The sequence below is a fragment of the Thermobia domestica genome, chromosome 6 (assembly GCF_964235325.1).
Source record: "Thermobia domestica chromosome 6, izTheDome1.hap1.1, whole genome shotgun sequence".
Taxonomy (NCBI): Eukaryota; Metazoa; Arthropoda; class Insecta; order Zygentoma; family Lepismatidae; genus Thermobia; species Thermobia domestica.
The window spans coordinates 168,623,921-168,768,099 of NC_137459.1; the positions used below are offsets into that span (position 1 = coordinate 168,623,921).

The following is a 144,179-nucleotide window of genomic DNA, read 5'->3' on the forward strand; positions in this document are numbered from 1 at the left end:
AATTGAACACATCCATCGATCTGATTCGGCCTAGTTGCTTCGATTTAGTGGCAAATTCAACGAGTCGATTTAGCCGTGCGACTAAATCGACTCGCTGCATTTGCCACTAAATCGACTAGGCCGAATCAGATTGATGGATGTGTTCAATTATTTCAACCACAGAAAATAGAACGTCTTTTAATTCAGTTGCCAGTCGATTAGTCGCCTTCGACCAACAAGCGATTAAGTTGAAGTCCCGTTTACACGGTCGATTAAGTTGATAGTGACGTCAATTCAACTGAATCGAACGCAAATCGACTAAGTGTAAACGCCCCATGACTGGGAGCGATAAAACTATAGAAAAGCACGAAAAACAGCGCACTATCATTCCCCTTTGCAACATATTAAAAATGTCGAAAACTCAGTGGGCCTTATGCAGGGTCGTTCTGACGCTTGATTAGTGAAATACTAATGAAATCGACTAACATATGTTTCCTGCATTAGTCAGGCTTTTATTATGACGCTAATCATATGCCAAAACAACTCTTCATAGGGCGGAGTGAGTCTTCCGTAAGCATACATATGATTGACCGAATGCAAGTGCATTATATTTTGACAGTACATTTAGGATTAGTTCAGAATAAGCTGCAATTCTATTATAACTGAAAATCATGCATTTTTTAATCGGAAAATAAGCCTAATACATGTTTTAAAGTGAAAAGTGGTGAACAACTAGCGGGTAGTCGAAGACTGGCACAACCACCCTATTGTAAAACAATGTTTCGTTGATTGTTCTTCTTTCCTAATCTCTTGAGGAATGTTATAAAACGCAGCGGTTCATCATTCCTGTAAAGAATGCCTGTGATTCAAAATGTTACCAATAAAGGATGAAGCATTAAAATATTGCAAATAAGTTTACTTAGGACATTTTAAAAAAAGAAAGACATTTCTCGATTTTCTAGGCTTCTTCGCAACACGCAGGACAGCTCCTTTAAAAAACAGTACTATCATGCGAAAATCAGTATGTCTGGTCACCCAACTTTATAGACACACAAGGCCATATTCAGAGTCATTTTCGCGTGTTATTAGGGTCATACTAAGGGCCTGACTACTGCATGAAACATGCTAGTCGAACTCTTTAGTATGGCGCTAGTCCCGCGTCAGAACGACTCTGAATACAACCGACAGTCTTTACATCCTAAAATTCGTAACATAAGCATAATCTTATCAAGATATAACAAAGACTAAGTCTAGTTGAGTATTTACATGTGCTTCAGGGAGTCATTCAATACTTACCTTTGTAAAATTATGCTTGTAGCAAAGCAACGCAAAACACTCAAAAACTCATTGGACCTTATGCAGAGTCGTTCTGACGCGTAATTAGAACAATACTAAAAAGTTCGACTAACATATATTGCCTGCAGCAGTCAAGCGTTTAGTATGACTTTAATCATACGTCAAAACGACTCTGCATAAAGCCCATTATAACTACTATGCCATTTATCGCATACCGTTACGGAATGTGTCTGACAGTAAATTAAGATTGATTTTTCTCTTTCTTTGAAGGAATCTCTCCGGACCCGGATAATTCGGTGCAACCGAAAGAAAAAGTTATTTATGAATCCAAAATCTTTTATTTTATATATTATAAATTTTTCCTTCCTCACTATAATCTAATATTTAAATTTTCTTTTACTATAGCTTGCTCTAGTTGTTTCTCCTAAACCAAATTTTCCTTTCATTAAAATACCTGTTTTCTGTGACTTTACACCTAACGCACTATACTGCCATCTGGTATACTATGACTGAAATATACAATGAGTGTTGGAGTGAGATTTGGACTGGAGGTGGAGTGAAGAAACGTTAGAGTTGCGAAAGAGTTCAGAAGTGGCATGTGTTAATATTATGGTTATTGTATGTGAACTTGAATGGAGTTAATTTTTGAATTTTCAAAAATTGTTAATTGTGGATGTGGATTTTATAAAGTATTTATTTTGTGTCGTTGTACGTGAAGGACACCTTATATCAGCAATGAATGAATTAAGTTCGAAAACAGTGAGGACACCCAAAACTACCCCTATTACTGATGATTATGAAATTTCGAACACTGTTTTGGGGTTGGGAATAAATGGGAAAGTTGTACAGTGTCATAATAAGAAAACAAAAGAAAAGTATGCATTAAAGGTAAGCGTTTACAATAAAAAATGAAGTACCGACGTGCTTTCTGATTCGGGTGTATTATTTTACATTTTAATACTGTTCGGGTTACGAAATCTGAAGCATTGTAAGTGCAAGAGAACGCAAATAATGCCCAGTATTTCAATGTCTGTTGGAGTTTAGTGGTACATAGGAAATCTCTGGTAAAAACTAAGAATCGTTATGGCTGGTTCTTCAGGATCTTTAATTCTTTTGGTATGAATCATTTGTCACTTATAGAACAAGTGATGTTACTTAAATAGATGTGGGAGCGTGATATTTATTTTAGTGCTGACGATCTCTATACCTGTTATATTTATCTCTTGAAGATTAGAAAGTTAATATTATTTTAGATTGAACAGGGATAGTTGCTTATATCAAAACGGTTATTACATATTCAAGCAAACTTTCAGGAATGGGAAGGATGAACCCTGTTACATAAATGGAAATCATTCGTTAGCATGAGTTTCATTTACTTGTGCGGTGAAAATTGATTAAAGCTTTAATACTTTCGAAGCAAGAGTAAAGTGTAGCCAACTTGTCCAAAACAAGTTTATTAGGAAACAATTGTTTATATTACATTAATGGATATAGTAAAGTGAGGTTACATTTAATTTTGTATTTATTAAAATACCAAATTATTGGTGTAATTTTTCACCTAAACTATTCAGAAAATGAATATATTTGTTTGAACGAATGATGTTTATTCCTTCAAAGCTACAAACTGTCACCACTGCTCAGATAATGTTGCTGTGACTTGTTTAAGAAAATTTACAGAAGCATGTGCCGTGACTTCAAATTATTTTCGAGTCATAAAAATCATGCTGAAAATCGATAAATATAGCAGATCGTACGCTACGTAAATTAAGTTGTCTCACTAACGCTACCTTGGATATTAACCGGGGATCATCTGTTATTTATTTTTGAAAGATGGGAAAAGTTACTTTTGTTTATTTAAGAGTATTTTAACGGCTATTTTCTGTTAATAATGTAGTGTTGCGTTGCAGGATCATCAAATTTGAAATATTTCTAACTGAATGCTGTATTTTTCTGTATTTAATACTTCATTCAAGGGAGAAAATACTTCGGAAAATGAGTAGTTTTGTTACTAAATGCTCTTCAATCTTAAATGATTTACGAGGTGACATGTATTGGGAGATTTCAAATCTTGGTTGTGGTGATTGTGTACAAATATCTACCGCAGCCCGTATGTATTTTGATGGTAACAAGACTATAACTTACCTAACTTAATGAGACATGTACTCTTACAGAGACGGGTATAGACCAAAGAATGAAATTAAGTATAAATTGCGTTAATTTGAGTCCGGAAGCAGTGATCGTAATGTATTAAGTTGGCCGTATAAATTAAAAGGGATTGTTCAGATTCGGTAAACTTAATCAGGTAGGGGAAAAAAGTCACGCTTAGATGTTGCTTTATTCTGGGTACATCCCATATCGCCAGAATTCAACTCATGGCCCGTGCGTAATCTAAGTAAGTGAAATGTAGTTTGACTCTGTTACATAATTACGTCAAATCATTGCAACCACTTTTTATGAAGTTCATACAAAAATAGAACTAATTTTGAAGAGAGTGGTATAATTAGCTGAGGTATTCGATAATCGTAGTATCCATACAGTCCTTACAGAAGGGAAGTAGCCACATGCGTATTACCAATATTGTTGCAACAATGCAATAGTAGGTCTCCTCATTGTTAATGCCTGTTTTGTTTTAATTATACAGAGTGGTTACAAAGTTACTTTCCCCAAAACACAGCTTAATACTTCACTTCCTCTGTATTTTTCATTCAGTTATACGTATATATTTTTGCCAAGGTTCTAGAACACAGGTCCCACTTCCCATTTAGCTGTAATAAAGACAGAAAACAACATGCCCTGCGGGGCTCTAACCCGCTTTGACTCGCTGACGCTCGTTCGGCAATACAGTATGAATTTAATATTAAATTTTGGTACAGAAAGGAACCAACATAGCTACTAACCTATATGGGGGACCTGTGTTCTAGAACCTTCCCTATATTTTTATTTGCTCTTCAGGTATTTTTTATTACTACAGATTTTTTATCGATGCTAAAATGATAATTCATCGGCTGATTGCGGGAAAACGCAGGAGTCTGCCGAGTGCGGGTAAAACCGCTAATGCCGATTGAAAACAAATAGGGCTATAAAATATTCGTCCGTCTCAAAATATAGTTCCAAAATATTCAATGCGAATGCACACTACTGGGTGTGTGAGTTCCTATAATTTCGTCAAGTCAAATTTTAGTGAACTATATTTTTGGTGATTTGTGTATGTTTAGAAAGAAAAAAAAAATACTTCCTGTATATTACTTTTACGACTCAAAATTATGAATGACATGTCATTATAAATTAATCTGTGTGAATATAGTTTCTCCTATAAATATCTTGCGCTCACGCCACGACGTATCAAGCGAAAACTAGGAAACACTAGGGCTGAAAGAGGTTCAATTTGTCGTATGATCTATTTGTATTGTCCAGTATTTAGCCTTAATTTGTACCAACTAATATCTTTTGTTCATTATTATTCTCTATTTTCTTTCTTCAAACATTTGTGCTACATGTGTCCTTCAAGCATTTTCTTATAGCAAATAGAACGCATTATTTGATTTTCTGTTTTACAGTACACATTCTGATTAATTAATTGTAGAATTGACTGATTTTATATCAAACCAAATACGTGCAAATTTAATGGTATACAAAGAGTGAAAATGCAAGAATGGAGCAAAATTTGAACCCGGATCTTCTTCATCGAGCCGATGCATTAATCTCTACGCTACCCAGACTGCTTCCTGTGCAGCCATTCTAGTTTTGATGTCGGTGCTGTAGGGAAATTTGTGCGACACAAAATCGGCTATTTCCTCAATTTATGAAATATAAATTGAATCCCCAGATATGTTCTGTAATGTAGACGCTTGATTGTAGAAGCACAGCAGTTGTGGTACGGTCCATGCGGTCTGAGTGGCTGTTCAGGGATTGGAGCAGGTAGCATAGTGGTTAATACATCGGCACGGTAAACCGGAGACCTGGGTTCGAATTCCGCTCCACTCTACTATTTTTCACTCTGTATATCATTCACTCTACACACATTTACCTCTTACATAGCTATTCTAGGTTAGGTTAGAGATACAGACACTGAAGTACAAAATCATAATGTAGGAAATAGGAAACAAATTTTTCATGTGGCATTATAAGCAGTAACAAGACTTAAAATAATTTCCGAAATTTTTATTATAAATTGTTTTGTAGACAGTCATCCATGTGACAGTAGATTATATTTGAATGTAAGGTACAAGTACTTTCAAAGCTTAGGTTTATTTCAATATTGTACTTTTTTTTTCCTCTTCTCTATATATTACGAGTTTTGTCCTTATGCTAACTGACCTCCTCCTCCTCTCCAATTCATAAAGAGACCGTGCCAAAGTTCCAGCAAAAATTATATTGAATATAAGTTAAAAGTGTGAATAATTTTATCAGAGTGTAACGTAGGTTCATCACCGATCTTCTGTAAGCGCCGTTCATTTTCTCGTGTTTATTTTGTACCAAACGCACTACAAATAATCATCATTTACTCGGATGTGGGGTTTTAATTTTTGTATAGCTTCTTAATATTAGAGTGTTTACTTATTTTATCATTGTTGGATATACCTCTACATATTTAAGTTAAAACATAGATAGCTGACAGTAATAAAGTATTATGTAAAATGAAAACATTTATGTTTTTAGTTTGGTGTATGTTGTTGCTAGAAATTACTTTTATATGTCATACTTGTAATTGGCACGTTGAACTTTATGCAATATTGTGTCACAGAGCTTGAATGTATATCTATTCGTAGAGATGTGAGATTTCATAATTTTAGTTTCTTTGTTTGCTTTTTTAACGTCCCACGATTATGCCCGTTAGGCCAAGGGAGACGGGTGATTAAGGTTATTTTTTAACGTCCAAATAGTTTGTGTTTAAAACGGTAGATGGCGCCAGTGTCACCAATGTTAGCATATACAAACAATATAAAAATTTAAACAATCAAAAATAAAATGAATAATTCAAAAATTAAGCAAAAACGGGTGTAATCTGGTTAATGGACGTTACAAAATCTAGGGAATGGTACGTGTCGATTTCACATGTTGTTAGGTTCATTGTTAGAGGCCACCATTGTTAAGTAAACAATCAACTTTATCTGCCGTACTTTCTCCTAGAAACTGACCAAACTTTGCACATCCGTTTAAGATTTAAATATCTAGGGAATGGTATGTGTCGATCCCACATATTGTTGTTAGTTTCATTGTTGAAGGCCGCCTTTATTAAATAAATAATCAACTTTATCTGACACTTTCTAACACAGACTGACCAAACTTAGCACACCCATCGGATTACCACAGAGATATCTAGGAAATGGTACCAGTCGATTTCACATATTGTTAGTTTCATTGTTGGAGGCCACCATTGTTAAATAAACAACCGTTGGATTTCTCCATTGTTAAATAAACGATCAACTTTATCTGTCATACTTTCTACCACAAACTAACCAAACTTGGCACACTCATTTACTATTGAGATATGTATGGAATGGTACGTGTTGATTTTACATATTGTTAGTTTCATTGTTAGAGGGAACCGTTATTAAATAAACAATCGTTGGATTTCTCCATTGTTAAATAAACAATCAACTTTATCTGACATAGTTTCTACCACAAACTAACTAAACTTTCCACGCCCATTTAAGATTGAAATATCTAGGGACTGGCATGTGTCGATTTCACATATTGTTGTTAGTTTCATTGTTGAAGGCCACCATTTTTAAATAAACAATTAACTTTATCTGCCATACTTTCTATCACAAACTGACCAAGCTTGGCCCTCCCATGGGATTACCACAGAGATATCTAGGGAATGGTACCTATCGATTTCACATATTGTTGTTAGTTTCATTGTTGCAGGCCACCATTGTTAAATAAACAATCAACTTTATTTGCTATAATTTGTACCAGAAACTGACCAAACTTGGCACACCCATCGGATTACCACTGAGATATCTAGTTAATGTTACCTGTCGATTTCACATACTATTGTTAATTTCATCGTTTAAGGCCACGATTGTTAAATAAACAATTATTGGATTTCTCCATTGTTAAATAAACAATCAACTTTATCTGACATACTTTCTACCACAAACTAACCAAACTTGGCACACTCATTTACGATTGAGATATCTATGGAATAGTGCGTCTCAATTTCACATGTTGTTGTTAGTTTCATTGTTAGAGCTCAGCATTGTTAAATAAACAATCAACTTCATCTGCCAGACGTTCAAGCAGAAACTGACCAAACTTTGCACACCCATTTAAGGTTGAAATATCTAGGGAATGCTACGTGTCGACTTCACATATTGTTGTTAGTTTCATTGTTGGAGACCAATATTTTTAAATAACAATCATTGGATTTCTCCCTTGTTAAATAGACAATCAAATTTATCGTACATACTTTCTACCACAAACTAGCCAAGCTTGTTACACTCATTTACGATTATTTTTCATTGACAATTGCTTGAGAAGTTCTGATATTCATTGTTACTCACATACAACTTTGAGTGTGTGGTAAGACCCACCAGGTTATCAGATTTCCTCGACACCTTCGATTTCTGCACAATCATGTCTAGATAATGTTTTCCAAATTTCAAACTACTGTATGAAGTTTGCACTTAAACTGAACATTGGACAGCCTCTGAAGGTCCTTTGTCTCCTCTGAATGTATTTTTGAGTAGCATCTTTGAGTACAACTAGTTAGTTGAAATGTATAATTTAATTTAATTGTAATTAATACACCTTGTACCATTGTTAAAGCGAGTTTCTTCATTACTAAAATTCTAATGAATATTCGTGCTTTTATATGGCTTGTGTACACGTGATTCTAGGTTCTTTTTCTGATGGAAGCACAGTTTCTCGGAATACCGTACTAGTTTGAATAATGGTCGGGTTCCAACTTAAAATTGTAGACAGCGTGGTGCAGGGACTAGGAGGAACTCGTGTCCCCCACTTTTCAATTTGCTGTAATGTTTGTTCTCCAAGAAAAGCTACTACGCCATTGTTTTCTTAATTTCTGACCCATATCGAATTAGTTGTTGGTCTAATCTTTCAAAATTTTGATGTTCCAAAAGAATTATATCAATAATAATGAACATACAAAAGAATGGCTTATACTTTTATGACACATACTGGGTCTTACTCATCATCATCATTATGGGTATTTTGCCCTTACTGGCAGGTCACTTCCCGCAGCTGAGAAGCTTCCATGCACCATGGTCTTCCGCTAACCTCTTTGTCATTATGTATGATCTTTCTGTTTTTATATCGTCCATTAATTGTAGCCTCTTTCTCCCTCTTCTTCCATTATACCCTCTAGCACGTCCCTCACGGTACGATTTTTTTCTTAGGCAATGTCCCAACTAGTTTCTCTTTCTCTTCTCAATCTTAACTGTATACGTATAAAACTACATGAGCTGACATAAATTATTGAGCACTTCCTGTAGGGCTACAATGATTAAATTTAGCATGATTGTAGCTTTCCGGAACTAACACACAGGAAAATTGCCAAAAGTGAATAATTTTAATTTTTAGAGGGTCTAAAGAGAGGATGAAAAATTTCCGTATGTTATTTAAATTAACTTTTTTTTTTCCTTCAATCTCATGTTATAGGTACTTAAAATTGTAATAAAAATTTGAAATGTGGTATGCTTGTACGTTTTCGTTAGCGTTACCTCAGTGAATCATTAGAAATAAAAATTTCCAACCGTAGAGTGGTTTTATGGGAAACTGAAAAATCTCTCCCATGTTATTTATATGGGAAGTCTTCTACACCCCAAAATGTTTATGCACTTCCGTCAGGTTTAGAATGATGAAATTTGGCATGATTATAGCATTCCAGGACTAACCGACAGGAAAATTGCCAAAAGTGAAAATTTTTAATTTTTTAGTTATCTAAAGGGGGATGAAGAAATCCCCATGCTATTTAAATGGTCGTTTTCTTGGGATACATAAACTTATCTTCTAGATAGTTGAGATAGGAAAAGAAACGATAGGATTGTGGGTTCAAGAGGTGTGCCGTAGGCCAAGCAAAGACAGTGTATGGGGGCGAAGCCCCCGAATGGCAAATTCAGGAAATATGAAGAGCAAGTTTACGAAATTTTCAACATAGATGAGGTTCAGGCCTGGGATTGTTTTTATGATTTACATTTGATGGAGCAACGTAGGAGGCGAGATATATAAAAATCAATTTATGTAAGGCTGAAAGTGACTATTTTGTAACTTAATAACTCTTGAACTATCCGACGGATCTCAATTAAATTTTCAAGATACATGAGGTTCGGATCTGGAAACATTTTTTGTAATTTCTCTTTAACGGTAGGTTCTAGGGGAAGGGGACGTATAAATAATAGCTAATAAAACCTTATAAACTTTTGAATCACCCAACCAATCTCGATCAAATTTTCAACAAATATGAGGGTCAGGCCTTGGGTGTTTTTTATCATTTCACTTTGACGAGCCAACCTAGGAGAGGGGGATATATATATATATATATATATATATATATATATATATATATATATATATATATATATGTGTGTGTGTGTGTGTGTGTGTGTGTAAAAGAAATAAAATAAAAATGACTACCTTTGTGACTTCATCACTTTTGAACCACCCGACCGATCTAAATTAAATTTTCAACATAGTACCTGAGTTTAGGAGCAGGGATTATTTCACGCTATTCACTTTGACAATGTAACATAGCGGAGCTAAGGGGGAGAGAAATTTAAAAATGATCAAAAATAGCCTATATTAGTGTTGAATCCACAGTTTTCGGGGTCTATGAGGAGAACAGTGACACTTCTGATGCTGTTTCAATCCAAGTTCAGCCCTGATAGTTGGGGAGGGGGATAAACATTTAAAACTGATCGAAAAAGACTAATATTAGTGTCGAATCTATTGTTTTAGGAGTAGCTGAGATTAACAGTGACAATTCTGATGTCGTGTGCCGCAGCACGGAGGAGGTTGATCTATATACAATAATGATCAAAAGTGACCAATATTAATGTCTAATCCATAGTTTTCGGGATCATTCAGGTGAACAGTGACATTTCGGATCCGGTTTAAATTTAAAATCAGCCCCGCCACTTGGGGGAGGGGAAGATATATATATATATATATATATATATATATATATATATATATATATATATATATATATATATATATATATATATATATATAAATGATCGAAAATGACCTATATTAGTGCTGAGATGAACGGTGACACTTCCGATGCCGTGGCCCGCAACATGGGAGAGGGGTAAACATATATGTATATAGGTAAATGATCAAAATGACCGATGTTAGTGTTGAATCTATAGTTCTTGCGGTCGCCGAAACCGTGACACTTCTGATGCTGTTTGAATCAATTTTCAACTGCGACAGTTCGTGGATGAGGAGGGGTCACATACATTAAAATGATCGAAAATGAGCAATATCCGTGCTGAATTTATAAGTTTCGGGGTTGGTAAGATGAACATTGATACTTACGATGCAGCATAGATCCAAATTCATGCAACATACAAAGATGTTCATTTAAATTATTTATTCCAACTCGTGAAGCGGGTAATATATGCTAGTAATATCTAAAAGTGTTCTTTTCTCCCTCACCATTTCTATCACACTTTCATTCGTTTTTCGTTCGATCCAACTAATTCTTTTTATTCTTCTCCAAACGCACATTTCGAAGGCCTCCAGTCATTTTTCATCGCTTTTACGTAATGTCCATGTTTCCGCTTCATACAGTACAACACTCCACACGAAGCATTTTGTAAGTCGTTCTCTGAACTCTTTATTCAAGGTCCCAGAAAACACTTTCCTTTCTCCTAAAGGCTTCTTTTGCCATTCCTGTCCTTGCTTTTATTTCATGTTTGCACTTCATGTCATTACTAAGAGTACTATCCAGATATCGAAAACTATTCACTTATTCTCTTTTCTCCCCTCCCGCTCTCATATTTGACACAGACTGCTTCGTTCCAATCACCATGACTTTTGTCTTCCTAAGATTTGTTTTCATCCCGTATTCTTCAAAGCCCTTCCTCAAGATTTCTAACATCCTATTGATTTTATTTTCAGATTATGCAACAAGCACCATGTCGTCTGCAAATACATCTGATTATTCTACCTCCTAACGAAATGCCGTCTTCATCATGTAGGTTCTTTTTCACTCTCTCTTCTAAATAAATCTAAAATAATGTTGGCGAGAGACAGCTTCCTTGTCGAACTTCCCTTCCAATTGCACTTTCCTTTGTCAGTTCCTCCCCTTTCCTAAGACTTACTTATTGCTTCGTATATAAGTTTATGAGTCTTTGATCTTTCCATCCAACTCGATCTTCAGAACTCCCAACAATTCCCAATTCACGCGGTCAAAAGCCGTTTCTAGATCAATAAACACAACATACACCTCCTTCCCTTTTTCCATAAACCTTTCACCGATCAAAACTTACAGGATTATGATGGTTTACGATTAAATTAATATGTTACTTCCCTTGGTTATTTCCCTTAGGCTAAAGGAGACGATGATTGTGAAAGAATTGGTGGAATGAAACTGGAAAACTACGAGAAAGCTCACGGGCACGATGTTGTCCTTCACAAACTCGTATGGTGGGGAATCGGACCAGAAATCCTTCGTATCAGAGGTGAGCGTTGTATCACTGAAACCCCCTCCCCAATGCAGTTACAGATTGATAACCAGTACAGTAGGTTTCGAACAAGATAATAATAATAATAAAAGTGCAACAATCACCTAAACTATCTGAGGAGACACCAATAGTGTTTCCGGGTACAGATGAATAATCTATTGACGTTTATATACTTAAAGCCTAGATAATGAACGTAGGAGAGAACTCAGGTTATAAAGTAATAAAATCTAAGTCACTATTACTACAGGGAGGAAGATTTGTGAAGTATGTAGTTCTTCAAGCAACGTAGGTTAGGCAAAAGAACTGAAGATGGGGTGAATTTTTCGCTGAAATGTTCGCGATTGGCTTTTACTCGAATATTGTAGGTGGGTGATGAACATTCGTTATTAATATTTTATATACATTCAGTTGTTTTATTAGGTAATTAATAAACATTCCTGTTTTATAATATTTAAACCTACTTGAAAGACCTTGTTGTTGCTAATCATCAATCATTGCAACAAATAATAAATGTATTGAAGACCTTCAAAAGCGTAACTTTTCGAGTCCAAGGCTAGTGTATTATATAAAGACCAGGAAAGGGAAAGCAAGCATGAGCACCAACTGTAAAGAAGCGGTGTTTCCAGTAGATTACTGATTTGGAATAGATATGCTTGAAAGCTAGAGATAATTATAAATGCTGTCAATGAACTACTGCTAAAACAAGGTATGTGATACGATGGTTCGGAATCTCACTGTCGTGTGCTTGTAAAATATCGCATGTTGTACATTGTTGTGAATGTTTTCGTGGCAGTGGTATTCAATCTTCTTTTTCCGCGTACCCTTTATGATTCTTTTGTATTTAAGTTCACATTATATCAAAAATAAATCTGGCGATGAGTCATGGATACATCATTACGACCCGCAAACGAAGCATCAGTCAATGAACTACTGGCACACGCCCTTTCCTTTGCCAAAAAAAAAAAATTCAAAGTTGTCCTATCTGCTTGTAAAGTGTTGTTGACATCTTGCTTATAGCCTGGATCTTGCGCCCTGCAGCTTTTGGCTCTTTCCCAAACTTAAGATCACCTTAAGGACCAACGTTACAGTTGTGATGCGGAGGTGGAAGCAGCAGTTCGGCAATGGTGTTGCCAGCAGCTACCACAATTCTACGCCGACGGCAAAAAAAAAAAAAAAAAAAAAAAAAAAAAAAAAAAAAAAAAAAAAAACTTGTTTCGCGTAGGCGCAAGTGTATTGCCTGTAATGGGGACTATGTTGAAAAATGATGCCACCATTTTTAGCTGACATTGCGAGCTGATGTTTGTATAGGTGCTATCTATCAAACTCAAATAAGGGTATCTCCTCGGAGGCTGCGTTACTTTCTGAATCACTCTCGTAGTACCCTTAAAGCTACAATTCCTGTAAAATTTTCAATTTTGGAGATCCATGTTTCTGTGAGAAATATATATAGGCCACAACACGTGAAGTTGGACACACATTTCCAAACGGAAGATATTATTTGACTCAGTAAATTACTATATTTCAGGTAAAACAAAAAGAAAATATCTTGAGCCGTTCCAGAGATAGAACATTTTAATATTTTGCCAAAAGTCGCACGTGAGAAATGGCGCCATCTTTAGTGGCGTGTATCTCGGGGCAGGATTTTTTTTAAAGAAGAAAGAAAGTAGTTTCTTACTTCGTCCTGAATTTAACATCTGTCATCTGTTAAATTCAATGCCATCTGAGATTATCAGGGTAACACCCCTGCCTGAATTGATATGAGCTATGCCTATAGAAATAATTACGAATTTCCGAAATTTCCAACTGGCAACTCTGCATACACTTTTCACGTATCTCACACTTTTGTAAGATATACTTCTACGTTGTTCTGACCTCTAAGTACCAATGTCTCAAAAAAGTCAGAAATGTAACCCAGACCATTCTTGCTTTCAACGCCTCATATATAGTAATATTTAATAACAGAAATTCATTATTATTTTCACCTTTTTGAACATCCAAATATTGCGAATGTGCTTTAAGATTCTCCCTAGTAATACGTTAAGGAATTTCAAGAGCAGTGTTTTTCTTTCAGAAATTGACATCTTTGTAGACGCCTGCTGTTCATGATACAGCGCTACTTACACAGATGCAAATATAAACAATTGCTTTGTCTCGATTGTCTAATCTTTATAGGTGCCTTCCATTTGAACTCAGGCACAAAAAATAAAATTATACCATCACCATCTCAGATATTGTTGAAACCTTTTTAAAACAACTAGACATGTCTTTAAGAGACCCATATTTTTTTGTTTTTTGTCGAAAAAAGTTTTCCCGCCTAGTAATGGGCCACCAAAGACGAAGAGTACAATTTATGAATTGTAGAAGACATGGAAAATGGTCAACTTCGGAGCCCCACCATTCAGCTATGGAGACAGGTATAGTTCTTGTTGTGGAATGTAGATAGGGATATAAATAAACTATATTTTATTATAGTTTGGTTTGCGCATGCATATCTTTTTGTACATTAACAAATGAACGTCAGTTTATCTGAAAAGTCGAAGTTTGCGAATTTTTTCGAATTTTAAAATTCTGTTTTCACGGTTGATAAGACCTAGTTACCCGCTTTCCGCAAAAAAGTTTGCAACGCTTCTGTGTTCAACCGTTTTGTCGCAAGAAATTCGAGAGATTGCAAAAGTTTCAAAAATCACCATTTTCTCGAAAACAACATCTATTTAAATCCTGAAATTTTGTCAGATTGTTCAACTTTACATGAATAATAAACACACCAAATACCATTCTCGACCAATGCTTCATGAATTAACTACAGCCTTTTGAAGTTAGCAAAGTTTCGTTAACTTGGATGTCACAGTTACCAATACTGGAAACAATAAAAGTGCAATGATTTGATGATGTTTGTGGTTCACATTCATTAAATGAAGAATAAAAGTTTTTTTTATTATTTTAATCAAAAAGGCTCTCTAAAATAGTAAAATGAGCCTCCCCCCTACTCCCCCGTTTTCTTAAACCGAAGTAATCTCAGATAGAAATTACGATTACGAAACACACAAATTTCAAGTTCACTTAAAATGGTCTTCGGAAAGAAAATTTGATTTTTTTTTTTCACATGGACCAATCATTTGCTTGCTTGGTATCTTCGTTAATGGCATGTAACCGTGCAGATGCTCCAATAGATGTCGGTGTACTCTCAACTTGTCCAGAAGAAGAAACTTCGTTATTTTATATGTAAATGAAACCCATCCCAGAGTTTGAAGCTCTTAAAAGTAGCTCTAAGTAGCAGTATTACAACCCCCTCCCTAGAAGTCCGTCCTGGATCCGCCCCTGCGTAGCACATTGTCGATAGTCACAAAACACTTATTTTCACTTCTCTTATGCTCTTCTGGAAACCTGTACCCTGCTGAAGGTCCATGTTGAAGCATAAACAGCATCTCAACTTCACGTTATTTATAATTTATTCATAATATTTCTACTACGCACCACTGGTGATCATACGTATATGTATGTAACAAAAGTTCCTTTTTGCAGACTTCTTAAATCTACACTTTGAATTGTAAAAGTTCGATTTTGGGGGAAGCATGAAGTTAGTTCATGGTGACCCGTTACTGCCATAAAAACTTCGCCATTTTCCGAAAGCCAAAGGTGACTTCGTTGAATACCAGTTACCGGTCACACACTTTCCCATTCTTGCTTTTCTTTCTTCTTCCGGAAGTTGTCGAAATAAGTTCCAGGCAACAAAACGAGAGTAATACCCGGAGTTTGTACTTGCACTATACTCACGAATCTTATGCGGTTTTGATACTGTGTATCTGTTTTTGCCTATGGTTATGCCGCGTTGCCACATTCTTTACAACCCCCCAATAACGTAGCAAAAACCCTTGCATGGCCGGTTTCACTGCAAAAATACTGCTTTATCGGACCTGTCTGCATCTCGAACATCTAAAACCGATTTTTAAAGTGGGATGCAGCACCATCAAAAATCACTGACACGGTTTGGAAAATTGTAGACACTTATTCGAACCTTTTTCTATAACCTATAATTTCGCTTTTCTTCGAGTATTTTTAGAATCATGAGTACATGAGCCGAATCGTGTGTTTTGTCGTCGCTTAAAAAATGTCAGTTGTTTCATATTCCGGTGATAACTCGAAATTTCACTTTGCAGAATAACAGTCCAGTTTTCAACGAAGTCCACATGAAGTAAAATAGAATTTGTATCTTGAAATTTTATACGGTGCTTTTCAGTAGGAATTAATTCTCTTCGGATGTTCTTGATGTAGTCATGAATTGCAGTTCTTACAGTTAAACCAGCAATGTACGGTACGAAAACAGAAAGCAGCACAGTTTTTTAACGAGATCATTGTTTTCCCATATGGCATACGTAACACTTCCATTTTCATCAGATCAATTATTAAAGACTCCACACTTATTCTTTGCACTCCACGATATTCACCACATTCTTGAAGAAGACAGCTGTCATTTTCTGCGGATCATACTATTAAAGGAAATAGGTCACTTATGACAGTTTCAATACGGGCTGCACTTTCGATTTGTTGCAACGCAGTAGCAGCTAACTTTAAATTTGCACAGTACACACACACACTTCCTTCGCAGGTTGCGGACATCCACTTTAGTCGAATACTATAAAATTCCGAGTGACCCATTCTTATGCTGGAATTCTTCTGTTTAGAAAGTCCGTATATTTCTTTGATGGAACGCATAAGAAAACATTTCGAATTTTTTTAAACTTTCTGTCCTTTTTTGATCACTGTAATGACATCGCACTTAATTGAGACTTTGTCTGGACCATTCCAAATTATCACTGAGGTAATAGTTCAGGCTTTTTATAGATCATCAGAATTTATTGGATGGTCAATTGAAGTAAACTTAAAATTTGTGAGAGGGGGCGCGGTGGCTCAGTGGTAGAGCGTTCACCTCCGGTGCTTGGGGTCCCTGGTTCGATCCCAGTTCGCGCCGTGTGGACTTTGTGATGGACAAACGCCGTGCTCGTGGGTTTTCTCGGGGCTCTCCAGTTTCCTCCCACTTTCATCATTCCACCATTTCATTCATTTCTCATAATCACCGTCTCCTTTAGCCTAACCGGCATAACCGTGGGACGTAAAACTCAAAGATTTCATTTCATTTCATTTTAAGATTTGTTTCGTAATCGTAATTTCCATCTCAGATTACTTCGGTTTAAGTAAACGGAGGAGTAGGGGAGACTCATTTTACTATTTCAGAGAGCCTTTTTAATCAAAATAATAAAGAAAAAACTTTTATTCTTCATTTAATGAATGTGAATCACAAACATCATCAAATCATTGCACTTTTATTGTTTCCAGTGTTGCTAACTGTAGCATCAAAGTAAACGAAACTTCGCTAACTTCAAAAGGCTGTAGTTAATTCATGAAGCATTGGTCGAGAATGGTATTTGGTGTGTTTATTATTCATGTAAAGTTGAACCATCTGACAAAATTTCAGAATTTCAAGAGATGGTGTTTTCGAGAAAATGGCGCACAAAATTGGCGATTTTTGAAACTTTTGCAGTTTCTCGAATTTTTTTGTGACAAAACGGTTGAACACAAAAGCGTTGCAAAATTTTTTAGGAAAGCGGGTAACTAGGTCTTACCAACCGTGAAAACAGAATTTTAAAATTCGAACCGGAAGTGCTCGAAAAAAAAATTTAGAAACTTCTACTTTTCAGATAAACTGACGTTCATTTGTTAATTTATGTACAAAAAGATACGCATGCGCAAAACAAACTATAACAAAATATAGTTTATTTATGTCCCTATGTACATACCACAACAAGAATTATAACTCTACCTTTCTCCATAGCTGAATGGGTGGGCTCCGAAGTTGACCATTTTCCATGTCTTCTACAATTCATAAATTGTACTTCCCGTCTTTGATAGCCCATTACTTGGCTTTTTTTTTTTTTTTTTTTTTTTTTTTTTTTTTTTTTTTTTTTACAGGGCAAAAAAAGTATGGATCTCTTAAAACTTTTATCTATAGCAACTAAATATGTTTTTAACAATATCTGAGATGGTGATGGTACATGCTCTGTCTGAATTGAAATGGAAGGCACCTATAGTATTTATATAGTAAAGTAGATATATTTTTTGTTGTGTGTATTAGCATTTTTTTCATTGGCAGCTTAATTGAAAGGGTCGTAAAACAAATGTAGATGAATAATTTTCATAATCATTGACAAGGCTTACGCAAGTTTGTGTTATCTTTAATATCACTTTGAAACCAACATGTTTAAAACAATAATGTACGTGACATGAACGAGTCATTAGTATGTACTTAGCGAATGCTTTTGTATAATTTTTGTTCACACAATTTATGTTCATATTTGTAGGTGTTACATGATTCCACGAAAGCACGGAGAGAAGTGGATCTTCATTGGCGGGCCAGTGGTTGCCTCCATATTGTAAATATCATTGACGTTTATGAAAATACTTACAATGGGAACAAGTGCCTGCTAGTAGTAATGGAATGGTAAGTTTATTTATTTAGGCCCTACTGGACAAAATATATAACCTGGTCCATTGAGTTTGATGCGTAAGAATTCGTGCCCTAAATACAAACTTGTTCACAAAGTGGAACAATGACCTACGGTATAAATTTTAGAAATACTAATTAAAACAATGAATTTATAATTTTGCATTAAGTTATAAATTCAGGGTTATTAATAGTTTTAGTTTTGTATATTCTTCATTTTCTCGTCTTATCAGCAATGTAATGACAGGATTTAGGAAATTTGTATTTATTTCGACGTATTTCTTAACGACCATAAACAAATACATGTGTAAGTGAAGCGCGTTCAGTTACTGACGCAAAATAGTTCATTAGAAGTATAATTGAAGGGTAAGGGGAAAAAAGAAGGAATGTCACAAAACTGCATTTTCGAGAAAACTGCGTTTTAATATTGAAAACCGCGTAATAAAGAATAGGGTTATTCAAATATTTTCCCTCTTTTTACATGGACATTTCTACATTTATGCATGCATGCATATACAGTCAAATAGTATCAAGAGTCACCAACAGATAGGACAAAGCACCCGTTAAATCACACACATGGACATTCCTTGTTTTTTCGCCTTATCCTTCAATTGTACTATAAATTATCCGTGAGAAATAAGACATTGTAATAAGAGAGAAATTACAAGATAGAAATTACATAATATTACAATCAGGTACTTAATGAAATAATAGAAGTATTGCATGTAAGCATGCACTGTGATAGACTTCCTCGTAGCACCGATTTAACTGTGTACGTGTGTGAAAGGGGTGTATTTAGTAATAGTGACAAGCACCTATTCAATATATATTGATCATTATTAGTCATTTTTGGCTCAGGAAGTTTTAAGAATGGGCTGTTCTTGAAAGCACTACCAGATTTCGACTGCATGTTCTCTCCAGGACTCAACCTCGTCGCAAAGCTACTCCCTCTATGGGGACTGAAGCACACTAACTGACCAGGTTTCCGAATAACCACATTGTTTTGTTCATTGCCGTTTGGAAGTAAGAGAGAACACAGAGCAGAGAAGCCCCTCCACTATGCTTTTTATTATTATTATTAATAATGTGTATTTGCTTCAATCCAACTAATAGTTGAGCTGGATGGTACAGAAATAGTAATAAGAGAGACTAGTTCAATTGAAGTAAGTGATCAGTACATTTCATAGTACAGACAACAAGATAACCACACATGTAAACCCTGCATCCAGAAACTTGGTAGTAGAACCACTGAAGGTATCGAATTTAGGGCGTAAATGAAGCTAGAAATAATTGAATTGGGATTCGGTATGTTGACCACACTCATCGCGTGTACCATCTGGATACCCATAGCTTGTGGTGGGCTGTAACGAAAGTGAATTTTTAGGAGTACTTGGGAAAATTAAATGTGGCGTATAACTTTGAATTTTTTTTTTTTTTCCCTCGGAAACTTTGAAAGTAAAAGAGCTGGCCAAACTAATTGCTTTTTCTGTTCATTAATGTACAATATTTTATTTATTTTTATTTTTATTTTATTTTATTTTATTGGTTTTTTAGCTTTGGGATTTCCGATTTAACAAAGAAAAATTGTAGAGAATAATCGTTCTTAAAATTTCCTTTGTTTCATGCCTGCTTCTTGTGTTCGCTTTATATATTTATGTGATTTCTTTATGTATTTCATTACGTTCTGTTTTCTTTTCAAGTATGGAGGGTGGCGAGTTATTTCAACGGATAGAGGCCAGACAAGATGGAGCTTTTACGGAAAGAGGTAAGATGACCTTTTACTATGCAAGAGAAATGCGACAATACGCCGTGTGTTCTAAAGAGCGTTTGAAATTTCTTTTGGTGAGCCAAAATAATGCGTATAATGCATTAAGAGGCGGAACAATCACAAAACTATTGTTTTCTATTATAAATTTCAAAATATACACAAATATTTGTCCATTCTTTGTTCCAAAATCACAAATTTGTTTTGTTGAATATAGTAATATAGAAGACTGTGTGTTATGGACTGATATTTTAATGTGATATAAATCTTGATTGCTAAGAAAAATTACTTTATTTATTTCCTCTTGAAAATGTGTGATACTTTAGACATTTTATTCATTAACCTTTTCGTAATTAAATTTTAATATCAAAGGTTTTATTAATAGTAAACACTTCATTTCTTCTTCGAAAAAAAAAAATGCAAAAATATACACCCTACTGTACTAATAAATAACATTGAAAGAAATACTGGAATAACGTTTTTTTGCGGATAAAATAAGAAAATTTTGCTTGTGGTTGATTACGGAGTTTAGTAGTAACAAACAATACAGATCACATACTCCACATTGCCAAAATGTTTCTCAGACTAAAAGTTAACTAGTGATCCATGCAAGTGAGTTAAACCATTTCACCAATTGAAAGTTTTCGATGATTGCGTTTGTCAAGTGTGATCTAGTGTTGTCTTTTTTGCTAAATAATTCCGCAACGGAATTAAGACTCCCAGGGAAATTACTTATACCACAGTATGGGGTTGTTTCTAGAAAATCGATTTATGAAATATAAAAATATCGTTAGAACCGTTTTCGAGAAAATCACTTCTTTTTATTTTTACTATTAAGTAAAGTACTCTTATTTTTAGGGGTAGGAAGAAAACTAAAAAAAAAAAAAAAACTGATTGAGATACGGTAACTTTCCAGTACACGGATGACATTGTTACGAGATTGGAGGTGTTGTGGCTGTGAGGTGCCACAAAAACTAATTTAGTTAAAAATACATACAAGACATTTTAAATAAAATATATTTTTATTTCAAGGGATACATGTATAACTTATTGATACATTATGTTGGAAACACGAAACTTAGTGTCTATATAGTCTATGTTCTTTTTCGATATTTATTAAACATGTTTGTTTTTACCATATGAATAATGAATACAATATGAGGCCGTAAAATTACGACTTCTGAGAAGTAGCATCTAGTTACACACATGAAATAGTAAGAGTAATGTGTATTAATATAAACAAACGTATTAAGACTTAGAAGTGTGTTGTATATTGTTTGAACCACAGGTCAAAAACTAATCATTTTCATCCATACAAATTGTCCTCAATTCATTCCGTGTATAGCATTTCACAGTGTGTGAGGCACATTCACTTTTTGTACAAGTTACAAAAGTTCCATGTTCCACTGTTTTTGCACTTGCAGCATCTCTTTTTTCTTGCACTGCATCTTTATAGTCTCGCAGCGGAGTTCTGATGTGTCGCGGCAGATAACGCAGCTATGCTCTTTCTCTCATTTATTTGGCAATTAAATCCTAAGTTGTTGAGAAACTGCCTTCTTGATATGGGGCTCTCTTCGTTAGTATTTGATATAAACACAATATAGGCTTTTATTCCAGAAATGTTCATCAATGCATAGAACAAACACAGTGGCTGTCTCCGTACATTTCTATCTATGTCATATTCTGCGCACATTGCATCTACCACATCCACCTCTCAGTTCGTCCTGTCGTAAAATGTTATAATTTCAGGTTTTCTACTATCACAGGTTTCACTGTCAATTTTCATGGTGCTGCACTGACGAAAGTAACACTATATATTTCCCTTTCTTCGGAAAATAAGAAACCCAGTGCAGCTTTGAAGCTTAGTTTCACTGTTATGAGAACTGGCAAGTTGAAAATTGGGATCGTCCGAAAAATGTAATTCCGACAGGTCACTGTTTTCGATCAAATTTCTCGTTTCTTCTACAGTCAATTTCTTTGCCATTTTCTACAAGACACATATTACGAGTGTCCCAAAGTAATTTTCAATCAATGTTTTCTATGTCACGCGAGCACATGGGTGGTGCCTAACACACAACAAAAATAATAACTTGCCGCTCACTGACTATATAAAGATGAGCAATTGACTCTCGGCAACCGCGAAGAAAGGTACACTGAATGACGATGGTATCTATTTGCTATCCACAAAATGTACATACAGGGTAGCCCAAGAGTAGATATACACCCCTGCATTGATCAAGTGTAACGTTTTAGTTTATGGGTTTATTTGCTTCTGCTGTTCGGAGCTTAAAATATAAGTAAAAGACATTAAGAACGGGTCTGTATACCTACTTTTGGTCCACCCCGTATATATATATATATATATATATATATATGTATATATTGTTACTGCTTGCTTCTGAGGTACAACCCGTGTACTGAAGGGTTAAGCGGTATCGTCTCTAGGTGAGTGACGAACAGATTTCGAAAGATAACTTTTTCGGCATCTATAGGCCATGAAACGTGTAAATCAGTTTAAATCTTAAATTTGATTTTTTTTTTCACGATCACCAAACATTCGTCTCACGTATCAGCTATCACATAGTAGAAAAAACTAGATATGCGAGGTACATTGTAAATAAATCTTTTGAGGGACAGCGATGGCTCAGTGATAGAGCGCTTAGCCCTGGTGCGTGGGGTCCGTGGTTCGATTCCCGGCCAAGTAAGTTTCTGGTGGACAACATCGTGTCCATGTTTTCTCAAGGTCCTTCCTTTTCCTCACACAATCTATTTCCACCAATTACTCCATCATTCACTTGCTTAATCATCCGCTTCCATTAGCCTAAAGGGCATAATCTTGGGACGTTACACTGATTACCAAACTTTAACGTTCTACCATTATGCGCGTTAGGCTAAGGGAGAAGGATGAGTAAGGCAAGCGAATAATGATGGAAGAATTGGTTTGATTGTGGGAGAAAACAGGAGTATCACGAGAAAACCCACGGACACGATGTTGTCCACCACAAGCTTACTTGTCTGGAAGCTAACCAGGAACCCCACGTACCAAAGGGAAGCGCTCTACCACTGAGTCACCGTGCCCCCATCATCTAACCAACAGCAAACTCTTTGAGATAAAAAGAAGCATTCGTTCTATGTTCTAGTTAGATCGGAAACAACAGTAATTACTGAAAACATTAAAAATGAAATTGTATTGTTTTAAATTCAAAGTTAGTATAAGATTTCATGTAAATTAAGAAAATCAAGTTATTGATGTTTAGTGTATGCGAATAATTTCAATGTTTTACTTGTACGCTGACATTTGTTTCGGGCAAAAATACCATGAAGAACCGAGTTACTGCATTTTTGTTTTAATTTTCTCCTTTCTTCCAAATTATAAGCTTGCTAAAGCACCAGAACTATCTGATCTTGTCCTATAATTGAGAATTCACAAAATAAAATTCATAACTAATTGTATAAACTTTTCAAGCACTGTTATTCTTCAAAGCTAGTTTCTATTATGTTTCAGAGTTGCCAATTCCTATATCTGCCTACTTAGTGTGAAACTTTGCTGAAAAAGTTCCTACGTATCCACTATGAAATTTTTGTTGTTGGAAGAGTGCTTACAAATCCAAACTGATGACTACTTAGTAATTTGGATTTGTAAGCCACTTCTTGGAGAGAAAAGAAAAAAATAAGAAAATCATCATACTCAAGAATTAGACAGTTATGGGGATTAACAACTCAGTGTGGGAACTAGGTGTGAAGAATAACAGACTTTAAAAGTTGTTGATTTTTCAGTGAGTTTTCAGTTATAGAAAAGATCAGGGAGTTGAAGTGCTTTACTAGAACTTAAATTTATAGTTTTGGAAGAAAGAAGAATATTAAAAAGTAAAATCCAGCAACTCGGTTAAACACTTCAAGATACTATTGCCCCATAGAAGACGTCAGAAATAATTTCGAAGTAAGACTTAGAAATTATTGGCATATACTAAACACCAATACTCATGAGATGGAGTACTTCAATTTTCATATTTAAATGCACAAGTGCGTACAAAATAATTATGAAAAACTTAATATAGACAATTTCGTATTACGTAATAACTTTTTGCTCAAATCAGAGTTTAAACTTCGAAAAGCTAAGTGAAGATTAGACAGTGGAGTTTAACAAGTATTTACAATTATCTAAAGAGTATGATCATGGAAGGTTGTGTGCTTTCAGTATTAAGATGTTTGATTTTATTTTAGAGGCTGCTCAAATTATGAGAGACATTTGCTTGGCAGTGAAGTACCTGCATGAGATGAACATTGCTCATCGGGACTTGAAACCTGAGAACTTGCTGTACACGCAGCCAGGTAGGACTTAGTTCTTGAATTTTTGGTAGTCCTGGTAAACTTTTCACTGTTAGTTGCGTATAGATTATTTCAATAATTATAACTGAAATGTGATAATTACCTTATATATATTTATATCTATTACTGTACACTTTTTTCCTGACATGTTTTCTTGGACAAAACTCAGTAATCTTTATTCAAATGACTTTGGAGCATATACGTAACATTAAAGATAAGAATCCTCTTTTTAGGTGCTTTAAAACATACAAATGGGCGCTATCATCAGGGGGCAGCTTATAGTTTCACTCCAGGTACACCTTGTCTCAAAAAGGTTGAGCGCATTCTTTATTGGTGTTTTGAGGCAAAAAAATTCTAAGTCCAGCTTCGGGTATCTTCGGGAAAAAGTAAGCCAGGTTCGAACCTCCAAGCCAGCCTTTGCAATCGGGAAAAAGTTTGCAGATGTGTTTTTCTTCTTTTAAATATAATAAGACTTGTTACCAAGTGTTTAAAAAAGCAACATTGATTGAAATGCTTAATGATACAATATGTCGAAACTTTTTGTTTTTAATGTCAGCACATGCTTGTTTGTCATTTAGCTCTCCATACGTAATGGAACATTTAAATACGTTAAAGAATCTTTCCATATATAAAAGAATGCTCAAAGTTAAGAAATATAACATAATTATCGCCTGAGTACTAAAATAAAAGTCAAAGTAGAACAGAAACAGCGTTTGTAATGGATATGAATGTCATAATTATCTTGAGATCCGTTATACATCGCTAGAAGCATAGTTCTGGAAGTCCTTGTGCTAGCTCATTGGTAAGCTGTCGGATTTCAAATCATAAGGTTGTGAGTTCGAATCCCGTCTAGGTTAATCCTTTTTTTTAAATATATTTTCCGCAATGCATGAAAAATTATATAAAATAATTACATTAGAATACATAAGTTGTGTATATATAACATAATCATTGCAGAACATAGTAATTATTATGTTTAAAATATAACATCTGAGATAATTTTCACAGTAGGTCGGTATTATATATGAGGATGTAAATACAAGTTAGGAAAATCATTTAATAGCAATAAATAAGTTATGTAGTGTATTTATTTGCATCTATTTCTCATACAGATGTAACTTCTCAATATTCTCATTACAGCATGTCATTTACATTCGTGAAATACAAAATATTCCTACGGATATAGAAAGTGTATAAACAGAGTATCCAAAGTCGTATCCTGCTTCAAGACACATAACTTTTCCCGATCCCCTTAACGTCACGGGAAGAAACACAAATTCTCTTTAGAACGGAATGTCGTTACTTAGAGTCTCATTCCAATACGTTGAATATGCTTTTGTATATTCATCTCTCTCTCTCTCTCTTTCGCTTTGTTTATGTGTGTGTGTGTGTGTGTTGCGGAATATCCCAAGTTGAACACAACATTTGCCAAGTATATGAGCATCATTGTCATCGAATACCAGAAATTGAAAGTCGTGTTTCTTCAAGTTGGGTTTGCGTGTTCATGTTAGCTCACTGGTAGAGTACTGACTTGCCAATAAAGAGGTCTTGAGTTCAAAGCCTACAGCTAATTATCATTCTTTTGTTTGTAGGATTGCACAGAAATCGGATACAAGGAGTGGTTTACTTCTAGAAATATTTTCAGAAGCGTTTAGGTAGCCCTGAAAAGGGCTGTTTTCGGGAGTTAAGGCGGGGACATTAATATTGTGTCCAAGACCCTTCTGAATTTATTACACGCTCCATTCTTCTGGGCATGGAATCTATTACATGGGTGACAAATCTATCTCCTTCCCCTACCTCCAGCCATGCTTCGGAAACAAGATGCCACAGGTCATCCTGAGTTCTTGGTGGATCTGCCTCAGGCCAACTTTCCCTTAGAGTACGCTTCACTTCTGCCCACATATTTTCCATGAGATTGAGGTCTGCTCCACGAGCGGCCAGTCGATTAAATCAATCTCAGGGTGACCTGCGAACCATTCCTGAATCACACGGGAAGTATGTATTGGCGACTGGTATTGCTGGAACTGAATTACACCATCAGGCTGAAATACCCGTACAGATAGCACCATGATATTACTGATAATGTCTAAGTACTGAGCATTGTCCAGATGTCCTTCAATTCTATGAAGCTGTCCTGCTCCGCGACTGGAAATCCAACCCCAACATAAAATAGACACATGGCCACTGCGATTGCAAGCAGCCACATATCCATGGTCATATCGGGTGCCTCTCGGACGATACACAAAACGGTGTCCCTCCTTTGATGTTGTGAATATGGATTCATCTGAGAAAACTACGTTTTCCCAATTGAGACCCACATTCGCCTGTGCAAACGCGAGACGGTAAATTTTGTGGTCGTCTGAGAGTTTTTCCTTCACGGCAGCAACACGGCCACGTAACCCAGCATGACGAAGTCTTCGCAGAGCTGTATGCTTACTACTAGGAAAGAGAGAAACTTCCCTTAGCTGTCTAGACGTCCTTAGTGGGTCTAACCGGGCTTCGTTTACTAATCTCGCATCTTGGGCTTCGGTTGACACATGCGGACGACCAGGAGATCGTAAATTATCAGTCTGACCTGTAGCGCCATATTTCCGAATCCATCGCCTTCCTGTAGAGGCCGGGACACCTACTCGCCTGCTAGCTGCAGTTGCAGAATAACCTTCCAACTCCCATAAAGTAATTACTGCTGTACGTCTATCCATAGTTACCAATGTTCTGAGCTGTGAGAAGGAAGCAATAGGTAAAAGCTAGTACCTGACGTGTGATTGGTTACTTGCACGACACGCCTATTGTGGGGAACAGCGTTGCCAGATCTAGCATAATGATGCTAGATCTAGCATAATTTGCATGTCTCTAGCATCTAGCATCTTGCTTTTAGCACCCTGCCCAAATCTAGCACCATTTCAGCAAGTTTATCAAAAAGCCGTAAAACCTGGAGATGAGAAAGAAGTTGGTCGTGGGAAGAAAAAGAACGGCAGAAATGTATCCTCTTCCATTGATTCATACAGTCGGTAAACCATACAGGCAGTCTTATTTTCCGAAGTAAGTTCGAAACGTCTTTGGGCTATTTTGTAGCTCCACCCAGGGTTTTCTAATCCTTCAACTCCGAGGCATGGGCGGAGCTATGGGGGCCATTCTCCCCCCAACTTTTTGACAACTTCACCATCTTTATTTCTGACTTCATGATCATATTTATTCCTGAAATGACAGCTCCGAGACCGACCAAAAATCTGCCGCCCCCCAGCAGACGATTCCCAACTCCGCTTATGCTGCGAAGTAATTTTCTTTCAAAATATGTAAACAAAAACTTTGCATTCATTTATACGATATATACGCCATTGAGTCTGGCAACGACTGCATTAATTTAGTTGAGTTAAAATTTTGGTGCGTGAAGTATTGAGTTCTATCCATGCATTCTTGCTCTCTGTGTATTTTAAGTTACGTTATCGTATCTCAACTTCGTTTTTTTTTAAACTCCTGAATTAGTAATTATGAGGATCTAGCATAATTTGACCGAATCTAGCATATGTTCGATCAGGTTTTGGAATAATTCCGAGCTGTGAGTCTGGCAACGCTAGTGGGGAACGACTTGGTCAACGACTCGCGAAAGAAATCTGAAAATGGTGCGCCCTAATAATGATATCAAAAACAGTTTTTATAAAGGAATATTAATACATACGAAAAGTTGTTTAAAGAATGAATTGTTATACCGACTTTACACGTATAAAAACATATACCATATACCAAACAGATTGAGCGATATGATGATAGCTGTTTTGAGACAAACTCTTTCGAAGTCCAACTTCGGGTATCTTCGGAAAACAGTAAACTAAAGCTGCTGGTTCGAACCTCCAAAGCCAACCTTAGTAATCGGGAAACGATGTACAGATATGTTTTTCCTTCTGTTAAATATAATAAGACATGTTGAAATGGTATTAAGTGTAGAAAAAAGTAACATTGAAATACTTAATGATACAATATTTCGAGACTATGTATTCCCACTCTCGTTTCGTCATTGTGATTTCCATACGGAAAAGAGCATTTACGTATGAGCTCAGTTATATTTCAGAAGCAGCTTCCGAAAAGCGGTCATGTTAGCTCAGTGGTACACCACCGAGCGTTTAAATCGTGAGTTCGATACCCGTTCAGGTGAAATTCTTTTATGATATTCTACTTTCCTCAATGCATGAAAATTATGTAAAATAGTTACATTACAATTCATCAGTTGTATATATCAGTTGAATATATATATTCATATCATCAGTTGTATATATCAGTTGAATATATATATATTCATATCATTTCACGACATAAGTAATTCTTATCTTTAAAATATAACATCTGAGGTATTGACAGAACGTCGGTGTGTTATGTGTGGATATTGAATACAAATTTAAAAAATCGTGTAATAGCAATAAATAAGTTATGTAATGTATTTATTTGCAGCTACTTTCATCGCAGATAACTTCTCAATATTCGCATTACAGCATTTAGGTAGAACATATCGAAAATCGGATCGTGGTCCAAGACAAAAAACTAGCTAGCCCCAAACTGTCACGTAAGAAATTCGCGAATCGCAAAAGTAAAGTGAAGAGATTGAGAGCGGTAATTCCTTAATCGCTCTCTCTCAACTCTCTCTTATCTGCATTTATACACATAAAAGTGTATGTATATATGTTCCAACATAACTCATGTGTGCCTAGAGCAGGGTTTCTCAACCTGGAAGTCGCGGCCCCTAGGGGATCGCGAAGATAGGCGGAAGAGATAAATATAGTTAGAATCTAATACCAGAAATTATTTTTAAATATTATTTTTAATTTTGTTCTGATAGGCATACTTTTATTTTTTATACACACTGTAAAGAACAATAAAAAATAAGTCTACTGAACATTATCAAAGGGTGTAGAATTCGTGTTACTATTCGGTTCAAAGTCTCTTGTCGTCGCGAATTCTGTCGAGAAATTTGAAGCTTAAAATATACAAAACGATAATCATGCCTGTTGTTCTGTATGGTTGCGAAACATGGTCGCTTAATCTGAGGGAAGAACATAGACTGAAAGTATTTGAGAACAAGATCCTTAGACGAATATTCGGACCCAAGAGGAACGGGAATGGGGAACAGAAACTTCATAACGAGGAACTACATAATTTATACAGTTTACTCAACATTGTTAGGGTCGTCAAGTCTAGAAGGCTTAGGTGGGCAGGCCATGTAGCTAGAATGGAAGCAAGTAGAAACGCTTTCAAAATCTTGACTGGAAGATCAATCGGAAAACGACCATTAGGAAGACCTAGGCGCAGATGGGAGGACAATATTAAGATGGATCTCGCTGAGATAAGAATACAAAGTAGAAACTGGATCCAATTGGCTAAGGATAGAAGTCAGTGTAGAGCTTTTGTGAACGCGGCATTGAACCTCCGGGTTCCATAGGCCATAGAGTTAGTTAGTTAGTAGAGTTGTTTAAAAATGAATTTAAATCAAAGAGGTATGATATAAAACTAATAAGAACTGTATATAGAAATACTAGAAAAATACACATGCAACAAAACCTGCACATTGAAATACAATTAAAATTAAAACCTAATGAAACACCTAAGCATGGTGTAATTTCACTAGTGCAGCAATGTCCGGTTCAATCTTCATGACGAACATTATCAAGCCATTTTCAACTGATAAGCGATTTCTTATCTTTGTTTTAATGTTTACCATAAAAAAAAAAAAACACTTTCGCACAAGTACGATATAGCAAATGGAATTATTACTTTTAAAGCAGCAATGCCCAGACCAGGATATTCTTCTCTCCTCATCAGGCAGAACTTGTCCAAGTCTTCCTTACAAAAAACCAGTTGCAAACACTTGTCGCATGATCATTCTATTATTTGGTCAAGAAGTTTTGGGCTTACATCGGATACGTTAATGGCTTCTTCAATGAAGGAGTTTAACATCCATCTTGAACCAGCACCTTCGTCGTTTGGAATATAGATATTACAGTTACTGTATCCACTGTCAGTGCCGGGCGCCGAAAAAAGGGGCCACACATTTCGGAGGAAGTGTGTTACTCATGTTAGGAAAGTGCATGTGCACATGTGTAAAATAGAAGGAAAAACGTAATAAAATGTGCTCAAAATTAAGGAAAGGTAGGGTTTATTTTGAAAATGTTATTGAGCTTCGTGCCAACCATGATGGCGCTTCGTAGCTAGTCTGTCGACGTCACTCATATATACGGTGACATCGTACTATACTCTCGCCCCGGGCGCTGATTTTCCATGGCACTGTTCACTATAAACAAAAAATGGATTCTACTATTATAGAAATAGGTATGTTAAAAATCCCACACAAGCTTATTATAAAAAAAAAATATAAAAGGGTCGCTGGCAAGAGCGTGTGATAAAAGGGGATCGTGATAGGAATTAGATTGAGAACCACTGGCCTAGAGTAATTTTAACCACATTTCTTATAGTTTCAAAAAGAGTGCTGTCGGGTTACCTATGGTGAATGGGAGGGGGATACATATAAAAGATTGCTAGAAAATGATCGATATTAGATTCATAGTTTTCGGGGTCGCTTAGATAAATAGTGAGACTTTCAATTTCGCTTAACTCCGATTAAGCTCTCATTAGTAGGGATGGGCAGGAACGATTTTTCTTTGAAACTCGACTCGACTCGAAACAGACATCTTTGAGGTCTACTCTTGGACTCGGCGCGAAAAATATCTTCCAACTCGACTCGGATTAGAGTCAAGTCGAACCAAAACGAGCCAAATCCTGTGTGTAGTCCTACCTAGACAATACATAGACAATAATTATTCTATCATCAATTATACTACTATTACTACAAATAATAATAATAATAATAATAATAATAATAATAATAATAATAATAATAATAATAATAATAATTATTATTATTATTATTATTATTATTATTATTATTATTATTATTATTATGACAACACCGTGTACAAACATGAACAATAGATGGTTAGTAAAGGAATACTAAAAGCTAGTTGACTGCCGACGTCGGTAGTCATGAACTCTACAAGGCAAAGACATCGTTCATTACTCTAAGCTGTAAGCGTCGGTGGACTACAGATGATCAACTATTGACCTCTCGCCAGAAATTGGTGGCCCCGCAGCGACGATTCGTGGTGGCCCAAGTTCCATTTTGAAAACTTTACTACCAGCAGCAGAGACGCGATGAAACGCCAACGAACCACAAAATTACTCTCCCAAAATATGTCAAAATGCCTATATGTGTGATTTGTTTATATTTAGGTGAATCAAAAAAACACAAAACAAATACCCGGGGTGGACGCAAACTATCAATATTACGATTACTAGGCACGTGTTCTTCTGACTTCCCCACGGAAACGATCATAAAAAGCTTGGTTGTTGAAGGATAAATCATTGACGTCTTAATTTAGCCAATGAGACAAACCCCTACATCTCGAGTTCTAGAAGGTGATACCGTGAACCATTTAAGATTTATTGCTTCCTGGTGGAGTACTATCCATGAGCAAAATTTGAGCATAATAGCCGACATGCATCTTCGGTGCCTCTTATCTTTAGTACAATTTTAACCAGAGATGGTGTGGGTCAATGAAAATTTGATCCACGACCCATCATGACCCACTATCACCCACCACCCAAATGCCCCATTGGCCCACTCTGATCCATCAACCATCGTGATCCACTCTGACCCACCACCAACTATGAACCACTCTGAACCATTGTGACCAACTCCGACCCACCAAAACCCATCGACATCAACTCTGACCGATGGCCCACGTCCTCCTCTCCATTGACTAAAGAGGTTACACTTGTAATAAAACAAGACTGTGAAATTATCACTTATCGGAGTTTGAATTTCTACCGTTAATGGCTCAAGCACCTCTCTGTTACAATACTGGTGGGTCTGACCTTTACGATATTGTATAATGGCAAAGTGTTTCTCATCTTCCAAATTAAAATGAATTTAAATTTATCATATATAATTATTTCTTTGTTGCCTTACAGACACATTTCAGTAGAAAATAGGATGAAATTTGAAAGTTTCAAATCAAGGAAAAGTAAACCAACGTAAAAAAAAAAAAAAAAAAAAAAAAAAAAGAGAGAGAGAGAAACTAATTTTCTATATAATTAAGCACGCCGTACTAATTGAAAATGCCCATGTAATTAAGTTTAGACTACAAATTTTATGGCCATTTTTCTCTAACTTTATGGCTTGATTGCCTTATGCTCGGAACGCTCCATATATTAAACACCAGCTTCAGCAATTATAAATAGAAAGCAGTGGGTATAAAATTCAAAAAGAACTTTAGTTTGCATTACTCAATCTGTTTCTCAACTAATATCAATCGTTTTCGATTATTTTTACAAATCAACCCACTACCAGTTTCCAATATATAGAAAATGCACCCCCGTCCCCCCGCTCATAAAAGACAATTTTAAAAAATGCCAGGGCATATTCTCTTTATTTTTAACTAGCAGCGTTCACCCCGCTTCGCTGCGGTCACCCCGGAACGCAATAAACTTTGTTACTTAGATAATTTTTACTTTTTCGCTTTCAAGTGATATGATAAAAACCATAGAAGATTGCAGTAAATCTTAACATTATATCGCCTGTCATTTATGTTAACCCGCCCCGCTTCGCTGCGGTCATCCCGGAAGTTTTCGCTTTCAAGTGATATGATAAAAACCACAGTAGATTGCAGTAAATGTTAACATTATATCGCCTGTCATTTATGTTAACCCGCCGAGTGACACGGTCATGCGGGTTGCATATAAATACGTTTATTTTTACCTATGATGAACTAACAAAGGATTTGTACGTTATGGACACTTGAATGGTCAATTATCTCAAGACACTGGTAATTAAAAATTAAAGTGATATGATAAAAACCATCTAGGGTCCAAATCCTAATAACCCCCCAAAAATAAAAGAAATTGGTTCAGCCGTATTAGCGTGATGAGGGAACAAAGGATTTGTGCGTTCTCTTTTATATAATAGATTATAGAGATGCCACATTGTCTTGATACTTAGTCTTCCTTTCCAAGCGCTGCTATCGGCTGAAGGAATTCCACTCTCTTTCGTCATCCGTAGAGCAATGTTGCCGCACTTCGGAACGCGAATCTTGCGGTCAGTACAGAACGTGCGAATTCTATACGATAGTTTCTTGTTTTTAAATATGGCAATAGCGTAGACGACTGCAAAGTTCTCTCGCTCAGCAACAGCTCAACCCTTATTGGCTCAACGCGTGGGTGTGTCGAGGGTGTGAGCTTTAGTTCGCATTTTTGCCACGGCTCAAGACATATTGGCAGCATAATAGCAGCGTTCACCCCGCTTCGCTGCGGTCACCCCGGAACGCAATAAACTTTGTTACTTAGATAATTTTTACTTTTTCGCTTTCAAGTGATATGATAAAAACCATAGAAGATTGCAGTAAATCTTAACATTATATCGCCTGTCATTTATGTTAACCCGCCCCGCTTCGCTGCGGTCATCCCGGAAGTTTTCGCTTTCAAGTGATATGATAAAAACCATAGTAGATTGCAGTAAATGTTAACATTATATCGCCTGTCATTTATGTTAACCCGCCGAGTGACACGGTCATGCGGGTTGCATATAAATACGTTTATTTTTACCTATGATGAACTAACAAAGGATTTGTACGTTATGGACACTTGAATGGTCAATTATCTCAAGACACTGGTAATTAAAAATTAAAGTGATATGATAAAAACCATCTAGGGTCCAAATCCTAATAACCCCCCAAAAATAAAAGAAATTGGTTCAGCCGTATTAGCGTGATGAGGGAACAAAGGATTTGTGCGTTCTCTTTTATATAATAGATAAAGAGTTATATGCTGAATTTCAGCTCTCAGTTGAACGGCTTGTGAGATACTAAATTTTTCGCAAAAATTCGGACTTCTACTCCCCCTAAGGATATGTATTGTAATGAAAGTGACACGCGTATGATAACTTCCCAGTTGGGATTGGAGCCTGATTATATACCAAACGTCAATTCATTTGACTTTACAATTTGACCGTGATGATTACGCAGACATAGTTACTTTCAATTTTTTATGATACATATCCTTATTTCATATGTTACAGATGATTCAAAAATATTTTTTCAAGCAGTTAGCTCCTCTAGAATCTCACAGGCTGCATCCCAAAATCCAACTCCTACTATCCTATGACAATCCAAAAGTGACTGAACTTTTTTTATTAAGAACAAATGACAAAAGAAAAATGGAGATCTTGAAAGTAAAATGTAGAAAAGCTCGGTGCCCCCAATAACAACATATTTCTCCGCCCCTTCATCCCGAACTTAAAAATACAACTTAATTCGAATATGGTTAATTAGTGAATTTATTACAGTTAAATTCCACTCACTACATGCTACAGCTACAACTATGTAACAAAAAATAACAACTGTGAAACATGTTCTGAATTACTATTAGATTTCTTACGCTATTATTAAACATATTAGAATAGTAAAAGAGGATTGTTCGTGAAATAGTATATTTGCTCTTGATTTATAACTTTTTCATACGGAAAAAAATTAAAATATTATTCAAGTTTTAAACTTTGCTCTCTGCAAATATGTTGCCCTCTAGGCAATGGGACCAATGTGAAATGTGGACTAATGTGGACTAATGGGAAATGGTGCACTGTTAGCGGCACTGAAAACTTACGATTCGATTCTAATATCGAATGATTTCGATATCTTTATGTCGCTACGTAACCACCCTGGGTACTAATGGGAGCTTAATTGGACTTGAATTGAAAGTAGAACTATTCACCTAAGCGACCACGAAACTATGGATTCGATACTAATATCGACCCGTTTCTAGCATTTTTGATATGTATCCCGACAGTACTCTTTTTCCAGACTGTAAGAAATATAGTTAAAATTGCTCTAGATATATCAGAATTATGTTGAAATACACACATAAATCCACTTTTATATTCTGTATAAATAGAGAGTGAGCGAGCGAGCGAGAGAGGGCGACTCAAGGCATCACCACTTCCACATTGCAAAAGCATATATCAGGAATTGAATTGAAAATCTATGTAAAGACTTTCTGCTGTGGCATGCTTCATAAGGACAATTCCAGTCTGCTCACGTGACCTTTGGGGTTCATGAATTTTTTTGCGAGCGTTCCGACTTTGGATTCTCTGTTTATACCTTCTGTTTATGCATCGAATACCTTTTCAAGAACATAAATGGCATTCTGTATTATGAATGTTGAGAATTACCCTCTATATAACAAATAGCTGCAAATAAATACACTACATGATTTATTTATTGCTATTGAACGAGTTTCTTAACTTGTATTTACATCCTCATATATAATACCGACCTACTGTGAAAATTATCTCAGATGTTATATTTTAAACATAATAATTACTATGTTCTGCAATGATTATGTTATATATACACAACTTATGTATTCTAATGTAATTATTTTATATAATTTTTCATGCATTGCGGAAAATATATTTTAAAAAAAAGGATTAACCTAGACGGGATTCGAACTCACAACCTTATGATTTGAAATCCGACAGCTTACCAATGAGCTAGCACAAGGACTTCCAGAACTATGCTTCTAGCGATGTATAACGGATCTCAAGATAATTATGACATTCATATCCATTACAAACGCTGTTTCTGTTCTACTTTGACTTTTATTTTAGTACTCAGGCGATAATTATGTTATATTTCTTAACTTTGAGCATTCTTTTACATATGGAAAGATTCTTTAACGTATTTAAATGTTCCATTACGTATGGAGAGCTAAATGACAAACAAGCATGTGCTGACATTAAAAAAAAAAAGTTTCGACATATTGTATCATTAAGCATTTCAATCAATGTTGCTTTTTTAAACACTTGGTAACAAGTCTTATTATATTTAAAAGAAGAAAAACACATCTGCAAACTTTTTCCCGATTGCAAAGGCTGGCTTGGAGGTTCGAACCTGGCTTACTTTTTCCCGAAGATACCCGAAGCTGGACTTAGAATTTTTTTGCCTCAAAACACCAATAAAGAATGCGCTCAACCTTTTTGAGACAAGGTGTACATATCGATTTAATATATATATCGGGTGTTCTAAAAATGGCGCCCACGAACCACAGAACGTTATTCTGCAAGTCAAAATAAAGCAAGCTCGTCAAAAGTTCCGAAACGGTAAATATCTTGGTTAGAATGCGTTTTTCTGAAAATTTGAAAGATACGAAAGTTCTGCCGTGTCGTGACAAAATGCTGTAACTTGAGTTACATTGTTTTGTCACTATAAGCATTTTTGAATTTCCCCCACCGACATTTATGTTCACCAGTCCCAGCATTGAGCTGAGCCAAATACTTTTGAAAATATACCAAAGAGAATTTCGATGTAAGTAGGAAATTAGCCGGTCTGTAGCGACTTTACGGCTCTTCTTCTCAAAACTGCTCCGCCAAAGTTACAGCGTCTTGTCGCGACAGGGCAGAGTTGCAGGATATCAATAGAACTATCGGATGTCCGTGCTCTTCAAACTGTGTGGGCCCCACGGGGCCCATCTGTGATTTTTCAAATGAGAGCCCCCGCCAAGTGAACTTTGTGGTGGACAAACACCGTGTGCGTGGGTTTTCTCGGGGTTCTCCCGTTTCCTCCCACTTTCTTCATTCCACCATTTCATTCATTTCTCATAATCACCGTCTCCTTTAGCCTAACCGGCATAACCGTGGGACGTAAAACTCAAAGATTTTCAAATGAGAGCCCCCATTTTTTATTCCAAATTCGGTATCTACATGACAAATTAAATCGGAATATGTACTGCTTAAAGCTGTAGGGTGTGAATATTAGACCCTACAGGGCCGGAAAAACTATTAGGGTGAGTAATGTGAAAAGTTCCGGAACGGCTAAATATCTTGGTTAGAATGCGTTTTTCAGAAAATGTGAAAGATACAAAAGTTGCAGGATATCAATAGAACTATCGGGTGTTCGCGCCTTTCAAAATGTATGCGGCCCTGTGTGGGCCCCACGGGGCACATCTGTGATTCTTCAAATTAGAGCCCCCATTTTTTATTCCAAATTCGGTATCTACGGAACAAACTAAATCAGAATATGTAGTGCTCAAAGCTAGTCCCAGGCCCTATAGCCTACAGTTTTCACTGGAAATTGTTCTGCACGAAAATATGTGAACATAGTGTCGTGCTCAGTTCTATTGGATTTTGGATGATGGGTCCCAAAGTGCTCAAAAGTGGGTGAATGATGAAATGTCCCAGGATTCTGAATTTGCTAAATGGAATCCCGCGAAATGTACTGACAAGTAAATTGGTAGGTTATGAAAGAAATTACGTGGTTGATATAGGACACCACTCTTAAAAATCTTCTACCACTCTAAAAAAACTTGCCTGTAAAATGTAAAGCAACCATAGCTTTCTGGGCATTTCCTGTAACTTGGCTGAAAAATACAGCCACCATTTAGTTTTCAAGAATACTGCGAGAAAGAGAAAAGAATACGGCAACCTTGAATAAGGTTTGAACTTGAATTGATAAATTGCAAGTCCAGATTCCTGTTGATTTCACTACATTTCCAAACAGAGAATTTCAGATCCAAACAGTATTGAAGCTCGGAAGTGCCTTGTCTGAACTCCGAGAACATAAACTGCATTAAGCACACGACTTAAGTCACATTTTAATCATATTTGCAAATATTATCTAGAGATCGAATTTGTCATGCACTGAAAATATTTCTAAATTCTGTAAAAATAATAAGTAATCACGATGGCGGCAGCAAATACTAGATCAGAATTGAATTGACGGCTACAATAAGAAACAGTTTTCGTACTCTGCACATGTATATAACTGACAACTGGATCCATACAACAACTCTCTGCGATGTTTATTCATTTAAATGAAAACATGTAATACCAACACTTGTGCGAAACTTTATTGACGTGAGAGTTCATAACAACGTGTACATATTTTTAACAGAGTATAGGGGCCCTATAAATCCCAAGTTTGCTTTATTAAATGCTAGTCCCTAGTAATTATAGTAGATTCCGATGCTAGGAAAGTATTATAGTGCAGTATGTACTTATATGTAGGGCTCCACAGTACAAGGTGATTATGGAACATTGGCTACTGAGATTGTCAGAAATGAATTCGACGTCGCAAAATCCTGTTATGTCTAACAACTACAGAATAAGTTGCTATGCAAGCCTAAGTGGGAAGAAATTCTAAGGGGATCAACAACATTTTTCCTGTAAAATGCACCTCATATCGTTTTCGCTGTGTCTACGTGCAGTCTTTTATGTACTGTACAAGATGTCACTACAGAGACAGGAGCCCCATGATTCGTCACTCCCTTAGTATTTTTCGACTCCAAACCCTCTCTGTTGCAAATGTTGTGTTTGCATTTGAGAACACGTACTATTTAGCTAATTGTTCGAATTGATGTCCTTCTGCGACCTGACAATGACCCAGACGTAAATAAAACTCATCCATAACTGCAGCTAACATATCTGATGTAATTTAGTTCGAAATATTTACTATTCTTTCCTTCAGTTGTTCGATATTATCAAATTTCTGTTTATACGCTTTTCTTTTCAGATATCCCCAGTAAAAAACGTCAAGCGGAGATAGATCAGGAGACCTAGTGGCCATTCTATGGCCTTACTCTATCACCATTCTATGATATGACTTTACTCAATCACCATAACGTCTCATCATCAGAATAGTAACTCTTTCTCTTTCGGCTAAATTCATTGTGCCTAATAGAATGCAATTGAAGAAACTATTCAGAGGTGAAGACACTAATAATTACGTAAATACACACTTGAAATCTTCTAAACCTTTATTCGTAATCTGTGCCTGTCTGCACTCCATTCTCTTTACCAATCATACACCACAATTACACTAATCTTGTTTTAATACATCAATTTTGCAGAACATATTTATGACCTATAACACACATTCACCTTGTAGGTCCTCTGGTGCTTGGGGTCCCGGGTTCGATCCCAGCCCCCGCCAAGTGAACTTTGTAGTGGACGAACACCGTGTGCGTGGGTTTCCTCGGGGTTCTCCCGTTTCCTCCCACTTTCTTCATTCCACCATTTCATTCATTTCTCATTATCACCGTCTCCTTTAGCCTAACCGGCATAACCGTGGGACGTAAAACACAAAGATTTCATTTCATTTTTCCACCTTGTTGGTACAGGGGCATCTACTTGCAAAATAACAGTTCGGTTCCCTGTTGCCCATAGTGTCTAAACATTTTCAGTTTCCTACCAGTACAACAGTCCTAACTTAGAAGTTTTCAGAAAAACGCATACTAACAGAGATATTTAACCCTTCCGAAACTTTTGACACTACTAACCTTAGTCTTTCCGGCAACGTAGGGCTGGTACTCACATCCTACAGCTCTGAGCGGTACATATTCTGATTTACTTTGTTCCGTAGACACCGAATTTAGAATAAAAAATTAGGGCTCTCATTTGAAAAATCACAGATTGGCAGGTGCTTTCGATAGTTCTATTGATATCCTGCAACTTTTGTATTTTTCACGTTTTCAGAAAAACGCATTCTAACGAAGATATTTAGCCGTTCCGGAACTTATCACAGTACTCACCCTAATAGTCTTTCCGGCCCTGTAGGGCCTGATATTCACATCCTACAGTTTTGAGCACTACATATTCTGATTTAGTTTATTCCATAGATACCGAATTTGGAATAAAAAGTGGGGGCTCTCATTTGAAGAATCACAGATGTGCCCCGTGGAGCCCACACAGGGCCGCACACATTTTGAAGAGCACGGACATCTGATAGTTCTATTGATATCCTGCAACTTTTGGATTTTTCAAATTTTCAGATAAACACACACTAACCAAGATGTTTAGCCGTACCAGAACTTTTCACACTACTCACCTTAATAGTTTTTCCGGCCCTGTAGGGCCTAATATTCACATCCTACAGTTTTGAGCACTACATATTCTGATTTAATTTGTCCCGTAGATATCGAATTTGGAATAAAAAATGGGGGCTCTAATTTGAAAAATTAGAGATGGGGCCTACACAGGCCCGTACACATTTTGACAGGCACGAGTTTTCGATAGGTCTGTTGATATCCTGCAACTTTTGTATGTTTCACATTTTCAGAAAAAAGCATTCTAACCAAGATATTTAGCCGTTCCGGAACTTTTGACAAGCACTGTGTATATATAAAATATGTATACCTTTCGAGTCCTTGTCTGGAGACACAAATTGCACTATGTGCCAACGTCGCAATTAAAGAACCATAGGTTAGATCTGCCTATCTATTAAATTCTTATATCGATTCTTTCCAAATGGCAGCTAAAGTCGATATTGACTGTGACGTTGCCACATTGTGAAATTTTGATTGCCTATAGCGGCTGAAGGAGACCCCAGAGGGAATTCCATCATATAACATTTTCGCTTTATTTTGGCCTGCAGAATAGTGCTCCGTGATGCATGGGCGCCATTTTTAGAACACTCGATATATATATATATATATATATATATATATATATATATATATATATATATATATATATATAGAAAGAGAGACTAAGACTGTGTAACTACTAGTAGGATCTGAACCAAATTTCACAATGGCACTTGATCTCGGACAGGCACGTGACTTGCCTCATCGTATGTGGTGTTTTATTTTTCAATAACCACTAGCCGGATCTGAGCAAAATTCGATTGGCAAGTAGCTCATTGTCTAAGGCAGTGGTTCCCAACATTTTCTAACTGAAGATACTACTGAACGCCCACAATATAGGACACAGGTGTTAGAGTGTATATTAAGTCGAATGGTAGAAGCTTGGTTATGGTTACAATTGCTTCAATTAAGAGAAAGGAGCAATCATTCTGGTATTAGTAATTAAATGAAATATATACGGAATGTATTATCATTAAGTGGGCTTTAATAGTAAGTTTTCCGTAGGTAAGTGAATACTTGTAAATGTACGTGCTCAAAAAACATGTCATTTCAATTATGAAAGATGTGTTCATACCATTCAAATCTTGATCAGAAAATATACACGTTTTATGTCAGCGAGTTTTTCACCGTCAGATCAGAAAGAATGAGAAAGAAAGAAAAGGGTAAATTATTACAACAATAATTTATCAAGTTAAGAAGATTTCTCCACATCGTGTAATATGATAGGAGCATAAATCGTCCTGTTACGCGAATTCAATACTCAAAACTTGAACTAGTATATGTATAATTACTTGAATAGAGGAATAAGATCAAAGATAGAACGCTGAATCCATATCAAAAACCCATTATTCGCGCTATCTTACTACTTTTGCTCATTGGATATTAAAATTGAAACCGAGAATACTAAATGATGTCTGATTACTTCCGTTTGCAATAGAGGAATAAAATCAGAAATCAAACATATTCTTACGGTACAGAATCCACAGCACAAAAACTGCTTTTCGCTATCTGTTTCCGTTTTATCCATTATTCGATCAGTGTTGTAAGAGGAATAATAAATTACACTGTGCGACACGAAATCTGTTCTTTACATGAAAATATGTATTTCTTATGTATTTTTGCATGAAAAAATCGAATATGTAATTCTTTTTGTGTATCATATACCAATTTTTTTAAAAGTTGAAAAGTTTGAAATTGTGTACTATAAAATAGCAAATTTTTGCGGGTGGTGATGAAATATGATTAATGATTGGTTTGGTAATGAAATTTAGCGTACCTTTTCAGCAGCGAGGCTATAGGATTCCACGTTTAGGGTGGAATCCGAGCAATTGTATCGTTCAATGTTCTCCTACCGGGAATCGTACCCGAGATCTCATGCACCGAAGGCTCGCGTGCTACCCACTAGACCAGCTGGGAGAGCAAAAATATGCTTAAGTTAATGTAGTATACCTTAAAATATACTCTCATTGAAAAATCATCCAAACCACAATTTTTCTTCTTCACAGAAGAAATACGCTGTTTAAAGAGGGGTTTTCCTCATCCCCCAATATTCTCCTACCGCTTACGAGTCTTTGGAAGCACTCGTTATAATAGGAAGCACTAGTTTCTCATATTTTTCCTCAGTCTTTATCTTTATTTCAGGTAGTAGCCCATTAATATCTAATAATAAACGAGTTCAGATTTGTGTCGCCTAAATCTGCTGCTATATGTTCTAGCATTTGAGTAATGTTTGGTTCGATTGTATTCTTACGTGCTGAGTGGTGTTTCGTTAGGAGTGGTCGGATTTGCCGCGTTGTGTATTTTTGTGGCAGTGTGTGTTAAGCATTGGGTTTCAAGAAAGTGTTAAATAAATGTACACCTTTAGTTAAAGAGGCTTATGAACTGTAATTTAGCTGTAGGATTGGAGACTAGGGTAAGCCTTGGGCCCCGCACATATGTTGCACTACTTGTTCCAGGAATTTGAGAAATTGGCTGCAAGGAAAACGTAGTTCCATAAAATTCACTGTTCCTATGATTTGGCGCGAACAAGTAGATAATGTAACTGACTGTTACTTTTGCTTGACAGACGTAAAGGACTTTTCATCTAAACATCAGATTCAGTACTCTAATTTAAAGTCAGCTATTCGACCAGTTCCCCACAGTGAAGATCTTCCAGTACCTAAAGCTCCAGAACATTACACTATTGATTCAGAAGATGATTCCGTAGACGTTCCAAGCAACGGAGAAAGTGTAGACTTTCACCCATCAGCATCCCAGTCAACGTCACCTTACTTGATCACACAAAAAGAACTTAATCATCTTATACGAGACTCAAATCTTCCTAAAAGAAAAGCGGAAGAGTTGGGCTCCAAGCTTCAAGGTTGCAATCTCTTAGCTCAATATATTAAGATCAGTTTGTTTATAAAATGACAAAGTCATTTTGAAGACTAGTTTGTTGGAAACGGAGGCATTGTTAATTGCAAAGATGTTGATAGCTTATTTCAGTCTTTGGGACATGAACATAATCCCATCGAGTGGCACTTATTGAGAGCTCGAAACTAAATCTGAAGACAGCGCTTCCCCATTTGGAAATGTTAATCCATCTGTTTCTGTAGCATACGCGGCTCATAGAAAGGACATATGAAGTTATGAGTGCAATATTGGACTTGATTGAATATAAAAAATTCAAATAGCATGTGTGGGGGGACTTGAAAGTTACTGGTATTCTCACAGTAATGCAACAAGAATATCCAAGTATTGTTTTTTAATGTGAGTGGGACATCGTGACAAAGTAAACCACTACGTTCTTAAATACTGGCATTGTGAATCCTTAAGATGTATTTTTGCCACCATTACATATCAAACTTGAGTTGATGAAGATTTTTGTTAAAGCACTAGATAGAGAAGGTATTGCTTTCACACACCTTAAGGAGAAATTCCCAAACTTAAGTGAGGCAAAAATTAAAGAACGAGTATTTGTTGGTCCACAGATTAAAACAGTCATGCAGAGTGAAGACTTTGAAACTTAACTCTCTGAAATTGAGAAATTAGCTTGGCTGTCATTTAAACCGGTATGTTGAGGATTTCTTGGAAATGTAAAAGCTGAAAATTATGAAACTATTATTAGTGACATGATGCGGAGTTTTCAACTTATGGGATGCAACATATCATTAAAATTACACTTTTTGCACTCATACCTTGACTTTTTCCCTCAAAACTTCGGCGTAGTAAGTGGTGAACACAAAGAAAGGTTTCATCAGTACATTGTCATATTTGAAAAGCGTTGCAGTGGAAAGTGGGCTGAAAGTATGCTTGCTGAGTATTGCTTGTCTATCATCAGAGAGTTTCCAGAAAATGTGTACAAATGTAAGCGACCAAAGGAAGTATTTTAAAGGGTAAGTCAAAAAAATTTAATGTTAGTATAATACGCCTTCCCAGCCTACATTAGATAGTAAATATACGTAAATACGTACATTTCGCATAATGTGTTGTGGTCTGCTCAACAAAAGCGTGACGTGATGGAACATTTTGGTTTCCACCAATGAATTCAGCACCTGTCATTTAGTTAAAATCACATAATTTCATTTGAAGGACAGAAAAAAAGTTGAAATTTGTTGCACAGTGTTATCATCAGTTTTGGTTTGAGCAGATAAATAAAAGTATAAGCAAAACTCATTCTTGGGACGCTGAATCTTTGTCAGAAAACCGTTTCTCGGTATATCATACCGCTTTTGCTCTATGAAAATAAGTAATGAACCCGCAAGTACAAGTAAATTTCAAGCCCTTTTGGTTTTGACAGACTGCTGCGGGTGGTGATGATATGTTCTCTTGAGACACTGAATCGATTGCAAAAATCCAATTCTCGCTATATGTTACCATTTTCGTTCTATGGTAGTAAACGTTGAAACGGGAAATGATTAATTCGAACTACTTCCGGTTTGAGTAGAAGGTTAACGGAGGAGGTGTAACCTATTTTTGGGACGCTGAATTGATTCCAAGAAACCGCTTCCAGTTTTTCTTTAATATCTGTCGAATAACAGGCGGATGGATATAACTGTTCTATAAGACTTCCGAAACTTATGCATAGCATAGTTTTAAGTCTAAAATGGCCATAAAAGCAAACAAGTGACTAGTACATTTACACATTCTTGTCTTACACTATATACTTCTTTAACTGCACAGAAAATTATGTATTTATTATACCCCGTTGATTCTCTTCTGTAATCCTGTTAGCATATACCTACGTTCTTTTATATTTATTTATTTACTAGCATATATTACCCGCTTCGCTGGGTTGAAATGAAAATTTAAATGCATAACTGCGTATCTCATGTGTTTAGTACCCATGAAATATGTTGTTTTAGTTTTTAATAGCATCGATTTAAACGACATCGGAAAGATCATTGATCATCTCGGCGATCCCGTAAACCATGAATTTGATACTAATATTGGTCATTTTCGATCATTTTATTATCTCCTCCTTTCCTTTCTCAAGATGCGGGGCTGAATTTGGATTTAAACAGCATCTCGGCGATCCCAAGAACTATAGATTCAACACTAATATCGGTCATTTTTGACCACATATATATATATATATCACCGCATGTTGTGGCCCTTGGCATCGCAAGTGTCACCGTTGATCCCAGCGACCCCTCAAAAAATGTGGATTCAGTACTAATATCGGTCATTTTCCATCATTTTTAAATATCTCTTCCTCCCCCTCGCCCAAGTTGCGGGTTTGAATTTGAATTTAAACGGGATGGAAAGTATCACTGTTCATCTAAGCGACCCAGAAAACTATATAAATTCGACACTGATAGTGGCGATTTTCGATCATTTTCATATATCCCGTTCTCCCCTTCCCCCAAGTGGCGGGGCTGATTTTGGATTTAAACCGGATTGGAAATGTCACTGTTCATCTGAATGATCCCGAAAACTATGGATTAGACACTAATATTGGTCATTTTCGATCATTATTATATATAGCTCCCCCTCCTCCTTGCTGCGACACACGGCATGAGAATTGTCACTGTTAATCTCAGCTACTCCTAAAACTATGGATTCGACACTAATATTCGTCATTTTCGATCATTTTTAAATGTTTATCCCCCTCCCCTACGTTGTGCTCTCCCCCTCCACAACTATCAGGGCTGCACTTGGGTTGAAACAGCGTCAGAAATGTCACTGTTTTGTCTCATCGACCCCGAAAACTATGGATTCAACACTAATATCGGTCATTTTTGATCATTTTTAAATTTCTCTCCCCCTCCCCTACGTTGCATCTTCAAAGTGAATAGCCCAAAGTAATTCCTGCTCCTAAATTCATGTATGTTGAAAACTTGATTGAGATCGGTCGGGTGGTTCAAGAGTGATGAAGTCACAAAGGCAGTCATTTTTATTTATTTATTTATTTACATATATATATCTCCCCCTCTCCTAGGTTCGCTCGTCAAAGTGGAACGACAAAAAAACACCCAAGGCTCGACCCTCATATATGTTGAAAATTTGATCGAGATTGGTTGGGTGATTCAAAAAGTTATTAGGTTTTATTAATTTTTATTTATACGTCCCCTTCCCCTAGGATCTACCGTTAAAGTGAAATCACAAAAATGTTTCCAGATCCGAAGCTCATGTATCTTGAAAATTTAATTGAGATCGGTCGGATAGTTCAAGAGTTAAGTCACTTTCAGCCTTATATGAATTGATTCCCCCTCCTTTTTCTCCCCTACGTTGCTCCGTCAAATTTAAATCATAAAAACAATCCCATGCCTGAACCTCATCTATGTTGAAAATTTGATCAAGATCGGTCGAGTGGTTTAGAAGTTAAGTTTTATTTATTATGTTATACTCCCTCCTCCTCCGCCCCCCTTCCATCAGTTCCACCATCAAAGTAAACAGGCTAAAACCAGCCCAGCGTCGAACCTCATCCATGTTACAAATTTGATCGAGAACGGTCGGGCGGTTCAGGAGATTTAGAGTCACAAACATAGTGATTTTCAATTGTGTATATATATATATATATATATATATATAGATTGATTTTCCCCAATATTGCCATTAACTATCCCATGCTCGAATTTCTCTTAATACATTCCCAGTGCATTCTGCTAAAAACTATCTTCTGCATTCTGCTATCTTAAGATACGTGTATTCGATATCTAATGTGTCTGATAAAGGAGGTTGTCTACGTATGTATTTATTGACGATGAGTAAAGGGGAAAAATGTAATAAATCTAAAGTTTCATTTCTAGAAATAAATACGTAGTTTTTGCGAAGTATCTGTACTTTGAGGAGTTAGTTGTCCATTTACCTCTGTAAATGTTATCCACATTTTACTCTTGCAATTACTGGGCAAATCTCCGCGTAACTTAATTTATTATACTTTTGTGTGTGATTGAGTTGATTTGGTATGATATAACGGAAGGGCGACGAACACACACCAATATTATCATGCCCAAATTGAAAAAGTTTTTGAGTTTAGACATGCAAATGTTGGTATGCTTTCACTCTACTGTTATGTATACGATTCAGTTCAATAGAAGAAAACTTTCCTCAGTAATTTCAAGAGTTAGTCCGGTTGTCGTTTAACCTTGTTACTTTCCAGGTAAGATTAAGTGTATGATCTAGTTCGCATATTATATACATTTTGATAAATATTAAATTCGTTTGTTTCTCTTCACATACAGTATTGTGAACTAATGTAGCACAAATATTGTTTTTTTTTTTTTTTTTTTTTCTGTAGCATCATTTAACTTTAAATATATAATGTGTATGGTGCAGTTCAGTTTGAGGAAATGCAAAGCACGCGGTTGGATGTGTCAGTTCTATCTATTTCGTTATTTAACACTCAATCCTAAGCCCAAGTAGGACTCGGAATAACTTATTAATGCAAACGGACAAAGCCTGAGTGTAGCTCGGTACTATTGTAGCAGTTACCCGAAGAGTATCAGGTCCCTGGTTCGATCCCAGCTCGCGCCGTGTGGACTTTGTGGTGGACAAACGCCGTGCTCGTGGGTTTTCTCGGGGTTCTCCCGTTTCCTCCTACTTTCTTCATTCCACCGTTTCATTCATTTCTCATAATCACCGTCTCCTTTAGCCTAACCGGCATAACCGTGGGACGTAAAACTAAAGATTTCATTTCATTTCATTTCCGAAGAGTATCAGTATATATTGTATTAATCTTAAAAGAGAATGTTTAAAGATTTTATTTGAAATTAAATTAAATCTTTCAGTTTAACGTCCCATGATTATGTCCTTTAGGTTAATGGAAGCGGATGATTAAGGCAAAGGAATGATAGAGGAATTGGTGGAATAAAAATAAGGGAGAAAACGGGAGTACTTTGAGAAAATACACGGACACGATGTTGTCCACCACGAACTTACTTGGTTGGTGATTGAACCAGGGATTCCACGCACCGGAGGTAAGTGCTCTACCACTGAGCTACCGTGCCCCCTCAAGAGCTTTATTTACCATGTACCTCCCATACCTAGTTTTTCTACTACGTGATAATGCACTATACTAACAGCAAGTTGGAATTTACTATATAAACCCAGAAGCTAAAGTGTTTATATTGTGCTTTATTATTGTTTTTAAACTTAACTTTATTTTTATTATATTTTTCGTAGGTGAAGCGGGAGTTCTGAAACTGACTGATTTTGGATTTGCCAAAGAAACCTTTTCCGTGGAGGCGTTACAGACTCCTTGTTATACCCCTTACTACGTGGGTAAGTCTTTTGTAGGACTTTGTGTTTGTAATAAATGCTGGGGAGTCAAACCTTTTTTCCCGTCCCCATCTGATGAAGTAATTCTAGCGAAAGCAGTCATTGTGTACTTCCACAGGAATATACATATGTATGGGTTTCAAAATAATGAAAACGCCTGTGGTTTGCAATACATAAAATTGTGAGTTGGTAACACAGAGGGTGTGTATGCAGGGCCTGATTGTTGGTTATGATGTGTAGGTGACAGTTTGAAGCATCTCTCCTGGTGCAGTGCTGATTTCGGCTGTTCTGGAACCGGTTCATGGGATGCTAACTAATGATGACGGCGCCGTGGAGCTTCGTACAGGATCCGCTTCTCATTACATGTCAACACGCTGTCCAGAAATGGCCCCTTCCTCAGACGAGACATCAAAAGAAACATAGGTGTCTGCTTGGGTTGCCTTCTGACAAGGAGTCAAATCATGTGTAACCCAACTTGTAGTGCTTCCGAAGTTGATGGAAGTGCTGGCGAGTAGTTTCTCCACTCACACTGAATTGTAATTCCAGTTCATCATATGTCTGGCCACTGTTTGCATCAATTGCTGCCTGAAGATTTTCATTTTGTAGATATGTTGGTCTTCACATGGTGCGTCTTCGAGTGTTTCGTCATCGACCTTAATCTTGTTAAATCACCGCTGCACTGTCCGCATAGTCACGCCACCCTCACCAAAGGCCTGGTATATCTTCCGCCCCGCTGCAGCGGCATTTGATCCGTTTGAACTCGTACAGCATACACGACATTATGACTCTGTGTGGAGGTCCCATGTTCACTCTGTCCTTACGCAAGTTCACGGACTGCCACAACCAGGTAGTATGTTGGATATACCCACACCAACAACTGACCGTCGCCTTATCTCCATTCGCACTCAACTCACGGTGTGAGGGCCAATTGAACACAGACCTCCACCTCCACACAAAGTGACAGAATTTTTTTTGGTTACCTTATAAAAGAAAAAGATTGTAGAATATCTTTAGCTCCTATAAGATACGCACACCTTGTAAGCATAAAGTGTTCGTGTAAGCATAAAGTACACACTATAGAGATTGTCACATTGACGTGTGATACAGCTTGAACACAAAAGCCACTTGAAAATTACACATTTCATCATTACTTCAAATGTATTATTGTATGCGCTAGTAGTAGGCTGCCATTATGTATTGTAATACTATATGCCGTTTATTACCTTGTTTATATCTGCATTCTTCCACGTTTGCTGACGTGGTTTTGAACGTCATATACTTTAGTCATTCCCAGAAGAAGAAATATGGGTCACCAAGGTCAGTGAAACGTGCGGACCAGTAGCTGTTTCTGACGTAGGGCTACCGGGCTACAGCACGCTTCCTATGTTTGTGTATTTGTGTTAGACTAATTTTAGTTCAAAAAAATTTCATCTATTCATTTGTTTAAACTGTTCATCAATTAACAAAATACAGAACTTTCCCATGACTATCTTCTTTTTCGAGCGTGGAGCGCGATTATCAGCGCTTTCAGCAGTGTGGAAGTTGTACTAACGAACCTAGCGGGCTGTACTGAATGGAGCCCGCTTGAACTATACAAGCCTATATCTCTAGCATGGAGCAAAGATCTCATTATGCCTTGTCCACTTTCCTTTTTTTACACCCAGAATAGCTTCCACCGTGCTGTGTTAGGTTGAGCCCGAAGACATTCTGCGCAAGCGCCAAGTATTCCTCTTTCTCGCTTTCTTTTGCTTACTGGCGGCGCTCGCCGCTCGGCTCTGTCTTTTCTCTTTTTTATTTTCTTTAATCCTAAAGGTCCGGAAGCCCAGAATTGTCGGGAGTGTATATTAAATGAATTGAACATTTTTGACACAGATTCAGATCGTAGCAGAATTATAGCGCACACATTTAATGGGGCATCTGTAATAAGGGATCAATTAATGGCGTACAATCTAAAATTAAAGAACACTTTCCTTTGGCGCACTACGTCCATTGTTAACCAATTAAATTTGATAATGGGAAGAACTTCATCTCAAAATCAATCGACAAGGGCTTTTTTCATGTAGTCTTTCAGGATTTTCCTCATTTTTCCTCCTGCTCCCCACAGCGTGTATCTGTCTTGAAAAAAGTGGCTGTACGACGTATTCCGAGTGGGTCAGCTACTCGATGGAATTTCAAGTCACGAACCGTCAATTCTATCTATGAAAATTAAAATGTTTCGAAAGATTGTTTTTCAGAACTAGAGAAATCCAACATAGGGAATTCATGTTTTGGTTAGAATTCTTTCACAAAATAATGCCGCATGTGAATATTTTCTATAATCAAATTCAGTGCAGGCCTACCATTAAAGTACAAACAGCGCTTAAATATTTCATTGAAGCCATTGAGAAAATTCGGAATGACACAGACAATATTAGGACAAGTGATATTTTTCTTCCAACAGTTGGTAAAACAAATATGGGCGGATTATATCTTGCAGAGTACCCAATGCCAAAGAAGTATGTGATCACATTTCTGCGGATGCGCGAAATAGATGTGAGAAAACAAGCCATTTGGATGCCGCCAAACTTCTGGATTCTGCAAATTTTAGTGATTTTTCCGGAACATTTCTGGACACTGCGGTTGAAAGCTACCCAATGTTAGGTAAACAGTGACTTCGCACTGAGCTTTTGGTTCTGTCAGCTTATCTTTAAAAACAATTTACAGAACAATTTTAGCGAAATAACAACCCTTTTGCAAATAACAGTGACCATACCAATGTCCACAGCAGAGCCTGAGAGATGCTTTTCGTCTATAAAGAGAATTAAGACATTCGTGAGGAATTTCCGTAGGTCAGGAAGGTTAACTGCCCTAGCCATGCTCTCGATAGAAAAAAGTTTGATCAACAACATGCTAGATTTCAACTCCAGGGTGATAGAAAAGTTTGCCAACATTAAGAATCGAAGGATGGATATCAACTTCCGCCTTCAGTAGGTAAATACACGTATATATATATATATGGTGTTTCAGATAAAACGTCCAGTGCTTATAAATCCGAAACGGCTGAGAATAAAAAGACGAAACAAAAACTGAGATAGAAAAATGTCATAGGGCGCATCACATGGTGTTGTCGTGGTGACTCACAGGGCCCTCCTTCAAGGGAGCTCAGGGGCCAACTTCAAATTTTCAAATGGGAACATGTATTGAATCATACCTCATTCAATAGTCCTTGAAATACGAAACAACTTTTGTAGGAAACAATTTTGGAATTGGGGCACCGTTTTCAAAATGGCCGCAAAAAGTCCTGTATCAGTTACAAGTTGGCACCTGGGCCCCCTTCATGGAGTTTCCTGAGGGTCACCACAACAATACCACTTGATATGCTTTATCATCGTTTCTATCTCAGTTTTTGTTTCATCTCTCTATTCTCAGCCGTTTCTGATTTAGGCCTATAAGCACTGGACGTTTTATCTGATACAGGACCCACTTTTTGCGGCTATTTTGAAAACGGTGGCCCAAATCGAAAATTGTTTCCTACAAAAGTTGTTTCGTTTTTCAAGTACTATTGAATGAGGTATGATTCAATACGTGTTCCCATTTGAAAATTTGAAGTTGGCCCCTGCGCCCCCTTGAAGGAAGGCCCTGGGGTCACCACAACAACACCATGTGATGCGCCCTATGACATTTTCCTATCTCAGTTTTTGTTTCATCTTTTTGTTCTCAGCCGTTTCAGATTTATAAGCACTGGACGTTTAATCTGAAACACCCTATATATATATATATATATATATATATATATATATATATATATATATATATATATTGTAGCACGCTTTGTTAATGACAGTACGAGCCGCCTCTGGTGCGGACTATATTGCTTCTGCGAAGCGTTAAATTAGACTACCTGTAAACAGCACAGATTATTTCCTCCTTTTATCAATATAAATTTACACAGAGCTAACATGCTGATAATTATAGTATCTGCAGTAACATCATCTTGCTGAAACCATAGATAGCGTGCTGCAGACATCTTAGTGCACTGTTCAGCCTTAACAATACACATGTCTCCTGAATCATCTTCAAAGAAAGACTGTCACAATTATGTTTTGGGCCGACACAGTACTCCATACTTAAGTCATTATGCAGAAGACGTTCATGGAGTTCATATGGACAGTTGAGGACCCAATATCAGAAGTTTTGTTTATTCACAGTTTCTGTGACATGAAAATTTGTTTCGTCACTCATCAGAAGATTGCCACTCTACAGCCCAAATTCGCTCCCTCAGTATGCAATGCTTCATTGTTCACTAAAACAGGAGTAAGACAACACTAACTCAGTATACACATTTTCCTGGTTTCCTGTACAGGCTTCCGTGAAATTAACAACCATTAATGTGCAGCGATAGAGAAATGTAATAACATGTTAGTCGTTTCTGCTGTACCGTGTGCAATGCCTCCATTGGAAAGCCTAATAGTAGTGTCGTTCTTCATTATCTCGGTATTGTGTAAGGACGTGAAGCAAACATAACGTTATAAAGCAACATATATTCCTACTCAACAAATCAGTATATATTGTTTTGCTTATTATTATCAAGAAAACGACCGCTAAGTCAGAATAAATGTAGATACATTTCATTTGTTGTGATAGTTCTGTTATTATTTAATATTGTTTATTAATAACTGTAGAAGTTGCTTTTTCGGAATGGTATAAATTAATGATTGAAAGCGTAATCAGGAACAATGGTTAAATTTATTGTGGAAATTTCGATTCACTATGCTGTACTTGAAAGTGTAGATGGATGTAGTGTTCTTACTGTAAGAATTGAAAATGCATGATATTAAATATCTACTTTCTTTTTGTAGCACCTGAGGTATTAGGTCCCGAAAAGTATGACAAGAGCTGTGATATATGGTCTTTAGGAGTAATAATGTACATTTTGTAAGTATAATCCTTTTTTAAAATTTTGTGTTAGTAATTTTCTTACCATATTTATTTTCCCGTTAACTGAGAGAAAAACTGCATCCCTTCCTCGCTTTCTGCGCCATTTGCTACTGTTGCAGCTACTTCTTGTAAACCTGTGGCAATTCACACGGCCGACGTTTCCACCTAAACAGATCTTGTCTCCGACAAAAGTCAAAATATTCAGACTTCACTTGCGTCGACTAGCGAACCCCCCCAAACTCCACGTGTTTCTGTTAGTGTTTGTTTTTGGCGAACTTCAACTCATCACCGCTCACTTTACATCGCTGGTCCAAAACTTAGTCAGTACTTACGCCGGCTGAATGATACGATTCTTTCCCCGAAAAGAACAAAATATTCACCTCTTTGTAAGCCACCTGCAGTTTCTTTGAAATTGACATGATGGAAGACCCGAGGTAAGGTTATGGATACTGAGTGAACGGTACTTGGCCGAGCTGGAAAGGTTCACCTCAAACGTTATTTTCTGATTCATTCTTTTTTATTATTAATAATAATATTTATTGGTTTCTTATATTTTGATGTATTCGTTTTTAAATGCATTTACGGCAGTAGTGTTGATCGTGACGGGGACAAAAAAAAATATAAAAAAAACTCCCAACGTTCCTACAGCTGCACAATACCTTGATGACAAAACTCGGCGATCGTGGATGTAAAAAAAAGTCTGTGAGTGCGTTCGGCAGCTCTCCCTCATTTGCGAAGGATCTCCCACAGAAGTGGTTGTCGAGAGGAATAGGTGGTAATATGTTCGCGCAAGGTCCGTACATGGCATAGCGTCTTCCAGTCAAGGTGCTCAAGGGTCTCCCGGATCCCCTCCGCCACATAAGGCTTTGCAGGAACAGCACATCCTTGTGATTCACCGATGTTGGCTCCTTGTGCCGCAATGCAAGCGCTTACCTCTGATGCCTGGGATCCGTGGTTCGATCCCCGACTAAGTAAGTTTGTGATCGACACCATCGTGTCCGTGGGTTTTCTCGGGGTACTCCCGTTTCTTCTACTTTTCATTCCAGCAATTCTTCCATCATTCATTTGCTATAATCATCGTCTCGCTTAGCCTAACGGGCATAATCGTGGGACATTAAACTGAAATATTTCATTTTTTTTTTTTTTCTGCCGCAATGCACGGTGGACCCTTTTCAACTGCTGATAGTAGAGGTCAGGATTCGTGTGATCAGGTGGAAGGAGGTCGTAATGCACCACATGCCAACAATTCCACCGTACAGAGAGCATAACCTTTCGTGGGTGCAGAGGTTGTCTTGAGGTGTGAGGAGTGGCGACAACCAATGTGTCTTACGCTTGGAAGTGTCACAGAGGACCCGCTTGTTCTCACAATGAGTAAGCGATCAATGATAGGTGTGTTCAGGTGCCGAGTGAGTAAGGACAAAGAGGCTGTCACTCATAGTTCCTTATTGACTGCCGACAATCTGTGAGGTACCCACTTGCTCAATTGGTATGATTTCCTTATCCCATGCAGGTGCAGTTTGACTGTTTCAGCGGAAACATGAAACCTGCATGCAAATTCATCACACGTTAGACCACTGTCCTCCTCGGTGGCTACTTTAAGGGCGTCATCATCCTACACATGTAGTGTCCACTGCGAGGTTCAACCTAAAGGCTCACATCTATCGAATGGAAATTCCGGAACCAATGCCTGGCGATGCGTTCGTTCACGCATTCTCCCCAAATGCCTGACATATGTGGTGACTTGATACGACAGCTGATAGGCCCACCTGAAAGTTCTACAACAAACACGCGAACAATCTGCTTCGATACCTCAATTTCTCTTCGACACTGCACGAATTATGACTGTTGTGTGTGCGCATCGTGCCTGTATTAGTGTTTGCTTTCTGTGATCGCATGACTACTGGGGCATCTAAAACGGCAGCAGCGTTTTTTGTTACCTTGTAAAACTACTGCGGCCCTAATGTAATTATTCTAATACGTCTACTCAAAATGTTAAAGTAGTCGTGAGTTGTAGGATGAAAGTTAACATCTGTTAGTAGAAACATTGTGCTAAATGACAGTTACAGATATTTATATAATGGTGTATTGATTAGAAAACTATTGATAGAAGGAAATTGTGATGTGGTGTTAATTGTATGTTTGAAGGAAAAGCTACGAATTTTCACATTGATTTCTTTAAGCTGTTGTATTAATGTAAGAAATGCTTAATAGAATAAAAATTAACGAAAAGCCAAGAGGTAATAAAAAACACCCAAGTTATCTGTAATCTACCTGCTAATAACTCGTTTTATTATTTTCAGACTCTGTGGATTTCCACCGTTTTATAGCAATCATGGATTAGCTATTTCTCCGGGAATGAAGAAAAGAATTCGCACGGGACAATACGATTTTCCAAATCCAGAGTGGCAGAACGTGTCTCAGGATGCGAAGGAGCTCATACGGGGAATGCTGTGTATTGATCCTACAAAGCGACTCACAATAGAGCAGGTGATGCGCAACAAGTGGATTGCGGTAAGTAGTAGAGTCTTGGCAATATCAATTTCATGTTTTATTATCGAAAATGGTTTCCAAATAGCATATACAATTTTGATATTAGTTAATGATTTCTTTTTGAAGTTCGATATTTTTATCCTTGGATCCAAATACGGTAAAGTACTATTGAGGAGTGCAAATTCGCGTGTTGGTCGTGCCCTGTGAGCAGTGAACATTTTATAGGAAGTTGCCCAGGGCATATCTTCGTGGGTTACAGTGTTTTCACAATACTACTTCCTCATATGTTGAAAATCTCGCACCCGGGGAAAAACTAAAGTCACTGTCATTGAGTTTTGTGATGGGAGTGGATGTCCCTAGGTTCTCTCATGTCTTTGCATAGCCTACAAATTATTTCATCATCATTCTCATTTGTCGGCTCGTTAGCGTAAAGGCATTACTAGTGCTGTTCACATGTCATGATATTTTCGGTTTGTGAAATGAAACATACATTTTAAAAATCGAAAATAAATTTTGGTTTTGAAGTACTAAAATGTTTTCAGAACTCAAAAGAAACTAGCGATTTTGATCATCTCATTACAGAATTACAGGTTTCACGGAAATACGACTCCTTGAATTAGGAGAAATGATATTCCCTTTCTCTTCATTCATCAAGATTAGCATTCCCTTAGCTTTCGAAACATTTCCGGTATAACCAGTGCTCGAAATTAGATATTTCTTGGAATATACATAATAGCTTGCTTTTATATCTTTACATTAACCTAGGTACTAGTAATATTTGCTCTCTGAGTGTTCTTGTACTCAGAGATTTAATTAGGTAATTGGAATTTGTTGGGAATTGTAATAGTTTTGGGTTAATAGTACTAAGGACCCATTTCATTTCAAATTATACAGATGATGGTCAAATGTGTATCATTACCATCGTGAATTTGTATGAAAAATATATATGTTAAAGATGTGCATGGCCACAGTACCTTTTTTTCGGATGATCTACAACAGTGTGGCAGACCCTTGAAAGATCACTAGATTGAGTTACTTTCGCAGGGAAGTAAGGAAATTGTAGTTTCAAAGTGTTATATATAAAAACAGAAAGTGATGGAAACTTTTTTTTTCTTTTCTTTTATTGTGTACTATGCTTTCAAAGTTTTCAAAGAGACGTGAGAGGAGAAATACAATTTCTACTATTCCTATTCAATTCTTTTAATTCCTCTATTAATGAACTATGAACCATCTCGTAATCCTGTTTAAAATCATTACCCATATTCTCACTAATCCCCACACTTCATTTCATCTTGCTCAAGAAATATATTATCCTCCAATTGAGTACTCCCCTTGACTGTCTCTGCTCCATCTCTTTATCAACACTACGAACTAAATTAAAAATAAAAGTGAAAATACTTCTCGTGGTAACCTATTTTGTGATACCAGCTGATACTTTTTATTCCGTACGTCCACTAATGTCCTGTCAGAAAAATACGTATGAAGTATTTCATTCATATTCGCTTGACTTACGCTCTGTAATACCACCTGGATTAAGAAGTTAACATCATCCTCTTTGCAAGGCGGGGACGCGGTGGCTCAGTGGTAGAGCGTTCACCTCCGGTGCTTGGGGTCCCTGGTTCGATCCCAGCTCGCGCCGTGTGGACTTTGTGGTGGACAAACATCGTGCTCGTGGGTTTTCTCGGGGTTCTCCCGTTTCCTCCCACTTTCTTCATTCCACCATTTCATTCATTTCTCATAATCACCGTCTCCTTTAGCCTAACCGGCATAAACGTGGGACGAAAAACTTAAAGATTTCATTTCATTTCATTTTTTCTTTCCAACGCTCTCGCTTCTCTTTACGTAACTTTCCTTTCTTCATTTTCGGTCTGTTACCATTCGCTAAGATGTTTCTTTTAGGGCGATGTGTTGACAATCCATCTAATTTGTCAAATAACAACTGGTACCAAAGGCACGTAGTCTCCTTGCTTACGTGGACCTGTACATTTAGCGACATGACAATCTGTTGCATGAGATCTCTGAAACATATTCTTGCAGTCATTGCGTTCAAATTCAAAGTTCATACGGTGAACAGTGTCAAGATTTCGTTTTTCCAAAGTTAACGATTGCGGATGATCCAGACAATTTAATGCATCCAAAGGTATAATATGTAGCTACACCATCCTGATCACTGTGATCAATTTGACTCTGCTTATTAGAGGCTGCTCTAGTTCGATATGTTATTATTATTAGAAACACCACAACACATTCATAGATCCACATGATAAAAACTATAAATAAATAAAATAAAATAGTCCAAGTTATTTCTCCACCAACTAGCAAGAACTAAGGGAATCTCCACATTCGGCACTTTGTAAATAAATAAATTAAGGGAAATTTCAATTTGTAAAGATTAGCCCCTTTATCCCCTTAGGAGCAGACGTTTCAAAAATAACTGAATAAATTAAAATAAAATGAAGCACGCATTCTTTTATTTTCATTTAAGAGTTTATAAACCGAATTTCACATCTGCAACTGAAGCAAATACCCATATTCGAAACTTTGTGAATAAATAAAGGGAAATTTCAATATTATTTAAATTGTCTTCCCTTTTAGGAGCGAAATTTTAGAAAACGCTGAAACACGTGTTCTCGTATTTTTTAAGTAAGAGTTTATACTTCGAATTTCACATATGCAGCTTAAGCAAATCATCACATTCAACACTTTGTGAATAAAGAAATAGAAATTTCAGTATGATTAAAATTGACCTCCCCGCCCCTTTGAGCGGGATTATCAGTAACGGTGAAATACGTGTTTCCTTATATTTTAATTAAAAGTCTATGTACCGAATTTCACATTTCCAACTTAAGCGAACCTCACATTCAGCACTTTCTGATTAAACAAAGAGAAATTTGAGTATTTTAAGAAATGCCCCTCTTTCTGCCTCTGGAGCGGAATTTTCGAAAGAGTTGGAACACGTGTTGCATTATTTTTAATGATGAGTTCATATGTCGTTTAATCTCTCTAATGCCATTGATTCGTGACATACACTATTATTGGGGGAGATTTTGAACCCCTCCCTCCCCTAAGGATTAGTATTTCCATATCTCCTTCCTTACCCCTTACCTTTGTGATAAAAGTAGTTTCTCCAAGTTTCACGTTAATACCTATAGTTGTATGTATTGGGCGATGATGAGTCATCCACTTCTACTCTTTTGTATAATAGTAGAGAAACGATATATAGGGAAAAGAGTGCCGAACAGAACTTGTTTGCCATAAACTATAATTGTTCCCTCAGAAACAAAAAATAAAATACACGTTTGAAAAACAAACTTTTTTGTTGTAAAAATTATTTCTTGTTTTCGAAATTTCGGTTTTCCTTTTTATATCAAAAGACACAAGTTGGAATTTCAGACAGATCTATTCAGATATCGGTATTATAATACGAATTTCAGTCCTTTAAAAAAAAAAAAAAAAAAAAAAAGTTTCGAAAACCGGAAACTGAAAATAGAGTTTTTCAAATTTCAACTTTGGATTGGCAGTTTTGCGAAAAATCAATTTAGATACCGCTATTCATTACTGTGTGTCGTTAAATCTAATGCCACGTTTCATTTCTCATTTGTAATCAGAATTATGTTTAATCTTACTAAGTTTTGAAAACTAGTTGTTTGCGCTGAAGCACGTGTATCAGTAGAAGAGCAAGTGACCATTCTGTTTCATTAGGTCGTAAAAGACACAAGCTATAGAGGAAGAAATATTATTGTCCTTCAGTTAGCCATGAAGTTGACCTTTGAAGTGGTTCTAAGTCTGTCGAATTGCAATGCGATTAGCACGAATAATTTCGGTATGCGTGGTTTTAGGTTCCTTCCCCGCTGGGAACACACACGACTCGGCTTTCACGTTCAATTGTAGACCTGTTCCTACAGTATATAGCTGTAGTGGTTGCTTCCTTGGTTTCAGTGGTTTAAGACATTCTTTGTCGATGGCATCTCTGTGCAGAATTCTGGGACAAACATGTCTTACTTTGTAGAAACTAATTTGTGTAAATAATCGTGTCTTGAAAACTCCATGACACGTGTAATTTTAATAACTTTTATGGTATTTATTAGAAGAGCTCAGTTCATTTATTTAGATAAATAAACGTAAAGTTTTAATAGAATAAACGAAGGTCTTTTTTTAATTAGATAAAGATAGATCCCAATAGCATATCGTATGTGTCCCGTAAAATAATATTAAGTGCAGTTAGTTTTGTACTATTCCAAGTACAAAGTTGCTTTATCAGTAAAACCTAAGACTTCAAGCTGAGTTGGGCTAATGACATAGAAAAATTTACAATTTCATTGTAATAGATAAAACGCTAGAAGCAACCCTGTTATGCGTTTAGAAATAGTTGTGTTCGCCGTGTTTTATGGTAAAATAAATCGAAATATCTAGTTTTACGTTCCACGATTAATCAGGTTAAGGGAGATGGTAATAATGAGAATGAATGAAAATGGGGAATAAAGAAACTAGAGAGCTCAGAAAAACTCACGCACACAGTATTTGTCCACCACAAAGCCCACTTGGCGTGAGCTGGAATCGAACCAGAGATGAGCGCTGCTGTGATTATGTATTTAGTTGTGTTCACAAGCAAACAGCGGAAAGAACAGATTGGTCCTTTTAATATCTTTTATTCGTTTTCACACTTGTAACATGAATCCGATTGTCATTTTGTGTAAAATTCCTGCAAGCTTCCCAGAAGGATATGGATTCGAACCCGACAAAAACAGAAGACATGCACAGCCGAATAAATCCATCTGGACTTAATTTTAAAATGTCTCAATATAGGATGTGAATGGGAAGGCTTAATTGGTGCCTAGCTCTCAAACATCAACAATAGACAAAAAAGCAATAAATATTACATCGCTTTTTTATTTTGGAGATTACTTTCCATGGACAAGCTTTCTGCCCTTTCTTTCGGATTTATTGACCTCCCGAAATATACAACAATAAAGGATGTTCTGAAAGAGTTTTTAAGAAATGAAGATCACGTAGTTGTCTAACATACAGAGGTAAATGTATCATTCACAGCATAGAAAATAACATTGCATCAGTCGGTCAAGTTTCAACATAGACAGTTGACTAATTTACAGATTAATACATGGTGTATGGCTTATGGGATAATGGGACTACGTTAGACGACCAAATTTAACAGCTTTTTATTGTACTAATGATTTGATCATAAAATTGGCTTAAATATAGTGCTTAACATATACACGTTTCATATGTACACTCATGTCCAAAATGATTGTCGCATATCTATAACTGTCTTCTTGTAAGAATATAATTTAATAATGATTTTGCAGTATACTTTTAATAATGATACTATGCGTATAATCAAGAAATGTATATTTGTGGTAAATTTCATAGGAAAGAATTACAAATACGAAAATTAGAATAAGTAAAACAACATTTTGCTAAATGGACAAAATGTTTTATTTTTGTTTTATTGTTCTTATTTACTGCTGTTTCGACGTGAAAATTGCCACATACATGTCTTTGCAGATTATACGCATACTAACATTATACGAAATACCGGGCGAATTCGTTATCAAATTATATTCCTACAACAACATATTTATAGACATGCGACAATAATTTTGGTCATGAGTGTACATGTCATTTAGTAATCTTTGCATAGAGTTTTACCTCTTCACTGACGAATTTTTTCCTGTTTCAGCAATACACAGAAGTTCCTCAAACGCCACTTCATACTGGTCGCATGTTGCGTGAAGGAGAAGACATATGGCCAGAAGTGCAAGAGGAAATGACACGCTCACTCGCAACAATGCGAGTGGATTATGATCAAGTCCATATTAAGAACCTTGATAATTCTAATAATCCTCTGTTAAATAAAAGGCGCAAAAGAGTGGGTTCGGGTACAGGTCCTTCAGGCGTGAAAGCAGAGAAGTGATATGTTCGTTTATCTTCGAATCGTATTGAATGAGAAGAGGTAGATGCAGCCAAGGGGACGAAAAGAGCACATTTGATCAGATGTTATTGAAGATAAGTGTCTGTAGTTACATAACATATACATTTTTTTTTTTTTTTTCACTTGAGCCGTTATTTCAGTGTGTATATTAAGAAAAAATCTGTCGGTTGGTATAATGTGTGCTAAATAATGGCTGTATGATATGGCCATGTTCACATTAAAAATTGTGGTCTTGTTTGGCTGTTTTGTTTTGTGATTTTAACTTATGAATTACTTGTCTCAGAATCGCCCGACATGTAATGGAAATTTCCAGACACTAGTTTTTCACTTTTTTTTAATACATATAAAATACATTATTGTACAGAGATGTAAAGAAAACAGTGAAGTGCAATAAGCTTTTAAATGAATGCACGAGTTTATTTCGTTCTATAAAAGGTAAATTTAATTATGTAGCTTTGTAAATAACAATATGATTGCTTTTAAACACTCCAAGTATTTTAGTAACTTCCAGGTTGTAATGAAGTTAGTCGCGGACGATTAGTATGAAGCTATGTGGAAAGATTATAAAAACAGTGTTCACTGGCTTACAAAAGAAGAGTAATTTTTTTCTAGATATAAATTATATGTGCAATTAACGTGCAATCCATTGGTTTTTTGTTATAGCTTATCTAAAGATTAATGCTTGTGATACACACGTTTTCAATTTGATAATAGTATTAACTTCAGGGCTGTTTAAATGAAGTAGCAGTAACGTTTATTGTAATCAATGGAACTATGGCCAAGTAATACGTTATTGTGGAATAGCTTTTACTTTATTTAGTTATTTGCACCTTCTTATGTTTGTATAATACAAAATTTAACCATAGTTCACAATTTTTTCTGAAGGGCAGTTCTTGAGTGGTCCTTGTTTGTAAAAGGAAAAAAAAAAATGTGTATTATAAATTTTACGTAGCCGTCACTTGCGTAGTTCTGTACGTGCTTTATGCATTGTCTATGCAATTTTCTTCGTGCATACGGAAGAATAAGACATGTTAAAATACATTTGTTGAATATCTCATTCCAGTTACTTAGTAGTACAAACTGTCACAACCGGTGCAAAGCTTAGCCTGAAAGCGTAAGTGTAAATACTAAAACAAGTCTTCCACATTAATCTGTACCGAGGGAAGACAAAGGAATTGCTTTTATATATCGAAGGAAGATATGTTGGATAGAGTGTTCATGGGTGTAGATTCCGAAAATCTGCTTGTGAAAGAAAGGATTTTGAAATACATAGTCCCACTACAAAATAATGAAGTAGATCATGCGTGGTGTGTTGATGTGTATACAAGTCTGTAACAGGTATATACACGAACACACTAGCAGCAGATTTAAGAATTACAATTTGCTTTTATGTGATATATGTATATACGTAGACTATGCAATTGTTTTTCGCGGTAATTTATAGGCTTCTTTTAATTTCAAAAACGTTGATAGTCTCGTTAATTAGCGTGATAAAATGACATACATGAAAATTTTTTTTCCACAAAGTATATTGCAATGAAACTAGAATTGCAATAATGTGAATATATTTAATCTCTTCCTTTATCATTACAATTCTTAGTTTCAAACGACAAAAGTCGTTAACAAGTTTTTCAGAAAGTGGAACTTAAATACCTATAGGAATTAATCTTTAACCTATAAATGGGAGTAGGTTGTTCTGAAAATTTAACCTACTTTAAAATTCATAGTTACACTTTCCTATAAACACAGACGCTCTTGTTTATTTCCTTATGGCGTTTCATTTGCTACGTTTTTAATGGTAATAAACTCAATCTATAAAGTGATTCTGTCGTATATTATTACTATTAAGAGGGAACTGTGTACATAAAATAGTATATATAGGCGGTGGTATATTCCACAAAATGTCACTTTTTGCAACAAATGTCGTGAGAACGTTGGTAATAATTGTCGTGAGAAAGTTGTCAAATCAGAATGAGCATGTTTTAAATATTTCATTCTCCTTATTCAATTCTGTTGTAACTCTCATCATATTAGAACACCATTTCATGTAAATAATTAAACCAATGCTTTCAAAACTATTTTCGAAGAAAGAATTAATATAATTTATGCGGTGTTAATCACTAACAACGTTTCAGTATCTGCGGTGAATAGTTTTACTATACATTCATTTTTTATTTATTTTGTGCTGGTATATGGGTCAAACAAAACCATGTTTGTTGTAGATAACACAAATACTCAGGGAAGCAGTTTGTTCATCAATAAATTACAAGCAACAACTGTTTTTAATTTTGGTTCAATTGGTTCCTGTATAACTTAAATACGAACATTAGTTTCTCTCATACATTTACTTGGTATTTTTAAGGTATCCTTATGTGTGTGTGTTTCCGTAGGCTTCATTAATCTTACGTTTCTAATGTGAAAAGAGAAACGCAGTAGATACTGGGAGCTGTGAATAATAGAGTTCACTAAAAGTAAGAGTACTGGAAAACTTGTAAGAATGCAAACTGAAAGTAAAGTGCCATAAATGCTATAGTAAATTGATAAATGACCAGACTTGTTATATATCTAGTATACAATGTACGGTCTCAAATCATTAGACCTAAAATTGTAGAAAATATTCAAGTAAAGATTTAAAATCATATCAAATTGGTCTTAAAGAATTAGAAGCTAGTTGTGTCTTGAATACACAGTACTGAGCGAATATAATGTTGTAATACCTATAATATTCATTTATATAATTGCTTCTTTAATCAATTGTTTATTTCCGAAAAATACAGTGGTCAGCTGGAAAGAAAGTGCACAATCCCACGTAACGTAAGAACAATACCATGCACAGAGGGGAACGTATTACCATCTAGTAGTCACACCCTCCAAAGCAAACATACTAAGGCTCTTGAAATTCTGTAGGCGTAGTTTGCAAAGTAGTCTCAAATGTGCCTGGTATGTCAATTCGGCTAAAACAAGTCACCTCGTTTTTTATATGGTTAGAGTACACGCCTCTGGTACGGGAGACTCGGGTTCGATTTTCGGTGGGATTCGTGAGATTTGAATCTACGTTAAGCTGTAGGTACACGTCTCATATAGCCTCAATGCTGAAAGGGACACTAAATCCCAATGCAATCAATCGGCTAAAACGAGAAGCAATTACATTTTTAAGAGAAAAATGAAACCCTGGTGAAATTCGTTTACACTTAAATTTACCCACCTGTTCATCGTCTGTTATAGAGAATTGGATAACTACATCAAGAGTCATCCTTCATAATTGCTCTGCCCTTTTTCCAAATGCACAAATTTTGCTTCTAGCCTATTCACTGTATTTTGATTCACGGTTTCCTCACTATAAACATTTTTGTAAAAGATGATGGAATTTACTAGGATTCACTTCTTTTTCAGTTAAAAATCTGATAACTGTGCGTTGTTTTAACTATGGCAATATAGAACGCGCCGAGTCCATTTCGCAAGTTACTCATACGGAACAAGTGAACAGAATTCCACAAACCTTTGTGTTTGTAGTAGAAGTAGCTACAAATGGTAACAGGTTCCAATGTACTCTTTTTCTTTATTTATTGTGATATACCTGACTTATGTATATATGATTAACGGATAGTTAAAAAAAAATTGGAAATGTAGTGCTTCATTTTGTACAAGTTACAGAAAATTATAACTTAAAAGGTAATTTTTATATCTGAAACTGTGATTGAAATATAATGTAGTTTGTGATTGATATTTATATTACTGTTGTACAGAATCAAAGAAAATAAGTGACGTGTGATAGTGTATATGTGTAAAAGGGGGTTGTCACGTTAAAAGAACTTATAGCTGTCATAAAAAAAAAAAAAAAATCTTGAAATCCTACCATATTTCACCATGTACACACAGTCTTGAAAGGGCCATAAAACCTTTTTTTCATCTTGTAATGAGTCGAACAGTGTGCAACTTTCTGGGAACTGTTGCTTCCTACCTGCTATCGCCCTCCCGCTGACATAAAGGAAAAAACAGTTTCGCCGCTTCCGAAACAACGGATTCTTTTGGACAGGGAGGGGGAGTGCGCCAAAATACACGTTTTTAAAGAGGAGGTTCACTGTTCACTAGAGTGCAGTGCTGCATAGGTGGAAATACCTTTCTTGCTTTCAAGAAGTTGTAATATGTACACAGTAAATAGAAAGATCGGGTTGCAAGTTTTTTTAATGATAGCTACAAGATTCATTTAACGTGGCCTAAAAGTTAATCCGTTTGGGGAAAGAATAAAGTTCCATCACATCGCGAATATTCAGTATCTGCTAGCTACTTCTACAGCAATATGAACTGAGTGAATTGGAGAATCACACCTTCCTGAAAACTAGTAAGAAGTCTTTTTGGTATTTTCGTAAAATTTACCTTAAAAAAAAAAAAAAAAAAAAAAAAGTATTACAGTTATTGAAAAAAAAACTGAAAAAGAAAATTCTAGAAATTTCAAATGCGTAGTAGTATTTTGAGTGTCCTGAAATGCTGTTCTTCAAAATCACGTGAGCTGCACGTAATATTTAAAGATACTATTATGAATCAGGCTACTCATTGAGAATTAGTTTGTTTATATTAATCAGCAGGCACCATGTTGACCTATTTGCGCATATTATCAAACGACAGATGTCAGTGCAGTGCTTTTACAAGGTATGGTTAAAATACGTACTATGTGCTACAAAATGCACAACTGACATTTCTTCGCATTTTTTTTGTCAAGCCAAATTTAATCATATAATCAAACGAGTAAGAAATCTGAAAAACATTTTATTAATCACTTATTGTTTAAAGCTTTCGATTTCAAAGAAGTTGCAACATAGAGGGGAAACATGTTTTTGTTTGTACTGTAATACTACACATACTACGTCATAAATAGTAATTATCCCTATAAGAATGTAATAATTGAAGCCTAGTAGAGTAATATATGCCATTGATATTTGATATGCCATTTAATATACGTAGTATTTAATAAGAAATTCGTATTAAATCTTACCCCTTTAAACAGTTCATTAATTAGAACTTGCCTTAAAACTTAATGAATTAAAGGATCTGATTAATATTTTCTGCCAGATGTTTCTCACGTTTGTAAAAATGTACAAGAAAGCTAAATTTCTGGTGGCTTCAGGAAAGTACACTCTTTAAAAAAGTATCAACTTATTATGTACTTAAGCATCTTGAAAAGTATTTGTCATGTTTCCCACATAAATAAATATTCTAACTGCGTTCCCAAATTTACTGTCTACATTGCTTCAAATGATCTTTATCTTCATCGTTATGTATGGCATCAACTTACGCGTAGATGTTACTAGATTGAGTACGAGAGGTACGAGTTTTTTATGATTATATAAAACTCTTCAAAAGTAAATTTTCTCCTATAATATTTATGTCAATAATACACATCTAAATTTAATTCATATATTCTTGAGCAATTGTAATTGCGTTGACGTTTGGAATTTTGATTTTGTATGACATAAACTCTCCATAGCTGAAAGTTAACTGCTTATATATATATATGATTTTATACAATATAATACACTTTTTTAAATCTTTTTTTGTACATCTTTGTTTTTTGTCCTTTGAGCAAATAAAGCAAAGGTAGCAATATATAGTTGGTACAATCATATAAAAATGTCGTAAATTTCGAAGAACAAACGAGCTATTATTATTCGGAATTGAGAAGAATCAATTCTTGTTTTGTCAATGTATATGCTATGTATTGCCAGATATATTTTAAAGGCAAGTCGATAAATCAATCAAATATCTGGTGGAGATGAAGATTTAAAAAAATACGAATAAAATAGTTGTTACATTAGAAAAGTTATCGTAACATACGAATAAACAATCAGTCTTGCAAATTTTTAATTTGTTCATGTACTCCCAAATCGGAAATATACAGCATAATTTCTCCAGTTCTTTAGTAATACTTACACTCGTTTCAGCTTAAGTAGTTGAGAGGATTTAAATATGTCAACTGTGTGTTATTTCTTACTTTGGAAATGGAAGCGTATGCTGTGTACACAGTATACTTAATTTTTCGTAATGTGTGTACCACTTTTACAAATTGGTGCTAAATCTAAAGATTTAGTATGGTTCTTTTTGACTGTCGCGTAGAAAGAAAATATACTAATTGAATGGTGTAAGTTTCTCTACCCCCTCCTCCTTTCCTCTTCTTTCCAAGGCTTTTATTTTAGTGATTTGCGGAAATATGTTCGAATAATGAGTTTTTGGTATTGTGATACGCAACGTCTAGAAGAAACTCATGACATTTATCATGTATTGTCAGTGTTTATCGAAGTAAAAACTAAGTAACATGCAAAAATTTAAAAACGTAGTTTTTTAATATTGTAACCCCTACGTTCATGTTTCCTAAAAACAGATATTTGGCTTTAAAATATTACAGATGATGATTCATACCTGTCTTCAGGCAACATGGATGTGAGTGTTAGAACACAATTCATTCAATTATTTTTCACTTCAGTATTTGGGGATGTGCTAGGTTATGTATTCAGTTCTTTGTATTATAGTCTAAAAAACAATGAAACAATTAACAAATTGATTTTCAAATTTTCATATGGGGCCACGATGGCTCAGTGATAAAGTGCTTACGTCTGGTGTGTTGAGTCCCAGATTTGATCTCCGGCCAATTACGTTTGTGGTGGACAACATAGTGTCCATGGGTTTTCTCGGAGTATTCCCGTTTCCTCCCATATTCTCATTCCAACATTTTTTCCATCATCATTCACTTGCCTTAATCATCCGTCTCCCTTAGCCTAAAGGGTATAATCATGGGACGTTAAACTGAAAGAAAGATATCGAATTTTCATAGAGGAGTACGCTGAGAGAGACTATGTAGATAGTTTATCTATTTGCAGTTGTACTTGTTGCTGTTAATTTAAAAGCCATTATACGTTACTTAAGAGTAAGTCTGTTTTTTATTTTATATATATTGAATAGTAAGGAGTCTCACTGTATTCTATTTTCCGGTACATTTTTTTTAATTATTATTATTTTTTTTTTAAGCTGTTGAATATATGCATAAAAGCTAATTTCGTTATTTGTTTCAACTCGATTAAAGATATTTCTGTGGATCAACATCATAAAGGAGAATAGCTCGGTCATGTGAGTGAAATTGCAGCTAGTCATATGAAACTTGAACTAGACTAAATGCGAATTCATATGATTTGCAATATAATTTAAGGATTTATTTTATGGATTATGTGTGGCTGTATGTTATTGGGTGTCGAAAGTCACCAAATGAAGATTATCAGTTTTAATTATAACTTACTGTGCTTGAATTTATCAATTTTCTCACAGCTTTTGTGGTAAAAATATATCCGTGATTCGTAAACATTCACTGGAGCACTTTGAGTTCGTCAGTCTGAATACTATTCGCAAAGTCTTCCTTTTGACGTAATGAAACATTGTACAAGCGTATTTGTGTTAGTAACGTACGGAGCTCAAGTATACATTTCGATGTGTTATTTTCATTAAAAGAGAAATAGAATCCGTAAAAAAAAAAAAAGTCCAACGAAGAAAATTGAAGGAATCGCATATGTAAGTATGCCGCACTTTTTTACATTGTGAGTGTGTTGCTTAGTAAAAGAAAACTAAAATCGTACTTCTTTTGTGTTTATTTAAATTTCATGAGTTTTTAGTCTGACGGCAAATTCAATTAAATGTTTTTGTCATAAGCTTATTTAGAATGGAAATATACAACAATTAAATGTCAGCCATGTAAATATCAATATCTAACAATTGTCCAGCATGTTGCGGGTAAAGTTGTGCGTATTGTGTATGAGAAAGAGGGAAAACTAATTAAGTCCCGATAATTCAATAACTTGAAATAGTGGTTGCTATAATTGTAGCTAGGGTTTTAGAAACCATTTTATAAATTTTAGTGAGACCGCATACGATAAGAAGTTACTTGCAACGGTGTCGCAATAAGCAACTGGTTGTTGGAATGTTAGTAGTTGGAACTGAACTCAAATCTAGCTCGAGTAAATCCAAACTGTAGGATGGTTATTGAATGAGCTAATGCGGAAGTGCTATAGAGTAATAGTGGGCATAGGTAAGCGAAACTATCGTTTGAGTTTTGTAGTAATGCTTCTAACACTGATTTTGAAGATGGTGTTTGTTGGAACCGAAGGTATTAGTCTGTTTTGTGGGTGCTAAGTATTAAAAGTGTTTTAACAAGCGAACAAACTACAACTTTGAGTTCCGTGGTAGTATTGTTAACAGAAGGTATAAGTATTGACTCCACAATATGATGTCCTTGTTGTTGTTGAGTCACGTAACGTTGTTACTGTTGTTATAATTACATATACCAATTATTTTTGTAAGAATATTTCATTATCTGTAAGTCCTTCCAGTTTCCTGTGTTGTGCGCTGTAGTAAAAAGTTCGTAGTCCTTAAATTTGAACACTTGCTAATAAAGCTCTACAACACAGATATTTTGATGAGTATTTCCATATTTGATTCTTAATTTTTGAATTTTGATTATTTTGCAATTTATGATAGTAGCTAGTAATTAACTAGATAGCTACTTAGGACTTTTTTCATGTAGTAAATGCCCCTAAAGTTTATGTAAAGAGTAGGAATATAGTAAAGTTGTTTTCATTGTTACAATATCCATGTCAGAACAACAATAAGAAAAAAACTGCAAACCAATGTAAAATTGTCTTTAAGTAAAGTAAAAAGAACGTAACATTGATTCCTATTCGTGATGTTAATGTAAAATAATTGTCATTGATATATATTTACACTCTAACGCAACTTTTGTGATATTTGCTGTGACCATTTGGCTTCTATCTTCGAGGTGAACGTATATATATATATATATATATTTCAGTGTTGGCCTGATTCTTTATTACTGTGGTAGAGAATAAATTTATAGACTTAGCAAAGAAAAAAAAAGTACGAAGTAATGCCAACCAAATCTACATATACAATAAGTACCGGTTTCAGCCATGATACGCCTTATACCTAAAGTACATTTTAAGATAGATGTATATATTTAATGTTCACCTTTGTGGATTTGACTGTCCAAAGGAAACACCTTACTTTTGCCTTAAAGAAAGAAGCCATCGTTTGTTATTGAAGTTATGGTCTTAAATTTAAGTAGTGTCAAAACTTTCCGAATATTTTACAGTAATTGAACTGATCTTCAGGAAACCAAAAATGAAGAAGAAAGAAAAAATGAAATCTGTGTTTTAAGTTTCTGGAGCTGCTCTGTCGTAGTTTATTATCTACCTGCTTCTTCCACGAGTAATTAGTGATGATTCTCACTGTATATCGTAAATTATGCATGTTAAAAACAAACCTCAAATTTTCTATTTGTGGCTGTGGATTTCATTTCGTTTAAAAGTGTTTCCTTATAAATTTAAAAGCTTACTCGAAAAGAGCCATTTTGTACTCTAATTTTTAAAATAGGAGAACTGAAAATAAAAATATCCAAGTAGTTAGGCAGAAGATTTTCGTTTAGTCGTAATCCAAAGGTTTTGTGTGGCTTGTATTTTTTCTACCGAGCCCGTCAACTAATAGAAAAAAAAAAAAAATAATAAATAAAATAAAAATCGTGGATGTGAAATTGTAATTATTCACATTAAGCAGTGATGTAGAATTTATATTAAAATTTGATAACTGAGAGTCTGTAACTGAACTACTTACATGTTATTTTATTTGTGTTCCTTTTCTAAAGTATTGATATCACAAATGTAATTTTTACGTAAAAATAGTGAAGAAGATACAAAATATTAAGTCGTGTTCATAATGATGTTCTCTGTTATAGAACTGTCGCTAGCTTTATGTATTTCCTACTTATTAAAATTAACTTTATGGCTGTAAACATTCAAGAAAATTTTATATCGTAAATATTATTAACATTGTGTATATGAAAATACGATGAAATGTGATTTGATACCCACTGTCATTTTAAGGGAAAGTGAAATTTTAATGTAAAATTTAAGAACCATATCATCGTAATCTGTGTATAGTGTTGTTATTGTACATGAAGCGTTGCTTCGCAATATCACCTTAATAGTATAACTAGCACTTCAACGTTGCTTTACTAAAAATAATTTCTTTCGATCTGGTACGCAACATAAGTTTCTTTGGGTAGAAAGAGTTCCTCAGTATTTCCTTTTTCTTACGGCTAGTTTTATAGGATTTGATCAATATTTTGTGTAACGTTCATTTAAGTTTTAAAGCTTTTGTTTTAAGTAAAACCTGCTTATTTTAATATAGTTTATTGATTTTTGAGTATATGCTTCCGTTATGTACAAATTGATTATAGAATGTTTGTGTGTTACTTCCAACCATCGTATTTAGGGTTGAAGTTGTACATAAAAAAGTGCAGTAGCTATTTTACCGTAACGTCCATTATCCATTCAGGCTGTCGTACTTTCTAAGATAATAGAAAAACAAACCCCAGAAAAAAAAGTTACGCTCACAAAATGAAGTGAAATAGAGTAGAATAATACAATTTATTGAAGGAAGTTAATTTTTTTGCTAAGCAATTTATGGTGCATAGTATTTTAGAGAAATACACAAAGGTGATGAATTAAGTAAAATACTTTCTTATCCATCTATCGTTGAAGTGATCATATGTAGTTTAAAGAAAGTAAAAGTTTGATCGTGTTTGTCATAAGAATGTTGTGTTGATCTCGTTTTTTGTTAACAGTCCAATTATCCTAGAAGGTTTCGCAAAATTGACGTTTAACTTGGGGAAAACCCAGGGATTTTGGTAGTACAGTTATTGAATTCTGATCGCACTAAAATGTTATAATATTGATAAATAGATTATTGTTTGTATGCAAACAGAAGTTTATTGTCCACTTGTAAATTACATTCATTTCATGTATGATTTATTCACGTCTGAGTACCAGATAGGTATGAGAATTTAAGCTCTCCACTACAGTGTTATCTGATGTAGAGGTTAAGTTCTGTTGTAATTTGTCGAACATTTCAATAGGATTCATATTTCTGAGCTAAGTGAAGGAAACGAATCAGGCACTTTTATAGGATTGACTTTTAATTCTGTAAAGTAATAAATAAATAAAATTGTGAGATTTAAAACCAGATTTTTTTCTTTATGTTACTAGAACAATTCAGGAAATTCGTTTGTTCTATTTTTGTCATCAATTCAAACCACTAATTTGAAATATGACTTCAGCCAACACCAGATATTTGATCTCAATACCATATCTTTCTTCCGTATTTACTTTCCAGAAACAAATAACAATATTCATTAAACACTTTAAAGTTTGTTACATCTTACAATGTGAAAGTAACTCATCCAACACTGTTTCATGAATTAAGTTAAGCAGGGATTGCGTTTTTCTATATTGCTCAATATACTTGAATTAACGGGTCATATTTCCAGCTGACAATAGTATCTTTCAGCAGGACAACGTTCCTTGTCATAAAGCCAACGTTGTGCTGCAATTGTTCGAGGAACAGTGGTGAATTTTAATTGCTGCAATAGCGCCCAAGTTCGCCCAATCTGAACTCAATTGAACACCTTTGGAATGCCATTGAACGTCAGATCCCTGCTTTATTGTTCCCCTCCGCGGAATTTACAGGAATTGAGTGAGTTGTGTGTGCAGATGTGGGGCGCTATGCTTCAACTAACCTAACAAGACCTCAGTGCTTTGATGTCAAACCGCATTGCTGCTTTCCTGTGAGCCAAAAGTGGACACTCCATCGTTTTCTATCTACATACACGGTGTAACGAAAGTCCCTTGCCATAGGCTAACTTTGTTATGAGTGCTGGTACGAAAAAATGTAAAGAGAGCAAAGTTACTGGAATTGGTAGGTTTTCAACCTAAAGTTTGGAATTTTTCAAATTAAACCAACAGTTTTGCCTCTACACTGGTAATTGAAAAAGCAACGTTATCAGTTATAGTATTACAATAGAAGCATTGGTTCACGCAATAACAGAACAGAAAGCAAGCAAAAATTATGATACAGGGAAGAAACAAGAATACTAGGAATCTTGGTTGCAATTCTTAGCATCGTGAAGTGCAAGGGCGGGTAGGAATAGGGGGATGAAATTCGTAACAAGTTGAAAATTGGTTCGGACGAACTTACCCATTATGTGAAAAACAATACAGTTATTGCTACGTATTACTCCAATTGCTACCTCCTCTTGCCAGTACTGCTACTAATATTGTTAGTTTAACCTATCGTATTTTAAATTCTGTTCAGATACTTTCTCTAGTTAAGAGCCACGCTATTCTAAAGGATACTCTTTTCCCACACGATATTGGTCTATTTTATACGGTTTCCGCAGTTTTTCTTATAAACTTCAATTTTGATTCATGGAACATTGACCTAATGTTAAAAACACCTGTAGTTACTCCTGATAAAATTTCCCAGCGTTTTATGATTCACAACCTAGGTATTTTAATGACAAACAAGATTGTCAGGTATTCGTTGCCTAAAGAGGCCTACTTGTCAGATAATCATTTTGTAGAAATTGACAATCAACAGTGTGTTTGGAAGAAATTTCTATACTTTTGCGAAACCTCAGGTTTAAGCGCCAATAATCGATCAAAATGTCTTACGGACATATATTTTAATCAGAATTTAACCTTTCGCGACCTAGAAATTGTTCCTTCTGATGCAAAATTTGTTCATTTATATACGCCAGCTGGCTTACTTTTTTCTTCGTTAGTACCAGGTCATATAACTTCTAGAACTTCCCATAATATTTTACATACTACCCCTATTAAATATGGAATTAACCTGACTCAATTTATAGTATATGACAATTTTGAAACAGTGCTTATTCAAAATATGGTTTTACCCACTCGGAAAACGATAAATATGGAACATGAATATATGAACATTGATTTAAATTTTTCTCTCCCTCATCTAAATTTTTCTGCGTCTATCAAAACCCTTACTGAGTTAGATATGGAATTACAGAAATTGAAAATTAACCATACTGAGTTTGTTGTTAAGCGATTTAATAACTTACATACTACTTATTTTATTGTGATCCCAATATTAGTCGTAATTTTGAGTTTGGCAACGCTCATTCAGTGTTTCTTGATATGTAATTTGAGACGTCAAGTCCGTTCTATACAACCCAGGGAATCTTAAGTTTTTTTTCTCTCTTTCTTTATGTATAAGCAGAATCGTTATATGCATTATTTTGTGTCTATGTTTGTTTGGACCTATGACTCACAGTTGTTTGAATCGGAATTTGCTTCTGTTGTTTGGTTCCTGTTTTATCATAGTGTTCCCGGGATGATTTTGTTTTACAGGACCATACAGTGTCGTTTGTGTCGTGACAGATTGATTTGTCAGGTTATTGACGTTTTAGTTTATCTGTCCTTGGTGTCTGAAGTCAAATTCCACCTTATGTTAAATGAGTCAAGTTATTTTTTTTTTTTTTTTTTTTTTTCAACACAAAAAGGAAGAAGGGAGTTTGTGAAGTTTATTTTCCATGATGCGTCCATTTTTCGGACAGGAGAAATATTTGAGTTTTGTTGAGTAATTCTCCTTTGTGTTGAAGTGTTGCAATACCTTTTTTTTACGATACCTTATTTGAGTGGGCACGTTTTGCCCAGCTATTTTTGCATAATAGCAGTCTTGAAAGATGCATATTTTACCCTAGAATTTCTGCTTTTGATTTAGCCCTGAAGATTTAGGAGGTACTAGATTTAGCCACTAAGCGATACAAAATATCAGTTTTCATGCTTATTTAGACATTTGTTTTTTTTTAGATACTTCTGGCTTTTTGCTCCTGTTTTTTAGCAGTGAGAGCGGAAGAAACCTTCTCACTCCGTGACACCGCCTGGGTTGTTGTCCACGTGCTCGAGATATCTTTATTATCTATTGGAATTCTCTTACTTTATAAACTATACAAGCGGCATTCTAATGACCGATTCCGTCAAAATACTAGTGATAAGCAATGTCTACCCTTATCTACAGTGACATCTGTTTCGGAATCTCGCCCTATGATCAACGACACACGAGATTCTACAAAAACTCATTTCTTACGTAATTATCTCACTTATTTGTAGTTTTGCCGCTAGTTGCCTACCAATTTTTTTGGATAGAATTTGGATAGAATCCATTTTTTTTTTGGATTTGGTTACGTTTCATCAATTTAAGTAAACTTCTACTGGGATCACAATTATTTTGATTCTGAGTATACCTACCCCCTCAACAATGAAACCTAGTGTACGTACATTTCAAACATACAATTGGTTTATTACATTAATTTTTCTTTCTTCGGTCCCCCTTTTGTGCCCCCGACCCCCCCCATGTTACTGGAATAATCATAATATTATTTTTTTTTTTAGCCGAGTGCTAGGCGGCATAACCTGGCCCCGTTCCTGTTTTTGAGAAGATTAGCTGAAACAGGAAATGGTTTCAGCCTTATGATTATTCTGGTCCCACCCTCATACACCCTCCCTCCCTCCAAGATTGCCTTGTGTTGATTCTGTGTTGTATGGTATTATTTGGTCGTTGGGCACCAATTGCAAATCATATTAATGCTTATTATTTTTTTTTTTAATTTTGTCTTGTTCTTCCTCTACTTCTCTTCCCCCGTACGTTTACTTTTCGTTTTTCTACTGTACTAAGATTAGCCTTGCACTTACGTTCCAGCTACTTAAATTTTCTATTTTCTTACCGCAACTACATTTTTGTAACCTTTTTTTCTTACTTTTCCTCCCACATTCTCATTCTACTCAGTCTCAGTTCTCTCTAGTCAATTCTATGCTATTTTAATTTCATACCTAAAACCTGTTCCTTTCTCCCTCCCATGCCTTCATTAAGCAGCGAATGAAGAAGAGGTTACCATCCATCGTAGACCTTCAAGAGGCCACCGCCCCCCAGGAATGCTACATCGAGTACATATGGATTGATTGTGGATCACTGTTTTACTTTTCCACCAAGATACAGTATTTTTTGCATTAATAGTAACTTCGGATGGACCGTTACGAGGATAGCGTCCCCCGACGCCATTTTGAACTTTTCATCAGAGACTGATTTTCGTGCCTGATATATACCACTTTTAAGCTGCAATTAACACTTCATACTTCCCCCTCCCCCTATTTTTTTATATACCTTTATTGTCCTCTTCATGCCGGTTCGCTGCCACCTTCGTCCATCAACACTAATAAACTATTTTTTCTCTGGACACATTTCTGCTTTGCTCTTCATGCCGGCTGGTGATGGCACTTGTTCAGACTACAGCACCGTCTAGTGGAAGCTTTTGGAACCTCCGCCTACAAGGCCATCTGCATTCTTAGAAGTGCTATCGTCAAAGACTACTGACCGATATATTTTCAAGGGCTCCGAGTCAGCAAATTTTTCTTAAGGTCTTACGTGGTTATAAACAATTCCACGTGCTTTTGTGTTTACATGGACATGTGCTTCATTGAACACTTCTTTATACGTCAAGTGAACGTTTATTGTGTTTACAAATATATATGGATATGTGTGCTTTTGCCTTTATATATATATATATATATATATATATATATATATATATATATATATATATATATATATATATATATATATATATATATATATATATATATATATATATATATTTTTAACGCAAAAGACAAAGAAAGAAAAGTGCAGTAATATGAAGAAGACTGGAACTTCTAATCTAAAATATTGAATTATTAACATTTTTTTTTGTTTTCTGTGTTGTTTTCATTTTATTTTGGTGTTTTTTTTTCTTCGGTGATAAGTATATATACACATGGTTATCAATTTAGTGGTGCATATTATTCAATGAACGATGATATAAAATAAACTTGTTTTTTTTATATATCTTCAGTTCCAGACGGGGGAGTGTAAAGGAATCAATGTGTCTTTGCTTCGATTCACAAAGACTGTTATTAATAATGCATTGAGTTATACAGACAATGATGTTGGCGACAGGTTTCTATTAATTTTATTTGTGTTTTGTGGAGTTTCTGTGTAGAGTACTTGCGTCCTGAACTGTCAACAGTCAACTGGTTGTTGTTTTGCTACATCAGCAATTTATGAATGTTATGTATTTATTGTAATAAAGTTACGAGAGACACCTTCCTGACTCCTCCCAACACCTACAACCACACCTCCTATGACGTCTGGGACTCGCTTTCGATATCAACCAGAATAGTCACCGAGCCTGGGGGCCCTCCTTAAATAGCCCCGGTTACTTCCGTCTCGGGGAGTAGCAATATAGATTTGAAGCCGGGAGTAACGGTGCGGAGTGGAAGCTAATCTCGGACTTCTCCTACGAACTGGCGGATGCCCGCGATATCCCGCCAATAGTCCAGGACCAGATCCATAGCAAGATACCAGGAGACCAGAGAGGGAACAACGCACGCCCGGACGTCATGAAGGTACACCTTCCCTAACCGATAAACCTAACCCTAACCCTGTCTCTCTTCTTTCATAGAATTTCTTCGTTATTAACTCTAATATCCCAATGATCTTTTACTTCAAAGGACAGCCGTCCGAATCCAGTGCCTGTGAACTGAGCTAAATTCCCCACTTTAGTTCTTCTGACGGCTTGTGTGTAGGTGGAGTTTCCTTTCATTTTTCCTCCCCCACACACCCTTAATAATACTGACATTACAAGTCTCGTACCCGTACTACGGGTATTTCTATCTCGTTTTGGAATCCCGCCAAGCAAGAAATAATGTACTGACATCCAAAGTACGTATTTCTGCAACTATCATCTTTGAATCGAAATATGTTCTTTACACAAGCGGTCGTTGGAAGGTGCTATTGTTATTGTCCTGTCTGTTCCACCTGCGATACCTTAAGAACGGTGACAGAAAAATGTTGTTTTCAACACAATACATCGAAAAGTATGCATATGAGCTAAATTTTAGATCCCAAGGGATCACTTCCGGTCAAGAAACAAAAATGTACACCTTGTCTCAAAAAGGTTGAGCGCATTCTCTATTGGTGTTTTGAAGCAAAAATTTTCTAAGTCCAACTTCGGGTATCTTCGGAAAAAAGTAAACCAGGTTCGAACCTCCAAGCCAGCCTTTGCATTCGGGAAAAAGTTTGCAGATGTGTTTTTCTTCTTTTAAATATAAGACGTGTTATCAAGTGTTGAAAAAAAGCAACATTGATTGAAATACTTAAAGATACAATATTTCGAAACCTTGTATTAATGTCAGCACATGCTTGTTTGTCATTTAGCTCTCCATACGTAATGGAACATTTAGATACGTTAAAGAATCTTTCCATATGTAAAAGAATGCTCAAAGTTAAGACATAGAACATAATTATCGCCTGATTACTAAAATAAAAGTCAAAGTAGAACAAAAACAGCGTTTGTAGTGGATATGAATGTCATAATTTTCTTGAAAACAGTTATACATCGCTAGAAGCAAGTTTCCAGAAGTCCTTGTGGTAGCTCACTGGTAAGCTGTCGGATTTCAAATCTTAAGGTTGAGAGTTCGATTCCCATCTGGATCAATGTTTTTTTTAATTATATATTCCGCAATGCATGAAAAATTATATAAAATAATTACATTAAAATACATAAGTTGTATATATGTAACATAATCATTGCAGAACATAGTAATTATTATGTTTAAAATATAACATCTGAAATAGGTAGGTGTTCACAGTAGGTCGGTATTATATATGGGAATGTTAAATACAAGTTAGGAAACTCATTCAATACCAATAAATAAATCATGTAGTGTATTTATTTGCAGCTATTTGTCATATAGAGGGTAGTTCTGAACATTCATAATACAGCATGTCATTTACGTTCTCGAAAAATTATTTGTTGCATAAACAGAGAATCCAAAGTCGCAACGCTCGCAAAATATTCATAAACCCCAAAGGTCACGTGAGCAGACTGGAATTGTCCTTATGAAGCATGCCACAGCAGAAAGTCTTTACATAGATTTTCAATTCAATTCCTGATATATGCTTTTGCAATGTGGATGTGGTGATGCCTTGAATCTCTCTCTCGCTCGCTCGCTCTCTATTTATACAGAATATAAAAGTGGATATATGTGTTTGTTTCAACATAATTTTGATATATCTAGAGCAATTTTAACTATATTTCTTACAATCTGGAAAAGAGTACTGTCGGGATACATATCAAAAATGCTAGAAACGGGTCGATATTAGTATCGAATCTATAGTTTCGTAGTCGCTTAGGTGAATAGTTCTTTCAATTCAGGTCCAATTAAGCTCCCATTAGCACCCAGGGTTACGTAGCGACATAAAAATATCGAAATCAACCGATATTAGAATCGAATCGTAAGTTTTTAGCGCCTCTAACAGTGCCGCATTTCCCATTAGTCCACATTTCACATTAGTCCCATTGCCTAGAGGGCAACATATTTGCAGAGTGCAAAGTTTAAAACTTGAACAATATTTTATTTTTTTCCCTATGAAAAAGTTAAAAATCAAGAGCAAATATACTATTTCATGAACAATCCACTTTTACTACTCTAATATGTTTAATAAAGCGTAAGAAATGTAAAAGTAATTCAGAACATGTTTCACATTTGTTATTTTTTGTTACGTAGTTGTAGCTGTAGCATATAGTGAGTGGTATTTAACTGTAATAAATTCACTAATTAAGCATATTCAAATTAAGTTTTGTGTTTAAGTTAGGGATGATGGGGCGGAGAAATATGTAGTTATTGGGGGCGCCGAGCTTTTCTACATTTTACTTTCAAGATCTTTTTTTTTTTGTTTTTTGTCATTTGTTTCTAATGAAAAAAGTTCAGTCACTTTTTGATTTTCATAGGATAGGAGTTGGATTTTGGGATGCAGTCTGTGAGCTTCTAGAGGAGCTAACTGCTTGAAAAAATATTTTTGAATCACCTGTAACATATGAAATAAGGATATTATTATAAAAAATTGAAAGTAACTATGTCTGCGTAACCATCACGGTCAAATTGCAAAGTCAAATGAAATTACGTTTGGTATATAATCAGGCCCCAATCCCAACTGGGAAGTTATCATACCCGTATCACTTTCACTATAACACATATCCTTAGGGGGAGTAGAAGTCCGGATTTTTGCGAAAAATTGTGTATCTCACAAGCCGTTCAACTAAGCTGAAATTCATCATATAACTCTTTATTAAAAATAAACAGAATCTGCCTTATGCAGAGTCGTTTTGACGTATGATTACTGTCATACTAAAGGCTTGACTACTGCAGAAACGTATGTTAGATGAACGCTTTGGTATGGCACTAATCACGCATCAGAACGACTCTGCATAAAGTCCAATATGTCCTGGCATTTTTTAAAATTGTCTTTTATGAGCGGAGGTGGGGGTGCATTTTCTATATATTGGAAATTGGTAGTGGGTTGATTTGTAAAAATAATCGAAAACGATTGATATTAGTTGAGAAACAAATTGAGTAATGCAAACTACAGTTCTTCAAATTTTATACCCACTGCTTTCTATTTATAATTGCTGAAGCTGGTGTTTAATATATGAAGCGTTCAGAGCATAAGGCAATAAGCCATAAAGTTGAAAGAAAAAATTGCAATAAAATTTGTATTCTAAACTTAATTACATGAGCATTTTCAATTAGTACGGCATGCTTAATTATATAGAAAATTAGTTTCTCTTTCTTTTTTACGTTGGTCTACTTTTTCTTGATTTGAGACTTTCAAATTTCACCCCATTTTCTACTGAAATGTGTCTGTAAGGCAACAAAGAAATAATTATATGTGATAAATTTAAATTGTTCATAGTTAAAGGTGGGTCAGAGTGGATCACGATGGATGATGGGTCATTTGGGTGATGGTGGGTCGTGGATCAATTTTCATTGACCCCCACCATCTCTGGTTAAAATGGTACTAAAGGTAAGAGGCACCGAAGATGCATGTCGGCTATTATACTCAAATTTTGCACATAGATAGTACTCCACCAGAAAGCAATAGATCTGAAACGGTTCACGGTATCACCTCCTAGAATTCGAGATGTAGGGGTTTGTCTGATTGGCTAAATGAAGACGTCAATGATTTATCCTTCAACAAGCAAGCTTTTTATGATCGTTTCTGTGGGGAAGTCAGAAGAACACGTGTCGTAATCGTAATATTGATAGTTCGCGTCCACCCCGGGGTATTTGTTTTGTTTTTTTTTTTCGACTCACCTAAATATAAACAAATGACACATATATGAATTATAACATATTTTGGGAGAGTAACTTTGTGGTTCGTTGGCGTTTCATCTCGTCTTTGCCGCTGGTAGTAAAGTTTTCAAAATGGAACTGGGGCCACCGCGGATCGTCGCTGCGGGGCCACCAATTTTTGGCGAGAGGTCAACAGTTGACCATCTGTAGTCCACCGACGCTTACAGCTTAAGGTAATGAACGACATCGTTGCCTTGTAGACTTCATGACCAGAGATGTTCACCCTCGCGAGGGTGGCCCTCTCGAGGGCATCCTCACCCTCAAGTTCCCTCGCCCACAGTGACGCGAGGGCGAGGACAAGCTTCGATGACGAGGGTGAGGGTGCGCGAGGGCGAGGAAAAGCTTCGACGAAGAGGGTGAGGGTGCGCGAGGGCGAGGACAAGCTTCGATGGCGTGGGTGAGGGTGCGCGAGGGGGAGGAAAAGCTTTCCCCAGTCAGAATTTTTAAACTATCCTATCTCTTCAAGTCAATAATTGTTTTGCATTATTACTTTTCAACCAGAGCAAAATAATTTAATCACTCTACTCCTGTTTTAATGATGTATGGCAGCGTGTAACAAATTGTTACGAGGTCCTGAGAAGAAAAGTTTGTGATCGCCCTTTCAGTTTTTAATTGCTAATTATAATAAAATTTCTGGAAATCAATTAATCTACACATTTTATTTTTTGTGCTAAAGAAAATAAAGGTTTGTTCTCTTACTTTCCCGTTCCACCATTTCTTTCATCATCATTCACTTGCAATTTCATCCATCTCCTTTAGCAGTTACATAACTCTGGGGCGCTAAACTAAAGATTTCATCTTTTCTTTCATTACTACGAGGGCTATCCAGAAAGTAGATTACGTTTTGGAATAAAAAATCAACAAAGTATAGGAAACAAATTTTATTATATACAGATGAAAGCCACACACAAATACTATTTTTCGACATAGTCACCATTCAAATTAAGGCATTTATCGTAGCGATGTACGAGCTTGGAAATTCCTTCCTCGAAAAATTCGGCCGCCTGCGACTTCAACCACTTCGTTACCTCTTCTTGCAGCTGTTCGTCGTCATCAAAACGCTGCATAGCCAGCCACTTCTTCATTGCTGGGAATAGGTGGAAGTCGCTCGGTGCCAGGTCGGGACTGTACGGCGGATGAGGAAACAACTCCCACTGAAAAGATTCAAGAACTTCACGCGTGACATTTGCCGTGTGGGGCCGGGCGTTGTCGTGAATCAACAAGATCTTAGAGCTCAACATTCCTCTGCGCTTGTTTTGAATTGCTCTTCTGAGGTTTTGCAGAGTTTGGCAATACCTTTGAGCGTTTATTGTAGTGCCTCTTTCCAGGAAGTCCACCAAAATCACACCTTTTCTGTCCCAAAAAACAGTCGCCATCATCTTCCTTGCCGACATTGTTTGCATGCATTTCTTGGGTTTTTGGGGAGAACCTGTGTGCCCCCACTGCATTGATTGCAATTTCGTTTCACAGTTCACGTGTTTCACCCATGTTTCGTCACCAGTAACGATGCGATCGAGTAAAGAGTCACCATCCTTATTGTAGGCGTCCAAAAAGCGCAACGCTGCAGCCATTCGCTGATTTTTGTGGTCCTCTGTCAAGATTTTTGGAATCCATCTTGCACAAAACTTGTGGTAACCAAGCTTTTCGCTGATGATTTCGTGCAACAAACTTCGCGAAATTTGTGGAAAACTCAAAGAAAGTTCCGTTATTGTGAACTTTCGATTTTCACGGACTTTAACATCGACTTTTTCGACAAGTTCGGCAGTCACTTTGCTGGGTCTCCCACTTCGATCTTCGTCGTGAACATTGGTTCGGTCATTTTTAAATCTTATGACCCACTGTCGCACTCCACCTTCAGTGATAATGTTGTCCCCATACACTTCACACAGCTGCCGATAGATTTCTATCGGTTTACAGTTTTTTGCTGTCAGAAACCTTATTACTGCACGCACCTCGCAGCTCGCGGGATTTTCAATTAACGCAGACATTTCAAACCGTCACAGTATCTTAACGGAGCACAGCACGAACCTCTCACTAGCACGGCTAGATGCCGACTGAGCTGCGCAACGCTCTGACCCCAAGATGGCCGCGCTAGCCCCGCCCCTAGCGGACACAGACGAAAACGTAATCTACTTTCTGGATAGCCCTCGTACAATTTTAAAGTTTGCACGACATTATTAATTGTTGAATTGGTGGATTTATAGAAGTCAGTGCTAAATCATTTTAGGCTCGATAATCTTTCCAAGGCCCCTGGAGGCGCTAAGCTCTGAGCGTGCCATTTAGGGAGGAACGGTGGCTCAGCGATAGAGAAATTACCTTTGTTCGAAGGGTCTCATGTTCGATTCCCGTCCAAGCAAGTTCGTGGTGGAGGACATCGTGTTCGTGGGTTTTCTGGGGATTCTCCAGTTTCCTACCACATTCTCATTCAACTATTTCTTTCATCATTCACTTCTGTCTCCTTTAGCATTTAGCTTGCATAATCGTGGGATCTTAAACTAAAGATTTCATTTTTCATTTGCCTTTACGTATTTGTAGTGTAAGGAATCCTTGAGACAACGTTTGAAATATATCATTTCATAATTGTGGGAATTACTTAAAATAAACTTTCCAACAATGATAGCTGCCAAAAATGAACCAAGAGCAAAGTGATAAAGTGCACAAATTGGCCCCTAGGTCGTTTCTTAAGACAAAGTTTCATATTTATGGCAATTATTGAAAAAAAATTTAACATTGTTAAGGTAGGACAAATGTATCTCGATTAGTGGTGAGTGGTGAATATTAACAATATTTGAGCATCGAAATTAACCTTACAAGCACATTGACACATTTCAGTTTATATTTTAAAATACCAATTAACTTAGATTCACATTCAAATTAATGAAGTCATTCATGTTATAGGTTAGAGTGGGTATATATTTCCGAGTGATAATTCAAAAATAGTGTTCTGAAGTATTTTATTTGTTTGCTGACGGAGTTTCAAAATTAAGATCTTTAGATCTTTCCCTTTGAATTTGTTCAAATTCCTCAGTTACGCTACATACATTAGGGATGGCCAACGTGTTGACTGTCAAATTCTGACAGATAGTCCGCGGCAGTCACTCTACCGCCACTCATCAAACCTTGATCTCACCCTCATGAGAGCCGCCCTTGTGTGGCTGAATACTTATGCTTGCATCGTAGTTCAAGGAACATTTTGAAGTAAAGTCATTGTATACTTATGACAAATGATGTAAACGTCACTATCGACCGAGATCTCCATTGTAACAGTTGTTCCATTTTAGGTGTTCAACAGTAAGTTATACGATGATATGTTTAGTTTCCTTTCTTTAGGACATATGTTAAGCAAGGGCCGATCAAGGACGGACTTCTGGTGGGGGTGGTGGGTTGTAATACTGCTACTTAGAGCTACTTTTAAGAGCTCGAAACTCTGGGATGCGTTTTATTTGTATATATAAAATGAAGTTTCGGCAGCGAGGGCGAGGGTCCGCGAGGACGAGGACAAGCTTCAATGGCGAGGGGGAGGGTGCGCGAGGGCGAGGACAAGCTTCGATGGCGAGGGCGAGGACAGGCTTCGACGGTGAGGGCGAGGGTGCGCGAGGGCAAGTTTCGTCAGCGAGGGTGAGGGCGCGCGAGGGCGATGGACAATTCCATTCGCGAGGGCGAGGGCCAACTGCTACTGCGAGGGCGAGGATGAGTGAGGTCGAAGTAAAATGAACATCTATGTTCATGACTACCGACGTCGGCAGTCAACTAGCTTTTAGTATTCCTTTACTAACCGTCTATCGTTCATGTTTATACATGGTGTTGCCATAATAATAATAATAATAAAGAGAAAAGAAACTGCATTATTTTCTTCTTTCGGAGAAAGGTTAAACAACATAATTTTGTAATGTTTATTGAATTTTTTAATGTTGTTTCTGCAGTTTCTTTTCTCTTTATTATTATTATTATTATTATTTGTAGTAATAGTAGTATAATTGATAATAGAATAATTATATTGTCTATGTAGGACTACACACAGGATTTGGATCATTTTGGTTCGACTTGACTCTAATCCGATCGAATTGGAGGAAATTTTTCGCGCCGAGTCCTAGTGTAGACCTCAAAGATGTCTGTTTCTAGTCGAGTCTCAAAGAAAAGTCGGTCGTGCCCATCCCTACTAATGAGAGCTCAATCGGAGTTAAGCGAAATCAAAAGTCACACTATTTATCTAAGCGACCCCGAAAACTATGAATTCGACACTAGTATCGATCATTTTCTAGCAATCTTTTATATGTATTCCCCTCCCATTCACTATAGATAACCCGACAGCACTCTTTTTCAGACTATAAGAAATGTGGTTAAAATTAATTTAGGCCAGTAGTTCTCAATCTAATTCCTATCACGATCCCCTTTTATCACACCCTCTTGCCAGCGACCCTTTTATAATTTGTGTTTTATAATAAGCTTGGGTGGGATTTTTAACATACCTATTTCTATAATAGTAGAATCCATTTCTTGTTTATAGTGAACAGTGCCGTGGCATGGAAAATCAGCGCCCGGGGCGAGAGTATAAGACGATGTCTCCGTACATATGAGTGAGGTCGACAGACTAGCTGCGAAGCGCCACCATGATTGGCACTACGCCCAATAAAATGTTCAAAAGTAAACCCTACTTTTCCATGATTTTGAGCACATTTTATTACGTATTTCCTTGTATTTTATACATGTGCACATGCACTTTCCTAACATGAGTAACACACTTCCTCCGAAATTTGTGCCCCGTTTTTTTCGGCGCCCGGCACTGATAGTGGATACAGTAACTGTAATATCTACGTATATTCCCAACGACGAAGGTGCTAGTTCAAGATGAATGTGAAACTCCTTCATTGAAGAGAGTAGAATAGAGGGGGTTCATCCTTGTGGGAAAATTTTGGCCGTGGGAATGTTCCCACGGGGGCTTAAACCGGTGTAAACCAGTATGTTGCTATGCTAGTATAAGGAAGTATACTCTTGGACGCCTACCAGATGTAGAAACAAGATGAAACATGCCTTTTTCGTGTTCTTGTCGTGTATTGGCTAATAATTTGAATCCCCAAACCCCCAACCCTCCTGCGAAGAGCGTAAGCGGAACGTATGTGCTTGTATAGATCATTCTGTTAGCAGCTGTTGCAAAGGAAGAAACGTCAAAATTTAAAGATGTCATCGTCAATGAGTTTATTAGATAAGCTTAATAAGCCATCAATGGTACCCTTTACAAAAATGCGAGATTTGGAAATTGGAGTACCATTTCGTATTGTAAACTGTGAGATAATTACAACGGTATATGGTAGGAAGGCATGTGTGACATTTGAAGGAGGCGAAAAAGTGATTTTACCAGGGCGTTGTACTGAAAAATTGGAAGCAGATAATGGTGCATTATTAACGCGTTTACAAAGTGGAAATGTCTGTTTAATATATAAAGGATTGAAGATTAATGTATCTGGGCGTAACATGCACGATCTTGAATTTACTGAACTGGTATACTCATCTTAAGTGTATGGTAACATGTACAAACAAGATGAAACATGAATTTTCCTCTTCGCCCTCCTTCCTCTTCATGCATGCGCAGTCATCTGTATGCATAGTGTCGTTATTCTGTGCTGGGGAGCGACTGGAGTAACATGTCTTTGAGTGCTTGTGCATGAACTATGGATACCAAGAAAGAGTACTTGTTAAATGTTGAATATGGACTTAATTCAATGAAAACCAAATTAATTTGTATTGGACTGGATAGTGATACTTTTGAACCAATGATTCGTGTTGGCAAAGGACTTGTGTTTGGAGTGGAGTTAAATTTGGCAGAGTGGGAGATACTTGTACATTTGACCCCATTTGTTACGGACTATTTAAATTCTCAAGTGGAAAATACATTTATAAAATCTCTTGGTCGAAAAAACGAACTGGTGGTGCGTAAACTAATGGGTGAAAAATTAGTGATGTTAGAGAAGAAAGGAACTTCATGCTCCTCGAAACACTGTGTACTTAACTTCAAGTGATTGGCTTTATTTCTTGGAAATATTGCCGTGTATTGAACATGCTGTGAAAAACAGTAAAGTTTCTACTGTTGTGTTACGTGAATATTTTGACTTGTGTACAGATACTATTCGTAATCATGTACAACTGCAGTGTCTTACATGCAGAGGACTTGCCGGAATCCATACCTGTGTAGATGAACAGAGTATTATTAATGGTATGAACATCAGTTTTCCAAGTGTCTCTCTTGATAAGAACAGTGATGTGAACATTGATGGTGAACGATTAAAATTGGAAATGAAAGTATTTTGCAAACAAAAACTCATAGGTTCAATTATGGCTGATTTATTTGATAGTGTATCGACACAGCCATGGTGGGGGAAAACCGATACTCAACTTTCGGAGGGTATCAATGAACGTCTCTTCATAAAGAAGAAGAACATTGATTTGTTTTTACATGTATACTAAACAACGTAATATCAAATGTAATAAAATATATAGTGAAAGTGACATGTTTTATTTGTGTGTTTTGTGTTCGTTTCATACACCTCAATATGATAGGATTTTTAATTAGTATACTAATTATTATAAGAAAAAAAATCCTAACATATTTTTTCATCGTATACTACGTATCGTAAGTGATACGTATAATAATAATAATAATAATCATGAATTCAAATTCTTAAAATGAATGTTAAAATGAAATTAGTATTTGAAATTATTATTATTATTATTATTATTATTATTATTATTAGTATTATTATTATTATTATTATTATTATTATTATACAACTTAGTCTTAAGTATGATAGGACTTTTTTCTTTTTTAAAAAAGGAACTAAAATAATTAGTATTAAAATTTTAAAAACAAAAGTCCTATCATAATAATATTGAATTCACATACTTGATTTAATTTACGAAAGAATAACTGATTAAGTATTTGAATTCATTATTATTATGTAGTTATGTGATTACATCATTGAATTAAAAAATCAGTTTTAGAATCTTTTTTTAAAAAAACCAGTATGAAATTCTTTAATTCAATGACTTAAAAATATGTTTTATGATATGTGTATTTAATTACATAATTGATCATAAAACATATTTATTAGGAAACGGAGAAAATAAGAAATAAAACATTTGTTTTCAAAGAGAAAAAGAATACAAAGTATTTATTGCTGATGAAACTATATACACAATTAAAACGACTGTAAGTATAGTACATTTTTAAAAGAACATTAGATTTTTTCATTGTTCATGTGATGATAACTTCACAGCTGCCATATACTGTTCACTGATGCTGTCTTTTTTTACACAGTTCAATTAATGATACTAATTTCACATATGATACTACTGCTGTTGATGATGGTGATGAAACGTAGATAGAAGTCATACTGTACAATGATGATGTCCATACACACGATGACGATCTTTTACTCTCTGAAATGAAAAAAATTGAAAAACATAACTTAAAATTTATTTTATCTATAATCATGAACAAATAAAACAACAAATGATAATATATACAAACACATTATAATAAATAAGAAGAAGAAGAAGAAGTGATTACCTGCAATAATATGAAAAAAGTAATCAAAACAAACGAAGAAGAAGAATGAAGACATGATTACCTGTAAAAGTAAATACAGCAAGCGACGATCATTTTTTTCTGGAGTTGATGAGAAAGCGTAATGAAATTGATTTAAGGACTTTCCTTTAGCTTTGAAGCATACCAAAAGATATGAATAATGCCCACATAGGGACGATTTCACACTTTGAATTTGTTTATTATTAAATGTATAAGAAGTGGAATTTCTACGTAGAAATTGAATATGTTGCATTACATATGGGGGAAATCCAAATGTATCGAAGTAGTGGGCACGTCCATCAGTATGAATATATACGGAAATCCAGTGTGTGCCAAGTTTGTTCGAGGGATCTGTATTTATGATGATAGCTGCAGGTAGTGGAACATGTGTTGGTAATTGATTGGCTGCATATACGCCAACGAAATGATTGTGAAATAAAGAATTTGCAAAGCATTCAATAAATCTAGTGTAGAGGACATCATGTATAAAAATGCAGACATATATGATACGATATTTAAATAACGTACCTTTAAAAATCCATGATGATGTTCCTCTGATGATCCACTTCTAAGAGAGATTGGAACTCTCCATACGTAATGCATGAAACAGGTGCTGGTAGAGGATTCTTAAAATGAACTTCCAGACGAACACATCGATGTTTGATTAGATTCCAATGCTGCACAGCGCTGGCTTCTCCATCTTGAGTAATGTCGAAAACAAAGATTGTGTATCCTTGAGGAAAGGCAAGGCGAGAAATATTGTTGCCATGATTGGAAAAGTGAATACCTGATCCACAGAATAAGGTATGATATGAGGAAACATAGAGGTTGTTTTCGAAATTTGGTTGTAAAGGTTTTGAATGTACAGGTTTTCCATCAATATATATAGAGAAGAAATTGATGTCAAAATGTTTGAAATGAAATGGATTTGAAGTTATTGTTCCTGTATAGGCATCATTTTGTGTAAACGCCACAATCACTCGAGTTGGTAATACTCCCATAAATAAATTATCAATTGTTTTTGATTGAAGATCCTTTGGAATGACGAAGAACTTCATTTGCACTCTTGTGAGAGGATATTTGGCTGTTGTTGATTGTAGAAGCTTGTTATGTGCTAGTTTTATTGTAGGACTAACATTAATCTTTTAAATATGTAAAGCAGCGTCTAAAATATTCACTTTAGCCTCAACAGAGGAATCACTGGCGATGAGACAAAAGTTTGGCTTTGCAGGAATTAACTTGAGACGTAATTCTACTCCTTGGATTAAAAAATTATCTTGATTAAAAATATCACAATGAAGATGTCCAAACATGTCGAATTTTGCACTTTTTTTTGTTAATTCATAACGTTGTTAAAATCCTCTATTACCACTAGATGTTGCATCCATATGTCCAGCAGTATCTTGAAACCAGAATGCACATTGAAGATGAGTATTTTTAGCAGAATCATCATAATTTAACAGTTTTTCAATGAATGATCGATATGGATGATTATGAGATGGAAATGAAATCAGTTTGTTATTTAAATACACTTCCACTTCACTAAACATAGCATTTAAAAAGTAATTAATAGGAGCCACAGCTTTATCACTTTCAACAAATGCTGATCCATCAGGCTTAACGATTTGAGCTTCGATGTAAAGAAGAGTATGTGGTAGATCTATGTATTCATCACTTGTTCCTGGGATGACAAATTCTATAGGAGCATTATCAGCTAGTGAACTGATTGGTTTGTATGTAACAACATGATTATCCAATATACTGGTATGCGTTGGTTTTGTAGAAAAAATATCTAGTTCACTTTTTACACACTCGCAGGATTGACGATGTAAGAAAGCCATGATGGTGATGATTTAATCAAAGATATCGTGTGATAACTTCCTCTTCTTATAAGACTGATTTTTCTTTGTTTTCTGTGTACGTTTCCTCTTTCCCTTCTTCTTGCGCTTGATGATGTGTAATGATGAAGGGTTAAAGATGGAATGATGTGTAATTCTTCTTTTCCTTCGTTGATATCCAGATCCTAGCATAGATTTCAGTTTATTTTTTTGCTTTGTCTTACAAGACGGATCTCGCTTCACCCATTTGTTGATGAAAGGATTCGTTAATAGGTTGATTATCGATGGTGACATCAGTAATAACGTTTGCTCCAGATTTTAATAATTCCTTTCCTACTGTTTTAGCTCCTTGTTTTACTAGTGGCATGACAGAACGAAATAATCCTCCAAGGAAACTTCCAATACCATGTCCAACTTCAATGCTTTTAAGACATCATTTGTACTTTTAGATTTCCATGGCACAGCCCATGCATATCGACTGAACACATCTATCACTGTAAGAATATAACGATATCCATCATTAAATATATGAAGAGATTGAAGATCATTAATATCACTTTCCCACTCATCACCAATGTTATTCACTACATAGAATTCTCTTTTAAAGCGACGACGTACAGGTTTATGTAACGTATATGTTGTTTGTTGCAGTAACCATTTTCTTATACAATGTATAGGAATTTTCTTCTTTGTAGCTATCCACAATTTTTTAACAGTTGAAAACGAGGCAGGATGTGAAGGGTTGTAGTAAATCTTGCTTAACTGTTTATTTACGGTTTCCATCTTGACCACACTGGACGTTAACAGGCACGTTTCCTTTTCCTTATAGGAGATAATAATTTTTTCTTTTCTTCTTCTTCTTCTTCTTCTTCTGCTTCTTCGTCGTCTTCTGGAAACGATTTCAGAGGTATTTTTCCCTTGACGATGATGCTGTTGGTGATGCTTTAGTTCGTCGGAAAATATATGACAAACGTTTTGGATTTCCAATAAGTTCTTGAGGTGTGTTATTAGAAGATAAATAATTACAAAATTTCTCCCATGCCGGTGGATTTGTGTTTTTCCGGGATCGCGACACATCAGAAATTAAATCTACAATGTGAGATCCTTCTAGTTTATCACCTCTGATGTAAACAGTTCCTTTATTATCCCACGTGATATTATCATCATGTTTCATTCTATGTAGTAGTAATTCAGCTCTTTTACGAAACATTTTGGGTATAGATAATAATATTTCTTCTTTTACTTCAGGCTTCTCTAATTTAGTTGACGTAATCGAAAGTCTCACAGGTTCTTCTTGTTTTCGTATTAAATGTAAATATTTTTGAAGAATATTATTATATTGATTCCACTTTTCTTCATCACTAAGCGATGATAACTGTAAAATCAGTTGCATTTCTTGATCCAAATTAGATTCACGTTTCTCCAGGGCTGATGATGATGATGGTGTTTGTATACGATTAAGAACTTCAGGTGGAACTAAAATCATCTTCTTTGCGTGTTCCATTGCACTAACGTAATAGTAAGCTTGATAATGCACATGTTAAAATAGAAGCTAATAATGCCGGTAGGAATCCACCCTGCTGTTGCACTAATAAATGCTTCTTCTTTTGGATGGAGTTTCCTTTCTTCACAAGATATCGATGCGTCCTCTTGTATCGCTTTAATCGTGCTTTCTGTGTCTTTGTAAGAGGTACATTCCCTTTTAATACATTATAACAACATTCGCAAATACTTCGAATCACTGAAGAGTCTGCATTGGCCACTATAGCTTTACGTAATTTAGGATTTGCTTTGCTCAGCGTACGAAGAAGATCTCCGTGTTTTACTCTTGGAGACATATTGTCAGAATTAAGAAACACAGTTTAAAACTAACATTATAAACACATCTTCTATTTCGTTGGAACATAAACGTAATGATAAATATCATCAGGAAAGATATTTGTTTGAAAACGAAGTTCATCTGGCGTATCCTGTTTTAAATCAATAAACAAATATCCATATGGTAACTTTGTTGCGTCGTTGAAACTTTCTTGAAGAAATTTTGGATTCTCAAAAGTTAGTTGATAACTCAAATGTTTGATTTGTGATTTATCTCTTGGATTTTTAAATAATACGAGATAAGAACAATTCAAGCTCATATCTCTGCTTCCTTTTCCCTGATGAAATATGTTTTGTGTAATAAATAGTACACTAAGATTTCTATGATGAGAACCGTTTATAAAGAAATCAACTCTATTGCGGTTCACTTCACACATTTGATCATCAATAATAATAAGATGTGGTCCAGTTTCAGGTAAAAAGTCTTTTGTTCGAGGTAATCCTTCAATAAATTGTACTTTTGTCGAAATTTCTCTGTATGCATTTTGCCATTCTGCATAGTACCAATAAATATGACGAAACGATGTATTAACCATACGTGATAAATTGGACAGGAATCGTATTACAAAGGAAGTTTTTCCACATCCACTTGGTCCGGCAACATTACATGAAAAGGGATGTGTCCATGTTAAAGAGTATGATCATTCTTTCTTCATACGTATATTTATCAAATTCCTTATTACATTTCTCTTCTTTTGTTGGAAGTAGTGTAGCCATATGGAAGACTATCATATGAATTTGGTATTCTACGTCGTTTAATATAATTTATCTTATAAAGTTTTGTTTTGGGCATGCTGACAATAGTATGGTCTTTCCTGCGGCAATTTTTTTTCTCATTGGTAATTTTGACTTCCGTGGGACGAGATTCTTCTTCTTCTTCCGCATCCTCTTCATTAGCTACTATCATTTTCTTCATTACATCAAAATTTAGGTGTTTTGAAGATTCATAGTTTAATGAAAAGCCCCGTATCTTGCATACTTGAAACTCCTTCTTCGTACTGGGATCAAAAATACGTAATCCATAGTTCTTGGGTCCAGCCGAGACGTATTCTGAAATATAGGCCTCTTTACCATACTCGAGTACTTCATTTGTTAAATCGCCTAAAAAGTCACCAGTTGGGATTGTAGTATCACCAGGTTTTTGCGTATAAATGACTGAATCAGAATCAAAATACAATACTCTTTCTTGCAGTTGATCTAAATACTTGTACAATTCTAATCTTGCTTGTGCTGTTGTGTATGCGGTTATGACAACGTTTACTGTTGGTAGTGAAACAGGAACTTTATCTGTGTATTGCCAATATACATATATCATATCATCATTTACTGGAAATATTTGATGAACGTCTATATCATGAGATGTTAATTTCTCATATAATTCCTTTGGATCATTAATAATGCTTACATGCCCCATGTTCTCACGTTGTCCAAATTTTCGCCAAAAAGAATTTAACATTAATTTAGCTAAACTCCTAAGTGCTGGATTATGTTGAATTTTATTTTCATCGAGACGTGTTCCTTCCTTTTCATAAAATTGCTGAATGTCTCTCATTTAGTTCATCTGTTTCGCACCATGTTGGCCATCCACTAGCTTCCGTTTTTGCTTTCAGGAAGGTGTTTATGAACTCTGCAAATAAGCCGCCACTTTTTGTTTCTTCATCATATTGAACAACATCATATGCCCAAATTTCATGAATATCTATTATTTTGTATCCTTTTTCTAATGCTTTTCTTACTTCATCTGCTACCCATGTACCATGTAGAACTCGGTCTTCATCGCTGTGATTACAAGATGACTGGTTTAATTCATCACAACATGTACGACAAAGTGGAAACATCAATCTATCATTTGACTTGTAAGGAAGAACTGGGTGTAAGATTTTTTGGAGGTAGAATACTTAGTTTAACTAATCCTTCAACTTCTTCAATGGTGGGAATATTTGAATCTCCAGGAAGATAGATAGTAGGATGACGAATTGGAAACTTCTTAGTCTTAGAGATATATGGATAAAGTGATATAACATCTTTATATTGATTATTTCTCCTTCAGATTCTTGTGCTTTATGATACAAACGTATGGCATTCACACGTCCTCCATAAAAAGCGTCACGAGGATTTAATGGTAATTTCTTTGTATACGGATGATTAATAACATACTTCTTCATCTCTTCATTTCCTGCCAATTGTTTTTTAAATTCACAGCCCCATATTTCATGCACTTCACAGCCAAAATCTTTTAATTTTTGAATTTTCTTCTTTGTTGCTTCATATCGAAATTCCATGGTATCTGTAGCATTGTTATAGATGGGTTTATCTCTGTCGTTAGGGTAACAGTAGATACATCCGTGTGTGAAATCGCCTTCATATTCCCACACGCGTATTCTTCCTGTGTTGGGATCTGTCCATACACCATCTACTTTCATTGATGCAATTCGTTTTTCCTTACTACGAGCAGCATTGGTAATTTGTATGTTTCTTGTTTTTTCTTCCCAAGCTATCTATTGTACTGCTTCAACTGATTGGACATCTCTCCATCAATACGCGTTCTTTGGTATGATACCAATCGTATTTTCCTTTAAGAAATTTCTACGATATACCAAATTACATGCACTGGAGATTATAATGCATTCAAGTAAGGGATTTACATTTGTTTCAGATTCAAATGTATTCATAAAGGAAATACATGCTTGGCGTAATACTTCAACATCCTGTACACAATATTTGATGAGTTCTCCTTTCATTTTAAAGGTATCGTTTCAATGTTCAGTATACCATTGGAGAAACTTGCGTCTTTCGTCTACTTTCATGGTATCTGCTCCATAATATCTAATGTCTGGAAGTGTACCTTCATATGTTTGGTTCTCACGTCGATTGAAAAAGTGTGGGAAATATCGTTTGCACGATTGAAGACCAAATGCACCACTTAATTTACTTAAGGGCATAGGAAGAAAGCTTAGTGAATCAATGAATGTTACGTTCCCTATTTTAAGTGAGAGAATTTTCATGATTACTTCTGGAGTCCAATTCATCTTCTCAACCATGGTCTTAATGATGAAATGTGCATCATAGCCCTTAGAATTATGGGCTACACATGTTACTGATTTAATGTTTGGACGTCGCTGTTGAAGGTGTTTTAGAAAGTTTTCTATTACATTTTCTCCGTCAAATACATTTTCTCGTTTTCCACAAACGATACAATTATTTTTGATATCGTTGTCTTCATAACAACGGTAACATGTATGTTGACTAACCAAGACATTAGGTATATGTTCATATATGTTTGCGTCTTCCTCTTCTATTTTTGTGTCTTGTTTACATTCAATATCATAAAATGCAATCATAGCTTTCTTCTTCATGATATTTTTTTCATTGGCTTTTTTGATTTTCTTCTTTCATTCACTTTCATGTAACATTCATGATTGGGTGGTACTATAGCATAGCAAATGTTGCAATAAGTTTCTCCACATACGTGAGAACCTTTTTCTTTTACTACATAAATTTTCAAGCACTGGGCACAACATTTCACAATGGAACATAAAGGCTTTCCATTTTGATATGGCGCTGACTTGTAATAGTCATAGCATGACTGGCCATAAAATTCTCGATAACAATCATTGCAAGTAATATGGGTTTCTTTAAAGTCACATGGTGGCTTCTGACGACAACGATAACATACAGCTGAACAATGTTTCAAATGTGCATTCTTGTTTTCATATTTCTTATGACAGCTTTCGCAATAATAACTACAGCTAAAACATGCTGTCAAGCTTTCAATGACGTTGTAATGGTTATCTACGAAGAGTAAGTTTAAAGGTGTTCTTTCATTATCACTTCGTGGTGTTTCAAACATAACATCACTTTCTGAAAAGCCTCTATAAACTGTAATTTTATAATCCTTTAAATATTCCTGAAATCTACGAATTTCAGGAATTCCACCATCATGACTGAGATCTACATCAGCAGATTCACATAGGTCTTCTGCTTCTTTTTCAATTACATATTTATATTGTTTTACATATCTTCTGTTTTCGGCTTGATTTCTTTCCTTGTATTTTTTTAATCAAATGGCAACGACGATTGCATGTGCTAAACACCTTGTACCTTTGTTCTTAATTGTAACAATACCACGTTTTGCCTTTACATATTCCTCGGTATTCATAATATGTTGTTTCAATCCACCTTGTCCTCTCGGCATGCGTACATGATGAAAATGCACGATGCAATCTTCATTTATAAGAAAAGCCGCATTACTTTGCAGTACTTTTTCATAACTTGTCCATAGAACTTCTGCTGAGAGATTTCTTGCTTCTCTGAACGATAACCAAAATGGGCGATGTCCTTCTCTCTCATTTGTGATTGTTATTCCTACGTAATCATGCTGGTTCACATTACGTAGCAAATATTCTATTAAATCCTGTAGACTTGTTTCAATTGCAGTAAAAGGATTTTCACCTGCACGCACGGGGGATAGAGGGAATCTTAACATTGTACCCTCCATATTGTATCTTCTGTATTGTCTTCTACGTTCTTCTATTATATGAAATCTATGGTTTCCATCATTACGTCTGTTATTTCCAAATCCTACTTGTACATTTGAGTTTCGTTCTGCTTCAAATACGGATAGCAACTCGTCCATTCTTTTTTCTATTTCCTCTAAATCGATTTCTATTTCTGTATGTTCTGTATTAGCCTCTGCTAATATTTCCATAATTGATGGATATATTACTTCTTGTTGTTCTTCTTCTTTTTCAGGATTAGGAAATAAATTGGTAATCCATTTTTCTAGCTCAGTTTCGTAGAACTCATCTTCTTCTGTCTTCTTCTCTTCCTCATTGTAAGTCTCTCCTATTATTTGGGAGAACGTAAGACTTAGCAATTCTTCTTCTTCTTCTTTTGTTCTTTCTTCGATGTCTTCTTCTTCTTTTGCTCCTTCTTGTAACCACTTTTTAATTTGGGCAATACGGTCGGATGCTTCCTCTTCTTCTTCTTCTGTTATCTTTCTATTACCTGCACTTTCCAATATTCCTAATAGTTCTTCATATTATTCTTTTTCTTCTGCAATTTGAATTTCACTAGCTGCATCTCTTTCTTCTTGTTCGGTATTGATGATCATCTCCTTCTTTTTTTCTTCTTCTTCTTCTTTTTATTCTATGAATTCTTCTTCTTTTTGTGTACCTTTCTTCATTTTATCTTCTTCCTTCCTTTCATGATGATCTTCTTCTTCTTCTAGTCCGATTACGGCATCTATTTCTCTTAGAAGAACTTGTGTCTCTTTATTTATTGCGATCTCCTCTTCTTCTTCTTCCATGTCATTAATAAATGCAGTAATCTCTTTTAATAACTCTTGCGTACACTTGTTTTCTATTTTTACTCCCCCAGATGTATATACGTAATGCAAAAAAATTTCCAATATGTATATGTAAATAGTGAATAGAGAATATAAGTATTATTTAAAATGGAATATAAATAAATAAAAGTGCTTTAAACAATATATGAATAAATAAAAAGGGCTATATATAAGTAATTAACAAAGGAATAATAATATCAGGAAGGATAAGGAAAGTCTAATACACGTATCTTTATTTCTATTCAACCTAAAATAGAAAGAAATGCATCTGGTTACTTACAACCATATTCCAAATAAATATACACAGTATATATACATAGATTTCAATTCGTTATATGGAAAAAAGCAGAAGTTTCAAGGGAAAAAATAGCATACCTTTTAAGTAGGTAAAATGAATTGTAACTTTTTTCGTATTCCCTGGGAGTGAAACAAATGTATGTTCACAGTTTGTTTCAAGTGTGTTGTCTAATGTATAAACGTTCTGTACGAGAATTTTATACTTATTCTTTCAGAGTTTCAGCAATCACGAATAATATGTATTTGACACTAATATCGTCCGTTTTACAACGCAAGGAGCATATTTGTGAGACGTTAAACTGAAATATTTCTATCTCTCTCTCTCTCTCTCTCTCTCTCTTCTAACATGGTATGATTTGAATGATTACGAAGCTATCACTTAACTCAGTACGATATTTTTATTCCGCAGCATATACGGAAACTCTATTCAAAGAGCCGTCCAACCCCCTTTAGATGATGTGTTATTGAGTTCAGAGTATCATCATTGAACACAGCGACCCCGAAAACTATGTATTTGACACTAATATCGTTCATTTAAAATTATTTTTACGTGTTTCGATATCAACCCTGGAGACCCCCAACTTCAACCCCCTTAGATGATGTGTTATTGAGTTCAGAATATCATCATTGAACACAGCGACCCCGAAAACTTATGTATTTGACACTAATATCGTTCATTTTAAATTATTTTTACGTGTCTCGATATCAACCCTGGAGACCCCCAACATCAACCCCCTTAGATGATGTGTTATTGAGTTCAGAGTATCTTCATTGAACACAGCGACCCCGAAAACTATGTATTTGACACTAATATCGATCATTTTAAAATATTTTTACCGGTCTCGATATCAACCCTGGAGACCCCCAACTTTAACCCCTTAGATGATGTGTTATTGAGTTCACCAAATTTTGATAACTTTTTGGCTCCCTTGTCTGACTCCCCCAGATCACAGACATTTGTTGTGGACAAACGCCGTATACGTGGAAGATCATAGGTTCAAAATCCTGTTCCAATCAAGTGAACTCTGTGGGGGACAAACACCGTGTACGTGCATTTCCTCCCACTATCTCCTTTCCAACATTTCATTCATTTCTCATTATCACCGTCTCCATTAGCATAGCCGACATAACTGTGGGACGTAAAACTTCAAGATTTCCCTTTAGCCTATTCGTCATAAGCGTAGGACGTAAAACTCAGATTTCATTTCATTGTTTCTCTCGTTCGATCTTAGCTCAGGGGGTTGGGGGTGACGGTAGTTCACTGGTAGAGCGTTCACCTCTGATGTATGGGGGTCACAGGCTCAAAATCCTGTCCCCATCAAGTGAAATTTGTGGTGGACAAACACCGTATACATGGAAGGTCGCAGGTTCAAAATCCTGTTCCAATCAAATGAACTTTGTGGTGGACAAACACCGTGTACGCGAATTTCCTCCAACTATCCCCTTTCCAACATTTCATTCATTTCTCATCCTCACCGTCTCCATTAGCATAACCGACATAACTGTGGGACGTAAAACTCAAAGATTTCCAACCGTGGAACGTAAAACTCAAAGATTTTCCATTAACCTTGTTGGCTTTATTATGGAACGTAAAACTCAAATATTTCATTTCATTGTTCAAAGATTTTGTTTACAGACAGAAAGACAGACAGATATGCATGATATTATCAAAATTAAAACACCAGACATTTCTTAAAGCAGCTGTTATCTAATTGCAATGCGAGTCAGAAAACATTCAAGAATTCCATCTTATCATTTTCTCAGAAATCAACGTGCAGCGAACAGAAGCATCATACATCATACAAACTCCCTTATATGTATGTGTTTTTAACGTTAGAATTTCATCTCTATCAAACACGGAAACGCAAAATAAATACAGTGTTTGAAGTACATTTATAGTTAAATGAAGACCTAACATATTGTTTTATTCTTTCAGGAATAATCATAGACCGTAATATTTTTAATAATATATTTTTTCACTTACCTATTTTAATAAAATCTTCTGATGATAACACTTATTCACAGCTCTAGTCATCCAACGGATCAACCACGCACAAAGACACACACTCACTATTACAAATATGAAGTGAACGTTTTTACGCGGAAGAGGATCCACACACACGTTTACTCTTCTATCTCTGAATCACAAATGTTCTCTGTATACAAACTCACACACACACACACACACACACAAAACACACACGTGTTTGCCTTACAGAAACATGTCATAACAAGTTCGATCATGCCTACCATAATCGAAAACATATCTCGTTACGATTTCAATACATAAGATAATATCTTTCACATCAAGACTTGGGAAAATCATGTTTCATTTTGTTTATACAGATATTTCAATTCTAAATTTCGTTGACGCAGTTTTTTGTGCTATGAGAATATGTTATATTGCAATATCTCATCACGGCTTTAACAAAGCAGCAAATTCATTTGACATAATCTGATCTTTAATTTCTCTACATAAGTGATTTTTATTACTTGTCATAACAGACATCATCATGTGAATATCCATATAACACATTTCACATCCTACGTTTTTAAAACAATATGATATGCTATGAGAAACTTCCGCGAATAGAATATGCTCAATCAATAGCATTCATTCGCAGGAGGTCTGGGGAGGAGTGTATGGGTATGTGTTTCGTTATGAGACTCATATATTGTTTCTTATCCCACGATTTTTAAAAAATCGTGAAATACAATATTTGCCTAATTTAAGCAACTAAGTCCAATTTCGTACAATCTACTGAGCAGCTTTGATCATTTGAATATCTCGTCTTCGGTTCATAAAATACAGACACTTCGTGGGAATAAGACCAAGGGGCTAAGCAACACGATTTTGCAAGGGTATGTGTTTCGTCATGAGACTCATATATTCTTTCTAATCCCACGTTTATAAAAAAATCATGAAATATAATATTTACCCTAGCAACTAAGACCAATTTCATACAATCTGCTGAGAAGCTTCGATCATTTGAATATCATGCCTTCAGTCCATAACCTACAGACATTTCGGGGGAATAGGACCAAGGAACTAAATCGCTTATGCTCTTTGGCTTTCCATGAGGAGTAGGGGGTGGCGGGATTGTCGATTCCATCTCCCTATCTACGCTAAAATCAATACGTGAAATTCTTTTTTTTATGCAAGGATTAATTCAACTCTAAATGGTGAAGTACTGGTCTTGCGCGGAGAAGACGAAGACCAATCAAATTGGAGTGCTTCGATCACTGAATATCAAAGGATTGGGGTAAAGGTCTAAAATAGCTATTCAATACATAACGAAAAGACGAAAATCAATCAATCAATCAATTGGGAAGCTTCGATCGTGATAACTGATAGGACTCTGATGAAGATCCGATAGCCGTCCAAGAGTATGAGCATCCAAGACTGTGAGCATGGCAACAGCAGGCTCTCACAAACCAATATTTTACAAGGGTTCCTGTGGTAACCGTAAAAGTCTATGAACATAACAACTATAGGCTTGTCGAAACTTGCCTCCGACATATTCGGCTTTCCAGGAGGAGCAGGGGTGGCGGGGGTTCAAATAACTAAATAATATAAGATGAGGAGACGAAAAAGGCATGTTTTATCTTGTTTTTTTTCATCTGGTAGGCGTCAAAGGGTATACTTCCTTATTCTAGCATAGCAACATACTGGTTTAGGCCAGTTTAGGGCCAAAATTAGGCCAAAATTTTCCCACGGATTCTACTAAGAGGCCAGTAACGTATCTGACCTAAGCCCATAACTTCTTGAGCAAATAATAGAATGATCATGCGACAAGTCTTTGCAACTGGTTTTCTGTAACGAAGACTTGGACATGTTCTACCTGATGAGGAGAGAAGAATATCCTGGTCTGGTATCTGCTGCTTTAAAAGTAATAATTTCATTTGCTATATCGTAGTTGTGCGAAAGTGTTTTTCTTTTTTCTTTTTTGGTAAATATTAAAACAAAGACAAGAAATCGCTTATCAGTTGAAAATGGTTTGATAATGTTCGTCACGAAGATTGAACCGGGCATTGCTGCACTAGTGAAATTACACAATGCTTAGGTATCTCACTAGGTTTCAATTTTAATTATATTTCAATGTGCAGATTTTGTTGCATGTGTATTTTTCTAGTATTTCTATATACAGTTCTCATTAGTTTTATATCACACCTCTTTCATTTAAATTCATTTTTAAACAACTCTGCACCCTTTGAAAATGTTCAGTAGACTTATTTTTATTGTTCTTTACAGTATGTATAAAAAATAAAAGTATGCCTATCAGAACAAAATTCAAAATAATATTTAAAAATAATTTCCGGTATTAGATTCTCTTCCGCTTATCGTCGTGATCCCCTAGGGGCCGCGAATCTCAGGTTGAGAAACCCTGTTCTAGGCATACATGAGCTATGTTGGAACATACATACATACACTTTTATATGTATAAATTCAGATAAGAGAGAGTTGAGAGAGAGCGATTAAGGTATTACCGCTCTCAATCTCTTCACTTTCCTTTTGCGATTCGTGAATTTCTTACGTGACAGTTTGGGGCTAGCTAGTTTTTTGTCTTGAACCACGATCCGATTTTCGATATGCTCTACCTAAAGGCTGTAATGCGAATATTGAGAAGTTACCTGCGTATGAAAATAGCTGCAAATAAATACATTACATAACTTATTTATTGCTATTACACGATTTTCTTAATTTGTATTTAATATTCACATATAACATACCGACGTTCTGTCAATACCTCAGATGTTATATTTTAAAGATAAGAATTACTTATGTCGTGAAATGATATGAATATATATGTTCAACTGATATATATACAAGTGATGATATGAATATATATATTCAACTGATATATACAACTGATGAATTGTAATGTAACTATCACCATTTTCAGATTTCTTTCGCGAGTCGTTGACCAAGTCATTTCCCACAATAGGCGTGTCGTGCAAGTAACCAATCACGATGGATTCGGAAATATGGTGCTACAGGTCAGACTGGTAATTTACGATCTCCTGGTTGTTCGCATGTGTCAACCTAAGCCGAAGATGCGAGATTAGTAAACGAAGCCCGGTTAGACCCACTAAGGACGTCTAGACAGCTAAGGGAAGCTTCTCTCTTTCCTGGTAGTAAGCATACAGCTCTGCGAAGGCTTCGTCATGCTGGGTTACGTGGCCGTGTTGCTGCTGTGAAGGAAAAACTCTCAGACGACCACAAAATTTACCGTCTCGCGTTTGCATATGCGAATATGGGTCGCAATTGGAAAAACGTAGTTTTCTCAAGTGAATCCATATTCACAACATCAAATGAGGGACGCCGTTTTGTGTATCGTCCGAGAGGCACCCGATATGACTCTGGATATGTGGCTGCTTGCAATCGCAGTGGCCATGTATCTATTTCATGTTGGGGTTGGATTTCCAGTCGCGGAGCAGGACAGCTTCACAGAATTGAAGAACATCTGGGCAGTGCTCAGTACTTAGGCATTATGAGTAATATCATGGTGCCATCTGTGCGAGTATTTCAGCCTGATGGTGTAATTCAGTTCCAGCAAGATCAGTCGCGAATACATACTTCCCGTGTGGTGCAGGAATGGTTCGCAGGGCAGCCTGAGGTTGATTTAATTGACTGGCCGCCTCGTGGAGCAGACCTCAATCCCATGGAAAATATGTGGGCAGAAGTGAAGTGTACTTTAAGGGACAGTTGGCCTGAGGCACATCCACCAAGAACTCAGGATGACCTGTGGCATCTTGTTTCCGAAGCATGGCTGGAGGTAGGGGAAAGAGATAAATTTGTCACCCATTTAGTAGATTCCATGCCAGAAGAATGGGGCGTGTAATAAATTCAGAAGGGTTTTGGACACAATATTAATGTCCCCGCCTTAACTTCCGAAAACAGCCCTTTTGAGGGCTACCTAAACGCTTCTGAAAATATTTCTAGAAGGAAACCACTCCTTGTATACGATTTCTGTGCAATTCTACTAACAAAAAAATTATAATTCGCTGCAGGCTTTGAACTCAAGACCTCTTCACTGCCAAGCCCGTACTCTACCAGTGAGCTAACCAGCAGTGTCATTTCAGATTTTTCTTGGGGGAGGGCAAGACCCCTTGATATAAGTAAAATTTCGCGTTTTTCACTGATTTTCTACTATTCTATTGATAAAATCCATATAAACCTCAAACTCAGGGGGGTCAATTGCCCCCCTTCCCCCCTAAATGACGCCCCTGGAGCTAATATGAACACGCAAACTCAACCTGAAGAAACACGACTTTCAATTTCTGGTATTCATTGACAATGATGCTCATATACTTTGCAAATGTTGTATTCAACTTGGGATATTCCGCAACACACACACACACATATAAACAAAGCGAAAGAGAGAGATGAATATACAAAAGCATATTCAACGTATTCGAATGAGAGACTAAGTAACGATATTCCGTTCTAAGGAGAATTTGTGTTTCTTCCCGTGACGTTAAGGCGATCGGGAAAAGTTATGTGTCTTGAAGCAGGATCCGACTTTGGATACTCTGTTTATACACTTTCTATATCCGTAGGAATATACTGTATTTCACGAATGTAACTGACATACTGTGATGAGAATATTGACAAGTTACATCTGTATGACAAATAGCTGCAAATAAATACACTACATAATTTATTTATTGCTATTAAAAGATTTTCCAAACTTGTATTTAACATTCTCATATATAATACCGACCTACTGTGAAAATTATCTCAGATGTTATATTTTAAACATAATAATTACTATGTTCTGCAATGATTATGTTATATATGTACAACTTATGTATTTTAATGTAATTATTTTATATAATTTTTAATGCATTGCGGAAAATATAATTTCATAAAAAATCAATGACGCAGATCGGAATCGAACTCATAACCTTAAGATTTGAAATCCGACACCTTACCAATGAGGTAACACAAGGACTTCTGGAAATATTCTTCTACCGATGTGTAACGGTTCTCAAGAAAATTATGACATTCATATCCACTACAAACGCTGTTTCTGTTCTACTTTGACTTACTTTGACTTTTATTTTAGTACTCAGGGGAAAATTATATTCTATGTCTTAGCTTGAGCATTCTTTTACATATGGAAAGATTCGTTTACGTATCTAAATGTTCCATCACGTATGGAGAGCTAAATGACAAACAAGCATGTGCTGACATTAATACAAGGTTTCGAAATATTGTATCATTAAGTATTTCAATCAATGTTGCTTATTTTCTACACTTGGTAACAAGTCTTATTATATTTAAAGGAAGAAAAACACATCTGCAAACTTTTTCCCGATTGCAAAGGCTGGCTTGGAGGTTCAAACCTGGTTTACTTTTTTCCGAAGATACACGAAGTTGGACTTAGAAAATTTTTGTCTCAAAACACCAATAAAGAATGCGCTCAACCTTTTTGAGACAAGGTGTACATTTGTTAATTTCTGTAAGGACCACCTGAGTTTGTAAAATTCAAACTATTAACTTGTCATATCTTTACCATTTTAACACACTCAAAGGTTTCCATCACTGGCCCCTATGACCAAGGCAGTAAAGCATCTGGCTGCAACGCGGGGGATCTGGGTTCAATTTCCGGGGAGATTAGTATTGGGTAAATTTTCCGTCGTCTCTGTACGTAGCTCTGGGGGCCCACTTATCCTCGAGATATTGTAAAAGAGAAAAGGAGGCCTTGGCGTCGTATAGACAACCCACCTTCAAAGTGGCCGAGGTTAAGAAAGTGCGAATCTCTACATCCCTTCATGACATGAAGCTTCGCACGAGGGACACTTATACCTCCATCACTGGTCATTAGTTGGTTTCAAAAAAAATAACATTCCTAAAGGCATTGGGAATGTACCGTTACAGCAATGGATCGTAGGTATTCTAGTTTAAAATTCAAGATCAAATCGGTAAATCCGATAAAATTGTAACCCGTGAGATAACAAAGATAGAAAGGTCGCAACTCATACAAAGGTTACGTATGTTATTGAGCTTGATTGTTATCACCAAAGTGCACTTGTGGGCAAATTACGTATCAATCGGAGTTTTTTTGCCTGTGCAATGCGCCTGTCTGTCCGTGCCGTGTGTAATGATACCACTGTGGAACAGTTTTAATGTAGTTCTGTTCTATCAAGTCTTTGTGGTGCGTGTGTTTTCAGGAAGTGAAATATATTCAATGCAGGAAAAATCTGAAATGGTTCTCCTTCATGCAGCTGGAATGAATCAGAGAAAAGCAGGACAGACTATCACAGCGTCATCCAAATCAAGTATCACAGTCGCCTCAACTCATTTCGATACTCATGGCACGATTCAAAGCTACAGCCAGCGTTACGGACAGGCCATGAAGTGCAACTTCCTGCGCCATGACTATTAATGTGGTTGCGAAAGTGACAGTCCTGAACGATCAACACGGAAGGTTGCACAGGATTCTGATGTGAGCCATATGTCTTGTCTCCAGAATTTTGTTGTGTTAACATAACCAATTACAAGATATATTTGGTACACTTCTGGTCTCAAGAAGTGGGAATGCCTACCAGAGTCCAAGTCCAAAATGTAAAACCTATATCTCCTTACAACTGAAATATCTTTTCCCTCCATTCTGTTACAGAGCAATATGTGTAGTCTCTAACAGAAATATACCATCTGGACATTGCCTTGAAGTAAGTATTCAGGTGACATGTAGAAAACAATCATAAAATATGACCCCCCCCCAAAAAAAAGGCGTACTACATAATAGAGATTAAAGCCTGTGGAAAGTACCGTCAACAGAATAGTAACAGAAACAGACGCAAAAAGCTAATAGTAATGCGCTCTAGGTCTAGTGGATAATGTAATGAATTCGCGTGCTAATGTTTAACATGTTTCAAATCCTGACTAGCAAATCCTGGCAAGTTTCTTTTAGTGACAAAGAGCATTCATGTTTGAATGAAAGAAATTTATACATATCAACTATGTAATATAGTATTGTGCCGGTGCTGTGCCATCAGTTGTAGCTCAGAATAATCTCTAAAATATTCATCAAATGAATACAACAATTGGGGATGAAACTGATGCACAACACGGTACTTAACTGCGAAATTATGGTTGAATTTAAATAAAATTAAAATGTTTTAATTCTGAAAATGACTAGTTGGGGAAAATGTGTGTGAGAGAGAGAGAGATTAAGATTAAGAAATAAAGAATGAGCACTAGCCTTATATTCCAACGAGACTGGCGTCGTCCTGGTCATCTGAAACGATGAATGTCTTTCTCTGGAGGAATTCTGGAAAGCGTGGAATTAATCAACATTTGGATCTCTATCCTGTTGATCTGCTAGGGGCGTCGAGTTCCCTCTTGACGGTGTTCCTTCTACGATGTAATTCTTCACCTTCATACCACTACTCAGATGTCAAACTCAAATGTGTCTGTGGCGATAAACCAACAGAATGGGTTCTTGGGACATGGAGTGGGTCGTCCTCCAATGGTGCGGCGTGCTTGCCTCCGACGATCCTGCACCTTCCTAAACTTCGTGGCGAATACCCGTTGTCGATATATCATCCGTGGTTTTGTTTGGCTGTAAAGTCCTGAGTCTGGCATTCAGAGAACGGTGAAATATCAAGCTATGCGGAAAATCAAGAAGGAAATTAGTCGTTTTTATTAACATTTCAAAAGCGAGGATTAACAAATACATGATTACAGAAGCTGTCTGGAAATGTATCGTGTCGGACATAAGTCTTTGACCAGGTAATGGCGACTGCTTTGAAACAAATGCAGAGTATGAGAATTAAATCTGTCATATCTGTAGTTTCGTGTGGACAAGAAACAAACTTGTGAACATAATGTTTAAGAACAACTCATGTTATTAATATAAACTTTGCCGAAGATTATTAACTTATATAATCATAAAAGAAACACGAAAGACTTTTTAAAACGAAGAAAAATAACATACAACTTTGCAAGGGGAGGCAAAGAAACCTAAAGTAACCAGACTAAAGGCGAATCCTTTACAGCGTAGTGGTCATGGTTTAGTAGTCAAGGCAATTGTACCAGTAATCTGGAGGTTCTTGGATCGAATCCGCGTAGGGCATTTTTTTACTGAAGGAATTTTGATGGCGTTTGATCGGGGTTGACACACGTTTTATTATATTCAGATATTTGAATACTTGAACTTCAGGAATAATAATAATAATAATCTCGTAAGCAGAAACGTGATAATAGGCAAAAAATATTTCGGTTTTGTTTAATGTTGCCCATGAGAAGAGGAATTTCTTATCTCGATTCTAAAACAAACCAAAAAAAAAAAAAAAAAATCAGGATGAAACTTAACATTTTACATTCGAGACGGGACAAGGCTAACTTCAAATTAACGCCTCGCTTGGGAGATTAGAACCAAGTATCGTAAACATTTCTCGTCTTATCTCGATTCTCGAAATAGTGTATGCCACTCTTTAAGTAGCAATTGCTCCGTAGAGGTGCCTTCCATTTCAACTCAGGCAAAAAAAATATAAAATTGTACCATCACCATCTCAGATATTGTTGAAACTTTTTTCATAGTAACTAGACATGTTTTTAAGAGACCCATATTTTTTTGTTTTGTCGAAAATAATTTCCCGCCAAGTAATGGGCCATCAAAGACGGGGAGTGCAATTTATGAATTGTAGAAGACATGGAAAATGATCAACTTCGGAGCCTCATTATTAAGCTATGGAGACAGGTAGAGATATAATTCTTGTTGTGGTATGTAGTACATAGGGATATAAATAAACTATATTTTATTATAGTTTGGTTTGCGCATGCGTATCTTTTTGTACATAAATTAACAAATAAACGTCAATTCATCTGAAAAGTCGAAGTTTGCAAATTTTTTTCGAGCACTTCCGGTTCGAATTTTAAAATCCTATTTTCATGGTTGGTAAGACCTCGTTACCCGCTTTTCGAAAAAAAATTGTATCGCTTCTGTGTGCAACCGTTTTGTCGCAAAAAATTCGAGAAATTGTAAAATTTTCAAAAATCGCCATTTTTGGGCGCCATTTTCTCAAAAACACCATCTTTTAAAATTCTGAAATTTTGTCAGATGGTACAACTTTACATGGGTAATAAACACACCAAATACCATTCTCGACAAATGCTTCATGAATTAACTGCAGCCTTTTAAAGTTAGGAAAGATTCGTTAACTTTGATGTCACAGTTAGCAACACTGGGAACAGTAAAAGTGCAATGATTTGATGATGTTCGTGGTTCACATTCATTAAATGAAGAATAAAAGGTTTTCTTGACTGTTTTTTTATTTTTTTGATCAAGAAGGCTCTCTGAAATAGTAAAATGAGCTTCCTCCTACTCCTCCTTTTTCTTAAACCGAAATAATCTGAGGTGGAAATTACGATTACTAAACGCACAAATTTCAAGTTCACTTACTTAAAATGGTCTTCGGAAGCAAAATTTCACTTTTTTTTTATTATTTTTTACATGGGCCAATCATTTACTTGGTTGGTGTCTTCGCTAATAGCATGTAACCATGAAGGTGCTCCAATAGGTGTTGGCTCACTCACAACTCGTCCAGGAGTGGATCTAGGGGGAAGAAACTTTTTTATTTTATATATAAATAAAACCGATCTCAGAGTTTGGAGCTCTTAAAAGTAGCTCCAAGTAGCAGTATTATCCTCCCCCTTCCAGAAGTCCGTCCTGGATCCGACCCTGCGTAGCACATTGTCAAGTCACAAATGCCGAAGGTCCATGTGGAAGCATAAACAGCACTTCAACTTCACGTAATTCATGATTTATTCATAATATTTCTGCTACGCACCACTGGTTATCATACATATATGTATGTAACAAAAGTTCCTTTTTGCAGATTTCTTAAATCTACACTTTGAATTGTAAAAGTTCGATTTTGGGGGAAGCATGAAGTTAGTTCATGGTGACCCGTTACTGCCATAAAAACTTCGCCATTTTCCGAAAGCCAAAGATGACTTCGTTGAATACCAGTTACCGGTCGCATACTTTCCCTTTTTTAATTCCGGAAGTCGTGGAATTCAGTTCCAGGCAACAAATCGAGAGTAATACCCGGAGTTTGTACCTGCACTATACTCACGAATTCTTCTGCGGTTTTAGTGGGGGTGCGGTGGGTCAGTGGTAGAGCGTTCACCTCCGGTGCTTGGGGTCCCTGGTTCGATCCCAGATCGCGCCGTGTGGGCTTTGTGGTGGAGAAACACCGTGCTCGTGGGTTTTCTCGGGGTTATCCCGTTTCCTCCCACTTTCTGCATTCCACCATTTCTTTCATTTCTCATAATCACCGTCTCCTTTAGCTGAACCGGCATAAGCGTCGGACTTAAAACTTAAAGATTTCATTTCATTTTTTCTTCTACGGTTTTAACACTGTGTATCTGTATTTGCCTAAGGTTATGCCGCGTTGCCACATTCTTTACACCTCCTCCCCCCTCAATATAGTCGCAGAGACCCTTGCATGGCCGGTTTCACTGCAAAACCACTGCTTTATCGGACCTGTCTGCATCTCGAACATCTGAAAGCGATTTTTAAAGTGGGATGCAGCACCATCAGAAATCACTGACACGGTTTGGGAAATTGTAGACACTTATTTTCTCGTATTCAAACCTTTTTCTATAAAATATATTTTCGCTTTTCTTCGAGTATTTTTAGAATCTTGTCTATGGTTATGAGTACATGAGCCGAATCGTGTGTTTTATCGTTGTTTATTACAACAAAACTGTCAGTTGTTTCATATTCCGGTGATAACTCTGAATTTCACTTTGTAGAATAACAGTCCAGTTTTCAGCGAAGTCCACATGAAGTAAATTAGAATTTGTATCTTGAAATTTTATACGGTGCTTTTCGGTAGCAATTAATTCTCTTTGGATTTTCTTGATGTAGTCATGAATTACAATTCTTACAGTTAAATCAGCAATGTACTACGATACGAAAACAGAAAGTCGCACAGTTTTTTTACGAGATTATTGTTTTCCCATATGACGTACGTAACACTTTCATTTTCATCAGGATCAATAATTAAAGACTCCACACTTATTCCTTCCACTGCAGGACATTCACCACAATCTTGAAGAAGACAGTTGTCATTTTCTACGGATCATACTACTAAAGGAAATAGGTCACTCATGACAACTTCACTACAGGCTGCACCTTTAACAGCACCATCTTCTCTTCGAGGACTGTACGCAGCACCACTTCATGATTTGAGCCTAATGATTTGACTATGGTCACATTTAGCTCATCATGAAAATAATCGTTCATTTGGTCGATTCGTGAACATAATATTTGCCATTCTTCAAAGGTCAGTTGTACACCAAATTGTTCTGCTTTGCCCAATCGAATTACTGGTTCAAATGTTCTAGCACTGATACCAATCATCACCTGTTTTGTTTGAAATATATTTATTGGGTAATAGCTTGCGAAGATGAACTCTTTATCGTTAGAAGTACACATCTTTCCACCTGAAAAGCACTTGCTCAAATGATTTCGTGGGATGACACTGTATTTGCTGGTTTATAGAACTACGGCTGACGTCATTGGAAAGGAATGTGCTGACATTTGAATTTATGGTTTCATCACAGTTACTGACGTCATGCTGACCAACCAAATTCATACAACTATGTCTGATGTGCTGACGTTTGAATTCATGATTTCATCACAATTGCTGACGAATCTGGCTGTGTACTAAATTCAAATAGATGACTTCGACCCAAGAGTCTTTTATAACATAAAGATACAGATCCAGTATTTAAGAAACGCAGCAGTTCTTCTTGTTTTGATGCTTCCATGGGTAAATATCTTGCTGGTACAATTATATTCTTATCATTTTCAAGCTTCACTACGATTCTTAATCCAAACTTTGTAGGGATCATTTGGCTAGCTAAGATTCTATAAGGTACATTCTGTTGTAAATCAGTAATCTTGGTAAATGATTTCATCACATCACGTGTGTTTAGAAACTGCAGACAAGTAGCCATGATGATGTTATCATGAATACTAACTCGAACGATACTTATATATGATGCAAAACTGATGACGTTGCATTATCATGTTCTGACGTGTACTATTGCACCACAATGCTGCCAGAGGTTTTAGTTCTAAACAGTTCCGGTTCTTTACTAATGAGTGCACAAACTTTTAAAAATGTCCAACCAAACTTTGAAACAAAATTTTTGAAACGAAAAAATTTGGAAACGAAAAAATTCAAACAAAATTTTAAAACGAAAAAATTTTCAAACAAAATTTTGAAAAAACAAAATTCGAAACAAAAAATTTTAAACAAAAAAAATGGAAACGAAAAAATTTTAAACAACAAATTTTCAAACAAAATTTTGCAACAAAAAATTAAAAATTTTCAAACAAAAAAAATTTCAAACAAAAAATTTTGAAACAAATTTCAAACAAAATTCTGAAACAAAAAATTCACTCATATTTATCAGTGAGTGCAAAATGTTGAACGAAACCAAGATTTTTAAATGTTAAACAAAACTTAAAACTGAATGCAGCAAAGATTTGAAAATCAGCAACCAATCAGATTGCACGAAAGATAGTGATCAGCCAATCAGATTGCACGAAAGATAGTGATCAACCAATCAAATTACATCAACAATAACTTTGCCAGTGTTGTAGCATGTATTCCCTTAAGACTATGAGTCATAAGATTCAATAAGGTTAGCTATGTATCCCTGTACACTACCTCATCAAGGTCAATCACGTGGTACATCGTATTGCTTACGTTTATATTTGGCGGGAATAATCAAAACCAATGACGCATTCTCAAATTATCCTACAAAGTTTCAATGTACCAATGTCCTGGACTCCTAATCCCATCATAGGTCAATAACTGATCACGTGATCATAATGATTTACCCAATGAATGAGATACTATCCAATTACCAATTATTGATACGACAATAAGAAATGTACCCCTTCCAAAATTTAAGATTGGTACACAAATACACCTGTGTCTTATGAGAAAGTAATAAATCCTGTACTTATTCAATAATAAAGCCGGTCAATAACATTTAAATTTTGAATATTTGGCCATAAGAGGAACACCAATGGGTCCTAGAAAACGTTTACCGAATTTTGTTATTTGATAATTCCCAAATTTAAAAGGGAACATAAACATATAAAGGTAATAAACCATATAACGTGCTAAATAGGGGTGAATAACCTCCGAAATTTGATTTTTGGTAGTTCTTTACCCATGAAAGGGAACGATGTGGACCATCCAAATTTATAGTGGTACATATTGAAGACCTGTACGAAGATACCAAATGCTTATATTAAAAAATTTCTAAAACCGAGTGGATGAGCCAAGATACCCCGTCCCAAAAATTTTAAAGGGTGCGTCAATGTACCCATGTCTTATGATAGGAAATGAACCCATATACATGACCATATAACCATATAAGGTAACAGAACCCCATCAAAGGGAAGAAATTGGGCCAAAAACAAAACGCATGGTACAACATATTGCTTATGTTTATATTTTAGTAATTTTTACCCATGAAAGGGAACAAGATGGACCACCCAAATTTATCATGATACATGTTGAGGTCATGTACTATGATACCGAATGCTTAAATTGGAAAATTTCCAAAATTTAAGGGGATATGGAATGGACCCCTATACATGATCATATAACCATATAAGGTAATAGGACCTCATCCAAGGGGATAAATTGAGCCAAAACCAAACACGTGGTTGTACTAAAATTTGGCAATTTCGTACCCATGAAAGGAAACGTGGTGAACCACCCAAATTTATAGTAATATATATTAATGTTCTATACTATAATACCAAACATGTAAAAGGGGCAATTTCCAAAATTAAAGGGGTGGGCCAAAGTACCCCTCCCGGGGTGCATCACTATACCCATGTCTTATGATAGGGAATGGACCAATATACATGACCATATAACCATATAAGGTAATAGGACCTCATCCAAGGGGATAAATTGTGCTAAAAAAACAACCACGTGGTTGTACTAAAATTTGGCAAATTTGTACCCCTTAAAGGGAACGAGGTGGACCACCCAAATTTATCATGATACATATTAGGGTCCTATACTATAATACCAAATGTTTAAATTGAGCAATTTCCAAATTGAAGGGGTGGTCCAATGTACCCCTACCAAAAATTTAAAGGAGTGCACAAATGTACCTATGTCTTATGATAGGTAATGGACCCCTATACACCACCATATAACGATATAAGGTAATAGGACCTCATCCAATGGAATAAATTAGGTCAAAAACCAAACACGTGGTACAACGTATTGCTTACGTTTATATTTTTGGCAATTTTGTACCCCTAAAAGGGAACGAGGTTATAGTAATATATGTTAGGGTCCTATACTATAATACCAAATGTTTAAATTGGGCAATTTCCAAGATATAAGGGGTGGGCCAAGGTACCCCTCCTGGGGTGCACAAATGTACCTATGTCTTATGATATGGAATAGACCCCTATATATAACCAAATAACCATATAAGGTAATAGGACCTCATCCAAAGCGATAAATTGGGTCAAAAGACCAAACACGTGGTTGTACTAAAATTTGACAATTTTGTACCCCTAAAAGGAACGAGGTGGACCACCCAAATTTATCGTGATACATACTAGGGTTCTATACTATTATACCAAATGTTTAAATTGGGCAATTTCTAAAATTGAAGGGGTGGGCCAAGGTACCCCTCCCGGGGGTGCACCAATATACCCATGTCTTATGAAAGGTAATAGACTCCTGTATACGCTCATATAAACATATAAGGTAATAGGACCTCATCCAAGGGAATAAATTAAGTCGAAAACCAAACACGTGGTACTACGTATTGCTTACGTTTATATTTTTTGGCAATTTGGTACCCCTAGAAGGGAACGAGGTGGACCATCCAAATTTATCATAATACATATTAGGGTTCTGTACTATAATACCAAATGTTTAAATTGGTCAATTTCTAAAATTTAAGGGGTGGGCCAAGGTACCCCTCCCAAATTTTTCAAGGGGTGCATTAATGTACCCATGTCTTATGAAAGGGAATGGACCCCTGTATACGCCCATATAACCATATAGGGTAATAACACCTCATCAAAGGGGATAAATTAGGTCAAAAACCCCCGAAATTTGAATTTTTGGCAATTTTTTACCCATGAAAGGGAACGACATAGACACCCAATACTGATAGAGGTACATACTATGGTCCTAGGCTACCATACCAAATTTTTAGATTTGGCAATTTCCAAAATTTAAGGGGGGTGGTCCTATGTACCCCTGCCAAAATTTAGGGGTGGGCCATGGTACCCCTGTCAAAATTTAGACGGGGTGGTCCTATGTACCCCTAGGTCATTGACCCCGGCCAGGGACCATGGGTCCTGAGGCAGGGACCCAGGGGCCAAAAAGTGTCCTAAAGTGCTGCCATTACTACTCAAAGATCGCTTAGACGACAGTTTGTCATTCGATTTCTTAGATATGTTTTAACCCGTCTAAGACACGAGAAAGAATGTTCACATGGTGAACTAGATACACACTAGCGTGCGCAGGACATTGGGAATGTGGGTGCCAGATCTAAAGTACCACCATATGTAATGTCGTCTTCCCCCCTTAATCCCCTAAGAAAAGATAGCGTCATTGCACCGGACGCTGCGTCGGCGACGCACGGCACACATGCAGACGGGAAATAATTTACACGTAATCTCTTCTTAGTTTGTAATAATTCTACATAAAAAAAGTTTGTCTAATGGGGGTGCCAAGGCATCCATAGCACCCACGTTGCTCACGCCTATGTAGATACAAGAATGGTGATAGCAAATACGGCTGATTTGTGGATTTCATGAAAAGCAATTTTGAAACGATCCATTACTTCAGTAAACTGAGAAACAGAGGTAATTTTGCATTGCTTTTCCTCCTCATAACGTTTCAAAACTTTCGGGAGAAGTTTCATTTCCACCTCTACACTATCAACATCACATCCATAATGAAGTGCAAGTGGTTAAAGGAGCAGTTCGAGTTAAAAACAAGTTTGGTGCAATAGAAAGAGTAACAAAAAATAAGAGACCCGTATTTTTTTATATCTTGATAGGCCGTCTCGTTTAGCTTCTACAGACATTTGTTTTTGATGAATCGTAACGTGATGGTGACGTCATGGGTGGGATACGCGAGAAACTCAATGTGAGTCAGCAGCCACTCCCTTGTACGCAGCTGATAAACCTTTAATAGTGCATTGGATTTAATAGATTGTGTTTTGGATTTGTTAGCAGTCTTGCTTTGTATTGAATTCTTGAGAGAAGTTTTTGTTAGTTGTTTTTCCTATAGCATTAGTATAAAAAAAACAGTAGAGAGAGATCAGTAATTACGTTTGTTGTGCGAAACAGTGTTTCTTCCAGACATGTTTTTAGGGTGGCACTGTCTTCCGGAGCTCTGAGAGATTCCCCCGGAGGAGACCAAAATAATACGTCTATAATATAATAAATATAATAGTACTGTGTAAAAATAATGTGCCTCTCCAAATACTAAGTGTCCCCTTTCCCCACTGGATTTTTTTTCTGAAAGAAACACTAGTGTGAAGTAGAAAACACGTGTTAGTACAGCGCGTGCTGTGTCTGTGAAGTGAAGTAGAAATGCCTAACACCTGCTGTGTTTTCGGTTGTAATTCTTGTGCAGTTGAAGCTGAGGACGTAAAGTATCTTTTCTTACGTTTCTAAGTTGTGAGAAATCACCATATCGATATAAATTATGGCTCAAGAAAATCAATGGGAAAAAATGCACCAAATAAAATCATTCGTGTTCCAAACATCTTGAAGAGCCTGCCTTCGAGAAGTCAAGTTTATTGAAAGAAAAGTTAATGCCAGTGGCGGATCTAGGCTGGGGCCGGGGACCTAGGCCCCCCAGTTTTTGAGTGACAAATTTGGTTTAAGCTATTGTTTAGATATTTTTGAAAGTTTTTAGTAAACATGATATTCATATCATAGTCTGGGTTCTGACTACCCCTTCCCCTGAGTTTTTACCGTCTAGATTCACTTCTGGCTAGTGTTGCCACGAGACGAGACGAGACGAGACTTCAGGCTGTCTCGTCTCGTCTCGTGCAAAGCATGTCTCGTCTCGTGTCTCGTCCCGAAAAAATGGGCTTGTCCCGTCTCGTGTCTCGTCTCGAGAGGTTCTGTCCCGTCTCGTCTCGTCTCGTCTCGTTTGTCTCGTTTTGTCTCGTCTTGTCTCGTAAAAAATATAGCAGCATACCATGGGAACGAAAGTAAAATGTAGCAGGCTGCACCATGCTAATCAAGATACAACTAAGTTACAAGTATTACCCAGAACACACAAGACAAGAAATGTCACGGTAGGTACACCGTGAAGCCTTCACCTCTAGTGTATGTGGTAGTCGGTTCGATCTCGGGTAGTGCCATGTGAGCTTTATGATGGACAAACATTGAATGTGTGTGGGAACCGCGGTGGCTCAGTGGTAGAGCGTTCACCTCTGGTGCTTGGGGTCTCGGGTTCGATCCCAGCCCCGCCAAGTGAACTTTGTGGTGGACAAACAGCGTGTGCGTGTGTTTTCTCGGGGTTCTCCTGTTTCCTCACACTTTCTTCATTCCACCATTTCATTCATTACTCATCACTGTCTCCTTTAGCCTAACCGGCATAAACGTGGGACGTAAAACTCAAAGATTTCATTTCATTTCATTTCATTTCATTTTTCGAATGTGTGTGTTTTCTCGAAGTTGTCTAGTATCCTAACACTTTCTTCATTCCACTAATTTTCCCATCACCATCCGTTGCCTAAAGGTCTTAAAAATTAATTCAAATAAGCTCACAAGGCAAGTACAAATAGTTTACAACATAATATATCTCTGCTGTTAGTTGTCTGAGGCTTCTCGACTCCTGTTTTTTTTTAATTTACATTCTGAAACATTGAAATTTGTTTCACCAGTTTTAATACACGAATATACAGCAAATTGCTCATAGGTACGTCGAAGATGAAGACACTAATGTCAAATAATGTTTATACGACAAGCAAAGTTCCATGTAAAGGTGTCACCATCCACGACACTATCGTATACTATCAGCCCACTTGCTTTATAGTGTCTGTATATATATATATATATATATATATATATATATAGAGAGAGAGAGAGAGAGAGAGAGAGAGAGAGATGGAAAGATATATAGAGAGATAGATATATGTATGTACACTTTGATTTCATATATTCCAGCCTTTAGGTTTCACAGTGTTAACCCATAACAATCCAAAAACTACTTTCCATTTTAGCATGTTTAGATTTGTTGCAATTATTATTTTTTTTTTAAAAAAAAAAGCTCGGAACCAAATAATTTTATTGAGTAATGGAAAGTATTTGGTTGAAATTTTATATGTTACTGCACAGTAAGCTCTACATAAAGTTCCATAGTAATGGGAGCTGAACGACACATCGTACGAAAGAATGCTTGGGGCCAGTCTTCACCTCCATGGCTCAAATCTGTTCCCATAACCGCGGGGTGTGTGCTACTATGTGGTGGTTGCCCCGTTTGTGTAACAAACTCATGACAGTACACCCAGATTAGCTAGTGTCTAAAAAAAAAAGTTGATTTTTGGGTGGTCATTTTGGATTAAAGTTTCTTATATTGCCGTGATCCAGGCACGTAGCCATAGGGTGGGTCCGCGGGGTCCGGACCCCCCCTTCGGATCCAGAAATGAAAAATATTAAGGAAGGATGAAACAAAAAGAAACGAGAAAAAGATGAATCAGCCTCCAAAATATAAAACTAGAACAAGTGTTTGGTTACTCTTTCTTATGAGAAGCTTTGTGTGGAGGAAACCCGGGGGGGGGGGGTTGAAAATTGGTATTATTGTAACGAAGCATTCCGAATTCCATCTTTCTGTATTAGATAACAGACTCACAGGTAGAACTTAAGAAATGCCCAGAATAACCAATAACATGAGCCATTTTGAATTTCGTGGCACCTCTAATCCATTTTATAGGATGTCTTTACTCCCAAAAGAGGATCTCGTTGCTATGCTTGATGGCATTAAACGAAGATAAGAAAAGAGGAAGAAAGAAGACAAGTAGAACCAAGTTCGAATGACCTCGGAAGTCAATATCTTTTTTCAATACTTTTTTTTTATTTTCTTTTACTCAAGACTTCTTCATAGTTTTTCTTCTTAAAATATTTACTAACATGTCCTCATTTTATTGTCCTAAAAGACCAATATGGGTATGTTTTCAGTAAAATAGTTTAAATTGCTCGCTCCTCTGGTGTGTAACCATAGTATTGCATGCCACTTACCCCCCGATTACGAAATCCTGGCTAAACGAACAAATATATGCTGCCACTAAAATAATTTAGAATGATCGAGCTCCTGCGGTGATAACCACAGTATTTCGTCACGAAGCCCCCCTATTTCGAAATCCTGGCTACGTGCCTGCGTGATCTATTCGCAATCATACAACGTACATCTTCATACCAAGCCGAGCGCTCTGCGGCGATAGACCATGGCTTGAAGGCCCCGGGTTGAGTCCCAGAAGGGTCATGTGTATGGATTTAACAGCATTTGTTTTTTGGTATTGTGTCAGGGGGGAAATCGTACGGGATAAAAGGATTTCAGTCTGAAAAAATTGGGGAGAATATCCTTCCCAGGATACTTTCATGGGAGTAAGGAATTAGTACAAATATAGGATATACATTTTATAGCAGGTTTAAAAATATGGTTTGGGTATCCTATTTCTTTTCTGTTAATTATGTTCTTCAATGTTCGAATTTTGATCATTCTTATGATATTTTCTGCTTTCAACGGAGTTCCATGAATATTATACCAAATGTTCTTTAAACTTATCAAGTTCCAGAGGTTTTATATGCCTGTAAGAAACCATTTCTGAAGATAATTCAGGTCCCAATGAATATTATTCACTTGGAAAGGGAAGTATTCCTCTCCTCTCAACATGGAAGGAGAGGGCAATTTCGCACTCTGGTCAGACCAAACATTTCCGCGTAACAAAACGAGGGTCCCCCTGTAAAACCTCTTTACCTAAAGTGTTATTGTTAGTATCATAAATTTGCTGAAAGCAAACAATTTGAAGGGTTCGTCGTGCTTTCTTTGTTCTTCGCCCGCCTTCCAAACGAAGAGGTGAATTTTACAACATGACTGCTGTATAATAAGCGAGCGATTGGTAAAATGGTAAAAGTGTGTTTTTATGTGAATGTGTGTGTGTGTATGAGAGAGAGAGAGAGAGAGAGAAGACAAAATTTTAGTTGTAAGATGGCATACTTCAATTGCCGTTTTCGGTTCATATAGCAAAAAGAATACAGCCACCAGAGAATAAACACAAGTGTAGTCCTGTTATCGTCCGCCATCTCAGCCAGAACTTTCAACTACAGCCTGTAATGAGTGTAGACCTTACCCAGTTTTCAAATTGAATAGATGGTGGTGGTAGTCCGGTTTCTTGACCTTGTAAAAATCTTCCCTGTCTTTGATTTTGTTTGTCATCATTCCAGCCAGAAATAAAAAAAATGAGAATTCATCAGTTTACAGCAAGGGGAACTGGGGACAAGACATTAAGGATGATATTCCTGGAAGCTCATGTATAACGATTGTTTCATTGAATAGACAGAGGACACTTTTCTATGAAGGCTTTTTAACATGTTTTCTCACAAAGGGGATTTTCCTTTTGCAATCTATATGACCACGGGCAATTTCAATCTTGACCATTCTCGCCAGCGTTTTCATTTTCGAGACACGAGACGAGACGAGACATTTCATGAGACGTCCCGTCTCGTCTCGTGTCTCGTCTCGTTTTCGAGACGGGACAAGTAGTCTGTCTCGTCTCGTGTCTCGTGTAAAAGGGTCCTGTCCCGTCTCGTGTCTCGTCTCGTTTACGAGACGACACGAGACGAGACACGAGAAATGTCTCGTCTCGTGGCAACACTACTTCTGGCTAATGCCAGGAGAATTATTTACACGCAAACTGAGAAAGAATGCTGTTCCAAGTATATTATTGAAAGGTTTAAAATCCGAGCCATTGAACGAGCACCGATCTATGTCCAGTTACCAACGTACAAATATCGTACAAGACGCAATTGACGGTTGTAATCAAGATGAGGCATTAGAGGGTAATAGAGACAATGTCACTCATGATTCTGAAGATACTACTTTAGAAATCTATATATATAAAAGAGAACGCACAAAATCCTTTGTCCGCTCATCACGCTAATACGGCTGAACCAATTTCTTTTATTTTTGGGGGGTTATTAGGATTTGGACCCTAGATGGTTTTTATCATATCACTTTAATTTTCAATTACCAGTGTCTTGAGATAATTGACCATTCAGGTGTCCATTACGTACAAATCCTTTGTTAGTTCATCATAGGTATAAAAATAAACGTATTTATATGCAACCCGCATGACCGTGTCACTCGGCGGGTTAACATAAATGACAGGCGTTATAATGGTTTTTATCATATCACTTGAAAGCGAAAAAGTAAAAGGCGATATAATGTTAACATTTACTGCAATCTTCTATGGTTTTTATCATATCACTTGAAAGCGAAAAAGTAAAAATTATCTAAGTAACAAAGTTTATTGCGTTCCGGGGTGACCGCAGCGAAGCGGGGTGAACGCTGCTAGTAAGCTATACAATGTGAATTAGGGAGTGAAATATACCGGCTTGTAGAAGGAATCAGTGACGATGATTGTTCCTCAAGACAGTGATTCATCGTTTATTTTCTCTGTATCATGTGATAATGATGATGAAACGGGTGATGAGAGTTGTTCCGCGGACAGATATGCGAATAAAATAAATTTAACCGGTGAAGTGTTTTTCGTATTCTGGAAAACTTTACAGATGTTATTTCATTTTTGCCTCATATGTTGCACTCCTGTACATACTTTGAAGCACAAAATTATAGGGTCAGCGTTATAAATTGCAAAAAAAACGTGAAAATAAACATACTTATGTTTGGGAATCGGAAGAATGATTAAAGAAAAGGTACTTAGGTGTTGCAGCAATCTCGTCCGCCATCTATTTACATATTGGTTACGATATTTTTTTGAAACGTTGAACTCATGCTTTATAGGATACATTTTATAATATTATAAAAACGTTTGTACAGCCCACCATCAGATATCATTTTCTACATGCAGATGATATTTGTAAGTCTTTGCAATCAGTTCTGGAAAAGGAAACTGCACTTAGAACGTGCTACCGCACCTCTCACAAACGAAATGCTTGGCACTGTGTAGTATGTAAGCCTGCTCTCGCTCGTTGCCCACCTATGACGTCATCACAAAATCTTTCTTCCTCTGTTACTCGCTAACGACTGAACGTATCGCGATCAAACAAACACCATTCCTTTTAGAATTTTCAACTCTACAAATGGAAATAAATTGTAAAAAATGAATTTCTAAGTCGAACTGCTCCTTTAAATTTTCTCAAATGAGAGGAAATGTTCACTTTTAGGGTGAAGACTGCTTATTTCAGTGTAAATTGGCGTTCAGCTTTATCTTGAATTATATTTGTAAATAAAAGCATTGTTCATTGCAGAGTTAAATAGGGTCCTAGAACCTATTACATTACAATCAATAGTAATACCTATTGCTTTTGAAGTACAGGATGTCACCTTCATTATTCTACTTCTGTTGGGGTGGGCGGATGGGTGGGCAAGGCCATTCATCGGGTGGGCGGTCGCCCACCCCTGCCCACCCTTAGTGCCGTCCCTGTAGAATACTTTCTACATGAAACTTTAGTGGAAAGCTTTCGTTTAAATTTGGGTAGTTGCAGAGGTGTCTCTTGAAGGTACGGAACCCCTTCCCCGAAATCCCTACGTGTAAGTAAGTTTTGCCAAATTTTAGGGCAAGTTTAAAACTTTTAATACCGTTATAATAATAATAATAATAATAATAATAATAATAATAATAATAATTATTATTATTATTATTATTATTATTATTATTATTATTATTATTATTACTGTAGTGTTGTTAATTTAATGGTTCATCCTGTTCCACCCAGCTTCCGCCTAGTGGGCATTGTGCTGAACAAACACAGTGTGTGTAGGTTTTCTCCGGTTCTATATCTTTCATTCTCATCATCGACGGCATAAACATTACTTAAAATCAAGTCATCTTACGGCTCTTGTAAGTTCAATATCCCTACTTTCTACATGAAATTTTCCTGGAAACTTTCCGTTTTAACATTTAGCAAGTTGTACGAAAGTATGCAGAGGGTATGTCTGATGGTCCTGACACTTCTCTCCGATCCCGACTATTTAGTAACTTTTGCCTAACGATACGGACAATTTTACTGATTTTAATACAATCTGTCTTCATACGGAATTTGTCTTCTATATTATTATTATTATTATTATTATTATTATTACTGAATATTTGAGACCTCAAAGTTACGTCCTATTCCAGTGTAAATAAGCATACTGAAGTTAAGATAAATGAAAAGAAATTTTTTGGACCATCTATAAGAATGAATTGCCTTATGAGAGATACTTTGGAAGGAAAAGAGGGGGGAAAGAAGGTGTCAGCTACTGGACAATATAAAATTCGAACCTTCGGATGCCTTAACTGAAACTAAGTAGGATTTGTCCTTATCACGATACATAGTAACACCCTTTCTTTACGTAAAATACATTGGATTATGTATGCGTTTTATTGATATTTTAACAAAATATCCATAAAAATATAAAAAAGCATAGTTCCTATTAACCAATTTTGGTTAAACGAATATATGGAACGTGTTGAAAATGGTGAACGAAAATAATAATATTATTTCTAGTAAGAAAGGAAGAACTTCGAAACAATTCCACAATGACGCTTCAGACAAATTTACGACTCCTACTAGGCCTTAAGGATGACCCTTTTGTATTCATGAATTGTTTGCGAAGCACGCGAAGTTTTCAGACAGTAAGAATCGAAATTGTAGACTGTGATGTCATGTTGTTAGTTTTTTCCCTGTGAAGGAAGTCGTTTCAACTCTAGGTTCTAAAACGAGAGAAATTGGCTATTTTTCATGTTATTATACATCAGAAATATCAACATTCTAAAGTATATTTTTTTCTGAATATCCTCGAAGGGAATCGAACCGCGGAACCCTAACTCACGATACGAATGATCAAGCCACTACCCTAAGGCGGCTCTTTTAAGTAAGTGAAGAAACACTCGTCTATGTAGCAAATTGCAAACGTTTACGATTCCAATATTTTATTAACGATAAAACACTGATTTCGGTCATGATAAAATATTATAGTCCAGAGTTCAAGTTTAAATTTTAAAAAAAGACCGAAAGTATCTCCGTAACTTATCTCTACCATATTCAGTTATTCTCATTTTACAGTTATTTGTAGTAACCTTGAACGACAGGAACACGAACACAGATACATAGAGGACATTTGATATTTCAAAGGCTGTCCCATCGGGAATCGAAGCTGAGACCCCGCCTACTAAACTATCTGATGGGTAGGGTGCCTGGTTCGTTCCGAAGGCAAGTAAGTTTGAGACGGACAACATCGTGCTCGTGGGTTTTCTCGGGACACTCCCACTTTCTCATCCCACCAATTCGTCCATTATAATTCACTTGCTTCAATTACAGTCTTCCTCAACTTAACAGGCATAATCGTTGGACATTAAACGTAAAGATTTCATTTTCAAGGTGTTAACCGAAACCAATCCGAATCGAAAAGCAGATGTAGTTTCTATTGCCCATTAACGTGTTTTCACAAAAAATATGTAGAAAAAAGATGAGGAATCGTAATTCCATTCAAAAGTGAAACAGCAGACTTAACCTAAAACGAAACAACTACAGGGAGTCCATAAAGTCCTGCAGGAAACTAAAACTTCGAAACCGTTACGTTTAAGTGTATAAATTTTTGGGGTTGGAAGAAGGGAAGTTTAAAGTTTTGTTCTGGCCACAATGCTTGATGACGTTTGCGCTGATAATCACGTGACATAGGATGGCGTCTATTAAAGAAAAGGCACAATGTGTTTTGTGGTTTGCGGAATTAAAATCTTGCGTTTCAGTGCGGAGAAAGTTACAAACAACGTATGGAAAAACACCCTGCAGAAACAAGAATTTCAAAGAAACCGGAAGTTTGTTAGATTTACAACGCAGTGGAAGGCCAGGAACGAGTGACGATGTGATTCACATGTTGCAGGACAGCGTAGCCAGAAGTCCAGTGAAGTCGCTTAAACGTAGGTCATTGGAACTGGGAATACCGAAGTCAACGTTACACAAGATTGTACGCAAGAATTGACGGTCCGGCCCTATAAGTTAAAATTTTTGCATGAGCTGATAGAGGAAGACTGTGACATGAGAATGGAATTCTGTGAGTCAATGCTTACCCGCTTACAAGAAGATGGTGACCTTCTGTCTCGATTTCTGTTTTCAGATGAAGCCACATTTCATGTGTCGGGAAAAGTGAAAGGCACAACTGCCGAATTTGGGGGGGTGGGTGAAAAATACACGTGAATTATAGGAGCACAAGCGGGGTAGTCCCAAAGTCAATGTGTGGTGTGCTGTTTCAATGGGCCACATTATCGGCCCTTTTTTCTTCGAGGAAGAGACGGTAAATGGTAACAATTATCTGAACATGATACAGACATTCCTTTTGCGAGAACTTACTAGATTAGGCATCCTTAATGAGGTCCACATACAACAGGATGGGGCACCGCCGCACTATGCCCTTCAAGTTCGACAGTTTCTTAACGAAGAATTTAAGGAAAGATGGATTGGCCGAAGAGGACCCACACATTGGCCTGCAAGATCACCAGATTTGTAGCCTTGTGATTACTGGCTGTGGGGACACGTGATGACCAAGGTGTGTTCGCAGAAGAAAGCTAATCTGCACGATCTCAAGAATAAAATAACTGATGTGATTTTGAACATTCCAGACGAGCACCGCCAACACGCAATTCTTGGTTTCCCAAAAAGACTGCAAGAGTGTTTGGACGTGAATTGTGCACAATTGGCGATGAACCTTTCTGTAAGTACACCAAAATGTATTTGTTAATACATTACGTAGTTTCCAAGTTATAGAATTTTACTTTCCTGCAGAACTTTATGGACTCCCTGTACATATCGTTTCGAACTTTTCCAAAATATGTACGGATATTCTGAAAAGTGCCAATTAGAGTTGGAGTGGGTCAGTTAGTCAAGTGGGTTGAATTTTCTGTCAGTGGATCGTGAGTCAACCATTGCGATCCACCACCCACCGTGAGCCACTGCGACCCACCACGCACCGACCCACTTTGCTCACTGCATTGTAGACAGCATCTTTTGAACAGCATGTTTCTTTTAACACTCGACCCTAGCCATAAAAACTAGAAGCATGTTTCTGATCGGTTGTCCAAACCAGGCCCGCAACCAGAGGGGGGCTAGGGGGCCTGGCCCCATAAAGTTTTCGTGGCACCTCCAGACCTCAACTCAGAAAACACACTTTAGATATGTGTAAGAGTATTTTTAATGATTTGTCCCTCCTAACATATTCATGGCCCTTCTAAGCCTCTGTGGCTGGTTACGGGCCTGGTCCAAACCTTCTGGTGTATGTATTGTGTATTATAGTTGTAATAGAAGAAAATTGTCACTCTGTTGTAGTTGAAGAAGAAAATTGAAGAAGCAGTTGAGGTTAAATTTATATCATGGCAGTCACGGTGGAACAAAACGAGCCGTGCGGGGCTTCTAATCTGTTCCTACTACTACTTCTTCTTCTTCTTATACAGTGGAATCATATAGCAAAACTGCATACGTACCGTAAGTAAATCACTTTTTGGAGTATTATTTTTTTTATAAAAATAAAAAAAAATCCTTGGCCCGGGTTCGGACCCACGTCAAAAGCAATTATAATTATTAGGGCATTGCGCTAGTATGCACGGCCACGAAGACCGCCAGTAACAATTATTTGATTTCTGCTGTATTTATATATACTACGTAGCGAGACCCTGATAAGTACAACTAACCAGAACCGCGTGTTTAGCTCCTATGAGTAGGGTTGAGCGTGATTTAAAAATATGCTTCTGAACACTGGTGAATTTGTCTACGTTTTACTTTCAAGGCCTCCATTTCCATTTTTCATTTGTTTCTCCTTACATACCTGAGATGAGTACCTCTAGGTGGAAAAAGAACTTGAGGCATTTTTGGATATTGATATTTGTAATTGTAATAATAGCAATATGACTGATACTACTACTTGGCCTTCGAGACTATGAGCTTTTAGAGGAGCTAACTAGAGAAAAAAATACATTTTTGAATCACAGCAATATATAAATTATTATATTAAAAAATGAAGTAACTATGTGTGCCTAATCATTACGGCCAAATTGTAGTCAAATGAAATGAATTTTGGTATATTTATGCCTTAATTCAAACTTGGATGTTATTGCTTTCATTATAATAATATCCTAAGGTTTAGTGGGGATCCGAATTTTTGCGGAAAAAGAAATGAGTATCTTACAAGCCGTTCAACTTACAGAGCTGAAATTCAGTATATTAACTCTTTATTGAAAATGAGCAGAACGTCTCCTAGCATTTTTTAAACTTCTCCTTTATGAGAGGGGCGGCACTTTCTATATATGGTAAATTGATAGTGGGTTAGTTTGTAAAAATAATCGAAAACGATCGATATTAGTTGAGACACAAACAATACAGTGCTTCGCATCATATATCCATATATGCTTACCATCAGGGGTGGATCCAGGACACACTTATGCGGGGGTGGTGGTTTGTAATAATGCTACTTAGAGCAACTTTTAAGAGCTCTGAACCGTGGGTTTTATTTATGTATAAAATAAGAAAGTTTCCTCTTCTGAGGGGCGATCGTCTACCTGGATCCACCACTGCTTACCATGCGCTTTCTACTATAATAATTGCTCAAGCTTGTTAATTATATGAGCGCTTAGAGCACAGGCCAATCAACCCATAAAGTTGAGAAAAATAGGCATAAAATTTGTAATATAAGCTTCTGTACGTTGGTCTACTTAACTTGATTTGGGACTTTAAAAATTTCATCCGTTTTTCCACTGAAAAGTATCGATAATGCAACAAGGAAATAATTAGAGCATGATAATTTCATTGAAATTCATCGTAATTTTACCCATGACAAACACTTTACCATTTTATAACGTAAAGGTCAGATCCGTCGTTATTGTAACAGCGGTGCTTGAGCGATTGGCGGTAAAAATTCAAACTCCGATTAGTTACAATTTCACAACCTGGTTGTATTAAAAGTGTAAACTCTTTAGTCGGTTAAGAGGCTGTGGATCATGTGTCAGAGTTGATGACGATGTATTTTGGTGGGTCAGTGGTTCATGGTGGATGGTGGGTCAGAGTGGGACACGGTGGGTCATGGTTCATAGTGGGACACGGTGGGTGGTGGGTCAAGTTTTCATTGACCCACGCCATCTCTGGGTTAACTTTTTTGGTTTCGGTTTAAACTTGAAACAGAATGTATCCGTTTATTTCAGAAAACGAACCGTAAATTAGTTCAGTTTTGTTTGAAAACAGACACTATATTGCCACTTTTCAGAATATCCTTAAATATTTTGGAAAAGTTCCAAACGATATGTAATGGTTTCGTTTTAGGTTAAGGTATTATGAGTCTGCTGTTTCACTTTTGAATGGAATTACGATTCCCCATTTTTTTCTCTCTATATACTTTTTGTGAAGATACGTTAATGAGCAATAAAAAATACGACTGTTTTCGGTTCGGATTGGTTTGGGTTAACAGCTTGAAAATGAAATCTTTACGTTTAATGTCCGACAATTATGCCTGTTAGATTGAGGAAGACTATGATTAAAGCAAGTGAATTATGATGGACGAATTGGTGGAATGAGAAAGAGGGAGTGTACAGAGAAAACCCACGAGTATGATGTTGTCCGTCTCAAGCTTACTTGCGTTCGGAACGAACCAGGTACTCCACCCATCAGATAGTTTAGTAGGCGGGGTCTCAGTTTCGATTCCCGGTGAGAGAGCCTTTGAAATATCAAATGTCCTCGATGTATTTGTGTTCGTGTCCCTGTCATTCAAGGTTACTGCAAACAACTGCAAAACGAGAATAAGCGAATATAATAGAGATAAGTTACGGATATATTTTCGGTCTTTTTTTTAAAATTTAAACTTGAACTCTGCACTATAATATTTTATCCTAACCGAAATCAGTGTTTCATCGTTAATAAAATATTGGAATCGTAAACGTTTGCAATTTGCTACATAGGGATCATTCTATGCCAAATCACTTAATTTTAAAACATGACCGTGCTTTAATGTCTAAGATTCTCTTCAAAATTTTTTCATGCATTAATACCAATGAAATTATGCTAAATTAATTTTATTCGATTTTTTGGATGAGAAATAGGCGGCGCAAAAATTTTTGAAAAATGTGAATTTTGTTTCAATTTTACTTTTTGGCACTCAACATCATGGAACTAAATTACCATAACTTTCTTATTTTTGAAGTTATTGGACTCATCCAGGTGTCAAATGAAAGCTTAATTTTTGCTCTTTCAATACATCCTAAGCATCCTTGCAAAATACTACACTGTAAAACATTAATGGGAATACAAAACAAATTTTAGGGTTTCTCACAAATTGTGCCGTTGTTAAAAAGTTACAACTATGAAACTTTCGAAACTTTTTACTACATTCATCTTAAGACGTACATGGTATGGTTAAAAAATAGTTTTTTTTGTATTTTTGTAATTATAATTTTTTATGTACGGAAATATACAGTTTTAAGTTTTGTTACAAATTCTGTCATTTCTCGTAAGTTACAAATATGAAACTTTTGAAACTTTTTAAATAGAATCATCTTAGCACATACATGATATAGTTAGAAAATAAAAAGAATGCCTTTGGTATTTTTATAATTATTTTTTTTTGGGTATTTTACATGTATGGAAATATATAGTTTTAAGTTTTGTTATAAATCGTGCCATTGCTCGTAAGTTACAATTATGAAACTTTTGAAACATTTTAAATAGAATTTTGAAACATTTTAAATAGAATTATCTTAGTACATAAATAATATGGTTAAAAATAAAAAGTGTGCTTTTGGTATTTTTGTATTTTTTATCTTCCGTGTACTGTATATAATGTTTTAATTTTTGTTACAAATTGTGTTATTGTTCATAAGTTACAACTATGACACTCTTGAAACTTCTTTTGTAGAATCATTTTATCCCATACATGATATGGTTAAAAAATAAAAAAGGGTGCTTTTGGTATTTTTGCTATTATTCCGGAATTTTTACTTTCCGGATTTCGGAAAGTAAAAGCGGAAGAATTTCGGAATTCGGAAAAATTCTGATTTCGGAAAAATCTGGAATTCGGAAAAACGGAAAGTGAAATTTCCGATTTCGGAAAATTTTGGCCACCCCTACTCTGAAGTCAACCCTGTCACACTTTGAAACTTTTTCAAATAATCATCTTAGTAAATATTTGGTATGCTTAAAAATAGAGCTGGTGTAATGTGTTGTTTTGGTATTACCATAATATTACATTTTTGTACTTGAACTATGACTCAACTTTTTTCCCAATTGTACCATCGCTTACAACTATCAAACTTTTCTAACTTTTTATAGGATTAGTTTGCATTTACTAGGTATGATTAAATAACAGAAAGAGATACCTTTTTGTAATAATAATTGCGGTTTTATGAATGGAAAATATAGGCCTAGCAATGTAAGGGGTTGAATGATTATTACAAACCCTACCAACAGAAATAAGATATAATAGACTAATGTACATAGAAGAAAACAATAAACATACATACCAGGAATACTTCTTAGAATTACATAGATTTACATACAAAATGTTGTGTCATATATTTCACAGCTCATTCTTTTCCTTGATGATATGATGTCTTTTTTTAATTTTGCTTTCAGTTGCGTAAGTCCGGGCTGATTGGCTTGTAAGAGATAGAACAGGAACTTCCCAGATGATATTTTTAAAAGGTATCCAACAGAAGTCTTCATTTTCTGGCCAGTAGAATATAGAAGGCCCAGAGCGATTCACGAAATGCAGTATGATGTACAAAAAAATAATTACAAAAATACCAAAAGCACACTTTTTTTATTTATTTTTAACCATATCATGTATTTGTTAAAATGACCCTATAAAAAAGGATTCAAGAGTTTCACAGTTGTAATTTACGAGCACACAATTTGTAACAAAACTTAAAACTGTATATTTTCATACATGTAAAATACCAAAAAATAATAATAATAATAATAATAATAATAATTACAAAAATACCAAAAGCACCCTTTTTATTTTTTAACCATATCATGTATGTGCTAAGATGATTCTATTAAAAAGTTTAAAAGTTTCATAGTTGTAACTTACGAGCAATGACACAATTTATAACAAAATTTAGAACTGTATATTTCCGTACATAAAAATGTTAATTATAAAAATACAAACAACACACTCTTTATATTTTAACCATACCATGTACGTGTTAAGATGAATGTAGAAAAAAGTTTCGAAAGTTTCATAGTTGTAACTTTTTAGCAACGGCACAATTTGTGAGAAACCCTAAAATTTGCTTTGTATTCCCATTAATGTTTGACAGTGTAGTATTTTGCAAGGTTACTTAGAATGTATTGGAAGAGCAAAAATTAAGCTTTGACACCTGGATGAGTCCAATAACTTCAGAAATAAGGAATTTATGGCAATTTAGTTCCATGATGCTGACAAGGGACATCACCCAATTATCCGGCTCCGATTTCAATGAAATTTTTATTGCTGGTAGAGGACATGTATTGATTACTTGCGATGACAGAAATTTTTGCCATGGTGCAAGTTTTCTATTTTTTAATAATTTTTAAAAGTTGTGATGTGGTTAATAGAGATTACTGCAGAACTCCCTTACTACCCTTTTTAAACGGAGTGTTAATGAAAGAACAACCATGTAGATACGTATAGGGCCTAGGGGAAAGTCGTATGGTACGTATGACCTTGACGGCAGCCATCTTGAAATCCGCCATTTTGAATTAAGGTCAAGTTTTTAAATATGAATAGTGTAATATGATACATAATTTCTGGCTAGAATTTAATCAGGAAGACAATGGTCAAGTTAGTTTTAAGATGCGCCCATTTGGTGAAAAGTTACAAGCATATTAATTGTTTATACTTACTATGTGCGTAAGTCCCTTACCTCCGCTTCTAACCCGCTTATTAATGATAATAAGTGGATAAAGGTTTCGGTAATACATATTATGCCTAGAGGGAAGTGATACGATACGATAAGAGTATCATTGACGGCAGCCATTTTGAAATCCGCCATTTTGAATTAAAGTGAAGTTTTGAAAACTGGAAACCATAGCATGTGGCACCAAATTTTTATAGTAAATTTTCCCCAAAAGCCAATGGTATGCTTATTTTTGTTCTATAGTTTACCAATATGAATTTATGACTCTTCTAATGTGCACGAAACGTCCATTATTCGAACTTTCAAATTGGCAACACTCCTAATTTTCATCGCATGTTTTAAGATTCCAACTAGCACTTTGCAATTGTTTACATGGCTCATGTTTTCTAAATTTATTTCCTTTTTTTAAGAGTTGCGATTTGTCAGTTCACGAATAGTGTTGGGATAAGCATCCAGCAATCTTTCTGAATTTTGAAGACTTGCCATGTAATTATTAATTTCATAGGCAATGTAATTATTTATTTCCTATACCTGCCCTTCAAAATCTCGTTTATTGACACGAATCATCGTAGAACGAAAGAACTCCAACTTTGCATTCAGGTAATACCGGAGACGGAGCTTGTAATGGATAGTAGATGAGACGAGAAATAAGTTGAAAATTCACTTCAAAAAAGGAAACGAAATATGATTGTTATGTAAATCAATGGTCTTTTGTTTTGTTTTGTATTTATTTGTTTATTGTATATTTAATTATTTATTTTCTATGGCAATATTTTAGCTAGTCAGACAAAAAAGTCACTCGTTTTCTAGCGATTCATGTTTGTAAGATTTATAATCAGTATTGAACGGGAACTCAATTAAGTTACACCTCTTTATAAACAAGTTACCTGTTTTCATATTTTGATCACGGTACCAACAGTGTGTTGGGAACAGTCATATTATGTCTCTTTGATACTTTCTATCATTGCTGCTGTTCCTTTAAAGTTATAAAGTTGTATTTATTTAAAAAATACTGTTTGTCGTTTGCGCATCATGTAGGCTACATTTCATGATAATTTTGAGTTCGTGATACACCAATTTCTTATAATTTCATTTGCATTTCTTTACATCACATAGGTCCATAGGTGCCTCATGTACTCTGATTAATAATTACACTGCCTAGGAAATTAATAATTACATGGCAAGTCTTCAAAATTCAGAAAGATTGCTGGATGCTTATCCCAACACTATTCAGGAACTGACAAATCGCAACTCTTAAAAAAAAGGAAATAAATTTAGAAAACATGAGCCATGGAAACAATTGCAAAGTGCTAGTTGGAATCTTAAGACATGCGATGAAAATTAGGTGTGTTGCCAATTTGAAAGATCGAATAATGGACGTTTCGTGCATATTAGAAGAGTCATAAATTCATATTGGTTAACTATAGAACAAAAATAAGCATACCATTGGCTTTTGGGGAAAATTTACTATAAAAATTTGGTGCCACATGCTATGGTTTTCAGTTTTCAAAACTTCACTTTAATTCAAAATGGCGGATTTCAAAATGGCTGCCGTCAATGATACTCTTATCGTATTGTATCACTTCCCTCTAGGCATAATATGTATTACCGAAACCTTTATCCACTTATTATCATTAATAAGCGGGTTAGAAGCGGAGGTAAGGGACTTACGCACATAGTAAGTATAAACAATTAATATGCCTGTAACTTTTTACCAAATGGGCGCATATTAAAACTAAGTTCAGCATTGTCTTCCTGATTAAATTCTAGCCAGAAATTATGTATCATATTACACTATTCATATTTAAAAAACTTGACCTTAATTCAAAATGGCGGATTTCAAGATGGCTGCCGTCAAGGTCATACGTACCATACGACTTTCTCCTAGGCCCTATACGTATCTGCATGGTTGTTTTTTCATTAACACTCCGTTTACAAAGGGTAGTAAGGGAGTTCTGCAGTAATCTCTATTAACCACATCACAACTTTTAAAAATTATTAAAAAATAGAAAACATGCACCATGGCAAAAATTTCTGTCATCGCAAGTAATCAATACATGCCCTCTATCAGCAACAAAAAATTCATTGAAATCGAAGCCGGACAATTGGGTGATGTCTCTTGTCAGTGCCAAAAAGTGAAATTGAAGCAAAATTCACATTTTTCAAAAAGTTCTGCCCGAACCATTTCTCATCCAAAAAATCGAAAGAAAATAATTTAGCATAAGTTCATTGGTATTTATGTATGAAAACTTTTTGAAGAGAATCCGACTTTGAAGCACAGTGCTCTAGATGATTTGACATGGAATGACAAATAGATGAGTGTTCCTTGACTGTTAGTTAAAACAGCAGTCTTAGGGTAGTGGTTTGCGCGTTCGTTTCGTGAGTTAGGGGTCCGCGGTTCGATTCCCTCCAAGGATATTCAGAAAAATTATAATCTGGAATGTTGATATTTCTGATGTATAATAACATGAAAAATAGTCAATTTCTCTCGTTTTTACAAGTTAGAGTTGAAGCGACTTCCTTCACAGGGAAAAAACTAACAACATGACGTCACAGTCTACAATTTCGATTCTTACTGTCTGAAAACTTCGCGTGTTTCGCAAACAATTCATGAATACAAACGGGTCATCTTTCAGGCCTAGTAGGAGTCGTAAATTTGTCTAAAACGTCATTGTGGAATTGTTTCGAAGTTCTTCCTTTCTTACTAGAAATAATATTATTATTTTCGTTCGCCATTTTCAATACGTTCCATATATTCGTTTAACCAAAATTGGTAAATAGGAACTATTCTTTTTTACATTTTATGCATATTTTGTTAAAATATCAATATAACGCATACATAATCCAATGTATTTTACGTAAAAAAGGGTGTTACTATGTATCGTGATAAGGACAAATCCTACTTAGTTTCAGTTAAGGCATCCGAAGGTTCGAATTTTATATTGTCCAGTAGCTGACACCTTCTTTTCCCCCCTCTTTTCCTTCCAAAGTATTTCTCATAAGGCAATTCATTCTTATAGAAGGTCCAAAAAATTTCTTTTCATTTTTCTTAACTTCAGTATCCTTATTTACACTGGAATAGGACGTAACATTGAACTCTCAAATATTCAGTAATAATAATAATAATAATAATAATAATAATAATAATAATAATAATAATAATAATAATAATAATAATAAAATAGAAGACAAATTCCATATGTGGACACATTCTATTAAAATCTATAAAATCAACCCTAGCGTTAGGCAAAAGTCACAAAATTATCGGGATTGGAGAGAAGTGTCAGGACCATCAGGACATACTTTCTGCATACGTCCTTGCAACTAGCTAAATGTTAAAACGGAAAGTTTCCAGAAAAATTTCATGTAGAAACTAGGGATACTGAACTCACAAGAGCCGTAAGAAAATTTGTTTTAAAGTAATGGTTATGCTAGCTAAGGTACAGAATACGTCCATGATGAAAATGAAAGAAATATTGGAATAAGGAAAGTGGGAGTAAGCGGAACCCGGAGAAAACCTACACACAAGGTTTTTGTTCAGCACAATGCCCACTAAGCGGGAGCTTGCTGGAACAAGGTGAACCATTAAATTAACAACGCTTCAGTTATAATAATAATAATAATAACAATAATAATAATAATAATAATAATAATAATAATAATAATAATAATAATGGTATTAAAAATTTTAAACTTGCCCTTACTTACTTAAACGTGGGGATTTCGGGGAAGGGGTTCCGTACTTTCAAGAGAGACCTCTGGAACTACCCAAATTTAAACATTCCACTAAAGTTTCATGTAGAAAGTATTCCACTGTACGTTTTAAGGAAAATAACTTTAATAAAAATAACTGAATATCATTGAACGGTAAGGCATATAATAAACCAACTTATAGAATATGCAGATGTAATTATAAAAGCTTTGCTACAAAAATATATACACAGATCATAATTCGGTGAGCTCTGAAATACAAAGTAACAAAATAACATAAGATTCAGTCTACGGAGCAATTGTAACTTAAAGAGTGGCATACACTATTTCGAGAATCGGGATAAGACGAGAAATGTTTACGACTCTTTTCGCCTCGTCTCGATTCTAATCTCCAAAGCGAAGAGAGAATTTGTTAGCCTTGTCCCGTCTCGAATGTAAAATGTTATGTCTCATCTCGATTTTGTTTGGTTTGTTTTAGAATCGAGATGAGAAATTTCTCTTCTCATGGGCAATATTAAACAAAACCGAAATATTGTTTGCCTATTATCATGTTTCTGCTTGTAATGATATGACCTGAGCGATAAATAAGTTTCTAATTTTTAATCTTCTACGAGATTATTATCATTATTATTTCTGAAGATTTGATAGTTCAAGTATTGAAACATCCGAGTATTCATATATCGGAATATAATAAAATGTGTGTCAACCCCGATCAATCGCCATCAAAATTCCTTAAGTAAAAAAATTTCCCTACGTGGATTCGGTCCAAGAACCTCCAGACTACTGGCCAAGCGCCTTGACCACTGAACCACGATCACTAAGCTGTAAAGGATTCGCCTTTAGTCTGGTTACTTTAGGTTTCTTTGCCTCCCTTTGCAAAGTTGTGTGTTATTTTTCTTCGTTTCAAAAAGTCTTTCGTGTTTCATTTATGATTATATAAGTTAATAATCTTCGGCAAAGTTTATATTAATAACATGAGTTGTTCGTAAACATTTGGTTCACAAGTTTGTTCCTTTTCCACACGACACTACAGATATGACAGATTTAATTCTCATACTCTGCATTTGTTTCAAAGCAGTCGCCATTACCTGGTCAAAGACTTATGTGCGCCACGATACAACATTAATGAAAGCTTTTTATTCCGTTCGATTTTAAAGAGTTCACGATACTGTCAAAAATAATCGTAAAAATAATGAAATATAATTTAACAAATTAAATCAATAGTTCGCAGTCATCTCACAGTCACATCACTGTTAACATACAGATACTTCCCACCCCCTCCTAGAAATCGGAAATACACGAATATTGTAATTTTGCGTAGTACAATAAAAATGTTTTTCGAAGAAATTTAAAAAAAATATTTGTGGAAGGTAAAGAGTTCTTCATATAATATATTGTTTGTTTTGAATCAAGTTTCTATTACAATCTGCTCAGTATGTATTTCAAAACAGTTCATGTCACTGGGTAACCTTGAACATGTGTCGACAACGTCTCTGGGAAGGTGGAAGAAAAAGAAATATAAACATTAGTACTTGTATAATATCATTATGAGTAACATGTGTTTTAAAGTGTTAGTGTGGAGTTTCATTAGTGCTCAGGGATGGGACAGGGAAGGTAGGAATAATAACGTAATTATTACCAATACAAATAATTATAAACTTACTATAAATAGAAATTATAATAAAAATAAAAAAATCATAAATAAATAAATATCTCATAAATGTAGTAAAATCTAATATAGACCTATATATATATTCCACTAATTCAGAAAATAACTTCAATATAAAATGTGACTAATACACGAGAAGAGAAAAACGTTGTAATGTTATGTAACTAACCAAAGATAGTAAAGTTAGATGGCACAAGAAGGATACTGATTTCAGTTTATGAAAAATGAGCTTTAAATTATTTAGGCTTAAACCGTTCGTAGACTGGAAAAGAATTCCAAGATATGGTTATAGCCGCATATACTGGCTTTAATCAAACTATATAAAATCAGTACGAGAGAACTATTTACCATATATAACCTAAAACCCTAACATATAAATTCTTCATGTCTTTATCTTCTTTCTTAAGTCTTGTTCTCTTCGGGTATCGAACCCTGGACATCGATCATGGCATCAAATCCTGGTCATCTAAAAGGATGAAATATGTTTCTTGCAATCTTGACATCGATCTTCTTGCATCTTCTTGAGGTATCCATCTAATATCAGTTCATATACGTGACGTTAATTTTCTTCTTTCTTCACATACTCACATTTCAAAAGAATAAAAATAAGAAACTTCTGTAGTTATACGTTGTCCAAGCAAATAAAAAGTTACAAGTCTTGAAGATACCAACGTGTTCCAAATTTGTTAACGAGGCTAGCTGATCGTAAATAACCTAGTAATTCGAATATTCGTTTCCAACTCTTTGAAGTTCTTCAAGTTTCAAAGTGTTGCAACGGTGAATTTGGATGCGCAATTCAAAACCAAGATAAACTAACTTCTAAGCGTAGCCATGCTAAAAGAAAGTTCATCATCCATCTACAAGGTGTTCCTATCCAGAATTCAATCTTCAATAAAAGTAATCTACATAGATGTTACGTACGGACAGACGGACTAACAGATTCTTCATCAATGGGAAAATATATTGGGAGTAATCACTGATAAAACTCCCAATTTTCTCTGTCATAAACACAAAATACGACACGGTCTACGTCATCTAGATGCTCCTCTAAAAATATTCTTGTCGCCAAGGCAATGTTGGTAGCTTCTAACTTGTGAAATTTAAAAGCTACAGTAGAAATGTTAGGTAGAATAATTGTAGAAAGATCATTCTTCAACATTACTTTAAAACAATTTTTCTATGTCTCTCGTAAAATCTTATCTGAATTCCGCGGTCTATATGCCATAATTACATAATTAGATGGTAAACGATGACCATTGGCAATTCTCGCTTCTCCTGGCTTCAATGATGATATACTCAAACATTCTTCTAAAAAATTCAGTTCCAGCTGCGTCTTGAATAACTTTACCTGCACCACCTAATGGAATTAAGGTTTCATTCGTCGGATTAACCAAGGCATCTGCTTTTATATCCATTATATTACCTTTATAAATACTAATATTCTGATTGATGGCAGTATTACAGGCAAATTTTGGTTTTTCTTCTGTGCAATTCTTCCCTATATTTGCCCACGTTGGTAGATTTTCAGCAATCACATCCTTGATATGAAAAGAACGGATAGAACTTATTCTTCTATACATTGTCTCCTGGGGTTGAAAATCTCATCAGTAGGTGGTCCTTGATGGTCTTCACGTATCGTCTTCTTCTTTTTCATCGTAAGGTCTTCCGTGCAGACGTTGATGGGCATCTGTTCGTCAGTCTTCAAGGTGGTCTTCCTCTTCCGGGTTTTCCTTCTCATAAAACTTCTTCAATCTCTGGACTGCTATGCTGTCTATCTTATAAGATCTTCGGGCGGTCTTGTACTTAATATAATACGAATTTGGATTTTCCACTCATTCAATTATGCCTGGACTAATGAACTTTCCGCCGAATGCTTTGGCGTGATCTTTCTTGTAGTATCTAATATCCAAACTTTTTCTCCTTCTTTAAAAGCAGGTTTCGTATGCCTCTTGTCAAAAAATTTTGTCGGCGTTTTATGACGTTTGAAAAGATTTTTTGCTCTGTCCCTAATCTCTTGAATGCTGTAAACGAATGTCATTATCTTCGTATTGACGCGGGGTATTTAAATTGCCTGATGAAGTAGCCTAGGTTTAAAACAAAAAAGACGTTCAAATGGTGAAATCTGTGACGATAAATTCTTGGTAATGTTAAGCGGAAAAACTATGGGTTGTAACAAATCAATCCATTCTCCTAAATCTTTGTCACATAAAGCTGATTTCAATCGTTGTTATATATTTCGAATACTAATTTCACAAACACCATTACTGTAATTCCCATGAACATTTACAAAACGCATGTTAGCTCCAATCATGGCACATAATTCATTAAATAGTCCACTAGTAAATGAACTACCTTTATCTAAAACAATTTCATAGAAAATTCCAAACTTTAAAATTACTTTATGATAAAGAAATGAAGCCAAAGTGCTTGCTGTAACATCAGGAATCGAATCTACAATTATGCATCTAGTACAACTGTCTACTACAACCAGTAGATATTTGTGATTTAACATATTGGGAGAAGAATTCCCACCTACATCAATGTGTAAGCGATAGAAGAGAGAAACTGAGGGATTAGTAAGTAATGTACCATACGGAGAACCAATTTTCGACTTTGAAATCTGACAAGTTCTGCACTCGCGACATTTCTGATATATATATATATATATATATATTTCTTCATTTTGGGAAAATACACTGTTCTTACTAACATATCACAGGTTTCAGAACAACTAGAATGAGCTGATCCTAATACAGAAGTGTGCAGGCATTAAACATTTTATAACGCAAAGAAGTAGAAACTGCAACTTAAACATTTTATACCTTGAAAAGTTTTCTGTTTTCTATATAAAATACCATCCTTAATAGTAAAATATAACGCTTGGCATTCTATTGTAGGATTCCTATCTTCTTTCTGTTCCAACTAAGAAAAAAAGTCTTTGAAAAAAGGATTTTACGTTGCTCTGTTGCGTTGTCAGATTTGGTTCATCTAAAATTGAAAATGAATATACTTAATGATAAAGCAAAAATGGTTATACCGTTGGAGTTATGGTAAAAATTTGCTATTAATAAGGTGTCACTGTTATGCGTTTTGTTTAAAACTTTTGTCTGATTCAAAATGGCGGATTTGAATATGGTCGCCATCAAGGCAACTCTTACCATACACCTAATATTTATTCACCTGCTTTTTATTTAACTATTATCATTAATACAAAATTTACAAGGTGGGGTAAAGGGCTAATACATATGCTGCAATAATATTTAATTTCCCTGTAACTTTTTACCAATTGCGCGTAAATCAAAATTAACGTCACCATTGTTCTTCTGATTGAATTTGCGCCTTAAATCATGTATCACATGACCCTATTCATATTTTAAAAACTTAACCTTAATTCAAAATGGCGGATTTCAAGATGGCCGCCGTCAGGTATATCCTTACTATATGACTTCTCCCTAGTCCTAATATGTACCCATATATTTGTTATTCACCTTTTGTCGTTACAAGAGGTCTTACAGAGCTTTTACCTCCAACTGTATGAAGACTATTCTGTACTTCCATGTGGTGTTCTGGTAGCTGTATCTCCTAAACCCCTGGAGCTTCGCACCTAAAACTTCACTGAAATACTGACCACATTTAGTACTACTTTCTCATATGTGTCTCAGTCAGCAACTCGATTCATCCAAACGTAAGGTTTAGTTGTCAGATGTCAAACTCATGTGTGTCTGTGGCGATAAACCAACAGAATGGTATTCTTGGGACAAGGAGTGGGTCGTCCTCCAATGGTGCAGTGTGCTCTCCTCCGACGATCCTGCACCTTCCTAAATACGTGGCGAATACCCCTTGTCGATATATTCTCCGTGGTTTTGTTTGGCTGTAAAGTCCTGAGTCTGGCATTCAGAGAACGGTAAAATATCACGCTATGCGGAAGGGAATGCGGAAAATCAAGAAGGAAACTAGTCGTGTTTATTAACAATTTTAAAAGCGAGAATTAACAAATACATGATTACAGAAGCTGTCTGGAAATGTACAACATTAATAAAAGGTTTTTTTTATTCCGTTCGGTTTTAAAGAGTTCATGATACTGTCGAATATAATCATAAAAATAATGAAATAGAATTTAACAAATTAAATCAATAGTTCGCAGTCATCTCACAGTCACATCACTCTTAATATACAGATACTTCACGGTATTTTAGAATATATTAAACAAAATCACAATTTCTTCTTTTCTCTCTAACTTTTACTCCGGTGTGGGAGATCCATATTCGATATCCGGCAGGAGTTCATGTAGTTTGGATTCCACGTTAATATCCAGGTCTTACATAATCGATGTTGAAGAGACTAAACCATAATACAATTACAGTCAAATATTCATTCTAGAAACTAATTCATAATATTTCGTGCAAGCAGGTGCATCATTTCTGGATGGCAGGCAGACGATTGTCATCCTCAGTTTGATATGTATATATATTTTAATTAACAGTATAATAATACTAATGAAAAAATCTGAACTATGTATATCAGAGAGTCGTGCTTCCCCCTCCCACAAAAGCAGAATCTGAAATGACGCTACTGCAGGAAAAGGGAATCATTGTGTAAAATACTAAATGGTTGCTAAATTTTGCAAATGCTTACAAAAATGTCCTTTCTGCGTATAAAAAGAATTAGATGTAATAAATATAGAACGGGCAATTTGAATACAGGGAGTCCATAAAGTCCTGCAGGAAAGTAAAACTCTTTAACTTGGAAATACGTAATGTTTCAACAAATACTTTTTCGTGTACTTACTGAAAGGTTCAAAGTTTTGTTTCAGCTAGTTAAGGTTCGTTGCCAAACCTCCAATTGTGCACCATTCACGTCCAAACACTCTTGCAGTCATTTTGGGAAACCAAGAATTGCGTGTTGGCGGTGCTCGTCTGGGATGTTCAAAATCACATCAGTTATTTTATTCTTGAGATCGTGCAGATTAGCTTTCTTCTGCGAATACATCTTGGTCTTCACATGTCCCCACAGCCAGTAATCACAAGGCGACAAATCTGGTGATCTTGCAGATCAATGTGTGGGTCCTCTTCGGCCAATCCATCTCTCCTTAAATTCTTCGTTAAGAAACTGTCGAACTTGAAGGACATAGTGCGGCGGTGCCCCATCCTGTTGTATGTGGACCTCATTAAGGATGCCTAATCTAGTAAGTTCTCGCAAAAGGAATGTCTGTATCATGTTCAGATAATTGTTACCATTTACCGTCTCTTCCTCAAAGAAAAAAGGGCCGATAATGTGGCCCATTGAAACAGCACACCACACATTGACTTTGGGACTACCCCGCTTGTGCTCCTCGAATTCACGCGGATTTTCCACCCCTCAAATTCGGCAGTTGTGCCTGTTCACTTTTCCCGACACATGAAATGTGGCTTCATCTGAAAACAGAAATCGAGACAGAAGGTCACCATCTTCTTGTAAGCGGGTAAGCATTGACTCACAGAATTCCATTCTCATGTCACAGTCTTCCTCTATCAGCTCG

At 36.0% G+C, this 144,179-nt stretch overlaps 1 protein-coding gene across 1 annotated transcript; it reads left to right on the forward strand.

Moving 5' to 3' along the window:
• The first annotated feature begins 1,790 nt into the window (after nt 1–1,790).
• Nucleotides 1,791–73,112, forward strand: MAPk-Ak2 (MAP kinase-activated protein kinase 2). The gene is made up of 8 exons (XM_081762352.1): nt 1,791–2,163; nt 18,290–18,429; nt 20,133–20,197; nt 24,422–24,529; nt 48,587–48,685; nt 53,521–53,596; nt 55,900–56,110; nt 61,788–73,112. The coding sequence occupies exons 1-8, from the start codon at nt 2,011–2,013 to the stop codon at nt 62,019–62,021; spliced, it is 1,086 nt and encodes a 361-aa protein (XP_081618478.1). The 5' UTR covers nt 1,791–2,010; the 3' UTR covers nt 62,022–73,112.
• Nucleotides 73,113–144,179: the final 71,067 nt, after the last annotated feature.

Excerpts from the sequence above, each read along its gene's own strand:
- MAPk-Ak2 (XM_081762352.1), top strand. The coding sequence starts at position 2,011 with ATGAATGAATTAAGTTCGAAAACAGTGAGGACACCCAAAACTACCCCT. Across the intron at positions 2,164-18,289 it reads AAGAAAAGTATGCATTAAAG|GTGTTACATGATTCCACGAA; the intron begins GTAAGCGTTTAC and ends TCATATTTGTAG. Across the intron at positions 18,430-20,132 it reads CTGCTAGTAGTAATGGAATG|TATGGAGGGTGGCGAGTTAT; the intron begins GTAAGTTTATTT and ends TTTCTTTTCAAG.